At 46.3% G+C, this 108,453-nt stretch overlaps 2 protein-coding genes across 5 annotated transcripts; both read right to left on the bottom strand.

Moving 5' to 3' along the window:
- Window positions 1-6,943: 6,943 nt before the first annotated feature.
- CRIP2 (cysteine rich protein 2) lies at window positions 6,944-21,641 on the bottom strand. The gene is made up of 8 exons (XM_064664377.1): window positions 21,498-21,641; window positions 11,862-11,956; window positions 9,901-9,958; window positions 9,257-9,397; window positions 9,012-9,080; window positions 8,505-8,599; window positions 8,182-8,239; window positions 6,944-8,040 (listed from the first exon to the last, which is right to left on the bottom strand). The coding sequence occupies exons 1-8, from the start codon at window positions 21,538-21,540 to the stop codon at window positions 7,973-7,975; spliced, it is 627 nt and encodes a 208-aa protein (XP_064520447.1). The 5' UTR covers window positions 21,541-21,641; the 3' UTR covers window positions 6,944-7,972.
- An 8,319-nt stretch (window positions 21,642-29,960) lies between these two features.
- Window positions 29,961-107,256, bottom strand: MTA1 (metastasis associated 1). Of its 4 annotated transcripts, XM_064664389.1 has the most exons (21): window positions 107,042-107,254; window positions 91,940-92,007; window positions 89,459-89,552; window positions 81,616-81,742; window positions 81,387-81,450; window positions 75,945-76,062; window positions 74,221-74,323; window positions 72,113-72,212; window positions 70,803-70,991; window positions 69,575-69,649; window positions 62,793-62,851; window positions 55,920-56,035; window positions 54,900-55,051; window positions 53,078-53,267; window positions 52,602-52,691; window positions 50,526-50,678; window positions 49,740-49,775; window positions 43,995-44,006; window positions 38,972-39,003; window positions 35,961-36,112; window positions 29,961-31,657 (listed from the first exon to the last, which is right to left on the bottom strand). In XM_064664389.1, the coding sequence occupies exons 1-21, from the start codon at window positions 107,067-107,069 to the stop codon at window positions 31,519-31,521; spliced, it is 2,097 nt and encodes a 698-aa protein (XP_064520459.1). In that variant the 5' UTR covers window positions 107,070-107,254; the 3' UTR covers window positions 29,961-31,518. The 4 variants fall into 4 exon arrangements, 3 of the variants coding, with proteins under 3 accessions (XP_064520459.1, XP_064520460.1, XP_064520461.1); XM_064664390.1 differs by lacking the exon at window positions 43,995-44,006; XM_064664391.1 differs by lacking the exons at window positions 38,972-39,003; window positions 43,995-44,006 and having other exon boundaries at window positions 107,042-107,255.
- Window positions 107,257-108,453: the final 1,197 nt, after the last annotated feature.

Genomic DNA, 108,453 nt, shown 5'->3' with positions numbered 1-108,453 from the left:
CTGTGGCCAGTCCCCACGGACCATTCAGCCCAGCTCCCCCTGTGGCAGGAACGCTCCTGCCCCAGCCAGGGCAGCAGGTGCCTCTACATGGCACTGCACGCCGAGTGACCTGGATGAAGCAGAGCCCGGCCACCCCCTCCTCTTAGTGTCCCCATGGAGTTTCTGGAGACTGTTCTGTTCACTCCACAGAGCAGGCACAGAACCAGGGTAGCTCTCGCAAAGTAGGCACCACCGAGCCACGCGCTGCTCTCTGCCAACCCTGCCTGCATGGGGCTGTGTGACTGCTGGCTCCTCATTGCTCCTTGATTATCTCAGCTTGCCCTGCCAGGCTACCAAAATCCATGGACCTTGGGCTATGTCAATACCGCTTCACCAAGGGGTGAACCAAAGCGTGGTGTTGGTGTGCCCCGCAAACTTACATGAATCTCAGTGAGCGAAGGCTGCTTCGGGACACAGCCCCGGTTCCTACACCCCACAGGAGCTGTGCCTGCCCTCTGCTCATAGCTGTGACACTGCTCTTGTCTCCCTGATCAGCAGGCATGCAAAGGAGCAGGGCAGCACAGCAAAGCCCTCTGGCAGAGAGCCCCAGCAGGAAAGGAGGAAGAGCTACAGGCATTCCTGCAGCACAGCAGCACCTCGGGAGCCCACGGGATACAGCCTCTTGCTCATTTTACAGGGAGAGAGTCCATAAACACTACAAATGCTGATGTGCAAAATCCATCAGCACTCTGTGCAGGGCAATAAATTGAGGCCCTGCCGGCCTGCCCTGGAGGAAGCTGGCTGGAAACAATACAGCAGGCTGATAACTGGTGTCACTGCTTCTTCTGCCATCCAGGGTTCCCCCAGGACCCAAAACCGAGCTGCAACTGTGTGTGAGACTTCTTGGAATGGCAGTGGGCAGCAGCAAGCTCATCCCTCTGCATTGGAATGCTGCCCATGGTGCCCTGCCCATGCACACAGGCAAGTGGGCAGCTCTGATGCTGGGCAGAGACAGCTCCAGGGAGCAGCAGGAGACGGGCAAGAGTGATGTTTTCAGCAGCCCAGGTCCCACCCAAAGCATCATTTCAAATCAAGGTCCATAGCCTGTCAAGGAAACAACCCAGTCAGCGCCAATGGAGAGCAGCCTCTTCAGCAAACCTCAGCTTTATCTTATCTGGAGACCTTGTTCCAGCTAATTTAACCATTAGACTGAGCATGCCTCAGCTGTCTATGCCCTCTGATAGGAATCTGTGGGTGAGGCTCTATCCTGGAGCATCAGGCGCCAGCGCTCCTTGATGGCATGGCATCAGCCTTCGTAAAAACCTGGGCTGTCCCATTTGTTTGTTTGGGTGGCACTGTTATGGCCAAGAGTTATCCCTTCCTGGTCCCTTGGGAAGAGCCAGTACCAGCTCCCCAGCTCCATCTGTGTCATATTTTGTGCAAGGTCCTCGCAGCCCACAAGACTTTCCTGAGCTCCTGGGGAGAGTTGCAAGTTGAGAGCTCCCAGGTGTGCTGGAGCTGTGGGCACACGCTGCCTGCCCAAACATCTCCCTCAAGCATCCTGGCCCCTGGTGACTACTGGAGTAACAACTGGAAAAGCCACAGGCATTTTAGCAGGCAGGGCGGTGACATAAGCCGATTTGGGTTTGTTTTGCTAACACAGCAAGAAAAAACAGCTATTTCCATGTAGCAGACCAGCCCATCTGCCCGGGCAGCAGCTCCCGGCTCCCCCTGTGCCCCGCCTTGCGGGAGTGGGGCAGGGCCTCCCAGAGTTCTCACAGCCCCCCAGCACACTTGCACAGTGGGGAGATGATGCACCAGTGAAGGCATGACCCGGGGGCCAGTGGCACGCCAGTCCAGCACTTTCCCAGCACTTGCACAACTGTGAGTCTGTGAAATCTTCCTCCCTGGCCGTATTTCAACCAACACTTGTGCAAGTCAAAGGCCCTCTCAGCGAAGAACTATTTGTTGTAAAATATGCACTACACAGCCCAGCATGGGACTCTAATTTGACAAGAAAATTATAGGGTGGCTTAAAACAAGCCCCGCAGAAGCTGGGGAGAGCTGCCAGGCGCGTGATCCCATCAGAAGGTCCACGAGATGCCGGTGCCGCAGAACTGTGGAGCAGCACGGTGTACTCTGTGTACCCTTCAACGGGGGCTGGCGTGCACCCCCCCCAACACTTGCCTTCCATCACCTCCGGATATGTACGCGGCTAATCCCATTACCAGACAGCCAGGAAAACAACAGCATGAAAGCGGCTGTCAGGGCAAATTATACCTTAAGGAAAACCTCTGGGATACATCTTCATAAAGCTGACAGGCGGCCAACGGCTGGGAGTAATTGGGAACGGTATGGCAGCAGGAAAGGCCTTCTGGGAGTGGGGGGCTTGGGGAAGGGTCTTAGAAAGAGGTGTTCTGGGGGTTTCTGGCACACCCACCAGCACGCTGCCAACTGCTGCTGTAGATCCCCCAAATGGTTTGAGCCTGAAAAATACGCTCACTGCCACACCAAAACTTGATCTGCCCTCGGGGACGCAGTGCAGAGTCCATCCTGCCATGGGCATGGGCAGTCACATGGCTGCTTCCAACTGAAACTGTAAAAACGCTCCCAGGCATATTCAGGCAGCTGGCTGCCCACAGAGGCCCTTGTCAGGTCAGCTCTCACCCTCAGAGCCAAGGCGTGAATTATCGTCACGCGGTTAATATTACACTGCATGAGCAATAACAAACACGGAGCCGTGGGCCAGCTCCTGGGCTTGGTGGGGATGGAAAGAACAGGGCTGCCCATGGTGGGCTGCAACTGGGACATGTCTGGGATTTCCATCAGTAGGACAAAAGGGTGTGTCAGACCTTATCCACCTTTCCAACCCCTCCAAGACACAGCTCCATGGAAAATCTCCAATTTCATCCAGGCACCGCTCCCCCAGTCTCCCTGAGTACAGTCTGGCCAAAGTCTCCACTACCATCTGCTCTTTTCTGCAAGCTTTCCATTAGCGGCAGCCCAAGGAAACCTCCTGGCTAAATCCTGCTGAGGGAGGATTTGGTGCATTTTCCTGGCACAGCCTAGCTGTTTCTATTGTGGCTATCAAACGGAGCCGGGATTGTCAAGGAAGCAACGCCTGCTGCTTTGGAAAGCTGCCCAGTGCCTGCAAAGCATTGCGTCTGCTTGCCTGGAAGATGCACATGGATGCTGGGGATGGGCAGGGAGCGTGGGCACCGCTCAGGGACTGCTCACGGGGGACCTATGCCAGGGATCACCTCCCCAGCACTCCCTGCCCTGGGCCACTCACCCAGCAGTGCCATTTGTCCTGGGCTGGGTCCAGGCTGTTGATGCCACACCTTTTATTCCTGGTTAAAAATTCACAGGAGGTGAGGCAAAGGGGTGCAGAGGTGTTTGCTCTCTCTGTCAGCAACACTGCTCAGCGTGGTCACACCATGGCAGTGGAGCAGGAAGGGGAGAAGGATATGGCTACTGTGCTCTGACACACCCAGGCAACACGGAAGGCCAAGACAGAGCAAGAAAGAGGAGAGGGAGAGCAGGAGCCGCAGGCTTGCACACCCATTAGCAGCCTGCATACCACCCCACCAGCACAGGTATTCCTCCCCCAGCAAGCCTCCCAGGGCCCTAAGGCCCCCAAGATGGTCCCCAACTACTCACCCCACATGGGTGATGCAGAGATCAGCCTACATCGTGGAGGGGTTTCCTCATGGATGCCCCCAGGCAGTAACAAGCTGGGCAGGCAGCACTGTCCTTGCCTGTGCCACAGCCAGAGCCTGCACCAGCAGCTCACCCTGCGTGACAGCCCAGTGCGCTGCACTGGCAGGGGGGTTTAGAACCCAAATCCTCCTCTGCTTGGTTTTGTGCCTTTCCTTCTCCTTCATCCCTGCCTGCTCTCCTACACCCTCTCCAGTATTTACACCCAATAATTCAACCTCCTGCTGGGACCAAGCCAAAGCTCATCCAAGCCAGGGAGAGCCACACCATTGACTTCAGGGAGTATCTGAGCTGGTTCTCGGCCCTTGTGGAAACAAGCTGTGCTTACTCGGTCGCTTTTAATATCCCATCTTAAATCACATCTTCCAGCACTTCATCCCTTTTGGCTCCTGTTTATTGACTTCCCAGCAAATGTTTTAAATCTGTCTTGCTTCGCTGTCCAGCTGTGCTGCTCTGGCCCACAGCACATCAGAGCCATGCTGTCCTGCCATCTCCCTGTATTTCGGGACCCCTCCACACCATGGTGGTTGCATCTCCCATCCCTGCATGGAGAAGGGTCCCTGCATGGACTGGCTCAGATGCTGTAGCACAGGGCTGCCTTCATCATTCCTGCCCCCACCAAGTTCTTTCCTGGTGTTTTCCATGTGTGCAACCTGCTGTGCCTCTCTGGGACCAGCCTTTTACACTCACCACCCCTTTTCTGGGTTACTAGGGACAGTACAAGCAGTGCAGCCCCATTTTTGGTGGCATGGGCACCCTCAGCCTTCTGTTGAGAAGCACTACTAGGTGACAATCCTGCTCTTCCAGCAGCTCAGGGGTACCTGGACTGGCACCCATCACCCAGGCTGGCACCCATAGTCCGGGCTGACACCCTTCACCAGCTGGTGGTATCCCTGCCCTGTGAGTAGCTCCAAGGCCAGCTCCCTGCTGAGCTCCACTGGCTCCCAAGAAACCTGGGAGCCAGCAAGTAAAATTGCCCAGGAGAAGTTCACAGGGCTTGGGGGATTTCCAAGCAAAGCTGCATCCACTTTATTCTCTATTTTGCTCTGTACCCTGGAGAGCATGTCTGTAATCATCAGAGCCTGTAACTTTTTTATCCCACTAGCGAGTCCAAGCTGAAAAAAAATAAAGTATTTGACATCCCTGAGGGGAAGGATGTTTTCCAAGCCTCAAGTAAAGGAGCATTTTCAGCTCACATAGGCCTCCCAAAAATAAATACAAAAATGCACCAAGGATTAGAGGCCAGAGCTGCCTTCTCTGCTTGAGCAAAGTGCCACTCTGTGCCCTGGCCCCCACACTGACCTGGTAGCACAGGCACTGCCCCAACCCCTCGGCACACACACAGATAATCCCACATGGGATCCCAAAGCTCTGCTACAGCCTCCAGGTTCCTGGTTTTAACAGTTTTAACCTGGGGACTACTTTCTGTCACAAGGGGTGCCCAGCCCCACCCCTCCACCTCAGAAAGGGGGAACATTTCCCACCTGGAGCCTGAGCAGCCAGCTTGTCCCCTTTGGGGTAGCAGGATGCTGTGACAGATGCAGGCTTCCTGGCACCCCCTTGTGCAGCAGAGCTGAATTTTGTCTATTTTTAATTTCATTGCATTCCTACAGTAAAACTCTCATGGGGAAAAGAAAATGTAAGCAATAAATAAATAAATAAATGAAATCCTGTGTTTGATGGCGACTGGAGGCACTGGAGAGGGGCTCTGCTGCTTGGCCCCCCATCAAGGGGCCAGGGCCAGTGCCCACAGTGGCGATGCTGTTAGGGCTGCTGGACCTGGCTGGGTGCACAGCATGGAGCCAGATGGGTGCTGGGGAGGAAAATCAGCCTTTGCAGTCCATCAGCGAAACTCCCTGCTGCAGGGGATTGCCACAGGCTAGAGAAGAGGCAGCCATATTAAGCTTGTTAATTAATGATGGGAAATAAAGAGTTGTAAGGAGAGATGGATTCATGCCAAGGGTTTTGCTGGCAGATGGTTTGGATCCCGGATGAGTGATGGGAATCCCCCCCATCTCAGCACTGCTGCTGGTACACAGGGCAAACCTGGCAAATTTGGGCTGTGAGGGCCCAGGTCAGTGCTGCAGGTCAGGGGAGGAGCCAGCCAAGCGACACGGCTCTGATTTACACAGCAGCCTTGTCCCTAAAGCATCAGAGGGGTCAAGTCTCTATGGAAACACCACCAAAACATGAACACACAGAGCCCATTCCCTGGCCCAGGAACTGCACTGCTGAGCCCTCTGTGCCTGGGAAAAGGCTTCATGCTGCTGGGATTGCTGCCGGGAGGGGAACACTGGTGGCTCTCACCCCCACTGCTCTGCCCAAGCCCAGGAATGTGGCTGCGGCCACAGGCTCCCTGCTGTCCCAGTTCTGCAGTGCCCACTGCATTTCCCAGCTGTGCCCAGGTGAGAAGCCAGGGACTGTGGCTGGCAACCACTTCCCCTTCTCCTTCATGGCAGTGGAGCAGCTCCAGGGCTGGGGCTACTCCAAGGATGCAAGATATTGCAGAGACCACCAGGTCCCCGTTTTCCCCAGAAAGGGGGCCAGAGGGATGCTTAGGTCCCTGGGGGGGCACAGCCAGCAGGCAGCATAACCGGGCTCTTGCAAGAATGTGATGGAAGGGAGGAGCCAGAGCAGCGATTCCCAGAGCTGGTGTTTGCCTTGGCAGCCCCAGTCTCTGTGCCTTGCTCTCCAGACACCAAGCTCCTAGGGGGAATAGCTAGATGTCTAAAACCAGACCTGGCAGCCATGCTGGTATCTGGCTGGGGACCTGGCGGCTCCCAGGGGTTGGGGATGGGGAGTGACCCACCCTGTATTCCTGCCCTGCTGCTGCCAGGCTGAGCTTTCCCACTGGCAGCCCTGCTCAGGTACTGCGCCTGCTGAGCAAGCCCAACCTAGGGAGAACAGTGTCACCTGCTCCATAACTTTTCTCCCAGTAGTCTTCCACCCTCCAAAGCCAGAGATCTCATCCCATCCCACCCCAGCTGCCAGGGCAGCACAGCCTCCTACAAGCCCATCATGCTCACAGCCCAAGGAGCAGCCATGGCTTGCACTGCACTTAAGAGCAGCTCTGGCCTGGGCAGCTAAGGCTCAGCTGGCACTAAGGCTGCTTGGTCTGGCCCCAGGAGGAGCCACATGGGATAGGATCATAGTGGCAGGGTTCCACACTGTCCTCATTCCACAGGGGGATGCTCTATGGTGTGCACAGCTTCCCCCACCTCCACCCAGAGCTGAGCTGCACAACGCATCTCTCAAAACCTTTATTGTCAGCAAATAACAAAAGTCAGCCCTGCAGCAGCACAGGGAGCTTGGAGAGAGCAGGGTGTTGGCACCCAGGGCTCACTGCCCCTGCAGGTCCCCCACACCAGCCCCTCCCCAGCCTCCTGGGCAGCAGCAGGGGGGGTGTGCACAGGGGTGGACGGGTGAGATGGGGGCACGTGTCATTCTCCAAAGCAAGGGGCACATTTACAACTGGTTATAAATAAACAACAAGAAACCTCCGGCTCCAGGAAGCAGGCAGGCATCCCACTGCCAAGCCTCCAACCCAATGCGCTCTGTCTTCCAAAGGTGGGGAGAGCCCACTCCACCAGGGCTGCAGCTGCCAGGTGCTCCCCAGCACAGGCTCTGCCTCCAAGGGGGTCAGGCTGGGGAGGGCACCAACCTAAACCAGCCAGCAGAGCAGGTTGGGCACTTTCCTGGGTGCACCTACAGGGATTCAAGGATGGGGATGTAGGGAGGTGCCAGACACAACAGCGGACAGGGTCAGCTGTGGACCCTGGGGAGAGTGGAAGCCAGGGCATGGAGCCCAGGATGGCCAGAAGGGCAGAGCTGCAGATGGCACACAACCCCAGCAACTGGTGAGGAACAGGGCTGGGCGCTCTGATCCCCAGCCCCCATTCCTGAGCGCTGCGAGACTGCATGGAGCACCTCCTGACACCACCTTCCCCCCATCCCGAGTCCCTTGGGTGCCACCTGCTGTCCCCTGCACACGGTGACATCCCCACACCTGCCCTGCTGCCTCCCATGCTTGGGAGGGCTGGTGGGAGGGCTGGAGAGGGCAGAGCGCATTGGGAACCACCAGAGATACCTTCTATCTTTGCCTTTAAACACTGAAGCTTATATTAAAGACTATGATATATAACCCAGGGGCGGGGCTGTGGAGACAGCAGAGAGGGCACAGCTCCGTGGCCAGCCTGGTGAGGGTCTGCTCTGGCTGTGAGCAGGAGGTTAGTACGGGGGCACAGAGCGTGCAGGCAGGCAGGAGGGGGGATGCCATCTAGGGCTGGTTCTTTGCCTCGGGGTCTTTGTCGTAGATGTAGCTTCCCACAGCTCCAGTGTTGACACCTGCACAAGGGAAGATGCAAGAAGGTAAGGACCCGCGTGGATGTCTCCTCTGGGTGGTGACACGAGCATCGAGAGTGGCAGCCCAGGCAGGGCAAGTACCTCTGGACTGGCTCCCCATCCCACATGCCCCCAGGCACTCACCCTTTGGCCCAAAGAGGATTCCGTAGCAGGGCTTGTGGCAGTAGGGCTGTCCATCGTGCTGTGGGGCATAGAGAGAAGCATGTCACCCAGGGCCAGGGAAAATCCAGTCCCCAGGACACGTCCCCCTGACTGGGCATCTCTCCTGCTCTGCTCGTCCCTGCAGACAGCCCAGCACCCCCAGCACTCCCCCAGGAGCTGAAGAGCTGCTCCTCACAGCCCTGCCCTCCTGCAAAGGCAGGGGCTGCCAACTGGGACAGCTGGGCACAGCTCAGCTCAGCCATACCCCACTGGCATCCCCGTGTGTGCTGCCCAGGGACCCTTACCTCAGCATGGCCTCCCGGGGTCAGTGTCTTGCTGCAGCGCTCGCAGCGTAGGCAGGGACGGTGCCAGTCCTTCCCCAGTGAAGTCACCTTCTCAGCTGGAGGGGGACAAGGAGGGAGGGTCACACCAGCTCCTCGCAGCGTGTTCAGGGGGAGCATTCCCCGTGGGGATGTCACCTCCACATTCAAAATCCCAAGAGACCCCTGTGCAACCCAGCCTCTCACATATCTCCTACCCCTCTGCTGCCTCGCAGGTGACAGATGGTGGCCAAGGACAGCTATTACCACATGGGAGGTCACAGCAGGGGATACGATGCAGATAAAGCCCTGCACCCAGGAGTACATTCAAGAGGACCCACTCCTGAAGGCTCCTCAGGCACATCCCTCTGCAGTCCCAACCCTAAGCCCCAATTCCAGCCACTCTGCATGCCCCAGGGGTCCTGCACAGAGCCCCAGCACCATGGGCCGTGCCACTCCGAGGCATCACCCATTGCCTGCTCACCACCTTACCAAAGTAGACTCTCTTGCCACAGCGAGGGCACATGTTGGGCTCCCCGGTGAAGGTGGTGACACTGGAAGCTGGAAAAAAAGAGGGCATGGGAAGTGATGGGACATCTCAGCCAGGACACAGAGGTGTGGAAGGTCCCCCCACACAAACACTGCACCCCACACCATTGCCAAATGAGGTGGCTTTGGACTGACTGCCCATATGGCAAAGGGCCAGGCCACCTGTCCTGTCCTGTCCTGCCCCTCACCTTTGCTGGGTCCCTTGGGAGGTGCAGCATTCACCTTCCTCTCCTCCACCTTCACCGGGTGCTCGATGGGTCCCGGCGCAGTCTGCCCCTCGATCTGCGGCTTGTCATAGATGTACGACCCGGCGCCGCCAATGTTCACCCCTGCACAGGGGCAGAAAGAGACTGCCATGACCTGGGAGCACTCGGGATCGCCATCCTCCCCCCAGCCCCCTGTCCCTCCTCCCTCAGGCTCACTGAGCCAAGGGCCAGCTCAGTCACTGCTGCATCTCAGCCCCGCCTTGCTTTCTCCTGACCCAGGCTTTCTCCAGCCACATCTGGGATAGGAGAGTGACTCCACCTTCTGTCTGAATGGGAATTTGTTTTCTACATATAAAAAAAAAAAAAAAAAAAAAAAGGCAGCTGTCGGGATGGATCCCTCCCTCCTTTCTTTCCTTCCTCCCTCCCTCCCTTCCTCTCCAGCAGCTCTCCTCTCCCTCTGCACAAGGGAACAGCAGGGTTGGGACTGCAATTTGCTGGCTTGACGCTCAGCCCATGCTAGCCTGGCTCCTGGGGTGTTTTTGGGGCCGCCAGTGGGGATTGAGGGGACCTGGCCCCTCCTGCAGCCCTGAGCACAGCTGCACAGGTCTGGGGGGGCACGGACGTACCTTTGGGGCCAAAGAGCGTAGCATAACAGGGCTTATGGCAGAAAGGCTTCCCATCGTGCTGGGGAGAGAGGGTTAGTGTTAGGATGCTGAGCAGTGACCACAGTTCCCACAGGATTGCTTTCATCCCCCACTGGTGTTCAGAGACCATCATGGCCCTGCCAACACCCCAAAACACACCCAGCTGCAGGTCTGAAGTGACAGCCTCACCTGACCACTCAGAGATTCCAGCAGTATAAACACTCAGGCTGTTCTGTGTATGCCATGCCATGGGGCTGAAGCACCAGCACCTTGCAGCAGCTCAACTAAGAGGCATTTTTAAGCCCCGACCCAGCAGTGTGCCACTGGGACCCAACAAGGCATCACTTCGCCCTCTCAGCATCCTGTGCACAGTCAGGCCATTACTGGGGGCACAAAGCACCATGAGAGCACTGAGCTTCGCCTCCCCCTCGCCTTGGCCTGAGATCAGAGGCCCTGCATGGGCGCTGGTCCCAGCCCAGCTGCTATCGGCCCCACTATCGTCTGGGGCGATTATCACAGGAAGGCATGAGGCAGGCGATAAGCCCCGGAGCTCCCCACAGCCATTTCTCATGGGCCAGCTGGAACAGAGTCCAAGAGAAAAGAGAGAGTGTTTGTGGCTGGAGCAGGGGGCCAGCAGAGCTGCCATACACACTGCTCTGTCTAGAAAACCCACTAGAAGCCTGTTCTCAGGCAGGAACACACCCCACTGCCTGCTCGGCTCCACTCAGCATCTCAGCCCTGCTTCTGCCCTGTGCTCCTGCCCTCCATCCCCTCTGCTGCAAGGCAAGGACTCCTTGCCCAAAACGGGCAGGGTGGTAGGTGAGCAGAGGTGCTGTCCCTTCCCTCGCCTCCCTGTGCAGTGCTGTGCCAAAGGCGAGGGTTGGGATGGCTGGAGGCAAGGCTGGGGGAGTGAGCAGGCTGTGGGCTGGCCAAAGGCAGCTATAAAATATTGCAAGGCATAAATATCAGTATAGTTGCAGTGTTACCATGCCAGAGGAGAGGGTAAACATTTAGCTGGTCTCCCTGTGACACCTTTCCAACCTAGCCTCCAAAAGGAGGGAGAAAAAGCAGGGAAAGGCCAAATCTGCTGTCGGCACAGTCGGTGGGGGCTTGGCTGCCATCCCCCATGGGAGCAGAATCCAACCTTATATGGAGAAGCAGCAATTCTGGGCTTAACCCGGCCTGAAGCACAGATCCACCCATGCAGCCCCATTCTCCCTGGCAAGACAGGCCCCACTTCCCCCACTAGCTGTTGCTACCACCACCTGCTCCCCAGCTGTGCTGCCTGCTAAAACCCTGCTAAAGAGCTGGTGACACTGCGGCATGACAGGTGCTGCGCAAACTCGGGGCACTGGGTGTCATGCTGGGGTGTCACACAGGAAAAACACAGTTGCTCCCAAGCCTGAGCACCTGCCACCGCTGGCATGGCACCCTCACGCTCCCAAGTGCCGGGCAGTGGCAGTGGCAGCACACTCCAGCACAAGCCCCAGGGCACAGAGAGCACAACTGCCAAGCTTGCATCACCATGACAACCCAGGCATCCCCGTGCTTGGTGTTTTTAACCACAGGTCAGCGCAGGCTCTCAGCACCCACACGCCTTCAGTGCTCAAACAAGCCTGCCCAGTTCACAGAGCCTGCCCAGTGCTTACAAGGTATGCCCAGCCCTGCCACAGCTGCTGGGAGTCCACACCCAAGTGGCACAGCTGGGACACTACATGTGGTGCCAGTACCACTCTGTGGCTTCTCCAGGGCTGTGCACAAGAGCTCTGGAGCACCATGTGTTGCAGCAGCAGCGTTTGAAGCCACAGCATGCAGTCCTGGGCTTGCATGCCACACGGACAGCTCACCCACATGGCATCAAACACCTGCCCCAGCCCTATTCCTGGGAGTCCCCATGCATTGGGAGCAACAGCTCCCACCCCGTCTGCCCCAGCAGCTCTTACCTCAGCGTGCCCGCCCGGGGTCAGGGTCTTGTTGCAGCGCTCACACTTCAGGCAGAACTTGTGCCAGTCCTTGCCCAGGGAGGACACCTTCTCGGCTGCAGGGAACACGAGCGAGGGGTAAGCTGCCATCCAGCACCTGCTAAAGCCCCTGGGGAAGTCAGGCTCCAGGCACCTCAGGGGGCTGCAAGTGAGGGGTGCTGTGCTTGACAGGGGCTGATCATCAGCACACTGCACACATCAGCCACACTGCAGGGACCAGGGTCTGTGCAGCCGTGAGGGACATGGACACAGCCCCCCCAGCCTCTGACCCCCTCTAAGCACTGCACCAGCTACTAATAAGAAAATTAACTCTATCCCTGCTGAAGCCAGGACACCCACCCAGCTGTCATACCACAGACACCCTTTCCCATGAGCCAGTCCAGCAACGGTAGCGTTTTCCTTCCCACTCCCTGTGTCTATTTTTACCAGCCACATTACCCAGAATGACTCTGCTCCCATTCAAATATTTAGCGTTTCCATGCCCACCCCGCCCGTTTTAGTCATGCCTCCCACACACACCTCCAGCTGCTCGGGCTGCCCAGGGAGCCTCAGCCACAGCTCCAGCCCTCAGCCCGAGCTGCTCCCAGGAGGACAAGATGATAGACAGCTTCCACTGTCACCCCGGATGGACGTTTGGCCCTGGAAAACACCTGTCCCTTGGGCATGTGGGTGTTCCCCCCTCACTTCCCACCCGGGAACAGGCACAACGTGCAGATGGGTGCGTAGACACCATCCATGCATGGCCAGGAACCTGCGGAGCAACTCTCTGCTGGCACTGAACACAGTTTCAAAGTATCAGTGGGCAAATTCAGGGAGGGCGAATGCTTTGAGACTGGTTATAAGGAACACAATCCCTCTGGCTGGCCCCAAGCTGTACGTCTTCAGACGCACCCTGGGAGGCAGCACAGGCTGCCAGTGCTCCTTGCATCCCCAGCCTTGCACCATCCCTTCTCCCTCTCAGCACCTGGGGGGTCGAGGGCTGCCTTGTGCCCCCCACCAATTCCTGTTTGCCCTCCCCCTCCCATGCACATGTGCAGAGACAGCTGGCAAACAGTGTGAGCCCGTTAAAGCCACCGTAAAACTAAATCAGGAGGGCCAAATAAAATACTTAACAAGCAAATAAAAGCGCAATCAGAGCCAGCCCCACTCTACAAGAAGACCTCCTCTGGGATGTCGGGTTTCCCCTCTAAGGACCTCAGCAAATGTCACCTGTTTGCATCAGGTCAGGATGGGGGTCAAGAGCTCCTTGAGGGCAGGTCCTGGCTTCCAGAGCCACCCTCCTCCCAAGGCAAACAGCTGTGTCCAGGGCACGCCACAGGGCCAAGATAAGCCGAAACAATGCCATCACCACCCAAAAATTCAATTCCAGCACACAGCAGGGTGGCCAGTAGCAGGGGAGGGCAGCACTAGGGGGCAGAGCCAGAGTCATTGCACCAGGGTGCAAGGGAGACCCCTGAGAGTATCCCCAAGCAAGCACGTCAAAGATGGACTTGGGGGACTGGTATCAGCGGGAAGAAGCTCCAGACCCACCCTCCAGATGCCACAGATGGGTCCAGGCTGTTGGATCAAACCCAGGTGGGAGCACACAGCAGGGTGAAGGGATGCCCCACGACAGCCAGGGTCTGTGCCTGCCTGCCAAAAGCTGCCAGGGCAAATTCCTGCTGGCCCCAAGCCCAGGGACTCAGGAGGGTTCATATCTCCCAGCCCCTCACAGCAGGCAGCACATGAGGAAGGGGCCCTTCCTTTCCTCTGTAGCCCTTATCTGTCTCTGGGAGCGGAGGACCACCCCCAGGCTACAAGTACTCCCCAAAAGCAAGGGGGACACAGAGGTCCCAGCGTGCTGCTGCCGTGGGGCTATTGCAGGAGCCCTGCATCCTCCCTGGCAGGATCAGGTCCCTCCCCAGGGTGACCGGGGAGGGAAACAGAGCGTGATGGGCTGAAAGCTGAGCCAGGGGCTCGGGGCCAAAGAACCACTCGGCTTTGTCAGAGTGGATGCACAGCCAGGCCAGGCTGCGCTGCGGCTGCGTCACCCCCAGCTCCCCCCGCCACCGCGACCCAGCGCCTTCATGGCCCTGGGTACAAAGCAAGGAGGAAGCTCCGGTCGGATGTTTTCCAGAGGTCATTGCAATTACAGCCGGTCACGGCCCACGCCAGCTCCTTCCTGCTCCCGCGATAGGAGGTGCTCCTCCAACGTCCCCCCTCCATAATGTTTTAGCAGCTGTAAATCCCTGCTCCCCCCTAAGGGATGCACTCCCCGCCAGGGCATCCCGGGGCCGCGCAGGGTAAGAGGGATCGCACTGGCACCCACAGTCCCTGGCTGGAGATGGGGCAGGAGGGAGGAGGTGGCTCAGTGCCCCATCCTGCTCCCGGGGCACAAGGACAGCCCGGGAACCACGGGGGCTGCCCCTTGCCTCCGGATGGAAACGCCACGCAGAGGATGGTCAACAAACAAGGTTGCAAACAAGGACTCCCGGGGGACGCGTGCGGGACCGGCACAGCCGGGATGGCTTTCCAGGAGGCATTGTTCGAGCCGAGCAGAGGAAGCAGCTTGGAGCCACCCCAGCCCATTTCCAGGGCAGCGGCGTCCCGCCCGCGGCCACGGCATCCCATAAATCACTGCGGAGGGAAAGAACCAGCGCCCAGATTTCCTGTCACCCGGCCACATCTGCTCCACCATTGCATCAGCTCCAGAGGAAAAGTCTCTGGCCACATCCTCCTGCTGCTGGGGGGAGCCCCGCTCCGCACCCCACCATCGGCACTGCAAAAGCAGCCTGAGGATAAGCAGTGCCCGGGCTGCATCCAGCTCTGCGCAGGGAGCGTGGGATGGCACCGGGCTCCGGTGCAGATGTCGCACCACACCCAGCCTCTGCCACTGAATGCCATGCCCCCGTCCTCCCAGCAACACACAGAGTGCACGCTCATCCTGCTCTGCTTGCTGGATCCCGCACTTGCACACTCAGCCCATGGCGAGATGCTGCACTCAAGCCAGCTGAATTTAAACCAGCTGTGCAGCACCCTCCGGAAGGGCAGAGTTAAGGGTACTTGGCTGCAGGAATTTCACCTCTGCCACACGTGTGTGACTCGGGGTTTGCCAGCCCTGGGTTACCCACCTCGCCGAGGGTGGGCACTGGGTGCCCATCCATAATAAACCTCTCCCCAAGAGAAATGCCCCGCGGAGAGGTGGAGGCAGGGCCGGGTACGTGCCCGGCTGCAGGATGTAGCTGTGAGGAGGATTTGCTCCGCGGGGGGTGCAGCCCACACTGACAAGGGACAGCACCAGAGATGGGTAAAATCAGAGGCCAGGAGCGAGAAAGCAGCCGAGGGGACTGTCAAGGCAGACTGTTCCCACAGCTCCGCGGCAGCCCCACCCCAGAGACAACGCGGCTCATCCCGTAATTATCTGCCTTGCCCAGACAAGGCAGCTGGCGCTGGCCAGAGGTGAGCGCATCTTCTCGGGATGGGAAGGGAGCATCCCTCCTTCCAGTTTCTGCGCCGCCGGCCCTGCCGAGCCAGCTCCAGGCCCTTGCACAGGTATTTCCACAGCCTGACGTCAGCACTGCTCCCAGCCGGAGGCTTATTCAGCAAAAGCAACCATAGCTGCAGCTGCATCTCTGCAAAGGGCTGGGCTGTGCCCCATCCATCCCACCACAGCCCTGGAAAGGCAGAGGGAAGGGCTGACAAAGCCCAGTCTCACAATAAGGATGCCAAATCCTCACAGGGATCCAGCGACGGGCATCCCTGGAGGAGAGGGATGCTGTCAGACCGACAGCAGAAGCGTTTCAAGGCAGTTGCTTGGGAACACAAAGGAATGAATAAAAGAGAAAAGTGCAGGGAAAGGAGCCGGGTAAATGAAAACAAAGCCGAGAACCAGGGCAGCCAGCAGCCTCGTCCCCTCCCCTGTTCCTCGCAAAGTGGCCGGGAGAGGAAAAACGCAGAGGGACAGCTTAAGGATTTCCTGCCATGCCGGGCCATATCCCAGCCATGCTGCCCTGCCAGGGGTCTGCACTGCTTTCCCATGTCCCTCACCCTGTCCCCACCCCTGCCCTCCTCAGGCATGGCCAGGCAGCTCCTCTCCCCCATCCCACAGCTGGTGCTGACGGTTACACCGCACCGTGATTTTGTGGCCAAGACATATATATTTAGCTTCCCTGCAGCAAGGCAAGGCAAGGCAAGGCAAGGCAGCCCTCCAGCCCCAGCCACTAACTTGCTGGGCTCCCTCCAAGTGCACAACAAAGCCAGCTCAGTACAGCCTCACCACAGAGCACAGCCCAGGGGGGAACAAGGAATATCCCAGGCAGAGGCTCCCGCTTCCAGCCAATTGGAGAGACAAGATCTTCCCCAGGACCCAAGCCCCCATGTAGCTGAGTCACTTGGGTGCAAGGGAGAGTTGTTTGATTTCCAGGTGCAGCCCTAATGCACAGCATGGCTCCTGTCCACCCCACTGCTTCCTGCCTCTCCTCTGACAGAACCTCACCTACTGCAGGCACTTTTCTGGCTGTGAGCCTCCAACCTCCTGCTCTGGTTCACAGGACCAGGGCAGCCTCCAGCAAGTCCCTCTCCATTTTCCACAGGGCTTCATCAAGCAGCATCTGCATGGAATGCATTTGAGGTCAGGCAGCTCAACTGTGTATGTGTTTGTGCTGGGAGAGGACCAGCAGTGTTTCCAGCCAGGCATTGGGTTCAGCCAGGTCTGAGCCTAAAAAATCAGCTGCTTTCCAGCTGCACAGCGGCCCCACATGGGAGGCATGGGAGGCAGGACCCCGGCCAGCAGCAGGAGCCTGACAGCCAGCGGTGCTTCCCTTGCCCACCACATGGCCGGGGGGCAGAGTGACCAGTGAGAGGGGGGCACACACAGGCACACAAGCAAACCACTCCCTGGGTAGTTGCTGGTCCAGAGCACTGTATTCCCTCTGCACAGTGAGATGCCATCTCTGGAAAGCAGTGCCAGGGGGATGAAACAGCTTCCTGGCCCATTTGGCAAGAGTAGGATTCTGGGACATGCTGGAGCAGCTAAGCCTGTCAAAGTGCCACTCCAGCCCCATGACTACTCACCTCCCCACCCTGCTGGTCCCCCCCCAACTCCAAACAAGGCTTGACCCTGGACTGTGGGCAACAGAGACAGCAGGGGGAGAGGATGCTCAGAAAGGAGCACCTGCAGCACTGGTGCTCCCCACCAGCAAGTGCACATCAAGCTGGTGGGAAGGTTCTCCTCTATCCACATGCAAGGATCTATCCCCTACCATCACCTCCCTGGTTGCTTCAGGACCTTTGGCAGGAGCAATGGGCACCACCATCACACCATAGCCAAAAACGGCACCATGACACACGCTCCAGGCTCTGCACTCGATTGCAACATTGCAGTGACAGATTTTCCATTACTTCTTGCTTAGGCGTTCCTGCTCCGCCTTTCCTTGCCTTTCCTTTCCAGTCCCATCACCTCGCCTCTCCCCATCCCTGTGCTCCTGCCAGGGACAGGGAAGCAGGATAGGAACACAAAGATCTCTGCCTGTCTAGGAGTTGAGATATGGGTGCAGGACTTCATAATCCAGACAACAAATGGTGGTCACTCAGGACTAGCCAGGCTTGCAGAGAACAGCCTGCTAGCCCCAAGCCTCCAGCACCCATGGCACCGGGAGCAGCACTGCTCCCAACAGCTGGCGATGCCAGCACCACACTGTGCAGGAGCCCCAGCAGCTCCAGCAAAGCACAGCACATGAGTGAGGGGATCCAGAACTCACACCATCCCATTCCACCCTCTCACAGATCATTTTCTACAGCTCGTGCTATTTTCCTGAGGGAAAAGCTCACGCTAATCAGCCTGTTCTTCAGCTTCCCACAGAGGCATCCCTCCCCCCAGCAGGGCCCTGCACAGGGAGCAGGGAACTGGAGCATCCTTAGTTACCACTTTGCAAGGTCCACATTTGTTCCAAGAGCAGCCACCCCGAGACATGGGAGCAGAGGGTTCTCCAAGGAGCCCAGCCAGCTCCGTGCTGGTGAGCCAGGGCCATGCCAATGGCTACACCGGCTGCACTTGAAGAGCCACTTCCTTTGTTAGGGACAGCTGTAAAGGAAATCAAGCCCTCCTGCCTCTCCTGCCCCACCGTCTCCCAACAGCCAGTGCCTGGAGCCAAGGACAGCGGTTACTTATTAATTGCAGAGCAGCTTCTGCAGCTTGAATTTCACTGGGCTGACCTGCCAATGCAGTGCTCTGCAGGGAGAGCACCCTACCCTCATGGCACTCCGTGTCCTGCTGCACTCCAAGCGTGACCACAGGGTCAGGCATCTGCTGCAGGCCCCTTGAAGCATGCTGGGCTTGGACCCTCCTTGCTTCCCAGCTGGATGTGTCCATGTCCTTAGTCCCTCTCTGGCACTCCACCAGCAACCCAATCTACGGCTGCAGGCACAGCTGGGACAAGCCTGGAGGGCTACTGAGTGACTCCCATTTGCTTTTAGGATGCCCCTTTCCAAACAAATAGTGCAGCCAGCCTCCCACCAGCCCTCACACTCCCCAGCACGTGCAGCAAGCTCCCCAAAAGCCGCCCACTGCTGGACCCCGCTGCACGTGTGCTTGCCACATCCCAAGGGCTTTTCCCCGCCTTGTGCTTGGGATGGGAAAATAGGAAACCCCCTGCTGCTGCAATCCCCCGCAGTTCACTGGAAGAAAGGACAGGAGGCGGAAAGGCTTGGCCAGGGCTCCCGGTGACCCTGCAAAACTCATTTAAGGCTAGCAATGCAAAAGGGAGCCAGGGAAATGTGGCTGCAGGAGACTCCAGTCCCTCCGGAGCTTCCTGCCAGAAGTGATAACCTAAACCCAATCCCAGGCTGCTGCCACCTGCCAGCGTGATGGGAGCTGATCCCGCAGCTGCCAGCAGTGCTGCTCCTCCAGTTAAACATTCACTTCATCCCGCCAACCTCCCCAAAGCGGGAAAGTTAGCCCTGGCCGTTCCTGGAAACAATGTCACAGACCTCAGCTTGCTTAAAAAAAAAAAAAAAAGGAAAAAAAGCCAGAAAACTATTTTTATATTTCCCTGTGCTTTTTAAAGAAAAAAAGCTCATTCTGTAGCTCAGGAAACGCCCACATCCTCCTGACTGCACAGGGAGGAGCCCGCTGGATTTTTCCAGGGAGCATGAAGCAACAGGCATGCTGGAAATGAGTTTTCCATAGGTACCCACGACTGCTGGCGTTGGGCAGCCTCTCTGGCACTGCACGGGGCTGGGAATAGGACACGGTGGCATTTCTCACACATGACCCACGGCTGCAATCCCAGGCATTCGAGAAGTTACGAGCTGCCAGCGTTCATTCAGCACAGGCGAGGAGACTCCCGAACAAGCAGGGCTTTATGAATCACCTCCCCGTTAAGCTTCGGGCGAGCCGAGGAATTCACAAGTGATATCAAACCCTGGACACAGAGCTGCCATCACCTTCCCACCAAACCACGCGGTCCATCAGGAGGAAAGCCCAGGGGCCGCGTCCCGGAAAGACGGCTCAGAGTTTGCATCTAGCTTTTATGCATTGAATAAACGGACCTAGGTTTGCTCTGCCAGAGCCTGGGCGGTTCCTCAAGGAAAAGCTCAAGGCATCAACAGGGACATGCTCCAGCCTATCTCAGCTCCAAGCACAGAGAAGTTTTTGGCTTGCTCCCGTTTCAACTCACCCGCCCCAGTCTCTCTTAGGGGCAGCAGGGGTGACAGTTCCTGGGGGAAGGTGTGGGGTAGGGGCTGCCACTCCTCTGCTGCCAGGCACCTGCCTCCTCCCTGCCTGTAGGGCAAGGTGTCCACCCCTTGCAGGGCAGGAACAGGGAGCCCCGAAGCAGCAGAGACCTACAGAAACCTACAGCACCTACAGAAACCCTTCTGGGGAGAGAGAGCCGGCACGCAGCTGGGGACATGGGGTACAGCCCTGTTCCACCCCCTCAGGAGACCCACAAGGCCCCCGGCACGGGGAGAGAGAAAGAGCACGGGCACTGCTGGGGGCTGCTGCTTCACCTCCTGGCACAGCCCGACCTCCGCAGGCAAGGCGGGGGGGTCCCAGAGCCCAGCCCCAACCCCCCACGAAGGGCAGGCTCATCCCTGGAGAGAGAGGAGCAACTCTGACCCGGGGTCAGTGCCCAGCTGGCTGGGCGGGCACTATTTTCTGCTTAAAAGGGAAAAGATTCACACAAAGAAAGACATCCAAGGGGCCGAGCCCTTCCCACCCCCACACAAATAGGTTTATTTAAAGGAGGAAGACAGCAAATTCCTATTTCCCTGTGTTTACTTGGAGATGGCCGGAAAGGAATGAAAGCACCAGTGCCTCCAATGCTCAGGCACCATCAGGATCTTTTGGCATTTCTTCACCAAACAAACGCACTGAGGCAACAGGGGCTGGACCCCAGAGCACAGCGGGGAGATGGGCAGGGAGGGGGGCAGGGAGGCAGTGCCAGGCCGGCTGGACTCCGTGGCCAGCAGGTCCCAGGAGGCAACTTGGGCTGGAGTGCTGGATCCATCCTGAGCCTGCAGTACAGTCCCATGGGTGCCCACCTCGAGGGTGCTCACCCAGAGGGGTCAGGTCACTCCCCGGGAAGCTCCCGGCCGGGCACTGCCGCTCAGGGGGAAGCAGGCTGGGGCAGCTCCATGGGGAGCGTCAGGGAGGCACAAAGGGCCAGCCCCTGCTCCCACCTCCACCCACCCACTCCCGGCTTTCTCCAAGCCGGGCGGCGGCGCTCAGCCCGGGGTGCCCGACGGGACACATCCCAGCCCCGGTTCCCAGAGATCCTGACCAGCCTCAACCCCAAACAGGGCCCTCGGAGACCTGCAGGGACTCGCTGCTGCCCTAACCCAGCCACGGGCGTGTCAAGATGGACCTCTGAGCCCAGGCGCTGCCTTTGAACAAGTCCCGTACAAACCCCAAAACCCTTAATTAGCTCGCCAGATGGGAACAACCCGCTGAGGGCTGGCTGCGAGGCCAGACAGGGAGGGGTGAATGGCACACCTGGGGGCAGGCTTGCAGGGAATCAAAGAAACTGGCTGGGAGAAGGTTTTGTTTGCACCTGCTACCGCCGGCTTCTCCTCCCTAAGAGACCCTTGGATCATGGGCTCCCCCTGCCCAGCACCCCGGCCGTGTCGGGTGGGCTGGGTTCCCCTGACCCAAGCCAGTAGGTACCTGGGGACATGAGCCACCCCATTCTCAGCACTTCAGACTGCGGGCACGTGTCCGAACCAGGGAGCACGGGAGGGTGCCCGGGGTCCCCTGTCCCAGGGCCAGCCAGCAGCACCCCCAGGCACAGCCCGGGGATGAGGGTCCGGGGGGCCGGAGGGGCAGAGCAGAGGGTTCGCGGCCGCTGCCGGGGGGCTCCGGGGGAGAAGCAGCTCCTGCTGGGCAGGTCTCCGGGTGCGTCCGGAGAGGGAACCGGGAGATGCGCCGGCCATGGGGAGGGCGGGTGTGGGGACACATCCCAGGGGGGAAAAGAGAAGAGGAGGCGGGGATGCACCGGGAGCCGAGAAAGGGGAAGGCAGGGATGAGCGCCGGCTCTGGGCAGGGGAACCGGGCTGAGGTCCCGGCGATGCGTTTGGGCGCGGGGAAGGGGATGAGGGGCCGGGCCCCGGAGATGCGCTCACCGAAGTACACGGTCTTGTCGCACTTGGGGCACTTGGATGCCATGTCGGGAGAGCGGAGCCGAGCCGAGCCGCGCGGTGCCGAGCCGTGCTGTGATGTGCCGCGCCGTGCGCCCCGCTCCGCCCGGCCCCCGCCCACCGGCCCCGCCGCCGCCGCCGCCCGGGGGGAGCTGGGGCGGGGCCGCCCGAAAGCGCCGGCCCGGCCCGGCACGGACGCGCTCCGGATGGCGCGGTGCGGCCCGGCACGGCTCGGCTCGGCTCGGCCCGGCCGGCTGCGGGCCCAGCGCAGCAGGTGCCCGGTCCTAGCGGGCGAAAAGAACCCCCGCTGTCCTGTCCCCCACCCGCAAAGTCCAAAGTCGGCACGCGCGTGTTCCCGACTGCCCTTGCCCGGGAAAAAAAAAAAAAATGATAAACAAGTTGCAATTAAGCGACGCGACTTATGGGTTTTTAGCGGCCCCGAAGGCACCGGCCGAGAGCCCCCCCGGCTGCCCCCGGCCAGCAGCCGCCCCCGGGGCATGAGCGGACGGTGCCGGCCCCGGGCTATCCCCCGCGGAGGGGCTCGGGCATCTCCCACCGCCCCCGCGGGACCCCGCAGCCCGGACCCGCCCCAGCCCCGCTCGGCTGTCCGGCTACAGCGCCCGCGCCCCCCGGCTCCTGGCGCCATCCCGCTCCGTTGCCATGGAAACTCCCATCTCAAAAAGCCCTCCGGCTGCAAAGGGATGCTCAGGGATCCGTGAAGCCGTGGCGAGGCAGGACAGACCCATGGTGGGATGCAGAACCCCTGCACCGGGGGGAGCCCCGCTGTGCCCGCCCGGCCAGATCCTGCCCCACGGGGAGGGCTGTGGGGGGCGCAGGGGAGGGGGTGTCCCGAGAAGGTGAGCGGGGCAGCAGGGCCTCTGACTGGGGTGCTCTGGGGGCTGCATCCCTGCACCATCATCCCCCAGGCTGTGGCCGGGTGTTGGTAAACAGGACATCTGCCACTCCGCAAGCAGAGCTCTTGTATTATTCATCAGCCGGCAGCCTGGCTCTGCTCCGCCGCCATTGTCATAGAATTCCTCCTTTCTCTGCCGGCAGCTGGTGCAGCTGCCAAGCGCCTGCCTGGCCCCCGGCGCAACGACGGGCTTGGGAAGGGAATCTGAGGCTCCGGGATGGGACAGGGTAACCCTGCCGGCGAGTTGCATGGGGGTGACGGGACAGGGATGCTTGATAGTGGGTTTCTCCATCGCTCATGCATCCTGCTGGGTTGAAAAGCCCAGGCATCCCTGTCACTCCTCGCCCAGCTGCTGTCACAACAATGTGTGGCTTTGTGGCCTGCGGGGTCCTTGCACAAGGGCAGGTGGTAGAGGTGCCTCCGGGGCGCCCCAGCCCCTCACAGCCCCTGGGAGGGGCAGCTGAGCTCTGTGTGTCCCACAACGGAGCCAACATGTCCCAGCCCAGGCCAGCAGCCACCAGGGTAGGACAAGAGCTGGGTTTTTTTTGGAGCTGTCGATTTCTGGGGGACCAGCTGCCCCTTTCAGCACAGCCCCACGGCGCTCTAGTGGGTCCCTCTGTGCTACCCAGTGTATCTGCAGCCCTAAAGCAGCCCATGGCAGCAGACAGGTGCCAACACAGCACCGGTAGCATCCCTGTGCCTGCAACAGCTCCTCTCCTGCACTGTGAGGGACATTCTGAAAAGGGTCTGCTGTCTAAATTCTCCAGATCCATAGAAAATTTCAGCTGATTTCCCAGCCGTGGGGGCTGGGGGGCAGGAGGAGGAGGAAGGAGGCTGCATCCACCCAATAGCACGTGTGGGCCGGCCACAGGAGAAAGCCTGGGCTCTGCCATGCTGCAGAACGAGCACCCAGCCCAGCTCTCACCGGCCAAGGGCTTTTCACACACAGAAGCTGGGGGGAATTAAGACAAATCACCTAAAGGTGTGAATCCCTGTCTGCAAATGCGCTAAATCCCAAGCGGATATGCTCGTTCAGGAGCAAAGTGGCTTTAGCTGGTCGTGTCTTAATCTGCCCTGATTTAGGCTCGGCATGCTCCTGCACTGAGGGCAAGGCTGTCTCGGGGACAGGTGACTTTGGTGGCACTAACTGAGCAAGCAGGGACAGCCCAGCTTCTCCGGGGACAGGACACCCAGTGCCAGGCACAGGACAGCCTGCTGCCAGGGGGATGCAGGATGTGGGCAGCGGTGTAGTGACATGAGGGACACCCCTGACCTCGTTGTGCCTCTCCCCAGACAGGGTACAGGCTGGGGAGTAATTTTCACCAAAGGATGCATTCTACATCAGACATTTATGGGCCCTCATCCCTGCCCAAGGGCTGAGCTGGAGTTTCCCTGGCAGCGGGTGACAAAGCTGCCTTTCAGCAGCCCTGGGAGGTTTCTGGCGTGCAGCAGTGCCCGGGGGTGTCCTGGCCGAGGGGACCATCCCCCCGGCCCTCACCCCCATGGACGTAGGTGACCCATTTTCCTCCAATGGCACCGGCCCTGGGCAGCCTCAGGATTTCCTGAGCTGCCATGGCCAGCTGGCTCCCTGGCCCAGACACATCACTCCGCAGGGCACTGATGTTGGAGCTCTGCTGATCTGGCTGTGCCCTCAATTACCCACATCGGGGGCGTGAGGGGGCTTTCCTCCACTGAGCAGCTGGCAGCCCAGCATCCCCCTCCCCCATAAAGTGGGGGCTTCTAACCCAGCCCCTTCCCTCAGGGGTGCTGCACAGAGTGGAGCAGGAGCCACATCCCTACAACATCCTTTCCAGATGGGACTGAGACTGAAGCAAGCCCACATCCTAAAGCCAGTGTCTGTAGCTCCACTGGGAGCCTGTAAAAGGCGTGAGGCTGGGACCTCTGCCTAGGGCAGGTCAGAGAGCTTTGCACAGAGATTAAGGGAAAGTAAGGAATAAATAAGGAATAACTCCCCTCAGGCTGCTTCTCCTTTGGCTCACCTCTATCCCCTTCCCTGCGCTGACGCCCCTCAGCTCTTTCTTCTTCCCTCAGATGCATACCACAAAAACTCATGGACCCAGACAGAGCTGCTCATGTGGGGAGTTGGAGCTGGACAGCATTCCTCTTCTCTCATGTTTTCTGGCACCTAGGATCCTTTGGATTTGTTACAGGGCAAGAAGAGACTGAGGGGAAAAAGTACCCAATAAAAAAGGTTAAGGCAAAAACCCCTGCTGCTGGCTGGGTGTGCCCAGAGGTCAGTGATCCATGCATGGCCTGCAGACCACCCACATGCCCAGCCCCCTGTCCCCCATGACAGGGTCACCCCAGGGTGACACGCTGCAGCTCTCTGTCACCCCCTAAAGCTCCTGCACCCCCAGACACACCCACAACCAGGTGCTGGTTGGTTACAAACGGCAGAGCAGCCACCTGCTACCCATGCAAGTGACAGACACTGCCCACTGGCTGCCCCAGCTCTGCCTGCATTTTGCCTTGGTCTTTGCTGTTAGGCAGGAGTTTCATGGAAAAACTGTTTGAGCTTCCCTTCGTGGCCTGGGAGCAGTTCCCTGTGGTTGCTCAGGGATGTGACAGAAGGAGCCTTTCACAAAACCTGGCAAAACATTTCTTTCTTTCTTTTTTTTCTCCACTGCCCTCCTGGATATGCAGTGGCTGCCAGCCTGGATCTGGCTGTCCTACATCCCAAGCTGGGGCTGCATGGGAGCTGGGGCTGCTGGGGCTGCACGGGAGCCTGCCTGCAGCAGGGGAAACCTACCCCCCAACACAAGGAGCCCAGGGCTGGCTGAGGTGGGGAGGAACTGCAGATGGAGCAGGGACAGCCCACACATGCTGGGTACCCAGCCTCGCTGACGAAGGGCATCTGCAGGATAAGCACACGGCTCGGGAAGGGGAGCACAGGGGCTTAAGAAGGATTAGCAAGAGATGGGAAGATGGAGGAGCAGAGCAAGAGCGTGCCGAGGGGCTGGCAGGAGCTGGCTCTTGTCAGGCAGCACATGCCACCGACCAGGGCCCGGCACGTCACCGCCTGGCCCCGGCACCCGTTATCTGGAGCTCCAACCATCCACTTGTCGCTTCTCTCCTTTAAAAGGTACCCGAGTCCCTGCCGTTATCAGGCGCAGTCGATAGCACTGTCACGCCTGCAATAAACAGGTTTACAGATATCCCACTTGTCCTTGCAACCTGGAATGGATGTCCCCATTGTCCCTGCGACCCCTTCCCAAGGGGCTGTGGCTGCTGGCCCAACCAGGGCCAGTGAGCATCCCAGCAGGCTGCATGCAGATGCCAAGCATGTAGATACTTCACGTGGAGCACGTGAACCTCCACAGAGCAGGCACAATGCCTCTGTGAGGCAGTATCGCAGTGCCTGAGGAGCAGTGCTCTAACCAAAAAAAGGCAGGAAAACAGCTGGAGAGACCAGCACTCAAACCCCCAGGAGAGCCAGGCACCGTGGTGGGACTGCAGCGGGGAGGCTGTGCAGGGAGTGGCCAGGTGTAGGGGTGGCTGGCACTGCTGGCTCCTCCTCAGTTTTTCCACGTGAAGAAAATGCTGCCCCAGGGAACAGGTTGTGCTCAGAGCCAGGCCTCGGTGGCAAAGTTCAGCTCAGGGCAGTTTGTCATTAAGCCCTCCCAGTCCCACAGCCCCTGCTGGACATGCTGTGGCCAGAGGTCAGGCCAGCCACGGTGCAACACAGCTCCGAGGGCTGGCACAGCAGAAGGAAAAGTGTGGAAAGTGGCTGCCCAGCTTTCACTGTCTGTGGCCCATGTGCACACCACCTACAGGACACAGCTCTCGGCGAGCTCCTGGGGTAGGGATGGGGCTGGACACATAATCCAGCACCTCACAAGTGCTGTGATGTCTCCATGGCACCATCTTCTTCTTCAGCATCACAAGGGGGAAGACCCGCCCATTAGGATGCATTTGCCCCCAGCGCTCACCAAACAATATGGGCATCTTCCTGGGATGCAGGAAAAGGAGCGAGCAAACCCCCCCAGCTCGGCTCCTTGTCCGCACGCTCCACACGCTCCTCTCTCGCGTGTCCTGCCCGGGGGCAGCCAAGACACAGGCAGGGGGAACAAACTCGCTCCTGCTCAGATGGAAAATCTCTGAACCAGCACGACTTGGCTGGAACCCTCCAGGAAGGACCTGTAAATCTGCTCGCTGTGACGCTGCCAGCATCCCACGGAGCACTGGATCCAGGTGGAGAGTCCCCTTGCAGGCAGGAAGGGAGGAAGCTGTCTGCAGAAAGATGCTGAATTTATGTTATTCATACTCGCTCCAGGAATGTGGTGAATGAACTTGCAAAGCCCAGGGCAGGAATCAAGTGTGCTTCAACCCTGACCTTGCCTGACTTTCTTCCAGGCTGAAGAGGAGGTGGAGACAAGCCCCCAGCCCATCTGAATTTACTGTGTGCCTTTTCTTGTGGCAGCTTTCCTCCCCCTGCATGCATAAAATGCGATCATCAGAGACTGAGTCTTTCACCAGGTTTCAAAGGTGGCCAAGCAGGGCAAAACCCTTCTGTCAGCCCCCAGGAAGGGAAGAGAGGGCAACAGGAACATGAGGACATGGGCCATGCCAGCCTCCTCCCTCAGGGGGGGCAGTAAAGACATGCTCAGGACACATGCCCAAGACATGTTTATATCCTGAAGATGGGCATCACAGTAGATCCCATCACTGTTGGCTCTTGCAGGCTCACCTAGAAAAACACTGACTAAAAAGTACATTTACAGGAAAAACCCCAAACAAACCCTCGCCAGCTAGAGAGGACTGTCATGCCTCGACTTGCCTTTCTGCAGCGATCTCTCTCTCCTTTCTTTCTCTAAAGCTGCTGCCAAAGCTTATTTGGGTTAATGGTGTTTTTAAGCCTGTGCCCTCTTGATGGATTAAGAAAACCAGAAAAGATGCAGGGTCCAGTTTCTGTAACTGTGTCAAACCCCTGCTTCCCCCAGCCAGTCAAAAGCTTTTATTCGCGCTCTTCCCAGAAATCCCCCAGGCTGGCACAACTCCCATGCCAGTGCTCAGGCCCACATCCCTGTGTAAGCAGGTAAGTGCCCTCTCCTCCCACGGCAGTGGGAGGCAGCTCCACCATGATGCAAGCCGACCATCCAAAAAAGCCTTTCCAGCTTCCCAAGGTCTGGTTTGTGTAACACTCTCTCTGAGAGCCAGAGCCCGCAGCAGAGCTGGCACCGTCTCCAAATTTCCATTTCAAAGGCAATTTCAGCGTGTATTTTGCTTTACAACTCTCCAGTAGTGTCCCGGTTACAGCCCTCCTCCCACAGCAGGAATGCCAGGTTCGGAATTGTTAGTTTTGGTCATGCTTTGCTTTTTTTTCATACTGTTTCAGCAGTGCTGTTACAGTCAGGGCGCTGCCTTCATGTTACAGCAGAAAAAGCAGAGATCACAGGGAGCTGCTACTGACAGGCTGGTAAAATGCAAAATGAAAAGTAAAAAAAAGCTCCCAAAATACCACAGTTAACTTAAAAAAAAAAAATCAAAATCTGTAACAAAAGCATTTTGGCATAAAATATTGTTGGAATGTTTGGATTCCTGATTTGTTTTTTTAAATACTTTCCTGACCAGCTTCCTGCTTCTTTTAAGCCTGTAAAATTGCAAGCATGGTACTGAGTCTGGAGGCCAGCACGCTCCATCCACGTGAGCACGGAGCACAGCCTTCTCCAAGGGATCAGAGCTGAGCCTGTGACATGCCTGCTCCCACGTCTGCTAGCAAGAAAGGCAAGTGAAAAGATGGGGATGCCAGGGCCACATGGCTGAAGGAAAACACCCAAATGCATGTGGCAAAATTTACTACGTCCTGGACACACATGTGGTAGACCTGACCTGCTCCAGGTGAGCACTTCCAAACTCCAGGCTCTGCACAAGGAGCTAATGCACCCAAGTTCCTGCCTGGCCCTCACTGCAGCTCCCAGCAGAATGTGTCCCCTACAACCTCAGGGGCTCTTAAGGAGGTAGAAGCAAGGGGCAGAAGGGACACAGAAAATGGGACAGTACCCCAGCTGTATGAATGTTGTTTTATTTTTACAAGGCTCTAGAGCAGGAGGGTGAATAACTACAGGCAATTCCTGCAGCTACAGCACATGAATGTGAATACAGGAGAGGCTGGTACAGGAGAGGCTTAGTGACAGCAGTCGGCTTAAGAGAGTGACGCCTCAGGCTTGGATAGGTCAGTGGCAGGACCACTCACTGCACTATCCAAGAACCAGCGTTTTCCTTCCGTTGCTAAAGGTATCTTCCAACCCCTCCTCCCAAGCTGGTACAAACATAAGCCAGTGAAACACATGGCAGTGGAGTCTGCTACCGCATGCCAAAAACCAGCATCCCTATTGAAGGACACACAAGGATCCTTCAAAGTCAGGGCAGCACAGGACATGCTCTCTCCTTGCCTGGACTTGTTCCCAGAGCAATCTCTGGAGCTGCTCCAAGAAAGCTTTTAAGTTGCTGGAAACTGCAGGGCTGGCACCCCCATGTGGTTCCTGAGCCCTCGGTGCAGCCGGAGCCGCTTCTCACCAGGCTCATCCATAGTTCATCCACCAGGAATCACAGTGCAGAGACTCTGGCACACCGGGGTGTCAAGAGCTGCCCCAGCCCCAGGCAGAGCACAGGTCTCTGCTACCGCAGAGGCATTGGCTCAAAATCTCACCACAGAGGGGCTGAAGCCAACTCGGGCATGGAGTTTTTCAAAGTGATGTATTCAGATTTCATTTTGATACAGGAAGGAATCCCTATGAGAGCTTTCCCTCACAGAGAAAAGCGTTACAAAACCTTCCTGCGGCTGGCAATGTTTCTTATGTACAAAAGGTTAATCCTAAAGATTGATGGAGACTAAAGTAAATCTGCCAATTGTCACTGGTGCCTTGCCCTGGAGGCTTTTGGTCGAGCAAGCTTGTGCCCTTCCTGATTAGCATATCCTTCAGGAATGGCTGTTCCATTCCACTTCTAAGTTATGGACAGGAAACATGACCAGTAATATAGGATACACTTACATCTGCCAAGTTGCACAGCTACTCACAGCCACAGAGTAAATCCTACCACTGCTGAGCAGCAAACGAGACCAAACATGGAGCCTGCGCCGCTCATCCCAGCAAGGACCGGCCGTAGCAACACAGAATGACAGAACTGCCCCTGGGTTGGGTTGCTGACCCCCAGGGATCTCCCTCTGCCACATGCCAGTCATGCCCTGAGCAGTAGGACACATGAGCCTCTGCGGACAAAAGGCTCATTCAGAGCCCCAGCGCTGCATCTGCTGCCACGTCTCAGAGGAGGAGGGAGGGAGATGCTGAGGAGGGAGCTTGAACCGCTGGAAATGTTTAAACTGCACATGAGGGGAATCAAACTGTGAGCGACTCTTGCCCTGTACAACATAACAGCACCAGTGGCACAGGGATGCACAAACACTGGAGAGCAGAGCACGGCTCCAGGATGGGAAGGAAGGTGCAGAGGTGCGTGCACCAGGCAGATGGTCCCCGAGCTGCGGTGGCTATTTCACAAGAGACAAAAAGCAGATGTTTCACAAAAGCTCACTTTCCAGGTTTATTAAGTAAAGTTAACTGAATTGTTTTCATTTTGTGGGGATTCCTTTCCGTCTAACCTGGCAGGTTAGCAGAGTTGCACAGAATCACGGTTGGACTGTGATAACCCAAATACAACTTTGGCTCATCTCACCGCTGACACATATGGAATGACTTGGGGGTTATTACATGCTGTGTCTGCTTGAGGCAGGTACATGTACAGATCAGCACAAGTTGCAAATGATAGTTTACATCCTTTCAAAACCAAGCAGGGCATTCAGCAAATGCACTGCCATGAGAAGACATATGAAAAAGAAATGATACAGACTTGCAAATACATAAGAAGTTCAAGAGATGCAAGAAACCTCAAACACAAGAAATGTCAAGGGGGAAAAAAACCACTTAATTTCAGACACAATGTGTTCAAATGAAAAGCCATCTGTAATTCAAAGTCCCTTCAAAACGGGAAACATACAGTAATGCAATTAAAGAGAAACCAGGTTTCATCCTGGGAAACGTGTCCAAAAGCACTGATGCACAAACAGGTTCAGAGTTCTAAGCAAAATGTCCCTGGGCATTGGTGTACTTGACTCTTGGAGCCAGAGCAAAGCAACTCATTACACTTGCTGGGCCTACTGCTGGCTCTTGGTGGCCTAACAGCACGTAGGATTCCAGGTGTCATAGAGAAGGCAGCACACAAACTGCTGGTTACTGGGAGAAATGCCACGGGCCACATCTCCCAGGGAGCAACTACAGTAAGGACACCTAATTCTGGTAGCCTGGCCTCCACTGCACACAACGTTAGTGTAATGTTCTGCAAGGTTCTTCAGTTCTTAGCTCACTCCTTTCTCAGCCTGAGTTGGTTCTGTCTTGTGCATGAGCACAACCGGCTGTGCAAAATGATCCAAAAAACAGAAGGGACAGGACCAAAGAAAACTGGCTGAACCTGGGGCTGGCTTTCAGCTCCTATTTTCAAATAGCAGTTAAAGGTTGGAAATTTATCTACAAAAGAAATAATATAAATGAAATAAAAAAATGGCACCGTCCACAAAATTAAAAAAAAAAAGGAAAAGAAAAATCTTACAACACAGCCTCATAAAAATGGCTTTGCAATGAGAGCTCAGTCACAAAATGAAGGGTTCTAGCTCTTCGTACATCAGAAGAGGAAACAAAGCTAAAAAGTACTAGTCCACATTCTCTTAATAAGTTAAACTTACTTTCCCTCCCCCTGTCTACAAAAGGGGTAGAAGCAAAAGGGAAAAGAGGCTACCAAAAATTAAAAAAAAAAAAAAAAAAAGGAAAAAGAAAAAAAAAGAGAAGGAAAGAGCGTGAGAGAAAGACAGAGAGAGACAGAGAGAGAGCAGTCTGTGGTCAGAGGCTCAGAGCAGGGCTGAGTTCCTTTTAAGGGTTTAAAAGATGCAAAACAGTTCCTCAAAAGTTCCCTCTCTTCAACAGTTAGTTCAATGCTGTAGCCATAGAAACTCAAGTAGATACTGGAGGAGAGATTCTGCCGGGCAGATCCGCCGCCGTGCGGAGCAGCGCTGCTCAGCGTGTGTTAATCCTCGATGATTATGGGTTCATCATTCATGGGCTGGCGGAGCTGCACTGTCTGGATGGGCCGGAGGATAATAGGCTTGTAAGGGCGTCTGGCGGCTCGCTTGGCTTCGGAGGAGGAAAGCAGCTTGCGGATTTTCCTGCAGACAGTAAGGAAGAAAGGAAGGGATTACAGAGACTGGATGCTAAGGCAGCATAGGTTTCTCCCTTTCTCCAAGGGAAACCAGGCCTACACATGCAGGGGCTGCTCGCTAAGGGGGTAGGCTGACTCTGGTTCTTTTTGCTATGTCCTCCCTGGGAAACTTAGGTTTTCTGATTTATAAACCCCCCAGTGATGAGGAAATTGCATTCTCTGTTCCAGAATCCCTCCCCCTCAGAGCAGAAGGCATTCTGGTCCAGCCTTGTAGCACCAGGGTCTACTGCTGTGAATATAACATGTGAAATGGTCGGGATAGTCCGTTTCTATACCACCGATTTATTTTGAATTTATTTTCATCAGTCGGACATGCTGGAGGCAGCTTTGTGTGAATTTATAAAGCCAAGTTACAACCAAACCTCTTCTGGCAATGCTGGTCACTTCCCACCTGCTAATGCAGAGCACTCTGCTGCTCCTCAGCCCCGAGCAGGAGCACACAGCTCCTGGAAACCCACAGCACAACATGGAGCTGTGCCTCAAGGCTGAGCTGTGCAGGGTTGCTCCGTGACAGCCTCTCCCCCCGCTGAGAACACTAATAGGATGTCTCCTCTTCTTATTTCTTCCACACTATGTATGCCCAACCCAAAAATGGGCAATATTCATATCTCGCATTTGTTAAGGATTTCCCTATATGTTACAAGACTGGCAGCAAGTCTTATCAGATGCAGGAAGCAGTTTTCCATATGGAGAGAAAGCAAAAGAGACAGAGAAAAGGGAGAGAGGATATACCAAAGTTTTAAAATTACCAAAATAAGTTAGACAGGGACAATACTGAATGACTGCTTGTTTCTTTTTGTCAATACCAGGCTTAGACCTAAAGGAAGTATCCCCAAAAAACCCCCATCAAAATCAAAAAACCTGCAACAATAAAAATGTACTGTGTAATGAGAATGAGGAATTCTTTTACAGAGGATGTCGTACTGGTCAAAGGCATATAGAGATTAGAGAGGAAAGTAATAAATATTCACAAGAGTAGTGCACCAGTACCCACTATGCACAGCCTTGAGCTGAGGAACTGGGGCAACAGGGAGGGTCTGATAAAGCAGCACTGCCTTCCCTTGCAGGCTCCTGATGGAACGAGTTTTTGGCTTAGCATGAGACCTGAGGGGAAGGGCTTTACAGTTCACATCTCGGCCATCTATCCCCCAAATTTGGTTAGTGAACATTGCTGGGACCAAAAATCCCTTTTGTTGGTTGCTGAGGTTTTTTCGGTTGGTTGGTCTGGTTTATTTGTCAATGGAAGAGATACATTCTTACTGAGCTGATGCCTATCACTGTGTTATGATTTCTGTCTTTGAGATACGATGGTTGCTGAAGAAAGTGGTCCTTCTCTCCTGTAAAACTTACCCTTAGCATCACAACAACTGACAAATCATCAAATCCAGCTGAAGATTTTGAATTGGCTCTTGTCAGATTTGGTCATGTCTTCACTTGTTTTTTTTGCCCACTGAACAAGACAAGTTGCTGCACAGAACTTACACTCACACAGACATGTCTTTTGTTTGCCCAGTGTTCCTCTTTTCTCTCTTCTCTGAAGTTGGAAGGCCACAGGGAGAGGAGAGAACAAGGTGGCAAAGTGATGGTGGGGGAGAAAAAAAATAAAACCTTGATGTAATGACTTTTCCAAGACTTTTTTGGCTGCATTTGATCTCCTTTTAGCCAGCAGAGCTCCTTGCAGCACCCCCATGTGCTTTCTTAGCCACGCCACCATCTGAAACATGTCTTGCAGCAGTTCTAGATTCTGATCAGGTCACTCGCTGCCTCCGCTTGCATAAGTTATAAATGCCAAGTTCCTTACTGTGAGGCTTGAATGCAGAAACTTACTCCTTTCATTCGACCAGCTTTTCAAACTACTCTCTCAGAGCCATCCAGTTTTCCAGCACCGTTCTCAACAGCGCTACACAAAAAGGGGAGGAGGGAGCATGTAAAACTTCAGAAAAACCTACTTTCTGCGACTGAGAACACAGCCTGACCCTCAGCTGGAGGATGATATGCAGATATTGCAGCTAGATTGATTGCTACGGAGCCAACACAAAGCTCAAATTGTTTCAGAGCTCACAAACAAGTCTTACATTCTTGACACTGGAATGCAGCAGATGGTTCAGGGAAAAGTTAGAGGTGAAATGCCCGACAGAAAACCCGTGCCGCTGACAATGCTACAGTGCTCAGGCTTCCCTGCTCTTTAACAGGCTGCCAAAAATCTCCTTTCACCACTCATCAGTCAGCTAAGCAGCAAGGCTGTCAGACAAAGAAGACTTTTTTTTCTTTTTCTTTTCTTTTCTTTCTTTCTCTATTTTTAAATAGAAGAGATAAGATCTTACTGAGCTGATGTTTATCACTGAACTACAATTTTCATTAGAGATGTGCTGGTTGCTGTGGGACTCCTCTTTCCTGTGTCAGTCAGTGGTTCTGTATGAGCAAATGATTCCGAGTCTTTACAGTAAATTGTTGTCACAACCAACACCACACTTGATGAATATTCTCACTGTTCTGTACAGGTCAAAGGGCAGGACCTTGTACTGACACACTGCTACCACACACCTGCAGTATTTCATGTGGGTTGGATGATGAAGATATCAAGAAGTGTTTCGTAGATGTAGGATTATGAAATAAGCCTTGAGCATCTAAGGAGTGAATTAGAGACCATACAGCCTGCATCTACAATGGCATGTGAATCTGCCAGAGCTGCAGGTCTGAAACAGGGTTCTAGTACCTCTTTATCAAAGCAAGATGGCAATGGGAATAAGGAAACTGCTTCCCCTGAAAATTAAAAACTTCTTTCACTTAATTTTCAATCATATATGGAACCCCACTGCTTTCTTTCACAGCATCTTGCAGGCGCAGAAAGAAGGGAAAGACATGGTCAAGATATGAGCTGGTGTGAAATGCATAGTTGCATTAGAGGTGTCCATAGGATCAAGTCTGACAGGGAAATTTATTTCATGTTTCTTCTGAGTTCTTACAGGGTGTTTCCTGCCCTGAAATCTGATGATCCAATACATCAGTGATTAGTAGCTCCAGCATTACCAGTCTCAGCTTGTCTATGAAGCCCACCGTTGAAGCCCACAGACACTTGACATGTTTTGCAGGCTAAGATGGAGGTTGGGGATATCAAGACTGACTATTCACTTCATGCTGAACAAATCAATACTCAGAGTAGTGCCAAATTAGCAGTACCGGAAGAGACAAAGCACTCGAAACTCCTGACCTCCTCAGTCACTTGTAAGGGCTCAGACATCCAGTAATTGTCAGGTCCATCTCTGCAAGAAGCTGGAGAGAAAGGTAAGTGCTTCTCTGTTGTTGGGGCACTGATATTGCAAGTGTTGATAGCTGCAGGCTTCAGACCATGACAGAAGCCAGACGGCACCTCTGCTCTCAGAGAAGGCTGGAAAGCAGGGCTGCAGCTTTGCTCTGACCTTCTTCAAGGTCACCCAGGAGAGAGACATCAAGTTCTTGGGAGGAAACCACACAAGCCTTCTCACCACACCCAGGAGATACTCTCCCTCCCTTCCCAGTAATAATAATACTGGGAACATACACAGAGAGCATTTGCATTAGGGATCAGGCCACATAGCTTCTACCACTCTGCCAGCAGTCTGTAAACAGAGTTTAAAGTGAAACTCACACAAGGAGTTTCTTTTGCTATTTTTATCCTGTGGGCAGAGGGACTAGTAGAAGCAGTACCATCAAAGGAGGACACTGCGGGGCTAAATCTCACCACTAGCGGTGGCAAATATAAACCACCAAAGAAATGAGTCAACTCAGCCCACGGAAACCCTCTGTCACTTGCAGATTTCAGTACCCAGACACACTAGGAGGTGTTCTGAAAAGTAATACAAGAGAGTTCAACATGCAAGAGGGCACGCAGAGCTCTGTGTATAGGAGGCTCTGCTCCACAGCATCACCTGTGAGCCAGGGGGCCCCAATCCTGTCCCACTGCAGTGGGACCTTCAAGGGAAGTGATGGGTCTGAACCAGGTGAACTTCTCATCCCAGTCTTCCTCCCCTTTGTGCCCATCTCTTACAGTAACTCCTCTGGAAGAAGAAGAATCTGCTCTCTCTGGAATGCAAGTGCATGATGAGGTATTTCCCAGCCTTTACTCACCTCAACACTGACAGTGGTCTCTGCCTTCAGTTTGTAGCAACAGATCTGCTGATGAGATCCCTGTCTAACCACAACATCAGCTGCAGCACACACAAACCAAAAGGCCTCCCCCCTTAAATCCTCTGAAAGACCATGTTTCCTACCTGGTTTCTTCAGTGGCCATGTAAAAAACATCGTCTGGTGCATCAATCCAGTTCATCCTCCTCCTTTTCACTGGAGGCATGGATCCACCACGAATTAATCGGACTTTTGTTGGGTATGATTTCCCATTGAGCAGCAAGTTTCGGCTTGGTCCCTAACGTGATACATAAAAATGTACAGTTACGGACTGCAACAAACCTGCAGCAGCATGTGAAAAGCACTCAAAGGAAAAGAGAATTAAAGTTTTCGGGTAACTTGTTGAGAGTTTATGATAAATACTTCCCCTCTGGCCCAGAACACAGAATTCACATATAAGCAATTGTTCACAAGCAATACAAGTTAGGCACCTTCAATATGCAATAGGACAGCAATACTCCAGCGACAGGACAAATAATAAAATGGCAGGCATTACCAATAATCTGTTGCTTGTGTCTGAAAGATGACATCAAGTTCAAAAGATTGAGCATAAGAATTAAGATTTCAGCTACTACATAAATCCAGAGCAACTCTATTGATTTCAGGGAAGGAAATCTAGCTACAGAGCAAATCAAACACAAAAATCAGTATTTACAGTTATTCTGTGGTACTAAACTTACCCATATCCTTTTTGTTCTAGGGAGGTTAATATTTAATGAGGATAGTATAGAATTAAATACATTGTTGAAAACAAATCTAGCAGCTTTTATAATAAAATCCTTTTACTACTGAACACCACAGATTTCCCATAACAGATTTCCAATAACAAAACTTTTGCTTTGCGAATGAACAAAGGCATAATTTTCTAGACCCACAGTAACCCCCCTTTGACTCAACTGGAAAAACATGAACTGTTATTAAGAGAGGTGCAGATGAAAGGGAGGAAAGTGTTAAGCTTCTCAAATGCAGTTGTCCTTGATCATTGAAGTCCAGTTCTGCTGCCCCTCTTCCTGCTGATTAGCACATTGAGAAATCCCACTGAAATCAGTAACACTGAACAGTCGGGAAAGATGCAAAATAAAGGCCCAGAAAATTTGATATGAATAAATTAAAGCTGGTCAGAAAACGTCCCGGTATAAATTTAATTCATCTGAAGTCAGACCATCTCCCCAGAGGCACCAAGGCTTCCCCTTCTGCCCACGGAATGGGAAACTGAGCATGTAAGTCAGAGATGTCTGCACTGGGAGATCCACCCCAGAAGGAACAGTGGGGACGTGAGGTGTTCAAATCCTTAAGTATCACGTCATTGCAAAAGCTCAACCAAATTTTAACACCTTGACTTACAAAGGGAAAACTTCAGTCTGACAACCAAGGGAAAAAACCCAACAAAACCCTGCATCTATTTCATTTTTTATCTGAGGAGAAAATAAAAAATGATAGATGACTTTTTTTTGACCAGCCTTAATCAACTGCTCTAGCAAGATCTGCTTCCTGTAGAACATCAGGGCTTTAGAGCTAAACAAACAAAATCCCACCTTTTAAAATCCTAAGCTCTTTAAAACTGTTGCATATGAGTGCAATAACAATTTAATTTCTTAGTTGCCCAGCTCCATGTGAAACAAGAGAACTTCGGCACCACAGCAGACCACTGAAATACTTCAACAACTGCTTTTAGATTTGGCATTTGTTAAGCAAAAGGTTTCAAATAAAAGCTTTTCTGATGGCTTTTTTTTTTTCCCTCCACCAGGCTTCTCCAAGAAAATCCTTTTGTTGAAGTTGCAAAGGATATTTTTTCCACATGTGCAACATACACGGGAGAGCAACTCCGGAAAACGTTCTTGAAAATACCTAGAAAGGGCACCCTTGTCCTTCCAGGTTGCCTTTTCTCTACCTGCACAGTGAAATCTATTTCAAATGATACATCCTGAAATGCAGACCTTTTATTTTTCATTCAGTAGCACATTTTATCAGGCAACCAGAAATCAAGACAGTTCTGGGGGTTTCACTCTAAAACACCTGAAAAGTATTAGGTCATCACAGATTTCTCCCACTGCTCTGAGCTGGTTTATTCAGCAGACACAAACAAGTAGCCAGTCTCCTCAGTGACACAAAATTAAGCTGAATTCATGGAGGAATACAATTTACCACTTCAGATCAAGGAACAAACCAAAGGAATACTCTGTTATTACAAGCAGCCTGGCATGCTCAAGTTGTAGCCTCCCCTCAGGACTCTACACACTGTCCCAGAACATTGTCAGATTTAATAATGCCTGTGATCGCTGTTCAGTGACCACCAGTCACACCTGCTGCTGACTAACCTGTGTCACAGGGACTCTGCTGACACCAATGCACTGTGGCAGTTCAGCTAATGAGGCAAACCTCACTTTATCAACATCAGAAGATCATTTGGGGGGCGGGGGGGAAATATGCTTGAAGCTGTCTCCCATAAGCCACATGTAAGGGCCAAAGGGGATGCACAGCCTCTGCATTGGCCCCTTCACACTGGGGTGAATTTCATGAGAAAGCATTTTGCCAGAGACACATCACTGAGACTGGCTATTTGCTTCTGTCCTTTATTAAACTCAGCACAATAGATGAAAGGCTAGGAATAATTTTTACTCAAAAAAAAAAAAAAGGAACATAAAATACAAGCATTCTCAGCAGACAACTTGCACACCAACTTCCTAAAAAACAAACAAACAAACAAAAATCCCTGTTTTCCAAACAAACCTTCCATCATTTAAACCTTTCTCCTGCAGGGAAACACATTCCACCTAGAAACACATCCCAAAACTTTGCTGTAAACAGCCACTCAGTTTCTGCATGAGCAGAAACAAAATGTTCCATTCAAAACAGGATCTCATTTGTAGATAAACAGGTAGATAGATTTGAGGTTTAAAATGTATTTAACCAATTGGATGTTTCGTATGCCCAAAAATAAATTTATTTTTTTTTTAACTTTTCAGTTAATTGGGAAATGTGACCAGCTGCAAACAGCAAAGGTGGAAGTGAGCACTACGGTTTAATGGGGTGTTCTATCTAGCACGGGTTAATAATTCTTCTTTTCCCTGTTTTGGTTAAATGAACATTCTCTTACCATTTGTCTGGTTTGTCCGTGGTTAGGCAGACCTAACAAACAGGAAAGAGAATAGAGCTGGTAAGACCATTGCTTTTCCAAGACAGAAAAAAGTACAAAATCAAAACACACGCAGCTATGATTGCAACTGTGTTGTTTTGCTAAGGCTAGAGCTGTCTACTGAACTAACTTCTCCCATCCTAGAAAAGTGTCTGAGAAAAGAGCTTCCTTAACAACATGGTTTGAAGAGCAGAGGCCCCAAGTTACAAACACGTTCCATTCGCCCAGTCTTTTCTCCGTTAACTCTCACCTTCTTCAAACTGACACTAAAAGTACACCTCCTCTTTCAGATCCAAGGTTTTCCCCAGGTCCTGGGAAAAATCTGACGTTCTGTTTTTACTTTGAGGAATTTACTGACGTCAAGGAGGAGAAGGTGGAAGGCATTATTCACTGTCAGGACAGCAACAAACAGAATCTTTCCATCCTCCTTGGGGTCCCCTGGGAACCCCTCGGCTCAGACGTCAGCTACAAGCCATTAGCAAACAGAGCGTATCTGCTGAACCTACCACGAGTAAATACTTCCACAGGCGTAGCTCCATCAGCCACAGAGCACAGTGGCTCCAGCTACCAAACAAAGCCCTTCCCCAGCAACACAAACAGCACCCTACAGCACCGAGCACAACAGCTTGGTCTGTCGAGGTGCTTCGCTGCACTATCGGGTGCCCCATCACACTGCCACAGTGCATGCACTGAACTGCACTTTGCAGACACGAGACCCTGCAGGACAAACAAAGGTCTGGGGGTTTAGGAGAAGGATGTGTTGCTGTAAGGCAGCATGGCATGGCACCATTTGGTTTTCTAAGATGCATGCTCTCAGGAAACAGCATTTCATTAACATCCGTGCACCAAACCATCTTTCTCATCCCCTTCTGTCTGAGAACTGACACGTCAGTACATCAAATCCAACAGGTACTACAGGACAGGCATCAGCAAATGCTGTCACTGGCTGCAGAAGGTACCACTATGAATTCTGCATTCACATTCACAGCAAGCTTCACAGCTTGACCTTTGAACCCTCCCACTGCCAGTGAGTTAAGCTGTGATGAGAGAGCAAAACTTTTCAAAGAGTCCAGCAAAAATGAACTTTCACAGCTCATGGTCCGTATTCCAACAGGTCCCCTGAGGTTCTCCTTTGTAACACCAAACATACTGTATTTGCATCAGGTATGACAGGAAACACAGGCCACAGCAGTGTATCAGGAGGGAGGAAGGCGGAACAGGGGACATTTTCTGAGCACTGGGTATCATGACACCACATTAAAATCGACAGTTTATATCAAGTGTATTTAGCATTCTGTGTAGCTGTATGCTGTCAGCTACCCCAAATGGGTAGACACATGGTTTCAGTTTTTGCTGCATTTTTGTGTTTAAGTATCCAGAGAGAAGAAGTAATTGCCAAAAAGATTTCCACCAAATCTGTAGGACAGATGTACCAGGCACCAAATTAAAAGACCAATAACAACCTTTGGATGTTGACAAAGGCAATGCAGGCGCCAGATAATCATTCCTTTTTACATGGGAGCAGCAATTGCATCCAAAACACAGCTGTGAGCAGCCGTTTGAGATGGATGGACAAAGAGCTCCACGGATGCTGGGAAACAGCACAGCCAGCAGGATGCAACCAGAATCTGTCAGCTTAAGAGCTAAGCTCCAGCACTCATCTTTTATTTCCCCCTTCCATAACTGAAAGATAATGTTTTCTCCATTCACAGGAGCTCTGAGAGATGTAAATCAACTGATGCTAGTCCCTGGACTGAAGCCACACATTTTGTTTTAACTGCAGTCCAGATCAGTTCTTTTCTTGTACAAAGACCATCCCTGATGCCAAAAAAGACTGGGCTACAGAAGCAGCTGATACGTGGCTGCTGCGATGACTATTGCTGGATGTATGACAGACAGTAAGCAGTGCTATTCCTAAGCACCACAATTAACCCAGAATATTCCATGGGGAGAAGTGAGAGATGCAAACTGAGCAAAGGCTAAGCAGAAGTGCTGCTTGCTCTGAGCCCCAAAGCTTCAGAGCCCTCAAACAGCAGAGAAGCAGTGCTAACAAAGGGTACACACCTCACTCCCAATCTGCCATTTCTAGCATAAAGCTGCCCATGACAACTTTTTGCTCCAGTAAAATAGGACACAAAACAAAGCTACAGTTTCAATACAATTTATACTCTTGGTATCACAGCAGTAAGATATCAATTAGCATGTTAATCTTAGTGAATTAATCCGTGAATTTTCCCTTTAGTCACACTTCGATAACTGAAGTCTGAAACAATGAAAACAGGCACTAAAAAGATCTTATTCACTTGGCAATTAAAAAAAAATTACAGTAAAAGCATATGAAGCCAAAGCACTGCTATTAAATGAGCAACTTTTATGCACCAAAGAGATGCAGAGAGACAGCACAACATCTGTAACCCATTGCAGAACAGCTGGCAAGTCAACAGGATGCATCTGTACTGGAAACAATGGATTCTCACCCAAAAGTTTTTGGTAGCTTCTGTGTGAGAGATGAAGTCTGTGAGATGCAGACACCTCTGCAAACTAAACCAATCCTCTGTCTCTGGGTGAGCAGGGTACAGACAGGTAACTCACCATCTCAGACTCAGACCTGCCCCACGTGCCTGCTCCATTTTCACAGATCAAGGTTTGAGAGAGAGATGTCTCACACACATGCATCCACAAGCAGGTTAAAAGTAAGACAGCACAGGAATTTAAATCAGCAGCAGAATACAACAGTTTTGGCAGCTCCTCTCCAAGAAAAAAAACCTGTCCAACTTTATTTTACGGTGGAATGTCTAGAGAAGCCATGGGGCAGAAAGTTTTGAGGCAAACCTCACCTTATCCACATCAGAAGATCATTTGGGGGGCTAAAATGATAATCTAAGGTCCAACTGCTTGAATTTACACAGCTCCACATCAGAAACAACACTGACCTCCTCCAAATGACACAGAAATACACAAACAACAAAAGAAGCTTTTAGGATTGACCAAACCTTTAAAACCACAAAGTGTAAAGGTCTACAGTTGTGCCTGTAAGTAGGTCTTCCACTCTTTTGTGGCCAAAGAAATTGAAATATACTCTGAAAACTCCAGATTAAATGTTTGAGGGCTTTTTCCATAGCACTGAAAAGAACCCAAGGCCCGAGAAAATGTCCTGACATCCAATTCCTCCTGCCAGTCTCTGAAATAAAGAGGAAGCACCAGAGGAAAAAATGAAGACAAACTGAAGGTATAGCTGCAGAGAATCATAAATGTCCTTTGCCACAGATGATTCTACATTGTTACTGAAATGGTAATAAAACATCTAATCCCTGTACAGAGATTAACTGACACCCTCAGAGCAGGCTTTCACTCCCCACAACTTAGTGCCAAAGACCTCAGAACTGTTCCTCAAGCATAAGCACAATCACAGAGATTTTGGCTGAAAACCAGTCCAGCAGGTTGCTATGCCCTAATGATCCTTTCTTCTTGAAGTATCAAAGCTGCAGATGAATATACTTTCACCTAAGGAAGCACAGGTGGGGAAAGACTACCACAAACAGCAACACAAGTCTGCTACTACTGGGAAACTACCTCTCAGTCAACCAACCCGTTCCTTTTCTAAACACTCTCCATTTCATTTGAATCTCATGCGTTCAGATTTGTTTAAAATAAAAATTCTGAATGAGAGAGTACCTAAACTTCCAGCAGCAATTAGAGCACCACCCCAAGAGCACACTGAGGGAGCAGGGGATAGGTGGCACCCAACAACATCGACTGGAGTGGTGGAATCTCATTTCCCAACGGAAAGCAATCCAGCACATCTGTTCCCACTGGTAGCCTGACACTAAACATGCTCTTTGCTGATCCAGTCCCATCCCCTGCGACTCTAGAGAGAGGACCTCAGCATCTCAGTGGCAGCATACAAAAATCACTCCCACTGCTCAGTTTCTGCCTGCTTTTTTGCCAACACCACACGAAACACAACTGCCATTTTCAGAAGCGGAAGAGCCTAAACCCTCGGCAGCGTGCCCAGCACAGGCTGGAGTGCAGGGATGTTCCCATGAAGTTACTACAGCAAGTTTCAAGAAGCTGAAGCATGGACAATTTTCTGCTTGGGTAGAAACCTTCCAGTGCTTTTCCATGTGTGAACATACAACACTGTTGCTGGATATTTACAGTCCATTTCATAGTTCGACACAAGTCTGTACAAAACTGACCCAAGTACCAAGGAGGAAGAGTAGCCCAGTTTCCAGCCACTGGACACAACCTGGAGTTGTTAAATTTATATTTATGCAAAGTTACTAACTTCAGTCTTCAGAGTATCTACCACACACAAAAATATGGGTCCTTCATCAAGCAATTAGTCAGATGGCATTTTGTTTTTTACCTTCTGTTTACCAACGAGAAGTATCATGCAGAGCATGCAATATGCAGCAAGATTCATGAGTGCATCTCCAGTCACAGTGAATGTAGAGAATTTCATGTACACTTTCACAACCAGCAACTTTACTCCACTAAAACACATTCCTTTCAAAAATCCATACACTCTTTATATGCATGTTCCTTTTCCAAAAGGAATCCTCCTCCTGGGATTTCATCCTTCCCAGCAGTAACAAAAACATCAACAGTATCATATTTGTGAGCAAGCTAGAAAAAAAATATAAAAATTCATGCATGAATGAGGCTTAATGAACAAGGATTTCAATTCCAGGTTACTGGTTCACTTGAGGCAGTCTCAGTGTGTTGACATATACATACATACACTTTTTGCAAGCCTACAAGAACACTTTAGCACCCCTCCCTTTCTTATAACTACCAAGAATGTGTTATTGCTGTGAGCAGACTGAGTGTCCACCTTCTAACAATCAGAGGCTACAAACTTTCAGGAATGCAAGTGCAACAAGCGGAACAGAACATAAATTGTACCAAACACCACCGAGACTAACATTTCCTTCAAATTCTGTGGTACATAAAAACAATGTTAAATTTGCAATTTACTTACCTAGGTAAGTTCCTACCAAGATTGGCAAAGGAAAAGGAAAAAAAAGGTTTAAGGTTAAAAAAGGGAAAGATTGATGTAGTTCAGAATACAGCCCAGCCCCATGCAACAAATAGAGATATACAGACTGGTTTGGTTGTAAAGAAACACAGAAGTGATCACAGTTCTCTGTTGCACAGATAAACCCAAGACAACATTAAACACACAGTAACTCCAAATGAGAGATTTTGCAAAGAGTGGCTTTAATTTTGGATGAGTAAGTATTGGTTTGTTACCCACCTCTTTCCACTAACCCCTGCATATTAACTTCACTGGATTTGGACAGCATTTCCTAAAATGCTTGGTCTAACAGGTCTCACTAATTTACTGTAACCACCTCACAGATGTGTCTGTTCATGCAAAGCTGTACCTCCTGCTACAAGTACTTCAAGGACCCTGCTAATACTTTCTGGATAGTGACAGCCAACTCCAAGAAGTCAGCAGCTACCCTTGGACAAGGATGTTGAGAATGGAGAGCTGCCATCTGTCTCACAGTTGAGCCAATCAATACTATCCACTCGCATTCCAAAAAGAGCATCATATATATCCTGCCTGGCTGTAACACACTAAGTGGTTAAAAAGAGGCAACAAAACCATGCACACCTCACTGCTTTAGGATTTGCTGATCCAAGCTATGTAAACTAGAAAGCACTGAATTATTCACTATTCTTAGAGTTAGGAGCATTATACATCATATACATACATGTGTGTGTATGTGTGTGTGTGTGTATATATATATATGAATGATATGTGTCACATAGGTAGATTCTACTCAATTACAAATTCAGGCTTTGTACTGTCTGGGACTTTGCAATTCTGCCCTTGCACTGTTACACATTCATTTCCTCTCACATTAATTACACCTGCTCTCTACCACTGCCTTGGGATATACACTCGCCTCTCACTCAGTCAACATCTGCACCTTACTCCATCCCATTGCTCCTAGATAAAATAGTTTTTAGTAGCTGATCCATAGAGCATGATGCCCATCTGCTGATTTCATTTTCAGATCTTTATCCATAACACCAAAAGAAACTAAACACAGTATCACAGCTAAACTGAAGGCAAGCGAAAAAAATTTCACCTAACATCTGAATACAAAATCCTAAGTAAAATTCTCAAAAATAATCAGTACTTTTGTCAAATAACCTAAGGCAAGGAAGTTGCACAGGCACAAGCTTTTCAAGCAACTTGCCATTCCTCCCTGCTGCTGGCAAGAAACAGTCATTCCAGTAAAAAACACTGAACATTTTCTCTCTTGTCATGAGTCAGCATTACTGTGGTTTGGATATCAACAGCTAAGGCCAGGACTTTTGCCCCATACCCCCTGTATAGCACTTTTCACTAAGGGACCAATACACCCTCCTCAGCTTTGGAAGGACAACTGGGGCCACTGCTGATAAAGGCAGAATTTTGATGCATTTTCTGCAAGGTCTAAGTCAGCTGGAAAAAAAACTCTGAGGTAATTCTGGTCCCTCACATAGCTGATGTTACAGAACTTCCCTACTTTCCCACTTCAATAGCTGGTTCTGCTCAAGAACAGTTTTTCCACTGTCATGCTTGATAACTGAACTAAAGCCATGCTAGGCTGATGAATGCTTCAATTTCTAGAAGTTCATTCACATTTCCCAAAAACGAGGTGAGAGACAATGAACCAGAATACGTTAAATTGGACTGACATTCCATTTGGGTTTAGAAATCCCCAGCAGCAGAAGCAAGGTATTCCAACAGTTAATTAACCTCGCTCAAAAATCTGCAGCTTGTTTCCAGCCAAAATTTTTCTACTGTACCTTCTGGCTACTGCAGCTCATTATTAGATTCCCAGCTAGACAAAAAGCCCTCTATTATTATACTTCTGCTGCTCCTGTCAGCAGAGACAAACATCTACAACTTCCACTTTGGTAAAAGCATTTTCCATTATACAGTGTGTTTTCCAGTCCCTTCACCGTTTTCACAGCTCTTCTATAAACCCTCTCCAATTTTCAGCATTCGATCCACTACCATGTTATCAATGCAAGTTTGTTGCTGGGAAAAGCCTTCCCTTTATTCCAGCTACTCATTCATGTCCTCCCTCTTTCTGCCAATTTTAGAGTGCATGTGATGACCCTGAAAAACAAATTTGATTACATGAAAGCTAACATGGTATAAAAGAGAGGGGAGAAAAAATAAAAATCTAACAAAGCTCCCTCCCTTCCCCCAGCAGGAATTTGCATAGACAAGTACCACATGGATCCCACACTGGATAGGTGTAAGGAATCATTTAAACAGGTTCCAGAACATAAAACATCCTCTCTATCTCTCTAGGGGAAGTTTCATGGTGAAGATTGTGAGTCAAGCTCCAGAACATTAGTGAAAAAGCAATAAACTGGTAATTTTTTTAAATCTCACTGTATTTGACAGCTTAGGAGACTCCTTGTACTTTTCATGCTCCAAAAATAGGATCCTGCAGCAATTTGTCCATGCTAATCTAATGTTGAAGGAGAGCTGGGAAGGGCACTGTATGCCTAGTGATGCCTCCAAGATGATTTACAGAGGAGGAAAACAAAACAGATGAAAGGACTACACCCTTCTTATAAAATAGAGTGCAGGTAGTGAGGAGATGAGATTAAGAATATTTTCCTGTGCTTGGAATTCAGGCACCGGTCAAAACTCAAGATGCCTGGCCAGACAAATCATATTCAAAGCCTGAAAAAGTTAAGGTCTCAAGGGTCAAGCAGAGATGAGTCAGAAAAAGAAAAGTTAAAATTACTTAGCTGGAGTTACAGTAGCAACAGAAAAAACCAAGCAATTAAACAACAAAATTCCAAAGGAAAAACCTGAAGTACTCCTTAAAATTCAGTGATTACCATGCATAAACATGGATCTTAATGATTTACACTTAGCAAAAATACAAGCTGCTACTTGGCTTATTTCCTGCAAATAAATCTCTTGATTATATATTGCTTTACAACCTGGCCATGAGGAAGCCTTACAAACTCATCACATGTCATCAGCTCAGCAAGCAGCCATAACTGACAGTGTACATACTTCTCCTCTGATTTTGGAAGTAATAGCCCAGCACCAAAAGACTTCTATCACCAGCAAAGAGAGTTCAGCTAAAGCCCACCACAACAGCTGTCCACTGTCACCTGTCAGAGACTTTGACACAGTGACTTGTCCAAACTGTAAGGTGTCTTGCAGGTGCCACCAACACAGCACAGCAGCAGGAAGCAGAGAAAAACCTGGATAATCCATAAAACATTGCAGTAGGTTAACATCTCCTTGAAAACTACTTCAACATAGGTGGATATAGTGTCTTCCTGCACCTAAATTTGTGCAGAAATAGTATTTTCAGCCTCTGTGCAGTTGTTGGAACATCAGCTTTTCTTTGCAGTACACTCCTACAGTGACCTAAGCCAGTATGTCACTGGGTATCACTAAGGGGAGAGGAGAAACATAAAACACAACACAGAAACCCCCACAATTTCCCATAGTATCTATAGGACCCATGTAAATGCAGAATCTGATCAGTTCTACCAATTCAGTTCACCCTCATTAATCCTTTCTTCTACTTTAGGTCAGCTATAATCCAAAATTCTGGATAGATGGGTTTATTTCTATCCTTTTATAGTAACTCACTTGCTGGCTCCTAAATTCCGGTCAAAAGGCTTCATTACTCTCACTGCTGTTTGCTGCTTCTTTTGAACAGTTTCAACTCGTGCTCTTCCTCTCCCTTCCTGCCAAGAGCCCTCCCAGATTATAAACCTATATGGCTCCATTCTCAGCACCACGATCCCACTTCTTGTATGGTGCAGGAAACCAGTGTTAGCCATGCCCACCAGCCAGCAAGGCTTACCAGCTCACATGCAAGGCAACTGGGAACCTGTGCTAAGGGGCACTAACACACAAAATGGGAACAGGACAGAAAGAGATCCACCAAACTTCCACCATCTGTTTCCCTGTGCCCAGCAGATCTCGATCCAAGTTCTTTAAACTTTGTTTCTTTGCAGGTGGTTCCCTTCCTTCCCTGTCTTGGCAAAGCTTCCAGCAACCCAGGGTCAGGAAGTATTTCAGATGTCAAACTGCAGCGTGGCAAACATTCTACATTCACAAATAAATCTCAACCAACAAGTTTAAGCTGAACTGCTCACAAAAATATTCAGTTAACACTCACTCCCTCAGCAGGTAAACAGATTTTGGGACTGAACTCTACTCTCCTACCTAGCAGTTACAGAGACAAGTACTACTGCAAGTATTTCAGTGGCTGGCTGAGAACAGATTGAGCAGGTAAAGCAGCAGGTGCTCAGGGAGATCTGCACAGCTACACACATCTGCTTCAGAGAAACACATATTCTGAGGAGCCTGAACAGGTACTCCTCCAAAATCTTTTTGCAAACTGCTTCAGCCACAGTTATGACTGAAATGTATCTAATCAAATACTTATACGAGCAGTGTTCTGTATCTTGGAACACTAAAATAAGAAACCTCCATTTCCAGAGAATCGTCTCGGGTTATTAAGTCCAGTGCTAAGTGCAGAGAGAGCCTTCCTGAGAGAAGGATCTGTTCTTCTACTTCCCTCCTTTGGGCCACAACATCTCTGAGCTTCACAAGTGCATCATCTGCTGAGCGACTCAGCAGTCCCCGTGCTGAGGAAGACATTTAGCAGGGAGCAGCCGCCATGCCCATAAGCAGGTAGTCACTGGGAGCTGTGGAAATTCAATGAGCTACTCTTCATCTACATCCCTCATTAGTGGACAAAGCTTCCAAGGAAGCAAAACTGACCAAGGCCGCAGGGCTCTGTTATTCTTCCCAAAGGACAAGTTACAAAGCACATGAAAACTCAGCAATGTGGTATCAAGGCATAAATTCCCAAAGACAGACAGACAGTAGAACAACCACTGTCCTCACTGTTGTATTCTCCACATGCACTCATATATGCATGCATGTAAATACTGGTAACCATCCGCTGCCTCAGCCATTAATCACAAAGCTCAACATCAGGGCATGCAGTGTTGGCCAGCTCATGGGAACAGGTAAGCTTAAGTTTTTGTGTTTGCCTGTCTCACAATGACACTTGTTTAGCCTAACTATTCAAAATGGGTTTGTTCCATTGAAGTTGGTAAAGCGACATCATGTATACGTTTCCTGCATTATCACGAATGAAAGCTTCTGAGGTCTGTTCAGTACTCAGAACAGATTAATTTTTAAGCAGTGGAAATTTTGAAAATAATCTTCTACTGCCAGCAGAGAAGAGAGTCTCTCACCAGTGAGACTGTCCACTCTCAGTGGAAAACACAGAGACTTTGAGACTTGATGTAAATACTGTCTTCTATTTCTTTTGGTCAGAGTGAATTCGAAGTAGTTCGAGATCCGTGAAACTTTGTTTTCTTAAAAGTCAGTGAAACAACACCTATTTTCAAACCAACCATCACAGCCGCCAGCAGTTTCACAGAACTGCTAGAAGACTGCTCTGTCAACTGGAGGAATTAGTAATCAATTATGAATACAGGATTTTGTGTCTTCAGTAGGGTTGTACGACTTGTCGCCTGCACGTGAAAAGCCTGAAAGGTGAACAGCATAACCATGGGTGGAAGTGGTTACCCAAGGAACACTTAGACATCAACACAGAAGGTGCACACAGACTCATTAGCCACAAAGCACAGACAAGCCAGCAGATGAAACTAAAAATCACTCTCCTAGCATAAGCTGAGCGCAGCTTCAAGGTCTTACCCCTGCTAGGCATCAACAGGCGCTTCTTCATGTTGCCTGATAGAGCACAAGTGAACAGAAAAGAGAAAAACATCACATCAGCAACCTGAACAGCAGCAGTTTTAAAAGTTCTTAATGTTAAAACACAATCAGATATCAAATGTTTGTAATTATATTTCAGATAAGCTACATATAAAGTTTAAATTAAAGGTAAAAATGAGAAAAAACTCTCTAGCTCTCCCTCCCTGTTGAGTCACTTGCTCCAAGGCAGGAACAAGTTTATGCCATGCCAGATCTGGCTCCTCTGCCTCCTTCAGCTAAGCAGCAGCCTGCCTTTATTGTGGCCATGCAGCCCCTGGTAGCTTTGCTGAAAGCCAGGTGACCCACACATTAGAAAGCCACCTGGGAACTGCATAGCTACTACCTACAGGTTAAAAAGCTGTAAACCTCAAAAGAAAAAGGAAACATCACTGGAAAAAGCTATTAAGCTATTCTTTGTACTACTAACTTAAAAACTCAAGTTTCTCCTTCACTATCCCAGTTGCAAGATTGGCCAAGCCAGGCAGAGTTCCACTAGCACAGCGACTTTTGTGTGCATGCACCTCCCAGGCAGTCCACATCATGTGTCTCACCCAGAAGGAGAAGTGGGACAGGCGATTTGTACAACAGGAAAAAATAGCCTCCCTCAAGAATAAGAAACTTGGAATTTATATAAAGGACTGTGGGTTTACATCATCTCTTTGTACACCGAAAGGACAGAAGGAAAAGCCTATACAGACAATATACATTTTGTGGAAAAATATTTACCATCCATTCCATTGTGTTGTTCGTAACTTCTTTTTCCCAGGATAGTTGGGGACCCATTGTTAATGACAGGCGTAAACTTAGCAGGAGTCAAATTGTTGAGAGAACTGGACAAGCTCTTTGCAGGATCTGGTTTCGGAGGACATGGATGAGACTCTGTTGAAAAAGAGCAAAGTGGTATTTTTTTATTAGCAAAGATACTGGAATTATAAATCTGAAAACACCCTGCAAGCTTCCAAGGTGACCAAGTATACCTCCCTTTATATTCAAGTGATTTCAGTCAATAATTTTGACTTGCATTTGCTACTGATACAAAGCATATACATATATTTAGAAATTCACCGCTACTGAAGATGTTAAAATCAATGTCATTATATTATCCTAAAATAAGATTTGATAACAAAAGCACTTTGTATCTATTTCCATAATACTGTTCTCTGACAACATGGAGTGATTTTGGGGGTGCTGTATATTAAAAGCCAACTTTGGACAGTCATGAAACACTCCTTAACCCTGGGGAAATTACAACTTTGCCAGTTTTGCAAGGTTTATAAAAAATAAAATTTCCTAACTAGCCAAACAAGTGAGGATTCGAAGACCCACTATAAAGAACCCATGGAGTCTGAATTTAAGCTTTGGGCCAAGGCAGAGATGAAGCACACGCTCTTCAACTGAAAAGATTTTGAGAAAGTTACCAGCAGCAGTAAATGGGATCTTCAACTGAGTTTTTTCTCTTACAGGCCCAACAGCAGAGTAACGTATAACTTCAAGCCCACTAAGCACAACATCTCCAAAAATACATTCTTGCCAGTCCACAAGCATCCCTCCATTTCTTACCAGTGCATCAGCCTCCTTCCATTTCTATCATTACCTCAATAATCCAATGGAGACCCTGACACAGTGCAATGAAAACTCAAAACCTACTGCTACATTCTGTACAACTATTAAAAGAACAATTTTATCCAGCAGCAAACTTCTCCCTTTACTGGCTTTCTTTTGCTGCACTGCAAGTATCCAAGTATACACTCAATCTGTGTATCCCATTAGTTTACAGCAGAAGTACAACACTCAACAGAGAAGCAGTAAATATTTAATACACCCTCAGCCTTACAATATTGCATAAACAAAAATGTTCAAAGAAACCTAAAATCAGCTCCAGTGTTGCTTATCTAAATAAGAAGGCAATCAATTTCCTTGCTAGGCCGGGAGCCTTCAAAGAGCCCCCGTCCAAGCCGGCTTTCTGCGGTTAGACTCGCGTTTGGCTGCTGGAACAACCCGGGAAATGTCTGCAGGGTATCAGCAGCAACCAGCAACACCAGGGAAAACGATTCTGCATTCATCTGGAGTCAGCACTGCCATGTCACGTAGCATCACTCCAGATGCTTCCAGCACCTAAAACTTACACCCAAGTCCTGGATGGAGATATTCAGTACTCTCCCACAGATCAGCCGATGAGGCCCAAGTCCTCTACAAAATTGTAATTAAAATAATAATAATAATAATAAAAAAAAATTCCAAAAAACAAGGGGAAAGTAAAGAATGGACATATAGTCCCCTTGTCTAGTTTCAGAACAGAACAGCCAGCAACTGAGTCACAAGCTGTGGGACACAGTGCTGTTCTAAATCCAAGAGGCTTCTTGGAGGACCCAACTGTATGAACTGCCTCCAGACAGCCCAAAAATTGGAAAAGTGGACAACCAAATATTCCCAAAATATTACGTTTGTGCCTCTCTTAGCAGCTGGTAGCTTGTACCCACATACAACAGAAGCCACAGCAAACACATCCCTCCCTTCTCATGAAAAAATTTCTGATACAGGTCGATGAGCCCGGAGTGGAGTGTGGAGCCACTAGGTCTGTCAGATTAAGCAGGAAAAGGAAAAAGGACAAGTTACTGGGAAGGTTTTCATGTTCGGTTTTGTTTTGTTTGGGGGATTTTTTTTGTTGGGCTTTTTTTAGTCCAGAACGAGCATCTAAATTTAGAACCAAATGGAAGAACCAGATGGTCAGCAGAATTGCCAGGAGGGTGTTTTCTATGGCTGGGGGCTTTTGCATTTGGTGGTGTTTGTTTTTTTTAATACCTAAATACCGGAGTACTGCTTCTAAAGGCTTTCGAACCACTTGCTTTAATAGCAATGGGTTTTCTGATGCCTCAGGTAAACGTGCTGTGCCTGTAAAACACAGAAAAATAATTAGAGGGTAAAGACATTTAGATACCAGAGCAAAACTAAATTAATAACTCCAGTGTCCTGAAAAAGCTCTCCCATTAAAAGAAATTTTACAGGTGGCAAGCATGTCTTGGCAACATGACACAAATGCAGGAGAACAACTCGATGTAACAGCAAACATGAATAAATTAAAACAGACAACTATATGAATTTTCAAAGTTATTTGCCTAGCCCACAATCAGTTAGAAGGCTTTGCAAATACAGCTAGATTTTGTGAAACCACTAGCTACACGCAAGAGAGCACCTCAACAAGCTGCAACTTGAACTTTACAGGAAAGGAGCCTCAAAGAGCTCCTTTGCAAGGAGGTCCCAGCTGCAGCACCACTCACATTCTGCTTTGATTGCTGCACTGTTAATAGGCAGATAGGGATGTCTTGCAGCATGCCAAGGGCGCAAAATATCTCGACATAAACGTCTGGCAATTCTTGTCAGTTTTGTTGTGTGGAGATAGAAAGCTTGTCGTGTCTTCATAGCAAACTTGGGACTCCCACTGTTTCGTACTGGCACACCGTGAGGACTCTAAAGAGAAAGCAAAATAAAAACTGTTTCTAAAAAAATAATCAGAAAGTATGGTTTTAAAGAAGAGAAAGAATAGCATATAAAATGACTTTCAACTACTGACTCTCAGACATGAAAACAGAAATGGTATCGCAGATAAAAATACTTTCAGCCCAGCTATTCCCCATTTCCCAAATCTTATAGAAAATATCTCAAAGGATAAAATGAAGGTAAACCTTTTCACTTCACAGGGAAGTATTTATTTCTGTCCCAAGTTTTAAGGCAGGGTTCCAAAGAAGTTACCTGGTGCTATCACATGATGTAGTGTTTATAGAGACAACAGAAAGACTCTGCAACTTTGGGTGCTTAGGGTTGCTCTGGATGCACAATGCAAGCTCCTTATAACAAAACTTTTGTAAGGAGAAGAAAATCAGGAAGGGCTGTGTGATGAAAATATACACCACAAACTCGCTTCCCAAAGCAAACATACTGCATGCAGGAAAGGTTTTGGCTCAAAATGACAAGAATTATTTTTAGTTCTTACTCTGAACTCAACAAATGCACTCACAGATGTCAAATATTGGCTGCACGTAATAAAGAATACTACTGGAAGACACTTAGCAACTACAGAGAGCCTAAGCAGTATATTCTTCATGAAAAGCAACTAAATCAACCAAAAAAATAATGCAAGTAGTACCTTGTTATCTCAAACCTATCCCACAGATGGAAAACAGGAAGAAATTTCACTTTGGGGAGAACAAGGCTTTCCCCTCTCTGACTATTTACATATTTTTTAATTAACAAACAAGAAGCATAAGGCTGATAAAATCTGGCAGTTATCTCAGCAATTAAGAGAAGCCTGGAAAGGACAGAGGTTAAACTGAAGAAATGGAAAGGGAATGATAGCAAAGAAAAGGAGAAAGGAAAGTAACTTAAACCCAAAGTTCAGTGTGCACTATCCTCCTATCCATGTGATGCAGTTACTTTTTCCAATCAGCCCAATGTCTGATGCTTCCAGATTGAACTTATACAAATTCAAAGAAAAATCCAAGAATTTCGATTTTCAAATAACAGAGGAAAAATGAAACAGAAGCAGCTCATACAATGCTTACTCAAACCTACCCAAAAAGGAGGATTATTAAAAAAAAACCCAGGCTGAAACAGAAAAACAAGATAAGGGATCTCTAAAAAGCCACTAGCTATTTGGGGTATCTAATTTTGAATGTGCCTTGGGAAAGCAAACAGCTTTCAGGAAATAATTAATTCCTTTTTGGGATTTAAAAAAAAAAAAAAAAAGTCCTCTTCCCCCTACAGCAAAAATCATGGAAACCAAATACCAGAAACACTGGCTGGCATTTCAGTTTTTCCCCATCTCCATTAAGTCATCCCATGCATTTGATGGCTAGTTTGCTAAACAAATGATGTTGTGTTTGTTTTTTTTTTTCCTCAGGGTAGTACTTGGCAACAAATTACTTCTAGCTGAAGCAAACGTGCCAACTTCTGCAAGACACGAAATACCAAACCCAAGGACAACAATGGAGGCTGAAGGCATTCTTTGGGCTGTTAAATATTTAAGAACAGTGAGCAGCTAGTTAGATACCATGACACCCAGCTTTCCAGGTGAGAGCAGCAGCCTGCTTTGTGGGTACCTACCAAATTATTGCGGTTTGGTCCTGGTCTCTCCCCATCTAACCGTGTTGGCATTTTCAAGCCACCGTATTTCTTCCAGTAGGTCCAACAGGATGCACAGAGGCGACACTGCATGTTAGGGGGACCCCAAGAATACCACTGGTAAGACTGGGTGGCTAGAGATAACAAAGGTGGAAATTATATATATCCTTACACAGGATCACTTTTCAGAGCTTATTCTCTTTAGAATCATCACAAAAGAAAACCCACACACAGACAGAGCAAAGCTCAAACAGACTTTAAAAAACTGACAATGGCTTCACTGTCATCACCACTGCTAAATATACTTGTGATTTCAGCAGAATCAATTACATTAATTAATCTAACCCCCTTTTAAAACATAAGCAGAAAAAAAACAACTATTAGGATGGGAAAACTTCCTGCCAATGGAACTGAAGGCTCTCGTTTTGGAGGACTGGTAGACAACAACATCTGCAGAGCATAGCAGAGGGGGAGGATTGTCTTCAGGAACTCCCCATACATTAATTTTACAGCTAAAGAAAGTTCAGAATCTGTGACTTGACTTCTCATACAGTCTTACATTCCAGCTCCCCGTAAAGAAACACAATCATTAGAACTCTATATATTAATATCAGGCACCAGTCCAAATATAGGAGTATCACATATTTTGAAATCTACTAAAAAATGATGAAAAAATTGTCAAATTCACACCTTGGTAATGTAAGTATTCACTCAGTAGTTACCCACAACTATGTAGAACATTTACAAACTCCCCCTTTCATACTTTATAATTCTATTTACAAATATAACACCAGTAAGGAAAAAACCAACCAAACAAATGAAAACAGCACCCCGAAAAACCCAACAAAAGGAGATTTGCCTAAAAGCTGCTATATTCAATTCTGCCCCCACACCCTTGCAAAGCCTTGTCTGCCACCCCCACCACAACACAGCTGTTACTTTAAGGTTTACGACACAGCACTCACTCTGCACACACAGCTGCCACGCTGGCACTGCACTTACTGTAACAGCTCTCACAGGCCCGTCCTGCTCCTGTGTTCTGTGTCTGGACTCCAGTACCATTTACCACTCCTGGTTTGACATTATTTACATTGATCTGGTTGGGGTTTGGCTTGTTACTTAAAACAGAAAGCAAAAAGAAGGACAAGCATTAATTGAGGCATGTGATTTCTTACCTGGCTTTTGAAAGTATGGCCCAAAATGTTTGAAGATTTAAATTTCATTCGACACGTGGTTTCCAGAACCAGCTGTACTTACCAGCAACCTGACTTCCATGAACACACTCTCTCCAATAATATTTAAATAACATCAGTAATGAAAATAATGATAATTGGATGCCATTTAGAAGAGTTCAAAACCTTTCAGAAAACAATAAATCAGTGAGGACAGGTAAGTATCTTATTAACTATCCCAGACATCCAAATCTAGGTGAAAAAAAGATCTCACCTACAGGTTCTTAACATGAGGGATATTTTACTTAAACCTCCAAAAAGAAGGCTGGGGACTGGAGCAGGAAATGTAGACAAAGAAAAGAGCAACCTCTGCTTTATTCAGGGGAATATAACCCTAAACTGCAGTCACAAATATTTCCATTTGTCTTACTGCAAAGGTTTGCATCATGTGGCCACAATTCCCACAAGTACATCCAACACATTATAACAACATCTGAATCACCTCACCTCATCCCTATACTCTCTTTAAAACGCTGATTTCAGGAAAAGAGGGGGGAAAAAATCCTACTAGCAGGAGCTGAGAATGGAAGGGGAAACAAAACCTTGGCACAGAGAGTAATATGGAATGGTACAGAATCTCTGCAGAGGAAGAGGTATCTGAGGGAGAAAATGAGACATTCAAAAAAAATCCTTGGCATGGGTGGGAACGAGAAGGACAGAGTATCAATATTGCACCGACAGGACTTCTGGGGAATGGAGGAAGATGGAAGAAGTCACACACAAAGTTTCAGACAAGAATACACAAGGAGTTATCAAATATGCAAGGACTCCTGGGTGCTGTTAGGACTTCACATTATAGAAGCAACAAAGAGTAGGCTGGCTTTGGAGCCAACTGCTGAACACAACCCCGAACTGCACTGCTGATTACACTTCCCTCATATTCTTTTACCTGAAGACTGCAGGGAGTGGGTATATTCCTTTTATTTCCAAGTAATAAATTCTGTGATTTGGAATCTGTTTATTCAAGCAGAAATATCTTTAAATGGCTTTCTAAAAACCCATTTTCTTACACATTAGTTGCACACTGACACAGAAGTGCCAGTGATTTTAGTGACCCAACATACTTATTACGCTTCAGCCTGGCTACTGCTGCAAAAACAGCATTGTGGGAATACAGCCAAAATAATTTCTTTTTAATGGGGTATCAGTATTAGGTTTCACATTCTCAGCAATGACCCCTGAAAGCAAAGGAGTTCCAAGTGCTATAATTCTGAAGACAACCGTCCCTCCCAGCTCCAGAACAAACCCAAATGCCGCTGGAAAGCTGACACTGCCCTGGAAGCCAGAAGGTCACCCTCCTTAACAGAAAATGTCAAATCAGGTCCTGAGATACACAGCTCAGGAAAGCTCCATTTCTATAGAGACAAAATAGGTTCTGCTGTGAATGAACTACAGGAACCACACACATGTTGTGTAAGGAGGCACAAGAGCGTTTGTCCAGTCGAGGAAAAACTTCTGACAGTGTTCTCACTGTAAAGCTCAGGGCCTTTCTGCAGCAGAGAAAGCTCAGGAGGCCAAGTGGCACAGGAACACTGTAAGTAGTTGTTGCTGCAGTACATTGAGCAGCACAGACACAACCCAAAAGCAGCACAGGAGGCGAAGAAAAAGGCATTCAGATTAATTAACAAGCTTGATAAGGTTTTCATCTCCCTTTGCTTATTAATTCACCCAGCTCTTACAAAGATTAAAGTGTTTCAGAGTGCTTATCAGAATGGCACGAAGTTCTGACACCACAGATGGCAGGAGATCTGCAGGCACGTTTAACAAAGGGGCAGTTGAAAGAGGGTACATTCACACACTACTTTGCTCTGGGATGTCACTATAGTAACCTGCAGCAAAAGAACTTTTGCCAATGATTCACTAGCAAACTCCATGTGCAAACATTACCAAAGACACTGCAAAACAAACAGCCCTCACAGATGAACACTGTTACAAGTGGCATTGCTTGACAGAGCAGAAGACTGAAGTAAAGAAAATTAAAGCTTTATGGCTTAACATCAGGCATGTTGCTTCCCTTCTAAACCTTGGATTTATCCTCCAAAAAGGCAGTAAAAGAGTCTGAAATCCATCAGTAAATCCCAACAAAGCACATTCAAAGAACTGAGATCAGAAAGGAGGGTGACGGCCTGACTCCACTGTCCTCTCTACGACCATTATCAAGCTGGTATTTAAACACAAGTGGAAGGGATGCCCATCCTTATCAGCAGGACTAACATGCTATAGTTGACTTCAGGATTTTGAAACACTACAATTAATGAAGATGCAGCAAGCACCAGAAACTGTCCTGCTCCAAAGCTAAGGTCAAGTTTCAAAGTGGTAGTAATAATAAAATTCAGGAAGATAATGTTTTCATCATATGAGAAGCAAAAAGCTCGTAATTGTTGACGATATGTTAATTAAACTTGCTTGATATAACCAAAGCCTGCTACAGCTATTAACAAGAGAATCGAATGAGTAAGAGGATGAATCATTAAGCAATTAATGAAGCTGAAGAGAAAGATGCAAATAAGGTAGTGAGAATACTGATGGTGTGGCAAACTACCACTTCTAGTTCTTGTATCAGGAATGGAACTCTTAAAGAGGTTTCAGTTGTGAAGGAGCAGTGAGTTATGCTAGAACTGGGACCACGAAATGCAGACTTCTGGGCTGTATTCTGCAGAAGATCAGTCTCAACTGAAGAGATTAAGGTAATAAAGCACATGCAGAAAGAAGGCACTGGAAACCTGTCAACATGAACTGAAGCCCCTGCCCCAAAAAAACCCAACCTGAGGATAATCCTGAACCCCACAGGAAACTGAAATCACTTCACTAGATGACTGGCTAGCATTTGACCCACAGCACGGTGATAAAATTTTTGTTGTTAGAAATAATTATAAACTTAATACCACCTAGTGAATGTTTCCGGTTATTAAAGGAATCATCTGTGCTAAATGCACCAGAACAATTAAGAAATAAAGCCTCAGTAATAAAAACAATTCAAAATCCTTTGTGAGGCACATTTATGCCATTTACCTCCAGGTAAATGCAATTGTCTGGATTCCTTATCCAGGCAACAGAGAGGTGAGCTCTTCTCACAACTCTCCAGGCTCCCGGAAATACCCACTTCTAAGAACAGGTCTAATGACCCCTATAAACAATGCTTTTTGAAGAGGAGCTTTCTCCAACAAAATGTTGAAGATGGCCATTTTAACTAGCACAGCTCAGAAGAAAGAGAGGTGTTACACCTTTTAAGTTTTCCATGCTGCAATAGACCTCTGCACAATGAAACAGGGAGGAAAAAAAAAGTCTTGCCCCTCCAGCAGAGGACAACCAAGAAACAAAGCATTATCTTCTCTGAACTATTCCTCCAGTTTCCCTATTGGCTTCACAAAAGGGGCACAGCAGGGAGAACAGTATTTCCCTGCTTCACATGTCTTTGCGAGGCAGCGTTTGCAGCTTGTCAAAGCGCTTTGAGATTCTCAGATAAAATACTGTAAATAGAATGTATTAATTTACATCTACAGATGTACAGCTAAAATTCATGTTTTACATCAATACATTTTGGAGACTAAAGATTGTATGGAGCAGTTCGTTCTTCCCTTTCTGTTCTTAGCCCTTCTGATATCACTTAGATCAAAGCAAAAGAGAGAAAAGCCACACAAAATTGGATGTCTCAGCCTCCATGACTTCAGACGTCCTAATCCCAAAAAGCACCAGCTACACAACCAGAGTGTCATCAAAAAGAAGCAAGTACATAGGATGCCTGTAAGATTAGTAAAACCAGAATATGACTTCCACAACAGCCTGAAGGGTATGTTTGGGTACACACTAGAAGGAGAAAGAGACTGAGACTACACCTGCATGAAGAAAGGTCTCCAAGCCCTGCATTCACATTGGAGGGTGGCAGAATGAGGCATGTGAGAAGGTGGAATCTCTTTGTGCATTCAGGCTGCTGCTGCTGCTTCAACACCACTCCCACTGACAGAGACAGTGCTACAGAAAACAACTAAACCATTTTTTTTCAGTAATTCCTAAATGCAGAACTTAACTGGTTTTATACTTTTTCCTTTCACCAGGAAAGCACATTAGTGCTTTTCAACCAAAGGGCTGCACCACAAAGCCGTATACACAGACATTTGGTTCAGTCATGTCAACTACAAATGTCTGTCCCAAAACCAGGGTTATTCTTGGAAGAGGCACATAAATGTTTGTCCAATCTAGGACAGAAGTGTTTTTTCTAAGATGTTGGTTTAGGACTTGATAACCTCACATCAATTACCTGTATGACTCTCCACGCTTCAGTTACCTGCATTAATAAATTTGGGGCACAGCCTCAAGTTAAAAAATACCAACTCTAATGCTTCACACAGAGCTGTTGTTTTTCATTGTGTAACATGTATGTGACCCTTGAAGGCAGCTTCTATTCTCTTTCTTATTATTTTCCTCCTCTCTCCTACATTTTCTTATTAACATTGCAACAAGAGTCCTATCAATGGAAGACAGCCAGAGATGAAAAAAAAGATAAAACAGTTTAAATCTGATATCCTTTGGGGTCTCTCCCTGCCAACAATTCTACACCAGCTACTGCTGGAATAGGTTTCAGTCAATCAGCTGATTTGCTTCTGCATAGGTCTTGTGACAGCCTACATCAAGTAATTTATTTTCGGGGTGACAAGTGAATCATTATGGTTCAAGCCTTGAAACAGGAATGGGCTCAGTAACACGATAAGGACAAATCAATAACATTGATATTTAGATCCCTACACCGTGTATTGCTACTACAAGCCAAGAAAATAATCTTCTTCTAGGTATGCATGCACTACCTATGTGCCAGACCTCGTACTGGAACTTGAGTAGAAATAGTCCAAAAGCTTAGAAATACTTAATTGTTGCCACATTTAGAGGTATTAACAGCAAAAAAGCAGCAGAAACATTCATGCAGCATTTAATAAATCACATACACAACTGCTACTTTTCCTGATAGGCGTGAAAGGAGATTGAAGGAGGAGGAAAATCTGATTCCCATTTCATCAATTAAACAATATGTAAGTTAAGGTATAACACTCACAGAATCAACCATGACTGGAAATCAGAGCCAGAGACAAAAAGAGCCAGAGACATGGGTAGAGACAGAAATCTTTTCCTGAAGCAGGGAGGTAAGTTGCTGATTTTATTGTATTCTCTAGATAGGAACAACAATTACCTTGCTGAGGTACAGTGCTGAGGGATAAGACACCACTCCAGACAGCCATTATTGAATGAGCACCACAACCTTTCAAACACAAAGCCCTACCTACATACGTTATAACCCAAGAGCAGCAGCAGGACTACCAGGCTCTCTTGTCTGCAATATCCTTTTGCATCTGCAGTCTAAATTACATTGCCTTTTGCTTTACGAGCTTATCACATTGTGAATTCATGTTTAATTCGAGGTCCAGTGTCCCTCTGCAGAGTAAGAGCATCCACAGAAAGCAATACTGTTGAGAAACTGCATGACAAGAAATCTATTTGGCTTCACTCTGAATATTACACCTCATTTTTAGAAAATTCACCTGAGAGATATTGACATATTTCAAAGCAAAAAAGAAACCCTCTATTTTCAGAAGAAAAAAGGGACTGTCTTGCAAGTTAAATATATAAAAATTAGTTTTGTCTAAAGTAGCAGAACAGATGGTAGAAGTTCATAAATATTTAAAAGGAGATGGCATAAAAGAGTAAAGGAGTTATTGGGGATAATACACAGGGGAACATAGCTGGGAGTGAAAGTTGAAAAGAGAAAGGGCAGAGCAGACTGGAAGTTCTGCATTATAGCAACTGTTGATTGGCTATGCAGAGGAAATGCAATAGAAAACATTTTATTAGGATTTTTGTTTTAAAATGCATATACCTGCTTTATATATTAATAATAATATGTCATTATATACAATATATACTCTGTATAGTATATATTTTAATATATTATTTTTTACAGAGAGAGAAATTTGTATATAAAAAAAATTGCATTAGAGAACAACCATGCATTGGTGATCCACTGCTGACAAGAATTAAGAAAAACAGAAGTTATGAGCAGTTAATTAGCTACCCTTTTGTTTGTGACTGTGACCATGACCTTGCCAGCAAGCCCCCAGCTCCTAGCCCATATAAAAATAAAAAATTAGAAGTTAAGTAACGGTCACTTCAAGATGGGAATGTTACACAGGATGAAGGAAGTGAGCAACATGACAGCACAACATCCTAAGCAGGAAAGCCCCACAGGGAAAGTCCTCTGCTGCCCATGGAGGACATACCCTGTGTCCCACAGTGGAAGGTCAGCATGTGGAACCAGCCTCAACACTCATAAGCAGCAGTGCAAGCACAGAGGGAGGAGCTGCTTTGTTCCAGCCAGCTCTGAAATACCAAGGCTATTGTGTTTTCTTCCACAGGGCACCTAGTTTATCAGTATCAGAGTGGTCAGCATTAACTCAGCAAAAATAAAAAGGAATTCAAGCATCAGCTGAAGGTTGGTTATGGTGGTATCCTAATTTAATAGTTCTCTGACATGTTTGTTCAACTATGTCCCTCATTATGCAAATAAAGCAAATATACAATACTGGTAGGCCATGGAAACTGCTACACCAGTCCCTCTACAATGATAGGAAACAAAACAATACAGAAAGATACTTACTAGTTGGGTATATACACTTGTTTTAGCTTGCTTTCTGCTTCTGCTGCTTTCAATCGTTTCTTTACATAGAAAGAAAAGAAAAAAGAAAACAGTTAGAATTAAAAAAAAATAAAATAAAAGCTATTTTACCCGAGAGTCAAGTAATACACTTATAAAAATTTTAGCAGTTCTTATGACATTTACCTTTTACTGAGCAGCTACCACTAAACCTTTTTCCAACAAGAAAATATCCACCCAAGATAATCGTGGGCATCAAATAACTATGTACACAGCTTTTCAAAAAAGTCAGAGATGCCAAGCTACTATTAATAAGGACAAACTTTTCATTCGCATTCACTTCAACACAAATTGTTCCCCCCACAACCGTTTTTTTTAACTTTTTATTTCCCCTGCAGAGGAAGATCTGACACATCAGTGTGTTGATTCTCCATGATAACATTCAGTAACTGGACAATAACAGATATAGCAATGCACCCTCTCCATCACAGTTCCTGAACAGGTGCAGCAATTCAAAGAGTTTCAAGGAAGACTTTTGTGTTGATACCCCTGAACTTCTGAGGCCTAACTGACACAGAAGATTTTATTTAAGCATTAAGAAGGCCAGGAGCTCCTTTTATAACTCAAACCTTCACCATTTAAAAAGTAAGAGAGACACTGAGGTTCAAGCTTGCTCTTTATTACATCTGCAAAATAAATTTAGGGGGAGCCTCTGAAGGTTTCTAGTCCAACCCTCTGTTCAAAGCTGGTAACAGTGGCCTGCATAAAGCCACAACAATGTTTTCCAGGCAAACAAGCAGCACTGTGATATTCCAGACAAACAGGTTAGCTTAGCATTTGCTAAGCAGCAGCCCCAAGGCACAGTCTAGGAAAATAATTGTAAAACTGAAGTCAGTATCTTCATAGAAGCAGGAAGTGCCAGAAAATGTAATAACATTGAAGAGTGTGTCACTGAGGAAATGGACAAACATAAAAATCCTTTTTACAGGGACACCTTGGACACACATAAAAATGATGAAGTAAATGTTTTCTGTGAGCATAAAGCTTTGATCAGGACAGTTTTGAACAACAGTTTTTCCATTTGATAGTCTGACAGCTCCTCACCAAAGCTCTCCAGGCTCCTAAAGAATTCCCCTCTTCCCTTTTCCTGCAAATAATAGTCGTTTTATCTTAGAAATCAAAGAATTAAGTTGTCAGACAACAGAGCAAGGACCGAGAAAACAGAACTTCTGAAAGTTTTCCTGGGACTATGAGTACACCTTCAGAGAGCTGCACTCTCTCTCTGGCTGACTCCCTTCTGCTGGTGTAGGCCAGTTTCCAAGATTGCTTCTGTTAAACCTCACCTAGGACAGGAACTGCTGCCTGAAAACCGGCCTCAAGAAAACCCTAATGAAGACTTTGTGGAGACAGTCCTTATCAATCCTACAGACTTGGAGGAACCAACAAGAAATGTTTTGCTGGCAATCAGTAATGGAACTAAAGTTCTCCCTCTGAATACAAACTACAAATTCAAGTTGAATGTTTTCAAGCTACCCTACCTGAGCATTTTTATGTAAGAAACAAAAGCACCCAACGAGAGGCCTCAAAAACTGCTGTGATAATGGTTCTCCAAACAGCATCAGAAATCCTCCTCTACCTTCCAGAGGTACAGGAGGCACTACACAAAAACCCCCATCCTTTAACAAAACATATACTCAGGTGCCTTTCTGCTCAGGAACTGGGGGTTGTTCCACCCACAGCCTCAACTCAAAAGGAGGACTTGATGCTCCAGGCACAGACTGCTGTGGGCAGTTACATTAGGAGATGAACAGCCACAGAGCTCATAGTCTCCCCAGGAAATACATGGAAACCCAACATCAGATACTGATTAACAGCTTAAAATACTGCTTGGTGAACAGTACAAGAAACCAATTTCCTTGAGACCTAAGCAAGAAATTCAGAAAACTTACACTAGCGGAGAACTGCTGGTTTTTTAAATTTCTAGACTGTGAGAGGGAAAAGCTGCAGTTTTCTTGACATCTCCCATTATGTTAAGACAGTGTTGGAAATACATGAATGCAAGAGCTTCACCCAAGCACGCAGCATTATCAGCAGCTGAAATATTCTACTGTCCACAATGTAAAGTCATTTGCCTTGGGGACATGGTTAATTCAGAGTATTAAGCAGCATTCTCGTAGTAAACAGGTGATGAATGTTAACCTCATACCACAGATTTCCTTTGTTACTGATGACCCAGGCATGAGCTCTGAGCTAACAACTGCCATAGATCACTGGACCTCCCAATACCCTCCTCTCCTGCAGCTGCCTGGGGATCAGCACAGTGTACAACATGAAGCATACACCCTTACTACAAATAGTATACAAGGAAAATTGAAGGTTTCCAGAAGGTACCACAATGTCCTGGATAAGAAGAGGTTTTGCACTAAGTACCTGCAGCTGTGGGCAATCGATAGACCAGATATGATGAGTTTCCTATTTCCTGACAGTGGCCAATTCCAGAAGGTACAAAAGGGGGCCTGAGATGCAGTCATGCACAATTTCAGAATAATCCCTTCCCTGAGAGAGTGCTTTGCTAGGTCCTTTGCCAGTTATTAATTGATCTGTGCCTGAAGCATATTTACACTATAAATTCTTAATGCTGTCTGATGTAGTTATGAATGTCCTCACCCACAGGAAAAACCCTAAACATTTGTAACTTTTTCTAGTAGTTTGGCCTAAAATAAATCTTTTCTCTTTCAGTTATTTATATACACACACATCTTAAGAGGATATACTTATTTACCTCATCATATTTTCCCCATCTATAAAAGGAAGATATTACCAACTTGTCTATCCTCTGGGGACCAAGGGATTAAAGTACTAAGCACTGTACATTCAAGTTGGTGCAAACATCTGTCCTTTATATATCCTCTCCCTAGATTTGATATCTTTCACTCTATCCACTGGGCTTGAAAGAGTTTTATAACACATGATGTATAAGAGCAAATGTTTGTGGTCCTTTTCTAAAGAGTGAACCATTTATAAAGAGGAAATAACAGAAGAAAACCAGGAACGTTGGGGATACTTCAACATTCACAATGCAAGAGTTGGGGTGGTAGACAGCACAGAGATGTCTCAAACATTCTCAAATATTAAACCTTTATTATTTTATGATAGGGAAAATAAATCGCATTTTCTGGATTTAGAGGAGAACTTTCACACTGCTTATTCTTTTTCAAACCTCTGAATATAAAAATATAGTATATACAAGGGCAGATGGGGAGATGAGACAGAAAAGGGAGTTAAGTCTGTGATGCACTTGGGAGAAATGTTTCCAGCTGCTTGTGCTCCACCAACACATCTCAGAACTGAGGGGTGGTACCTACAGTTTCTGGCAGTTTTGGCAAGCAAGTGACAGAGTTCCACAATACTGCAGTTTTAACAGCAGTTGTTTGGGGATAAAATATCCTACGTATGTGGAAAAACATTTCATTGATGTTATTTCTACATTGCTACACACAGGACTTTATGAAGGCTGGTACATTAAGACATCACTCACAGCCCTGAGCTAGGTACAAAGCAGGCTTGTTTCCTTAATAAAGATGTTTTCTATCTGCATTAAGACTGTCCCAGAGCTCCCTACCTCACTGAGTCAAACATAAGGGCACTTACACTTTCTCCAGTATCTTCCCAATACTATACATACCTTAAAACCGATATTCTCTGTCTACTCCTCCTACACTTTTCTAATGGCGCTTCCACATAAGAAATAGAACAGTGGAAACTCATAGTATTTGACCTTCCTCTTGAAGTTATCTGCTCCTCAGACACAAATAAAATGCAAGAAGTAAAGCCTTTCACTCTCAGAAAGCATATGACTAATTCCAAGTCATCTACCACCTCCATGTCAGAGTTCTTCTCAACCTATGAAAAGTTTAACGTTTTTAAAGTTTTTAGGACTTCCCCTCATGATATGCAAAACAGTAGAAGCATTTATAAATATCTAAAAAAAAAAGAAAAAAATCACCCTGGAATTTACCACTAGGTAAGAACTCAACCTCTACGTTGAAAGAAAATGTAGCCAGACATCACATCAACTCGGAGAGCTTTCAAAGCACTGAAGGAAGCCAACAAACAGCAGATAAATTGGTCAATGCCATTTCAAATCTTCCTGAGTCAGAAATATATTATCTTGTGAATTAACACAGGAAATCTGTCCCAAGAAAAGAATGCATTCAAAGGGGACCTGGGATACTGAATTTGGAATGCACCACACTCATTTTCTTCAGAAAAACTCTGAAAGGGTGTCTTTGACAGGACAGCTCTTGGGATCACTTTGGAGAGGCGTTCAGGAGCCTACATGAAACCACAAATTCTGTGTTGACATTGCAGTAGAATTACTCCTTCTGTTCTTGGAGGGTCAGTCCTTCCCTTGAAATGACTGAACTCCTGATTATGCTGGTAATCTTCAAAAGCATGGGGTAAAATAAAAATTACTGGATGAGAGATCCAAGTGCACACTCCAAAAGAAGTCAATTTGCACGTATCTCAATATTGTGAGTGTCCTAGTCACAAGACAAGGAAGTGCTGCATTAAGCCTTTCCATCTTAGGTACACCAAGCATGAGTACACTTTATTGTTTAGTTCTCAGAACGGGCCTTCTGTTGAAGGCAACTCAAAATGTCCCTTCCTCAGGGGCAAGAAACAGATAGATTCTACTTCAGGATTATAGCAGAGCTTTCTCATGCCAAGAAACTGTCAAGGGAAACACAGAAGGATGTAAACAGCTCCCAAGTAACTGTTGCTTTTTCATCCAAGCAGGCAATTGGTTGGTGAGAAAAATCTTTATTCCTATGTTTTGTAACTCACAGAACCAGACAGTTTAAATGGACTTTTAGTCTTCATTCAAAGATTCTACGAGAATAAGCAAGTTATCAATACTTTTATTAAAGACAATAACATACAGACTTGAAATATAATTTAATCATCTTCTTGGAAAGAGGGAAGTGGAAGTGTAACTTGGGATACACACTTTTCATATCCTTACTTTGCATATTTTCAATATCTTATGTACACAAATGCTATTAGCCCCCAAACCATTTTGTGGTAATAGACCAAGGAAAGATTCTGCATAGATCAAACATGATGAAGAAACAGATGGAATAAGTGGCAACAGATGTGCTTTGCCAAAGACTTTGCACTCATCAAGTAGAATATAAATGTAATACACCATTATTTCAACTACAATTTCCTATGCTTTCTTTGTGGTTACATATTGATAGCCCTTTCAAGTTTTTTTTATAAATGTTTCATGGTATTATTTGCTCGTACAAGCCAGGAATTTGAGATGAGGTCTTCAGCTCAGTTCAGATTTAATTGATGTTGTATCTCTGCACTGCAATTTCAACCAGTTCAGCTTACACTCACTCATACTGTCTCCTAAGTGCAGAGTCTCTAATTGGAAGTTTTCCCCAAATCCCACTCCCTGGTAGACTCCTGGGCAGTACATGTAAGGTGCCATATAACCATGATAGAAAACCCAGTGCACAGGAATAGAGCAAAACAGTACAAGAAAATGTAAGTTTGTTGTGTTTTTTAACTGCTGCAAGAACAAATAAAGTATTTTGCACAGTTATCCCTTCTGCAGTTTTCCTTATGTAATGACAAACTTTATGGAAGTGGAAAAAGCAATGGGGAAGGAAAGACCATGCCTTCATTTCTCCAGAACCATTTTTCCCCACCAGCTTCCATCACCATCCCACTTTCCTACCTTCCTTGCCAGAAAAAAAAGTTTCAATCAAAGAATAAAAATATTGGAATGAGGATGCCATTAATAATTTTATTAAAAGTAAAGTCTTTTTTTTTTGTATCAGTTATGTTTCTTGTTTGTCCTGAGGACCCTTCTACAATTTAAACAGTGTCCTGACCAGAAAGAAAATGGTTAAAAAAAAAAAAAATCACATTACAGATCAAGGTGCCCAAATATTAGCACATGGTAAACATTGGTCAATGCCTCAGGCATCTAGTCTTTACCCCAGGCTGAATTTCCAAGGAAGCATGTTAAGGCAAAGTATTTTCATTAACTCCAATTTTTCTGATACTTCAAATAGATGCCTCAGCATTTTAAATTTCTCCCTTCTTTTACTTGATTTTCCTATTAAATATTGTAAGTAGTTTTTCAGCAACTGACACTCTGCAACATTTTGCATGTTGCTTCAATTGTGCTTGCTTTATTTCAGGAACCAACCAGCCTTCATATTTAAACACGTAGAGATAAAAATGATTGTAAACACCAGTCAAAGTTGATTCTCAAGTATAACGTGTCAGGGAATTTGAGCCATCAACACTTCCCAGACAAACACTTCACTTGCAGAGCTTACATGGGGGAGTCTCATGCATCTGCCACCAAAGTCATTGGCAGGAGCAGCGGAGAATCAGCGTGGGTGCCTCTTGTACAGCAGCTGACCCCCCCAAAAAAAGTCAGTGAAGTTAATGCTGACCTTGAACTCTACAGGCAGAAAGTAAATGCACTGCCTTCCTCTGCTGAATTCCAAAGCAGACACTGGAAAGCTCCAAACAAACAGGGTAGCAGCAAACATGAAAACAATGTGCTCCTGCCACTGCTACCTGTTTGTATCTACAGAGCAGCTGATGAGTTTAGTGACAGGAGATAATTCTGATCATAACAGAACCCACCTAATGGAAAGGCTGAACCCCAAGAGGGAGAATAAAGCAACAAGGCTCAGTTTCACAGGCAAGAAAAGCAACTTTGGTTAGAATGGAAGAGGTGATTCTGACTCTCTTACCTGTTGAACGTATCTGTCTGTAGTTTTCCACATATAGTAATATTCTATTATGCTTGTTAAGGACTTCCATGGGAGCTAGGGACACAAAGGAAAAGCAGCAGTCATAGAAGAGAGCTGGCACACAGACTCACAAATTCACAGGATTCCTCTCACTGACAGTTTGTAGCAGAATCTTGCAACTACTAACCCTCCTCAAGGAAAAAAAAATAGAAGACAAGTCAGTGTCTGAATCTCCCAAGGACATTAGATGCACATGGGACACAGGTTAAATTAAATGCCCTTTCAGAAACATAGTTTTCAGAGTAGAAGTGGAGCAGGTTACAGGTAGAACTTCATGGTGCATTTGCTCCACAGTAAACCATTCAAGAGAGGCACAATGTGGAAGGGAGCCCACAGGCTCAGACTCTCTCTGAGGAGGAGAGACTCAAGCAAGAGCCACAACTACATTATCCCAGTTCCAATTTACTTGGCTTCAATGGAGCTGGCCTATTAAAAAAAAAAAACAAACAAAAACCCACCAAAACACAAAACCAAAACAAACTACTAACAGAATCGTGCTCTGCCAGCTCTATTCTCTGCGTGAGAAGCACGAGGATTTCAGCAGGACCACAGAGTGTTGTGCTGTTTTCAAGTCCCTCTGTCTAAAAGATTAGAGCATTGGACAAGCAACAGTGAAACTACTTATTTTGTTCCAGAGGACTCAATCAGTGACACAGAGAAACTTGGCTCTCCTTACAGTGCTCCATTCAATCCACGGGCTGAGCACCTAGCACGGAGCTCTGGCCAAAATACAGGACACTTCCCTGGGATGTCCAGGATTCCATTTGAACACTTTCAAAGGCCCTTTCTGAAATCACATTGTAAGAGTGACTACATTTTCATATTTCAGAAGGCCCAGTACTTACTCTCCTTCAAACACAAATTAATCTAGAGCAGCTCGGCTGTCACAACACTTTCCTAAATCCTCCCTCAGCTGTAGTGGAGCAGATGATTCTAAATTAACATCTCTAAAGGAAAAGCAATCATCTGTGATTTGAAATTCTGACTGTACAACAGGCTGTCATCAGTATGAGGTCTGCCTTTCCCCACTTTACAGCAAGACACATGCTCTAGTTCAAAGCCCTCTTCTTCAACACGAGGAAAAACAGCACAGTTTAGACAAGCTGCAAACCAGCTCTGTCACTGATCAGAAACGGTCACCACGGGGGCCCTTCCTTTATATACTTACAAAATCTTGCTGAATGTCAGTGAAATCTTTTCCATATTTTTCTAGTGCTTCCTCGAAGAGGTTTGCCTCTGAAGCAGACCACTCCTCCATCTCATCTCTGCACAGGACCGGCCCACCTTGTGGCACAAGCGCAGAGATCGCCTTGGAAATGTCGTAGACATTTTTGTGCAAAGTGTCCATAGCATGGAACTACATGGTTGCAAAGGAGAAAGAGAAATGTGAGGACAAGCATCTGGGGGGGGGGGAAATGCTTAGCAGTGAAACAGCAATGACAAATGCTGCACCAAGATTTGGGAGTGCAGTATTCTATACCCCAAACAAAGTCAGTAAAAACTGTTCCAACCTCAGACTCACTGCAATTGTCAGCGTACAAGTCTAACATTCACTAGCAATAGTGGGGGGTGTGGAATACAAGCCCTTGTGTATCAATAATTCCTACTCAGCACCACTACTGCAGCAATACTGTTAGTTAGGGATAGACCCACTCCCCCAAAGACTGAGCAGCCCTGTTAACTACCACAAAAATAGCCTATATGAAAAATAAAGAGTAGCAACATGCACATACTGTTCCCCCCAAAGGCCAGAAGCCCCAAAAAAGATTTAAGTTGCACATCACAGCTGAGTAGGAAAAAAGAATGACTCTCAGGAGCAATTACTCCTCAGAAAGCTGAGCAACTTGTGATTTACAAGGGCTGAGAACAAGCTGCGAGGGAGGAATTGATATGAGTAAACGCATAGAAGTTCAAGTTTTCTCTTTCCTCGATCTACTCAGCAACATTTATGATTATAAAATGTTAACAACAATACCGCTCCTCAAGTATTCTAAAATGGAGCTCATCAAAGAGAACAACTGGATCCACTGGCATTTCTTATCTGACCACAAGCTTTTCCCCTAGACAATCTTGCCCAAGGATGCCAGTGACAGTCTGGTGTTGGGGAAATGATGAGGAGTGGCACTCTGTCACTTTAACATTATAGACAAGCAGACAATCATTTGCATTCTTCTCAAGGCAGCTACCAAGCCCATGCAAGAGACGGGCTGCAAAGCATGTCATCAGAATATTTTAATAAAACTAAAAAACAACAATAAAAAACCCTCACAGAACTATCCATGACGGATCATAGGAGGCCCAAGGCCAGAAAAAGTTACTTCATCTGTAACTAAAGGATTCCTTTACAAAGACAAGGTCTGCTTCACAGCAGGCCACAATTACAATCCATCTGCCCCTCTCTCTTTGCCAACTGTTGTTGCTGAGGTGAATATTTTGCATCTCTCACAAACTTAAGGTCCTCTTAAAAAAAAATCTCACCAGTGTGATGTCCCTGGAGGCTGCTGCAGCACTCATGTGCAAACTTGGCTGTCTGACAGAACTACTGCAATCCAGCGCTCGGGCAAACGTACCAACAGACCTGAAAGAAATTAAACACAGCACTAACTTTGCATGCAAACCCAGCACAAATATAAACACCCAGCCAACACTTTCTCAGTTACAAGAAGATGTGATTTGTTGCTCATTCTGAGCCAGAGACCGTTCTCTTCGATGTGGTTTGTTATTATCAACACTTTACTTAATTCATATGACCACAGAGGCTTAGGCATAGGAGAGGAAACAGAGAAAGACTGAAGGATGACCAACAGGGAGTTCTGACCTGCTCTCTTATCCCTTACCTCTCAACAGATTTAAGCTATAAAAGGAACTGAGCACAAGCAAGCTTTATGAATGGCAATAGTCTCTTCCACAATCACAAGAGCAGTGCTGCATTGTCTGAAGGTATAGAGACAGATGCCAAGACCATACAGGGAAAATGCAGTAATGCAAACATTTTTCTAAAGGTTTCAGTGACATTAAAAACAATATTTATTTTACAACTTAATATGATATAATATTTATTATAAAGCCTGCATAAGAACACAGCAATTCTCAAATACTTCACAATACCAGTCATTTCTGCATCTGAGGCTACAATCCCCATGCTCTTCATCTTATTCCTAAAGAAATTAGTTGAAGGAACCTTTAACATAAACATCGATTCTTGACATTCTTACTCCCCTGCCTGCTTGCTACATCACATGGGTGAAACACTTGTCCTCCTGCACAAGGGAACTGGAGCTGAACTCCTCTGAGCAACTACAACAACAAAAAGAAGGTGGGTCAGGTTTTTCCCCCTCCACTCAGATCACTTCCCAAAACTAGCTGAGCCCACACAGAGGAACACGCTAGTGCCAAGCAGTGCAGGAATAGGAAAGGTAAATGTTTAAGCACCAGTTGTCATCAAACATCTAATTTTGGCCAAAATCCAAAGCAGCCTCCCCCATCCCAGTGTCTGTGGCGATTCACACTTCACCCTCTCCTCGGCCTCCCAGTCACTATCCCCATCATCCCTACTTCCCAACTCCCCCATCCCCAGCTTTAGCTGAACTGATATTTGTGTGTGTGTGTGTGAACTAATTATAAACTGGAATGCTTTGCTGATTCTGGACAGAAGGAATTTTTTCAGTGCTTCTCATTAGAGCAGCTGTACCGGCAAACCCAGCGGGCAGCACTGAACAGACAGAAAGAACCACTAAAACCAGCTTTGCCACCAGAAGCCTACACAAGGTGGAAAACCCCACCACAAAGGAGCTCTACAGTCACTCCAAACCAACCCACACGAAAACAAAAGAGGGGGGAAAAAGAAAGAACCAGAAGGCTGACAGATCCAGGGTTCATCCAAAAAGGCTTAACTCTGTTTTCCAGGGCTAAAGCCCTTGGTTGCAGCAGGCACCTAAACCACACAGAATGTGAAGTGTGTTACCTTTTTATTTTTTTCCCCAAATTATTCAGTCACAAATTTAATATAGTCTTCTGTTTATATAAATGCATAACAATGAATTAGTTCAAGAACCTTTTAAAAACGAAAAGTTGATGAAGAAAGATTGCTTTCGGCTTAAATAAGAACATCATCAGTACAGATTAGCAGGGTTCTACTTTATTGTGCCTACCTTTTTGAATCTAGGCCTTAGAAAGCATCCTTGCTCCATCAAAAGCATTTACTAGAATTCTTAGCAAACTGTTAATGGATGTCAAAATGTCATTGGATTTGAAAAAGGCAGAAAATGGACCGAGCAAGCAACTGCCAAGAATTTAGCTCACTAAGTCTGCTGTATGCTGGCCAAAGCATTTGAAAAACCTCACCAATTTCAGGATCGGTTTTACATGCCATTTGCTCTTCCTTAATGAAACTGTTTAAGTTGTAAATCTGAGAAGCTGTTCCTAAAGCCATGCAATTCCCAGGAAGGCATGTAAAATGTCCATCTTTCAAAATGGAGCAAGTGAATCAAGCAACCAAAACTCACATTCATACTAATAAAGAACTTAAAGTGCCTGGAAGAGTTATTGACATTTACTTCTCCAAAAGAGAGGTAAAAGCTTCTTACCGTGCTACCACCAGGAACTGGTCTATCTGCTTGTCTACTAGTGGGTTAAAGGCTTCCCAAACTTTTGTTTCAAGTTTTGACTGATCTCTTCCATCATCCTCACCTGGTTGAAAAACAAATCAGAAATGCTTAGCATGGTTCTTTCAAAATAAGAGTACTTTCTAGATTATTTTTTTATCTCACGATAATGTCACTCTTAGCCCATCTCAGTTACTCTGTCTGACAGGCCACTGAGAAAATTTTATTCACTTATTTGTACGTGACAGTTTCATCTTGACAGACACAGCAAAACAGCTCGTCTGAATCAGGCAATCAGATTTTCAATAACTGGTTTCAAAGGACATGTCATGGCAAACAGTACATCCTTCTCCAAACTAGACAGTTTCTTTCCAGTTTCTTTCCTCAGCTCCTCTCTTCCTCCTTTATCTTGCAGCAATTTCAGGAAAACAGACACACTCCCAGCTGCTCTGAGCAGGCAAAAAGTAACTGGTTCAACTCACGTCAGCTGCTTTCTAAGGGGTAAGTCATGGCATCAGACACTCTTGTTTTTATTTTCCCAATTCTATACAAACCAAAACACCCTGGAAAAACACAGGAGAAACTTTTTTCCTCTTCTTTCTGTTCTCTTTAGAACATCTGGAGATTATCCTCTCTGAAGCCCATGTTGGCCCGCTGAGGGAAGAGGATTCCTTTCAAATTAGTTCACCCTCACTTAGGATGCTTGCCCAGCTGTTGAATAAATACCAGTTTCATAGACAAACTAAACAAGAGTCCTGACCCATTTGTTTGCCTGTTCTAGCATGAGACTAACAATATCAGCAAAGCTCCTAAAGACAGCAGAGGCATCTCACTGCTTTCACATCTTGGCCTATTCAGTCTGGATAGGGCCTTTCCAACATGGGTCACAACCCTTGGTCTCTTAGGAGAAGGGTACTGACAGACCTTTCCCCATGCATTGCACAGGGCTCAGGAAAGAACAGTCAGGTGCCAACACTCCCCATCCCTCTCAGTTTCTCCACCCACTTCGGGATCTGTAGGGTGGTGATCTTTTGGATTTGTCTGTGCAGAGACAAATAAATCTAAAGTTAGTTACTGTTTGGTAACTAGTATTGCTTACTGCTGCTACTCCCTTTCCTTGGGCCAGGGTCCTTGTGTCCTTGTGTCCATGACACAGTGGGGGCAGGTTGAGGTCTCACCACACACTCCACACAGCAAATTCTTCCCTCTGCCTGTTCTGCAGGTGAGAAGTCTAGGCTGGCAGCCAACACTGGGAATGGGAGAGGGCTCCAGGGAAAAGGCACCCGGCAATAATGGGCAGATTGATGAGGGCAGACAGCATTTAACTGGCAGTAATTTGGGAGGGGCTCTCATAGGGAAGTGAGTCTTGATTAAAAACACAAAAGGCTTTTACAGACACGATGGAAATTTGTGCTTCCCATGGAAATTCTGAAATCTCCTAATAAAAAGAGTGCAAACTCCGAGAGAGCCCATTAATTCAATTTATTTCAGCAACATTTGTGATTTGGACAAGTGCCCATTTAAAGACCAGTTTGAAACAGAACTAATTGCCTTCAGTGGGCAACAGCCTCAACAAACCCAACCATCCTTGTACACATGGCCTGGCAGTGGGAACCTCCACCTCCCACACCTTGGCAGGCTGCACACATAGAAGTGGCCACATTCAATGTGGACTCTTGACAATTTAAATAAATTACAGAAATTACCCTCTTTTAGTAAGTCTGTTATATCTGCCTGGTATCGGTTTCCAACTCGAATCTCTCCTTTATCAGCGAGCAGAGTCTTTTGTTGAGGATCATATACTAGTGAATAAAAGAAGAAATCCTAAAAATAAAACAAGAGCAAAAAGGTAAACAGTGTTATTAGCTTTTATTTTCAGCTTTACGTACGTATTACCCAGCTTTTACGTTTTAAGTTTGGTTTTATTACCTATATACAGATTTTAAAATTGGGTGAACAAACAATAAATGAACCACCAGCTTTAAAACCCTCTTTAAACACTGCCATTTCCTTCTACGTTGGAAGTGTAACAGCTCTCCTTAACAGCAGCCCTTCCCTCTCAAACTGAAGTGAACAAAGATCCTCTTGCACAAGAAAAGTTCAGAAGGGCCAGGAGGCAATTTTTAGTCCTATCGGCTGTTTCAGAACACAAAATTGCATTTTCCCATATCCCAAAACAGCAGTACTAGATGCCAGTGACTTATCTGCAAAGAAATATTGGTACAAACTGAAGCATAACTTCAGAGTGTTACAGCCAGACTAATGCAACCCCATAGAGACATGAAGACCCAGACCACCTCTACAGCCTCTGCTGGGCTCGCTCCAGTCTGTCAATGTCTCTCATGCTGGAAGGCCCAAAGTTGGACATAACACTCCAAAACAGTCTCACTAGTGATGGGGTGTGGGGATGAATCCCTTTCCTCCATCTGCTGGCTACATTCCTGCTAATATAGACCAGGATGTGCTCAGCTTTCCTTGTCACAGAGATGCACTGATGACCAACTTCTTGCCTGCCACCATCTAAGCTTAAATCACCGTGTTTCCTTCTCTTTGTTACTGGGAGAGGGGCAGCAGATTTGGCAGCAGCAGTAATTAGCTGCAGGTGGCAACACATTAATTTGTGGCTTTTGTTCAAGTAGATGAGAAAAAGGCTAAAATAGCTGCTTAGCTTCTGTTACTTGGGTGTGTAAAATTAAAGCTAGAAGACACAGCAGAATGGGAATGTTCTGCCAGGGCAAGGAAAGAAAACAGCCAATATTTTAACTACTTAAAACTGCATAGTATAAGTAATTAAACTTTTCTGCATGGATAAGTACTTAGCTGTAGCTATTGAGTGACACATCAGAGACCAGGTATGCTCCACCAAAGTGTGGGATACTAGGCAGGATTAGAGCTCTGGTAGGACATGGCATAATAGACCTTTTGTAACCTCTGTCCACAGCAACATCATCACCAAGGAAGAGAAGTGTTTCTGAACAGAAACAGGACATGTGATGTGCCATTCTTCACATTTTGGGTTACTGGCTCATTTTCCCTTTCCCCATATTTCTGTGTCAGTAGCAGGCACTCTCTTTAAATACATCTCATTTCATGCTCACCTCATTTTCCCTTTCCCTATATTTGTATGTGTCAACAGCATGCAACAAGAATTAGGACAAAACCACCATCAGTTTCAAGCCCTGTTCAGCTTTATGAAGAGGTGGCAAAGGAAAAGAGAGTCTCCCAATCTGTCACACAAAACCTCCCCAGACAAAAAAAAAAAAAAAATTGCTGTGAATTTCCACAGTAACATAGCAAAAATTCTGGAAAGGAACTGAACTTCAACTAGAAGGGTTGTCTGTATTTGGGTTTGGGGTGGGGGGATTTGGTTGCATCCTAAATAAATGATACTTTTGACAAAAATGATTCCTACTCCCACAGGCACCAGGGTCAAATTACATCAACCTCCTGACAGAAGGCAGCTTCAGAGTACATGAAAACTTATTTATATTACAGCTATGTAAAGAAATCTGGGTCTCTTGCTCCCTGACATACACAAAGCTGAAGACATTACAATATTTTGAAAATGCATTATTGCATGAATAAAATGTAAGAAAAGCTTTTGTCTCACAGGCTTCCAGGTTATAAATACAGTGTTTTATTTGTTTCAGCTCTAAAATACCTAAATGCAGGACAAAGTAGATGCAGTGCAGCATTAACGCTTTCGAGGCACGTTGCCCAGCAAATATGCACTGTAGTATAACACAGTGGGCCCCAAGGAAGACCTATTCAACAGGCAATTTCTTTAGAGTCTTTCCTGGCCAGGGAAAGTCATACATTGTGGAGGGGTTTTCTGCCATGGTATTTGACTGTTGGATGCCCTATTGTTTCTCTTTTATTGGTTATCACTATGAATTTTCTAATATATATAATAAACCCCATCCTTCTCTACCAATCTCAGGTCATCCTGTTGTATCTTATCCAGTTTTGTCTCAAATCAAGCAGGTTCAACAAAAGAACTAAAAGCTTCTTCCCAACCAGAACCTCCTCAACACAGAAAAGATGGAAGTTGGAGGGCCCAAGTGTGAATACACAGAAACTGCAACCTCCAGAGATAATAAAATACCACTACCATCTTCCCCCATAGATATGAAATTCATTCTTGCAAACTGAGTGGGATTTCTGAAAACATTAATAAATGTCAGTTTAGTGCCAATGCAAACCATGGTCTAAGAAACAAACCAGATCCTTGTGTACTCGACAGCACATGTGAACTCTTGATCACCACTATTTGATAAGAACAATTTTTCACAAGGGTTTTACAAGAGTGATGTTCCCAACAAAAAAACAGCTGTTCAAAGATGTTCCATGATCATTTGAGCTGTCACAACTGTGTATGCTGAGTCTGCAGTAGTCAAGAAAGAGAAGGGTTTCCTCTTTTAATTTCAGACTCCAGAAAACACCCAACATGTTCGGAAAAATTAACATGACCTGCCAAGAGAACTAAAACTGAATCATGACTTTCTGCATCTCCCAGCTGTTAGACAGACACATATGCTCAGAGCTTCTCTACCCAAGCCCCTAAGCTACCCAAAGCTACAGCCAAGAACCAAAGCCACTAAGAAACGGCAGAAGAACTAGAAAAAAAAAGACAGGCCCAAAGTGAAAGTACAGTACAGAAATAATGGTTAGCTCATTACAGCTTGCAAACTTACTTTCATGTATTTCATATATTTTAACTAGAGAACATTTTATTTTTAGGGGGGTACCAAAAGGAACAGAAATGCCAGACATCTGCTCAGCAGGCAAATTCACACAAGCGTCTGGATATATTCAGGCAGAGCTGTAAAATAGATGGTACATATAAAATAGTTTCCTGCAGAATAGCGAAATCTAGTGCTTTTGCCATAATTGGCTATGCCCTTCTCTTGATCTCCATGGGAATTTGGTATCTACAGAAAATTCAGGGTTTCCAGTTACTTTTTTTTTTTCTCCTCTTTCTTCCTGTTCCTCACTCCTGCTACAAACCCAGTTTTACCAGGCACAATAAAAAAGTCCATGCTGGTCCCCGTCGGCCTGCTTTTCAAATGTAACAAGGCAATCTTCCTGAGAAAGATGACAGAGGGGTGGAAGGAAGAAAATAGAGATAACACAAATGTAATTTTGCTATGCTTACTATCTCGCTAAAAAATTTGTGTCTGTGTGCTTAACCTGCTTCAAGGCAGACACCCTTGGGCTGAAAGCCTACTGTTACTGGTCATAACATTTAAGAAATCAAATGACAGGTTCCCTGGAACTGCTTAGGCTTTATTGACAGCAACCATGTTAAAAAAAAAAAACAAAACAAAACAACAGTCCTGAAACATTCTGAAAGCAAAGAATGGAATAAGAACAGGAAGCGTGGGGAAAGAAGAAACAGTTCAAAACAATACCATCCAGTGTTAGGAATTTATCAGGCAACAAACTATCTCCTTTTCTTAATCTCTTTACCCTCCACCCAAGCACATTTGTGTTCTGAGCTTTTTTTTTACCATTTGTCCAAGCTAGTTTGCACCACAGCAAAATGCCATGCTAAGTGACAGGATACATTCAAGTTCAGGGAACTCTCTGGTTCTGTGAAATTTCCAAGTGCCTGCTCAGTTTCAAAAATAACCCACGTCACTCATCTTGCATTTTGAGAGTTCAAAAGGATGAAAAAAAAAAAATAAAACCTCTTTTTGTGCCTACATCTGCAACGGAGCAGTTGCACGATTAGAGGAAGGCAGCTCCCTTCTGTCTCAGCATACCCACCTGTAACATCAGCGATGATAAAATCACGTGGGGAGCGATCGAGAGCAAACACGACTGAAAAGTTGGGTACTAGAAAATCTAAACCAATTTCAGTTTGATTAACTTTTGCTTTCCAACTGGCATACCCCGGGCTGCTAACTGGTTACAAGCACTGCTGAATACAACGTCCCTTGTTTGATGCGCTGCCATTTGGCAGCCTTCAGCAGACCCAAGATTTTTTTTGGTTTCACATTCCAAAGAGAAACTCGACTACTTAATCCCTATGCTTTGTTTAAAATTCTCTTAAACTAAAGTATCAGATTAAAATTAATCTTATGCTTAAATAAATACTAAAGAAAGCTAAAAAAGCATTTAAAAAGAAAGCCCAGCTATGAGAGAGACTACAGTATGCTCCTTGCGAAAAATGACCTGTTTTCTCCTTGTCTTAAAAGCCAGGAATGACCATCACCCTACTGTTTTTAATTATAAGATTTCCTTTCTTGTATAACCTTTTAAAGTTTTCAAATGCAAATTATTTGCTTGCAGATGTACTCAAATAATAATACACTGAAATTCTTTGCTAATCTCCTGAAGTAAAGCTCCCAGACTGTCAAATTCCAAGACTGTCTGACACAGCCAGCAGCCAGAGGTCTGGCCACAATTAAAGGTATATAAATATATTTTTTAAAAAATACAATAGCAATTTTTAATATAACAAAATACCTAGAAAAAGTAAACCCCAATGTTTATACTCTGAATGATGATTAACTGTGCAAGACAATTCAGTTTCAAGTGGTTGGTTTGAGGTACCTTTAAAGAGATTGAGTAAATTTCTGCAGGACTCAGATATCACCTGACAAGCAGTTTTTCAAGGATTTGAGTGTCTGTGGTGGCATATGAAGGACTACAGATAAGTATTTTAAACAGTGAACTCAAAGAACAGGGAACTAAGCTCCTCAAATCTGAGGCAAGATCAAGCTTAAAGCATATTAACATAAATCTGTATGATTTCAGGATAAAGCAAATATATAGAAACACAGCTTGCTGTATTGCTCCCCCTTCTACAGTTACTGCATCTCCCACCTTGTCTTGGTTGGGGCATCAGCCTCCAGGTTTTATACCCTCAGTCTGGCACAGTAAGGAGCAAGTTGGGCTCTCTTTACAGAAGGAGAGGCAGCTTATTGTCACAGGGGTGTAAACACCAGGTCTGGCCCCTGGACCCACAAAATTTTATAGCAGAATGCAAACTGTATGGGACCTAGAGCTTCCCACTGTCAGTGCACAGTATGTGTAGAAATGAAAGAATCGTCCTCTTTCTAGAAAACCTGTAAAAAGGCACCAATCCTAAATTGTGACAGAATAAACTGTTCAAGCTTTACAATACACAAAATGGCTCCTACCTCCCGTTCCAGATATGATTTAAGGGATTCTGTCTCATTTAACAGAGTAACGCTGCATTTGCCTCTAAAAAAAGAGAAACATCTTATGAAAAAACATCGTAAATGCTCATGTGATTCACAAGATGGTATTACTGGAGTTATACACAGAACTTGATCTTACACTGAAGAATGCTTGAGTAATAACAATGCTATTTGATTTTTGAATAAGATGGAAGAAAACAGTCATTACCTAATGTGTGTGGCTGGCAGAGATTCCAGCTGTCGTGAGAGAAACAACTCACGATGTCGTAGCTGATGTTTCTGTTTCTCTGGTAAATCAACCATTTCTGGATTTTCCATCTCTTCTTCCATTTCTCCTAGTGATAAAGAGACAAAATTGATCATCAAGAACAGGGCAAGAATTGATTCTGAGCCAAATCGGGATGAGCTGCTCTAAAACCTTTGCTAAATAATAAACAACCAGATTAAATCTACCTTCATCTGAATTCTCACATTTCAGCCAACTGAACAATTACATAATTGAAATGATGCCTGTGTAGAATGTATTTATTCATTCACCACTGGGATCAAATCACCTCAGGTTCACACAGTCACACTGGCTCACCAAGCTGAAAGTCACAAATCTGCTACCAACAGAGAAGTTCTGAGGGGAGAGAGCTGCTTTTGGAGACCACCAATGCACCATCAGATTCATCAGGCAGAAGCTGACACACTTTGAGTGAGGCAATAAAAGTGAAGTCTTTCCTCTTTTCCAGGCATCAGTTCTCTTAAACCCTACTCTTCTTTCAGGATATCACACTGTCCCATCCTGACCTCAACAGCATCTGCAGGAAATGCCCATTGAAAAGGGCAGTTTATTTAATGAATATATTTTATTCTCCTCACTCCAACCACAGCCAATAGATCACAGCCACAAGATTAACTGGAATGTAACCAAGTGCCTAAGGCCAGTCTTGCCACTCTACCCTACCACACCACCACACACATTCAACTGCAACACTCCAGCATTTCAACAGTCAGGATCCACCATGTCTGGCTTCAAGGCATCCAATTTCCATCCAACCAGTTCTTAAATGTATGCCCAAGTAAATACATGAAATCACATCCACACAGATGCAAAACTGATCCAAAACATCTCCAGGCACCTGTCTTGTAAGAAATAAATTGTATGTTTTGTGTTCGTTAGCAAGTATCCTGCCAGTTATGCAAAATAAAGCTGTAAAAGGCAAAATACTCATTAAAAAAAGCTGCAAAGGTCCTCCATGATGAACTGAGAAAGAACATATCAGACTTTTCCTTCTCTAAGAAATTAAGGCAGTTACTGGATTTTGCAAAATCATGGGAAAGGTTTCCCAGACTGTAGCAGAATGAGCTGTAAAGCCTCATACATGAATTGTAAAACTCTAATTTTACAGCAGCATTACTCTCAAAGAGCAGACTTTTGCCTGCAGCTTAATTCAACAGTTGTTGCCAAGAAACATTGCTAGTCAGAAACACACACAGGTACAGTTATGATTTACATACCCTTAAGATTAGTTAACTATAATCCTTATAGTTATCCAAAAAAATAAAGCAAGCAGAAATGAGAGCTCTCGATTTTATAAAACACTAAAATTGCATTTAGTTTTAAATAGGCCAACATTATGCCAAAGGGGGTGACAGAAAATTATGTACCCTACAGTTTCCCCACAATTTATCACTGTTTTACTGTCCTGAAAATAGACTTGTGGTTTATTTGTCCCTCAGGTAGGCTGCTCCAGGCAAGGAAGGAAAAAAATAGTAGCATAATTAAACCAGACTGCAACATACAATAGCTGTTACAGCACACAAGCTGTTAAGCATACAGCAGCAGGCACTTTAGGTTTTAATATTTTCCTGGGAACTGGAACACCAAATTTACATTTGTGCCACAGTTTCATGGGTCTGCAATTTATTTACTGAAGTGGATTCTGTTTTAGTTGAAAATTAATATTGTGCCTGCTATCCTGCACTATAAATACACCAGCAGCAATCCACAAACAAGTCAGCAAGTTCCAAGCTTGCTTTCCTGAAAACCGAAGGATGCTCAAATGAAAAGGCAGTTCATGCTTATACTTAAAACAGCTTTGGAGAATGACAGCAGTGCCCTGTGTAATGCAGGGAAAACACTGTAAGGAGCAACCTAAAATACTTAATATCTTCAGTATATTTGATAGCCTAGAGCTTTTAAAAATTACATTTTTCCAGAAAGTGTGTCAACTGCTGCGTGCCAGTCAAATCCACAAACAAAACAAAAGCACCAGCACAACCAAGCTAATCCCAGGAACTGCACCCCTTCAGGTAGGCTTGCCTTTCAACTAGTGTTTTATTTATGTGTCTAGCTTTTGTAATAACATACAGGTGGGGGGAAGCACACATGTTGTTCTTACTCCAGCTCTGCTATGCACAACCTTTTAAAAATCAAAAAGCACAATACATTTTTTTCTTAAAAACAGACAGGAGTTTCTACAGGTAACAAACAACTCCCCACACACGCAGAGGCAAAACTGTCAGACAGACAGAGGTAAGAATATTCCAAGAAATAACAAACAAACAAATAAATCTACACAAGCATCTTCTCTCCTTTTCCACAGGCATGATTTAGCACTGAAAAGAATGAAACTGGCAAATGCATTTGGAACTGAGGGAGGAGAGAACACAGGACTGGATCCAGGACAGGAACCTCTACCTCACTGAAGTCATGCAAAAGCACCTTGACAAAAACTAACCAATACCACCTCACACCCCACTGATACCATATCACCACCTCTGCACAAACAGCAAAGGCTTATTAAATCAGAGTATAAACCACAACAGAGTCTGTCCCAGCCACAGCTCCAGGTCAAGTCTGTCTGACACATCTGCATTTCACCTTCCTACAGCTCACCCACTCACACTCTAAGTGAAGCAGACTCCATCCTAAAGAATGGTGGCCTACGAGAAGTAAGAACCATAGTCTTAAAAAAAAAATAAATACATATATATTTATAAAATATCCAAAAAATCTTTTCAGAAAGACTTGCCTGCATTTTGACAGTACTGTAGAGTAAGTGCTATGGGAATTATGGGAATACAGGAGGTACAGTATATTGGGACTTCAATGTTCTCCTAAAGCCTTACTTCAAAATTAAACCTCTCTGATAGATGTGCTTGTGCAGATTTGAAACTAAACATTTAACCGTAGTACAAACAGTGATATATCAGCTATGCAGAAACAGCCAGTGGAATGCTGCAAGGAGCATATCAGATTAAGTATTATTTGATATTTGATGACAGAATCATTAATAGTACATTAACAAAGCTTGAAGATGACTTATATTGGGAACAAGAGACAGACAGACTGAGCACAAACAGCAAGACTCATGTGAAAGCTAACATATATGGGGAAAATAATTAGGAAGAGTAAACTTTGAGTTGGCAGGAGAAACCCAAGAGGCAGTAATTGTAATTTAAAATGACTGGGTGTGTGAGATGTGAAATTAAACATCAATATTTGCTAGACACTAGAAAGAATAGCAATTTGCCATAGATCAGATTGGGTTCTCAACAACATCAGCATCAGCCCTTTCTCTGCATTCTGGGTGTTTTACAAGTAGCTACATGACAGAATTCAGAAATGCACAAAGGCAAACAAGATACAGAAATTAGGTTTAGAGAGCACACCAGGCTGTCCAACTAGGGAGACAGTCTGCAGTGACAGAAGAATTAGTTAACAAGGTTATCACTAACAAAATAATGTAAAGGAAAAAACTGGAGCCAAAACATTGGGAAACACAGTAAAGCCAGTGCTGGTGACCTGCATAACAGCTCCTTCAGCAGCAAAGGAAGTTGTAACTCTTGCTGCTCTAACAGTTCATCTAAGGACCTTAGAAAGACATTAAAGAAATGCTGCACTTGAATAAATGAACAATACAAAACCAGTTTCCTTCTTCCAGGTTCAGTTTCAAATGGTCTGTATGAAGCCTTAGCCTTATTTATTTTCTCTCTACCAAAAAACAGATATTGACTTGTAGCTATAGAAAATATGATGAAAGTTTAAACAACTAAAAATCCTTATACCTTGACACTTTAGAAGGAGTTTGCCACATCATCAAGACATCCCACTAGGATTCCTGCCACAAATTCCTTGTCATCATCTTTGCTACCTGTAATAGTGGCCATGGCTGCAAAACAGACACTATTTTGGACGCTTATTGTATCTTCCCTCCCTGCACTGCTCCCAAAGAGAAAAACCACAGCTTCCTCCTCCCAGTAACAACAGAGCCAAAGTGTCATTAGTGGATATGTGAATTTGACTCCTCTTAAATCTGCAAGTGTGGTGTTGGGAAAAAATGGAAAGGGGGAATAAAATGGAAGAAATAAAATGAAAACAGCTTATTTGTGAAGCTATGGTCAAACTTTATTTAGATTGGTGTTATCTAAAATGTAAAAAAAAATTCTCAATAGACTCCTTACCTCTCTAGGCATGCAGGTATCATGCAACTCATGGACTGAATGAGCAATGACATTTAACCGCTACCAGACATTTATTTTCAGAAGCTTTGGCACTTGCCAAACCATTCTGCTATGTGTGCCTGGCAGCCAAACATCAGCTGCTGAAAACTAACTATAAATCTGCCAAACCAGCCAGCACTAACTACTCAGTTCTCCAACTGGTCACTCATTGCTTTGCAAATCGGGATAAACATTTTTATTAAGTGAAAACTGTGTCCTAAGGCAACCCACAAGTATCCAGACGTGGATGGGGGCGGATCATCAGAAGAGAGGATAGGAAGCTGTATTCCTGCTGCTGAAAATATTAACTTGATTATGAAAAACTATATAAGACATATAGAGAAAGTATGTAGTGACAGCACCCAACAGCAGCTTGAGGAGTAAAGTATCTTTCCCATTTCTCTTCCATCAAGGCCTGCCTGCAATCTTCTTTGCATACAGTATCTCTCTTAAACCACTATGAAGTCTCTGAGCAAGAACATTAAACAGTTTCCTACTGGTGAAGCAGGTTCATTTCAGAAACAGGTGGAGAAATTCCCCAGAATAATTTGCAAGGTGATTAAAAAGGCTTATGAACAAAAAGTGCTAACAATGTATGGAAGACATTATGAGGCTGAAAGATTTATAGGACAGCCCAGATAAGCTTTATATCATATGATAAAAATAGTAAGATCACAGATCAAATCCAAGAATCAGGTTGCATACATCAGGTGTTAATTTACAGCCACCAACTACAGAATAAGGTGCTTCCAATCCATTTCTCTGTGTAAAGACTTATGAGAAAAGACAACATTTCAGACTTGTCTGTTTTAGATATCTGATGGATCATACAAGCTAAAGTGGCTTTTTTTGTTTTAAACTTCAAAACATTCATTTCACAATCAAACCTTTTTCCTTCCTTTATTGGAAGAGTAATATATATATATATATATATATATAATTTTTCCATTCACGTTCTGGCCATATCTTCTCATTACTTGGCTCTCTCACTGCACTGATCTCAACAGTAGGTCTGAAATAAAGGCATCTTAAACAGAAGACTGTGTGAATCCAGAAACGTCTGCAGTCAGAAAGCTCCATTAATCAGCTGAACAAAGGCAGTTAAAAGATCAGCGATGCAGATACGTACATCTACTGCAAATGCATCAAAATGAGGCAACAGGAGACTTTATGGAAATGAATTCAAAGTCAGTGACAGTGTGGAGTATCTGTACTGGAATCTTAACATCCACAAAATTTAATTTCATTATATCATGCAAGATGTAGATATTTTTTTCAGAGTAAAGAACTAATGGCTGTCCAAAACCTTCATTTTACTCTCTTCTCCCTCCTTAGGAAGAACGGAAGCCACAGAACAGCACATCCATCTAAATAAATGGAAGTCATTGAGTAGCAATTTTATTCTGCACCAGAAAGAAACATACTGGAGAAAATGTTAGTTACTAATGAAATTTACCCTAAGAGGCAGCCTCAGTTGTCTCTGGTGGCTCCATTAATAGGATTGTGCTATAGAAGAATTTTCCCATCTTTCAAACACATATGAACATGAACAATGAATTATTTGTTTGCATTAAAAAAAAAAAACCATTTAAGTTTCTAATCACAAAGAGAAATCAGCCTTTGCAGATTCAAAGAGCATTTATATGGGTTCAAACATGTTTCATTGCCAGTCTCAGACATGCATTTCTGTGAATCCTTCCTACCTGCTTCCTTTACTAAATCTAGTGAAGTGAGACACAGATGAAGGAATCAATAGTCATGTTGTTTATGGTGAAGCTCCTATTAAGCTCCAGGTTTCTCAGACAAAATAAGTACTACTGTATTGAAGAGATACCAAAAAAGCTTTGCCTGCCACCACAATTCTGCCAGGCAGCCAAACCCCATCTCAATGCCTCATGACCTTTTCTTCAAGGTATGGCAGCAATGGAGGAATTATTTGGACAGATTCCAATCTACAACAGAAAACACTCAAATTTATTAGAAGGGACTAGTTTTGCTGCATGTTTTCCCCAATGGCATTACAGCAGTGAGAACACAGCAAGATACTATATTCATTGTTAAAACTGAATATCTGATTTAATCAATCCCCATGCAGTAAAACTATGTAAGATTTGTATTACATATACATCACTCTATTCATATATACACCAAGCAGCACATTAAAAGACAATAATGCTTGCCAGCTAAATCATAATTCTCACATGCCCATATCTGATTGCTTCTCTTTCATTTATGCATGTGCCCTGAATTACAAGGATTCATATGGCTGTCCATGCTTTTTGCTAAATTTTAAGCAATCTGAACAGCTACATCTCACACACTCCTCTACTTACAGGAAAAACCAGTTTTGTAACTCCACCCGCTCAGTCTTTTTCTCCCTTTCAATATGTCTGTTTTGGAAAGTGTTATATTAGTACTGTATCCATCACCTTGCAAGGATGGGGCAAGAGGGACGTTGAACTGGCAGAGGAAGGTGTAATAAACCTAAATCTAATTCTCCCTGGCAATTGGAATGGAGTCAAGCAGGCTGGAAGCACCTCACATAAAGTGCCAAACGTCATGTAAATATGTTGCTCTGTTTTAAAACTGTTTCTATAATTGAAAAAGAATTGTAGCATTAAATTCTTGTTTAGACATAAGAATTTATTATTCTTCTAATTATTATCTACTCAGCTAGGTGTCCCTGGGAGAGGACTACATGCCTACATAACACAACATTCTGAAAAATAAGAAAAAAAAAATTAAAAAAACCAAAACAAAACAAACAAGAAATTAGTTACACAGTGTATACACACAAGGGAGGCTGATGTAAGGTAGCATGAATAACCCTCTGAATTTTATGATATTTTCATGCTTTTTTTAAAAATCAGAACATAATACTCAAAAAAAAATTCTAAATTTCAAGTCTCCTCTCAGCATAGACACTTCTTTTCTGAACAAAAGGGCTTGAAATATTCAAAACAGTGATAGGAGATCCTAAAATTCTCTGCTTTTTAAGTGTATTTACTGAACAAGTTCAGACAAAAGCTATGTCACTACAAAAAATATTAATATTGAAATTTAAAGAGAAATCCTGTTAGTCAGGTTTCAAGCTGGCCACGTTTCAAGTCGGTTTCCTGTGATCAGTCTATTTGATTTACTTATAAAGAATGTTTGAGGGGTTTTTTTTAATCTACAAACCAAACCAAGTAATTCATGAGAAGTAATATGAGACAGGGAGAATACTCCATTCTCATTTCAAAAATTAAGAAATTCACTTCTCTAGGGCAAGTAGGATGATGCTTTTATTCAGCTCTAACTGAAAACTTTTGTGTTGTCCCCCCCAATCAAACTATACACAAATGAGGTTTTAAAAGGTGTAAGGAAAGGGGAAAGGAAAAACAAAAAATAACATAAGGGGGGGGCAAGTAGAAAGAGAAGTCAGACAAACAAGTAATGCAAATTGCTGAAAAAGACATTTATGAATAGTAAAATTGATACTTGAATTCAAATATCAAAGTCATACCCAAGTTTGACAGTTTTGCATAGAAGCAATTTAATTTGAACGCAAACAAGCTTACTTGCATGTTTGTCTGCCAGTACAATAAGTGTACTTGATATGTCTCTCCTTCTGTAGAAACACACCACCTTTGCTTCCACGTTTCCATTGGCAGTCTGAAACAGGGGGAAAAAAAAAAAAAGAAAAAAATTGACCACTAATCAAGAGCAGAACTGTTCACACTGACTAGGAACTGCAGAAATAATTTGGAATTTTGCACAGGAGCTACACAGCATCTACTTTTAGCACTTCCATCTGCACGTGTTATCCAACACAAACTCCAGCACGATCCGTTCCGAGGTCGGGAAATTCCAGGTAGTTTGGCCCTTCCCTCCTAATTGTTTCTGTGGGATCACCATTTTTAGGTTACAGATGTTTCAAGGGGTAAGAAAAAACCCCCACACTTACCTGCAATTACAACATATTAAAAAGCCACTTGGCTATTATTGAGGCGATACCTACATTAAGCGAAATTCAAGTGCATCTTTAAAATCCTAATAAAAAACTGAAATATAACAGAATTCAGATCTAGACTGTCCTCCAAACTCTGCAGGGCAGCAGGAAAGCAAGAAAGAACCAGGTCATTATTATTTTCACAAAAGAAATCAAGTAAGGTTTTCTTTATCTGACAGCACTGCTAAGCTAAACAATGACAAACACACAACAACAAAAAATCATTCCAGAAGGAGAACCAAGGAAGCTGGATCAGGCAATAAACTCTACACTGGTGACAACACACAAAAAAGGTCTGAATTTTTGAAAGATTGTTTTCTTTAAACTCTTAATATTACACAGGTGATCAATTACTTGTAAGATGGCACTTGGTAAACTGTGAAACTGGGTTTTTACAAGCTCTAGGGGAAATAAACCTCCTGGTTTGTAACAGCTCCAGACATTTAGTATCTCTAAAATAAATCAAATAATGAAAATGTAGCTTAAAAATTGTATCCTACTGCTCAAGAGTCTGGGAGAATCATAATGAAGGCACACAGTTTCAGAAACTACAAGACTAAAACACAAATTCCATGCTGGGAAGTGTCCAAAAAGGGTAGTGTCCACAGGGAAACACAAATTCATGTACATGCTTGTTTCTAAGATGTGAATGAAGGAAAAGTTTCAACTGTTATAAGACCAGTTTTCCTACCACAAAGAAAAAACCACCAGACAACACATAAATGCACAAGTATTTCCCTTGCAGAATAACAGTTTTTAGGACAGAGCATGCACACTTTCTACCATTTTCTGTTAAATATGTCAGAACTTTCAAATTCTGAGGAACTAAAATACAAATGCAGGAGCCATCTTCTTAAAACACAGATAGCTACAATGTAAATTTATCTGATTTATTTAATTATCCAGGTTTCATTTGCACTCAGTGAAAAAAGGCAGGACAAGATATAGGATTAATTTCAACCCGAAAGACCCATTTCAAAGAGTAGGTCAGAGAAATTACAGCTCAAGCAAGAGTTGCACCAAGATGGGAGATCCAGGCTGAAAGTTCATTTCTTTAAAGGTATAGGGAAGAATGAAGAGGAAAAATAAGAGGGGAAAACAATGCTTTCTAGGAAGTGACTGACAAATCTGCACCCTGTGACAAGTGGAGCACAGCTGGTGACACCTCACGGCTAAGGATCCACTGGGAAAATTTTAAGAACTCACTCGCATTTCTTTAAGGGAAGAGAGAAGATATTTCTGTAAAAGACCTCCACTAAAAAAAAAGAAAGAAGGGTTTACAAGGATGTCCTTACCTTCAGATTCTTTATTTGTCATCAAATTGATACATTTTGTATTCCAAGTAACTCTTTTAGAACTACATGCTTTTCCATCACTGGTTGCTGAAGAAAAATACTTAATTTTAGTCAGCTAATGAAAATTCAAATCCAAACCTTCTGTATGGGCTGCAACAACGCTGGTATTAAACCCGATGAAGTGGCATGTTCAGGACACAGCCAGTGGCTTCAGAACAGTCTTACCTCCTCAGCTAGGTCAAAGTTCAGCACTGAGAACTTCAACTGCCTTCCCACATACAAACCATCACCCTTTTGGATCCATTGAAAGGGAATTTGGCAGATGAAATAATGCACAGGCCCAAAGGACAACCAGCAAAGATAAGGTCTGAGGAAGTAGATAATAGTTACAAATCTTTCTGCTGAGCAAGAGTCTCCCCCAAGAAAGATTAAACTAAAGCTCTCTATCCTCTAGGCAAACTGTTACATTATCTTTATCTTCCACGATCCTGGCATGGAACTGAAGAACCTCAGAAATCTCCTGCCCTAAAGGTGGGCATAATCACCTTGAGAATGACCTGCCATTGACATTCAGTCCTTTCATACCAAAGGAGAACAAAAGGTCTTAAAGCATTCCAGAAAATTATCAGAGAACAAAAGTATTTTTAAGCTTCTAATTACCAGTGAACTGCTAAAGAATTGTTTTGATTTTAATCAAATCAAACAGATCATAAATTCAATTAACTTCAAAGACTTGATGGAAAAAAAATGTTTACCTTATTGAGCTCTTCTATTCTTCGTATCAAATAAGGGTTACTTGAAGAATTTTCGAAGTAGACATAATCTGACAAAAAGAAAGAAAGAGACTCTTTAAAATATGAACTGCTAAAAATCAAACCAAAACCCCTGTCAGCCTGGAAAGCAAAGCATATGATCTTCCTTCTCTCTCTGATCAGATTATTTCCACTTTGGCCACCCTGTTGTTTTTTTACTTGCTTCCTCTTCTTAAAAAAATCCAGCCAAACTTCTCAGCAGCAATATGTGATCCTTCTCTCCCCTTCCAGCCCAGTTTACACTTACTGTCATTTACTTAGAATGCAAATAGCTTCACTCTGTCTCTCTCTCATCTTTTTCTCTACTCCCTGGTCTTTTATACCTATATGATCCTAGAATGCCTCAACCAAACTCCACATATAACTATCCAAACTGTTCAGTAATACCTGTATATTTTCAAGCAGGATAAACATCTAAAGTTACACGAAGAAAACGAGTTATTCACCCAAGACAGCACCTTTAAAAATTCACAGAAATATCCAGGAGTGCCATATAAATTACTAGGGGTATTACTGAGCTCCAAAAGCTTTAACACTGCTTTTTACAGGTAAGAAAACAGATACTCTAGAGTCCAAAATGGACTTGGCCTCTCTCTCCCAACACTGCAGAAGCCAAACCCTAAGCCTGAACTGAGGCAAAGAGAGGGCTGAATCCACCTCCCCGCCGACAAGGTGCTGACCTTGCATACAGATCTAACAAGAATTCCTTCCAAGACTACCTAAGACGATTTCCCTCCAGATCTCCCAGCTCATTTGAGTTTGGAGCAAAACACCCATAGCCTCTGGGCACGCCTCAGGTATCTTCTGCATAGCCTACATTAGCATGATGCTCCAGGATGAATGAGTGTTTAGCAGTGTTTGCCCTCTGTAAATAGGGACAACTACCAAAGCTGTTAGCATCAATCTCCCTGAAATCCTTGTTAAAAGGGCTGTAGGAAGCAGAGATACTGTTCCCTCCTCCCCGGTCCAGAGGAAGGAAGACATCCTCCCAAGGGCCTTTGCTGCTGTTAAGACGTGATGGGTGAATGTTTTGGTGTCTCCCTGGCCACCCTGAAGATAAAAGGGGGCTCCTTAGCTCGCCTGGTGCAGCTTTTCCAATTCCCCGTGTAACACTACAAGCTACAGATACCGATTTTTTTAGACTACTCCTTAGAGCTCCTGTTATCCACAGGTCTCCCTGGATTTACAGACCAAGCTACTTGTTAAGTGAGACACAAGAGCACAGCAGTGACTGCCGGGCCAATGACCCAGAGGAAGCTGCAGCTTGCACTACCTGCAAACAACTCAAGTGCCCTCGTGTCCCTTTAATAGGGCTGGGCTGCCTTAGGAGAGAGGTCACTAGTCAGGAATCCCAGGGGTTACAATCCCAAGAGCATCAAATTTTAACAAATCTGTTCTTCAAGCTTTTGTCTTTGCAAAAAACGTGCTGTATGCCATGAGTTACAAAGACACCTTGACAGCAAAGTCTCAACGTGGTCTTGGTTGAAGTGAAAAGTGACAAGTTGCCATGCCAGTACTCAGCACAAATCTTGGGTTACCCAACCAGAGAGTGTAACCAGGGCTAAGAAAGCACTGAAACAGCACACACGATTTTTTCAGTTTTTGTGCACTCTCTCCTCCAGACCTCTCAGACTGATCATCAGCTATCTTCACAAACGTTAACATGCATCTGAGTGACTCCAAAACTTTCCTCCCAATTGTAGGAGCTGGTTCCTCTTAAATGTCACATCCCTACAGGCTTTAAACTGGAGAATGATCTCGCATGAGGAATACAGTTTGGACCTCTGGTTTGTAGAAAACAAAGTTCACAGGAATGGTTAAAACGCCCAAGTAACTAGACACTAAATTTCCATTCCCAAACCCTGCAAATTTCCATTCCCAAACCCTGGCTTTGTGCAGAGCTCAAACAGGAAACAACAGGTTCAACATCACTATGACCAACTCTACCAAAAGTCCCAAAACCAAACAGATATTTGGCAGCTTCAGCAATAACAACTGCTGACTGAAATAACAATGATGGGCATTAAGCAATTTACTGATCAGCAGAGTAAAGAGAAATTTCTTCCACAGCAGAACTACCCATGCCCTACAAGGGCACTGCAGTGGAGGGTGTTAAAAGCTTTGAGGTGCTTCCAAGCTCAATGTCCACCTCTCACCAGAAGGCTCCAACATGTGAAGAAAGAATAAGTTCTTTCCTTCCACCCCTCCAGTAACTCCTAAGACAACCAGCCACTCCTCACTTCAGATATTTTGGCTGAGGCAGATGGAAAAATCTTACTTTTCTAAACACTGTGCCTGAAAATTAAAAATTAAAACTAAAGGAAATGTCAATCTATGTCTTGAAAATATAACCTTGTCTTGAATTCCATGGTTTTCAGGTGGCTGTTACAAATGTTCATAGTTCATATAATTTTCAATCAGCTCTTTTTGTGTGCATGTATGTGTGTATATTTTCAGAGACACATTTTATACCTCAAGTGAACATTAACTCAATTTTTCACGTAACTACAGTTTATTGATTGTAAAATCTGGCACGGATTTAAAAAAAGCTTATCACAGATGAATGGTTTACCAAAGAATAGCTCACAGTGGTATCCAACAGTTTTGAATAATAAAACCCCTAAACATTGTCTCAGTCAGCAGCAGGAACATCCCCAAACCCACACCGTGTGACCAACAGCAAACCAACCTCACAGGAACCAGCCAACTGCACACTGCTGGCAGAAAGGCAGAGCCCAAGCTGTCCCATGGGATGCTTCAGGAGCTGACACATGACACTGTAGAGGTGCGTGCTGTGCTCGGGCCAGTGCTTGATGACTTCATCATGACACAAATCCACAGCCCAGTACATCTCATCCATGTTTTGGACTAATCCCACAAATATGTTAAGCATTTCACCAGTAGCTATGCAACTAATGGAGACCTATTTCCCATTACTCAAATTACCTGGAAAAGGGTTTCTTCCTCTCAGCAAGTAATGCAGAGCACACTGCAAATCACATGACTCAGAATGTGAGCAGATCAGAGGGGGCTGATTTGCATTTTTCATAGAGACTTTATATATTTGAACTAAAATTAAAATGCTATCCTGCATAGAAAATTGTTTGAATTACTCTTCCACATTTACAACAAGGAAATTTTAAGTTCAACAAACCACTCTCCAAACTGATCCTTGTGCTGGTGAGAACAGTCCTCTAAAATTGCTCCAAGAGCAACAAAACCCACAAAGGCTGGTTTCCTGCACAGGAGGTTTAAAGGAGGCACAGCACTGGTCCCCACTCTCCAAAACACCACCTTTCTCCTTGAGCAGCACTTCCCTTCATCTCCAGCTTCCTCCCACGCCACGAAAGTGCACCCTTCCCATACTGTCTTCCCAACTAATACTACTCCCAGGTGCATGTGCACAAACATACACAAGATAACAGAAACCTTCCACAGGCTCCCAACAATCCAGCTGTCAATGAGAAACACGCTGTATATGCACAACTGCCAGGGTCTCTGTGCCCTGGACTGAAAGAGGGGATGGGGAAGGAGACAAAATTAGCAAATCTCTAGGCAACAGGGAGATAGGCATCTCAGCTCCTACTAAGAACAGGAAGGAAGAGTTCACTAAAACAAAAAATAAGGTCTAGGGACAGAAAACTAGAACCTGATAACAAACAAAACAAGTCAGACCCTTCGAGCTCAACATACTGTCTATCCTTGCTGATTTATTTCCTTTCCTACTTACACAATTGCAGAAAAGGAGTAGTCTAACTGCTCTGCATCCCACAAGGATGACATATGCCTATACACAGCAACCACCATAAAAAGCACATGAAGCTAACCCCTCACCACTCAACTGCCCAAAGAGAGGCTGGAGTTTCAATCCCATACCTTCACAACACATTAATTCGATCTCCAAATTAATCAGCCACGCATCCACATCACGATCATAATTAACAGCATCGCTCATGCACATTACAGAGTTATCTGTGATAAGGCTAAAACAATGACTGAGGAGTATGGAAATACCACAAGACAGTAAAGACCATCACACATGTCACCTTCTGACTCAAACTCAAGATGTAGTTCTTCCTCTTGCCTGTGCTGTTATGGAGCAGAAGTACCCACGTACATAAATCTACCCAAAAAAAGCCTTTATATCCTGTAATGTTTTTCCTGAATGTGCACAACTTGCTAGAAAGCAATGCTGTATTACACAGGTACTGACTGAACTGCAAGAACACGCAGACACAAGAACATTTGCAGCGGTCTAGCAGCTAAAACTAGAATGGCAGCCTACAGACCACAAAAGATGGAAATTTTTCATAAAGGCAGTAAAATAATTGTTCTCAATTAGCAATGAACATAACAGAATTTCTTTTTGCTCTCGTATCCTTTTAAGACGTTATTGCAAAATAACTTCCCCCTCTACCTTCTTCATGTCAGCTGTTGATTATGTCTACATCAGTACATGGAAAGAAAAATCAGGAAGCGGTACAGCAAAATAAAGAACACACACTGTCTAGAGGTCATATATTTATAAGATTAGACATGTCTGAGCTACCTAATAACCTTACAGGCTTTTAGGTGATCAAGTTGCAAAAATGCCCAAAAGTATTTTTATCCTTCCCGATGTACATTTGCCTTTCAAGCTACAAGTGCTTTCTGAGCACTGACCTGCCTGAATACTCCCTACCTTTCCCCCAGAAAGTCTTATACACTGTATGCTTTACCAGCCTACAAACGTTCTCAGGACTTAAGGGAGGCTGAAGCCTTTCCATTCCCACACTCACTACCACAGTTGGGTAACAGGTGCATTTCCAGACACGTGATAAAGTAGTAACTTCACAGCTGTGTATTTCCCCTGCCCAATCCACAGAGCTGGTGCCCTGAATTAAAGATGAGCATCAAGAGAGTGCATAAACTTATGATGACCTGCTTATTTTATGACTTCTCTTATGGGAAATATATGCCTCCTCATAGTCTAGGTTTCCAATTCAACTTTGAGCCAGTTTCTTTCATTAAGATCCAGTTTTTAAATTATTCGTCAGCTTGGCCCCTAAACCATCAGTGATGTTATATTTTGGGTAATACTATCCCTCCTGGTCCACATTCCCATGAAAGAGAAGGCTGCAGAGGCAACAATTCTTTCAGCCAACAGTCCTGCAATCTCACCTGGCAGAGCCAAGGTCCCACTGCCTTCTGGCTGTTGAAAACACAATGAAATGTTTAGTTACAGAGCAGACAGGGTTTCAACAGAGAAAGCCTTACCAGCACAATATTTTCATTACCAGAAAGACGACACCGAAACAGCTGTTTCTGTTGCTAAAAGAATTCTGAGGTCCAATAGATCTAGCAGTATACACAAAACAGGTATTTACAAGCGAATGTCTTTCACGGATCCACAAAGGTATTGAAGACATACTGTCAGTACAAGCTCAATTTGTATTTACAGGACAGCAGTATTTGTGATTACTGCATGCACAGGGTGCAGCAAGCTGAGGTTGAGGCAGCACAGGCTATGGGCAACACTCAACTCCTTAAAAAAGGTGTGGGAATGCCAAGCACACAAACATCTGAAATACCTATGACCAATTAGTGAAGGACATGGCAAAAGCAAGCACCATCTCCTGCAGAAATCTCCACTCCATTCAATCAACAGCAAAACATCAGTAAATTTAGCAAGGATAAGTTGAAGTATCCCAGTTAAATCAAGACAGCTTTGCTCTTCTTTCTTGAGTAAGGATTATCTACACATTAACATGGTAAACAATATGTTCATGTTACATTTTCTTCCAAATGCGCAGAACTAGAGAGGGACAGCCAATGTTACTTGGCTGTTTTGAGATGAAACCTATGTATGACTTTTTCTGACTCGCCTCCAAAAATCCAGGTGCAATATTACCCAAACCATCACCCAAAGGAGAAGGCATTCATGGCAAAGTCCACATAGCAGGAGTACAGACTATGCACAGACCTATAAAAAAGTTGATACAAGTGTTTATCTCTGCAAGCTCTCCTCTTACAGCAAGAGTTACTACAACAAAACAAGAAAAAAAAACCCAACTGCCCAAACAACAAAAAAACCCCACTAAAACACTAAACCTCTGAAGGACCTGTAATGGCTACAAACAAAAACTGAAGTATCTACTATGCAGAAATCTGCTGAAGCTAAGAAATATTCTCTATCTTTTTGAAGTAAAAAACCAAAACAAATCAAAGTTAATGACATGCAACTTGCTTGGTTAAACTGCCGGTTGCTTGATCCAATTTAAACTCTGAAACGTTAAGGTATTTGGAACTTCCCAGAGGTCTTCTGTTCTTTGTTTTCTGTCATGTCAAGGCAGGGGGAGGAAAAATTCCTGTCCAGCCATCTCATATCATTTTTTGCCTGATTTTTAGTGAAACAAGGTTTATGCAACTCCATTATCCATGCATTAGTTCTTCTCTATTAACTCCTGAACCCTTTGTTCAGACATTTCACAGAGGGACAGAAGTCTCAAAGATAATTAAGTTCTGATCACTGTTCCCTATCTTAAAGACATAGACACTAAAACTACAAGAGAAAGTGAGAAAGGTAAGATAGATAAGTTAGAGATATGAAATGGTTCCCATTTCAGAAACAATTAGTAGACTAGGTTTTAAAGCAAATCACTAGAGATTCCACAGTGTTTGGAAGAATTATCAAAAGTGATTGCTTTCTTATGCACCTCCCAACACCTGCATTGTCAGCGCTGCTCAAGGTAGGTCCTGGGCTCAATTAACTTCTGAACCAGCTCATGATGGCCAAGTGTGCTCCCAAATGTTCCCCCTCTGCCATGGAACAAGGCAGGTATTCTGCCTCACAGCAACAGTCTAAAGACTGAAGATCTCAGCACTGTGTGAGGCACAAATGGTGCATATGGTACCTTTCCCAGTAAAAGTGTAAGTTCCAAAGGAGTGGAAACAGAAGGCAGCAAAGAATCACGTAATGGAAGAAAGAATACAACTTTTAGATCGTCAGTGTCCTTCTTTCTGTTCCTCACAGCACCACTGGCTGTTTTCACTCACAGATGATCTGTGGTAAAAATCAAAGACAGGAGTCTGCTGGTCCTTTTGCCAGAGTGGTTATAGGTGTCAGCTGCACTTCATGGGTTGCTCTTAGATAAGAGCTGTGCCATGCTGAAGTAACTGCTACTAGGGATGCCAGCTTAAAGGTAAGGTAGGAGACTGTGTACAAACAAGATTTGAAAAGAGACCGTGAGAATCCTGGAAATAAAATTAAGCTTCCAAAGCACTACTCCGAGGATAAAGAAGCAATTCTGCTGTTAGAAATCAATTATATGGCAGTTCAAGAAAACCAGTTTCAATTAATCCATTCCCAATATCCCAGCTGTAATGTAGGCACATTTGCATGTGGCACTGACCCTTCAGGTTCACTAAGTCAACCTCATCCAGCTTCCAGCAGGACAAGCATATGCTAAACATTCCTGGAGAACCACTCTTTTAATCTGTGCTCTTCATGAGATATCTAAGCATGATTCTAAGGCCTCTGGGCACAAAGCATAGTGTCTGCATTGTCTCCTCTGCCATTTCAGTTTCCAAAGATGTAGCCATACAAACACTAGCTGCAGTAGCAAAGTTGTGAGCCTATGTAACTTCAGCTGCATCCACTACCACTCTTCGTGGGGCAATACCATGAACCAGCTCATGGAAATAGTTTGGGTTTAAAAAGAAAAAAACGTCCCCCAAAGAGAGTAGAATGGTCTAATTCACAGAAGAGTCAGAGAAACACTTGAGCAGATGGAGAAACTAGTCAGAAGAGAGCTCCTCAAATCATGGGGGAGTATTTGGTGGGGGGGAGACGGAAGAGGAGTATCCTCAAGCTACACCCTAACAATCATCTTCTGTAGCAGCCAAGAGAACAGCCTGTTCTGTTGTAATTCTCAGTGCTAAGGACAGATAAGAAAAACATTATTTTCCAAAAGATATTCAGGCAACACAGAAGATGACAAGAAATCAGATTCATATTTCCTGCAAGTATCTCAAGAGCTGCAAAACAAGAACCTCTGAAGTACCCTGACACCAAGTCTGGTATCACCCTCAAGAAACAAACAAACGAAAAAATGTTGTGTTTTTTTCTTTGGGTTTGCTTGTTTGTTTAAGAGCAACGTTCAACTTCACTTAGTCAATGTGAATTAACTGCTCTGGCCATAGTATGACAATATAAAGTCCAGAGGTAGGGATTTCAGTGCCAGATCAGAAACATCATGGCTTCACAATGTAAAACATGGACAAAGCATATAAACTCCTGCCATAGTTTTTGCAATTGTTTCTTCAAACGAGAGTGCCAGTGAAGCTGATTCATCCCCTGCCCTTCATACAACCCCCTCAAGTTGTGACAGCCTCTCCCTGGATGGCAGGAGGCACACATGCACGTGGTAAACCTCACTGGGAATTCACACGGGTCAAACAACTGTCTCCAACCAAAACAATTCCCTGACCTGCGCTGCACAGCCACGCCGAGCTGCGTGAGCCCAGCAAAGGAAGGAAGGAGAGGACACTAACACATCTATGCTTGAATCAACACCCTACCAAAAGAAACATCCACAGAAACTGTCTCACTTGGCTGGCTCAAATTTGCTCAGATGTTAACAACTTAACTCTATAACGACGAGCTCTGTGCTAAATCAGGGATCATCTCTTCACGCCACACTAACTTTATGCTTGATCAAGTATCATCTGTTCTCCCACATCTTGCATAAAAGCATAAAGTCCCCAAATTAACCAGAGCACATCACGTGCAATTTAACAGAAACATTACCATGGGCCACATCTGACAGAGATCATGACTGGTGATCTGGCAATGCACGGAACCAGAGCCATGAAATCTCAGGCACCACAACTGAAAAGCTTGTGAGTAACGAGACCGGAGAAGCCCAAATCTTTCTTCCACTTGCAAACTCACTTTAAAGCTGCCAACTAACTTCTCTGCTTTGCTTCATTGATCAACATAAAGTGAAAATTATCTCAGAAACACTTCTCCTTCCAGATGGTGGCCCAGCCAAAGAACTGGAAAAGGAGAACACGTGCATGGTTCCTTCTGAGCTGGGCTACACAGCCCGAAAGCCTCACAGGTCCTTCTGGATCTGGTTTTAAAAGTAAAGAGGGGATGAGGAACCATACCAGAACTTCAAAGACACTCTGAAGCAGGGCCTTTTTGTATATTGGATCTATGGCAGTGAGCTCTAAAGAGCTAGAACCACGATATCTTACAACAGCACTTTTCCCAACAGTTCCAGTTATGTAAACCTCACGGGAAACTGAGGCAAAGCAGCTGCAGGGTTTGGTCACTTACCTGCTTGGAGATTTAAAAAAAAATAATAATGCACTTGCAAAGCAATAAGATACAGTGTAACAACAAACATTTTACTTGGTGCAGAAGTAACACTGACTTCATAGGTTACTTGTCGCCAGCAGATGTGCGGAACTACCAGGAGGTGACCTCCAACAGTTCATACCTATGCTTTCAAGTGACCCCAAACTGCTCAGGAGTAGTTTACAAATCAAAGTAAAAACAGTAACTATTCTCATCCTACTGGGGAGAGACTGAACACTCTATTTATTTCATAAGTCAGGATGCTTAAACATCGAAAGTTGCTTGAAAAACGACTAGATGCAAGCAAAAGGAGAATCTTTTACATTCACACAAAATCTCACTGGTTAAACAAAAAAGTTTTAAGAGTCCTTTCCCCACAATTTCTTATCAAAGTGTCTTTTACTCACCATCACTGAAAGGCAAAACACACGAACAAGACTGAGAGGACCCAGGGGCCGCTCCGTCCACCTCCCAGACCCCCACGGCAGGCAGTGCCACCCACCCCAGCCCTCCTGGCAGGCTGCCCCGGCACAGCCTCCCACCCACCAGCCTGGGACCTGCCTAAACTCACCAACCCAGCAGAAACCTGTCTCCTTTCCTCTGCTGACTTTCCAATGGGCCAGCAACACGAATCTGGCCCCAAGAGGCAGCAGGTGAGCACCACCTTGCTGGGACAAGAAGGGGAAAGCTGGATTTCCCCACTTTGGCAGAAGCAAGCTTAGTGCTTTAGCTCCATTTTGCCAGCTGCAAAGGGTTTGACAGCTATCACAAATCCACGGAGCACATATCGACACAGTTGTCACAGCTCCAGCCCCAGACACACCTAAGCTGGCAGACAACACTGTCCACCATGAAGCATTTCCCAACAAAAGGCTAACAAATGCTGAAGAAGTTCGATATGGGGGAGAGGGGGAAGGGAAGGGAAGGAAAGGAAAACTGTAACACAGGAGCAGATAAACTTGTGCAACTAGAAACAATGAAAGGAAAAGATGAAGAAACCCACTGCCTGGCTGTTGCTGAAAGGTGATAAGCTAGAAGCTGTCTTAAATTTATTAGGGCCAACGACTGCAGAAGCCTACTAGTAATTTTCAAGAATAAAACTCTCATTTTTATCTTTACTGGTTATTTAATACCTCTCTCAATGAAACCCACTCTCGGCTCAGGTTACCTGCAAAGTTAAAAAAGAAAAAAAAAAAACAACAAACACAACCAAAACAAGGATATCCCACAGTAAGCCTTCCTGTCACCCAAACCACATATACACTGACAACAAAGCAAGTGAACAGGAGGTTTACATGTGATCCTGCAGTTAAATGCTTTGAATTTGCTCCAGATCTGGACGCAGCAACATACTTTATGCAAGCTTCCTTAACAGCTCTCAGTTCTTTACCAGGAAAAGCTCAGAATATTATTATTGACACTATTGTGATGTCAAGAGGACTGATGCACCACTTGCTCTGCTCAGAGCTCTCCAGCAGAGTATGGATGTCAAGACTTGTACACTGCCACGAGAGTCTGGATGCCAAGTGGGACTATGTAATGGGATGGGGGGCAGGTCAAACCACAGTCCCCAGCCACACATTAATAACACCCTATAATAACAAGGAGATGATGTCATACTGCCATTCTTAAAAACTTTAGGGACAACCCAAGTTTTTCACACTGAAATAAGATGTATGACTGCAGCACAGGCAGGCACATCACCACCAGGAAGGAAGCAATGAATGAGAGTAACACCAAGTAAGTTGTGGGGCTTCAGCCTCCAGCACACTGGAATAAAGCTGCTGGGAACCTCAGGTGCCCACACCAGGCACTGTGGGTCATCATTTCCCCTACCTGAAACATGTTAGATGCAGCAAGTACTGATGTGTCTGGCTGACTTGTGATTGGATCTCCTGATGCCATTTAAACATACCTTAAATATACCACAGACTCAAAAACAGTGATAATTTTGTAGCCAAGTACTCTCCCAAACAAGCAAAAAGTCAAGAACATACAAAAAGGTTTTCATCTAAAAGCGTAAACTGACATTTGTCTTGACAAAAGTGTTGCCTTCAGTAGTTCTTCCTCCATCCTTCCTCTCCTTTCTTTCCCCATCCCCTTGTTACCAGCCCTCCCACTGAGACCATTCAGCTGTTCACACAGTCCCACAGTGAACCAGATTGGGTGTCTGATGCAAGATTAAAAATAATCCAGGAAAAAACAAAGAGTGAGGAGGAGGGAAGGTGGAAAAAAATTAAGTTCCTCAAATTACTGCAAGATGGAAATCCAAAAAAAAAATCATTCTTTCACTGCATCCAGGGAATGCCACAGGGGCATAAACATGCAGTGGAGCTCAGTCAATGCCACCACTAAAGAAATACTTGTCGCACTACAGTTACACTCTCCTGGAAAAGGTGGAGACAGAATAGCTGTTGGAAAGTCTCTTGATACCAAGATGACCTGTTCTCTTCCAGGCAGCTGACACAGCACTCTCCTGAAAGTGGAGCCTGGCACTAGCTAGTACAATGAACATCTCTCCCACATGCATTTTTTCATTAGAGGCCCCAAATTCCAGCTGAGAGGTCCCAAGCTTCTCAGGTCTGGTGTTTATCCAACATTCCCACACGGTCTGTGATCGTGCAGACCAGTCCACCATCTCCACTCTCATCATGCTGCCATTTATTTCATGGCTCTACAGCAGCTGTAAAGAAAATCTTCACTTCTGCTACACTGGAGGCAGGCAATTCCAGGATTTCCTTCTGGCCAAGGAGTAAGATCCCATACCTCATTCTGGAATGTGACACCCTGGCATCTTCCCTACACGTTTAAAAGTTTCGCGTCCCCTGTGAGCTGTGCTAGCTTGTGACAGTCCCATTTGTATTGGAAACCAACTCTCTCCCCATCAGAAATGTATCAGTAGAAACTTGACAGGAACCAGGGGAACCATTTGCTCTCTCCAACCAATTTGATGCCACCAGTCAATTTACCCACAGAGCCTGACATTCAAGGGGCAGCTCCTAAGCCCTCAGCATGCTCACTGTACTCAACACAGAGGAGAAGACTTGCATGTCACCCTCAGCTCCCACAGTCCAGGCTCCTCAGCTCGTCTACCCAGGAACTACTGCATGTCAAGAGAGCAAGACACTTCCTCTCCTCTGGAAGACCTTTCAACTATACATTTAAAATCAGACGTATAAGAGAGGTGCAACCCATCCACTGGCTTCTGAGTACAAAAATTCAGTGTTTCATGACCAGGCCAAAAGCAACGACCAGCCTTTCTGAGTCAACGCTCATTTCTAGGAGCGGTATTGATCTCTAGTGAGGAAGCTGCTTTTGGCAGCTGTTGGGCCTGGAGTTCATGTGGCACGATAAGGTAGTCACAAGAGTAATAACAGATTATCTGCTGAGTGTTTGTCTTCCAGTGGGAAGTGTATGAAATGACTATGCACAAATCCCATTCAGGATTTAATCCTGCCCTGGAGTTCACACACAACTTCGGTGCACAAAGCCATTAGTGGGAGATACCAGCACCAGAGGTCAGAAACAATTCGATAATACACACCCCTGGGCTCAGGTTGAACAGAGTGCTCACACAGAAACAGCTGCATCCATCCATATGTTGATCTTGGTAATACATCAAATCAAGACTTCATCCATATGAGCCATAATGGAGCACTGTAACCTTGGCTGTCAGCCACCTGCCTTGTCCTCTGCCCAGAAAGACTACAGAGCAAATCCTGGACACCGTTTCCAAGCACAGGAAGGACAATAAGGTAACTGAGACCAGCCAAAACGGATATACCAAAGGCAAACCACAGCTGACCAACGTGACTCCCCCATCTAGGACAAGGAGACTGGCTCTGTGGCTGAGGGGAGAGCAGGGGGTGTTGGACACCTTGACTTCGTGTCAAAGGCTATGCTAAGTCTCCCACAGCATCCTTTGAACCAAAATGCTTGGGTAACTGGACAATAAAGGTGGGAGGAAACCTGCAACGTGGCTCAAAGGATAATGATCAGCAGTTACAACCTTCACCTGGCTGCCCATTACTAATGGCACCCCACAAGGATCAGCCAACCCTGCTTAAAAGCAGGAATAGGATGAGGGATAAGGGGAAAAGGGACAACAGCTGAACAACAGAAAATCCAACCAGGCACATGGAAACAAATATTTGCTATAAGCATGGTCAAACACTGACACAGCCCAAAGCTAGGGTGGCATCACCACCCTTAGAGAGAGCCTGGGATGGACCCAGCCCCAAGCACTCTGCTCTAACAGGACATTTTTTAGCATGAGGTTGGCCTAGAGACCTCCAGAGGTGCCTTCCCACCTCCTGTGGGATGCACAGTACAGATTTAGCCATACAAAATGCTAAGAGATGACATTCCCCACAAAACTTGGCCATTAAAAGACGAACAATAATTTCCAGGAAACAACTCCCTTTGCAAGTCACACCAGGGTGAATTTTCACAACTCATCTTGCCCACTATCCTTCTGCTCTCAGCATGTCCATCCCAACACAACATTACGTGCACACTATCAGCTTGGAGCAACCCAAGACGCAAAGCTGGGACAGCCAAGAGTCATCCCTTATCCCTCTACAAAACCAGGCACAACCAAAAAAATAGTATGAACGTGACAAAAGAAGTAGCATTTTTCAGAGCACAAAGTAAGGCTAGGCCAGAACAGCAGAAAGATCAGAAAGTAGTTGTTGATGGAGCACAGCCAGACAGGATGGCTTGGCCACCTTTGCTATATTTTTTGTCTTGTTTACTTTACTCCAGTTTTGCAGAACTCCACAAGAAACAAGGCATTTAGAAAAGGAGAGAACTCCACGAAAACATCTTCCCGTACATCCTGTAGTCCTGGGGAGAAGGAAGCTCCACGGACCAGCTTTTAGGAAGGAAAATGGCCGAGCACAAATTCATGCCAGACCACCCTCAGTTTATATTCCATAAAATGCAGTCCCAAACCCCATCGCCTCTCCTTTCTCTTCACGTGAGCCAAAACAAAGGACAATCAGACAGGAGCGCAACCCTGAATAGAAGACTAATGGGAAAGCATACAACAGAACAGCAAGAGTGGAAGGGGAGGCCAAGATCTGCAGGACGTGCCTCACGCCAGCCCCCCGGTCTATCAGCAGCCTGTGCCCATCTTTGTGCTCCTTATCTCAGCAACTCCTCCTGGCTCCCCACTCCGACAACCTCCCATGACGCCCATCCGAGCAGCCACTGCTCCCCGGGCCCCATCCCGGTGCCCGGCCCCAGGGCTGCCCCGCTCCAGCCCGCTCCCCCACCTCCCCCTGCCCCAGTCCTGGACCTGCCCAAACCTCCCGAGCCCCCACCAGCCCGCATCTCACACGCCCCATCTCCCCGCACCCCCGAGCCCCTTACGGCCCCAGGATGCTGTTGCCCCTCACCTCGGCCATCCCGCTGCGCCCCCCGCCCCGGATCGCCCCGCTCCGGGCCCCGCAGCCCCTCACCCCGTTTAACCCTACGCCGGGCCTCTCCTCCCCGCAGCCCCCCAGGCCCTTGCCCCGCTCCCGCCCCCGGAGCCCCCCCGGGCTCCCCCGCGGGCTGCCCCGGGCCCCCCCGGTGCCGCCGCCCCGCCCCGGGCCTGCCCCGCCGGGCCCCGAGCGCCGCTCGCCCGCACGCGGGAGGCAGCGGGAGGCAGCGGGAGGCAGCGCGGGGCGGGCGGGCGGCGGCGCCGGGACCGCTCTTACCTCCGACCCGGTACATGTTGGCGGCCATGCCCGCGACCGGGCCGAGTGCGGGGCGCGGGCCGCTCCCGCCGCCTCCAGGTGCCGGATCCGCTGGAAAATGGAGGCTGGAGCGGGCGGCGGGGGAGGGGAGCGGGGGAATTAAAGGGGCCGCGCCGGCGGACGGGGAGGGAGCGAGGCGGAGGGCGGGGCGGCGGCCCGGCGGCCCGGCGGAGGGGGCCCGGCGGCGGCGGCGGCGGCGGCAGGGAGGGAGGGAGGGAGGGAGGGAGGGAGGGAGGGGAAGGAGCCGGAGCCGCCCGCCCGCGGCGTGAGAGGGCGGCGCTCCGGCTGCGCGAGGGGAGGGACGGGACGGGACGGGACGGGAGGGAGCGGGGCTGGGGGCAGCACGGCCTCCTCACACACACGGGAGGAGGGAGAGAGGGAGAGACTGCGTGTACATCCACAGACACGGGGTCAGACTGCCTGTGTGCACACGCAGATCGCCGGTCCTCGCACATGCACAGAGGCTGCCTGCACACACACACACACACAGACTGCCTGTCCTCATACACACACACACAGACTGCCTGTCCTCATACACACGCACATACGCGGCCTCTCCTCACACACACAGAGCCTCCTCACGTGCACATAGCGCCTGTGCTCACGTACAGTCACACGCACACACACACCTGGCCACCCCTCGGTCACACACACACTCCCCTGTCTTCACACAGTCCTCCTCACCCAGCTCTCCAGTCCCCACTCATGCTCAGCCATCCTCGCACACCATCCCTGTTCCGGCATGGACAGCCCTCCTCATACACACACAACAGCCTGTCCTCAAGTACAGCCCGACACACACACACACTCTCAAACACCACTTGTGCTCACATCTGTCTGTACACACAGCTCTCCTCACACATGCATCTGCCTGCACTTGCACACAGCCTTCCTCATAGCACCCTACCTGTATGCACAGCCCTACACACACTCCACCTGTTCTCACACACACATCTGCCTGTACTCACAGCCCTTCTCATGTGTCACCGGTATTCACACACAAGTCTCCATGTACAGGCACCACCTGTGCTTGCAGATGCTGCCTGTCCACACACACACAGAGTGTTCCTCACACACCCCCATCCCGTCCCCACCGTGGGCAGGAACAACAGGTCACTCCACAGACACAGCCCTCCTCAAGCACACCCACAGCCTGCTCACACTGTGTGAGATGCCCCTCACACTTGCACCTACATCCACATGCTGCCTGTTCTGCCTGTACATCCCTCCAGCCCTACATACACAGGAGTCCCATGCCCTACATACACCTCCTGCTCACGTGCCCCACTCCTCCACTGCCTCACTTGGATCCCCACAGTGGTGACAGGCTGCCTGGACTGTTCCCTCTGCACTTGTGTCACCCACTGCCACGC

This window comes from Pseudopipra pipra, chromosome 9, assembly GCF_036250125.1.
Source record: "Pseudopipra pipra isolate bDixPip1 chromosome 9, bDixPip1.hap1, whole genome shotgun sequence".
Classification (NCBI taxonomy): Eukaryota; Metazoa; Chordata; class Aves; order Passeriformes; family Pipridae; genus Pseudopipra; species Pseudopipra pipra.
Note: the sequence above shows the minus strand (reverse complement) of the source record. Positions and strands in the feature narration are given on the sequence as shown.

Excerpts from the sequence above, each read along its gene's own strand:
- CRIP2 (XM_064664377.1), bottom strand. The coding sequence starts at position 21,540 with ATGGCATCCAAGTGCCCCAAGTGCGACAAGACCGTGTACTTCG. Across the intron at positions 8,600-9,011 it reads TGGCAAGAGAGTCTACTTTG|CTGAGAAGGTGACTTCACTG; the intron begins GTAAGGTGGTGA and ends GTCCCCCTCCAG. Across the intron at positions 8,041-8,181 it reads AATCCTCTTTGGGCCAAAGG|GTGTCAACACTGGAGCTGTG; the intron begins GTGAGTGCCTGG and ends TCCCTTGTGCAG.
- MTA1 (XM_064664389.1), bottom strand. The coding sequence starts at position 107,069 with ATGGCCGCCAACATGTACCGGGTCGGAG. Across the intron at positions 92,008-107,041 it reads CAACATGTACCGGGTCGGAG|ATTATGTCTACTTCGAAAAT; the intron begins GTAAGAGCGGTC and ends TCTTTTTGTCAG. Across the intron at positions 49,776-50,525 it reads ACAACACAATGGAATGGATG|GCAACATGAAGAAGCGCCTG; the intron begins GTAAATATTTTT and ends GTGCTCTATCAG.